Below are 121,896 nucleotides of genomic sequence, written 5' to 3' on the forward strand. Positions count from 1 at the left end.
CCAGGACGGCGTTGCGGCGCACGTAGCTGTGCCGGTGCTCCAGGCACGCGCGGATGGCCGGCATCAGGGGCTCCAGCAGCTCAGCCTCCTTCAGCTTGCACAGAAAGCGCAGAGTGGAGCCTCGGATAAACTCATTGGGGTGCTGGAGATCCTAAAAGCAACAGGAAGCAGGTTTGAAATGCCAGACTCTCCAGATGAATGCACTTACTTCACCCACACTCAGTTCTCCCATGGTACAAGCTTCCAACATCCCCAAAGACACCTCACAGTTTTCTCAAGAAATGCTTTCCTAAAGCACTGCTGCCCCACAATATTTAAAAATATGTGTTTATGTGCAATAAAACTTACAAAGCGTGTAGGATTTTTTTTCTGGATTATATTTTTCCAGCCCATTCCCAAAGTTGAAGCTCCTTAATATCTTTGTGAAGGTGTTTCCCAAACATACCACAATAGTGTCCTTTTATGACCCACAGCTTGTCCCAAGATGCCTGCAAGATGGTAACTATGTTACCCCTGACCTTTAATGTTCACTGACAAAGAAACAGAGCACTAAATTTTTGTTAAGTTGTACCAGTAGAAGAATACAGAACTCCTTGGTTGTAGGTCTGCTGCCTATCTGAAGTTATCCAGCTCTGAAGCACTGAGACACAACTGATAGGAAGGAAATGCTGAGCATAAACAATGTTTATTTGTATCAGTAACACAAAATGCTACCCCTTCTACAGAGATCCAGCAGAGGAACACAACCAATGAAATAAACAAGAAGCTACCTTTCTGTATGCATCACACACGAGGATCATCTCCTGCAGGAGCCTGCCATCTGGAGTGGTCTTTGGCACGATCTCCCAAAAGACAAGCAGCAGCTTTTTGATGGTATGGTCTTGGAGAGGCAGCACAAAACGTATGATGGTCATCAGGAGCCCAGGCAGCTTCTCACCATTCAGAATCATGATGATTACCTTCTTCAAGGCCTCTGTCTTCAATTTGACATCTCCTTTTTCTAGAGGAGGAAATGAAGTGAGGAAGGCTGACATGTCACAGCTACTTTAACAGGAATATTGATCCTCAGTGTCAGAAGACACAAAATCCTCTGAAGGAGTGAAATACAGCATATCAATGAAATCCATACCTTTACTTCTAGTAAGGATAAAGAGGAAGCAAGAGATATTTAAAAATAAGGATGGAATTAATGGAATAATCAGAAGATCAATATATTGGAATTGAAAGAGTTCAAATTCCAAGGCTGTTTTAATGCTTGAATTTATACCAGGATACTACAGTGTGCTGTGGTGTCACACATATATCAGACACCAACACTGCTGTTTTGGCCAGCACATTCCACAGTGCACTGAACAAGTGACAACAGAATTTGTTGCTTATTCTAAAAAAATCTGCTCAAATCTGCCTTAGCCCAAGAAGGTATTACTTAAAACTCTCAAAAAAAAAATAAAATTCAGATTTTGCACAGAGTGTGGAGTACACCAAAGCACATAAAAGAATATCCTGAAGTTTCTCAAAACACAGCAAACAGAGGAACATCCACCTTCCAGAACTCAACAGAAAATAAACATGAAACTGACTTGTTTCATCTTACAAAATGTAAACAGTACTCTAGGAAAGGCACAATGAGAGAATAATTCAGGTAAGATGGAAGTATCCCTCAGTCACTGCCAGTACTTGCCTAGGTCATTTTTTAGGCTGATTTCAGAAGGTGGCTCTGAGTCCATGGGAACATTGATCAAGGTGTAACACACGTTCTCTGCAGCAGTCATGGCTCTTGGTTACAGCAGTCCTCTCAAGGGAAGAATTATTTTCACACAAATGTCAGACAACCTAAAAACCAAGCAAACAACAGTTGTTAAAAGTTAAAAGATTTTATTAACAAACACAAAAGCATAATTATAACTGACTTAATGGCTTGAAGGGAGTGCTGGATTTTTTGAGAAGCTGCATGCAAAACATTTCTTGCTTGGTTGTTACCCTAAAATATTCCTGTGAGCACCACAAAGATGAAGAGCATGACATTTTCCAGAGACAACAGAAAAAAACCAAAATCTTTCCAATATTCTGGGCACATTCAGGGATAACAGAAGTGTACAGGGCACCTGACTGAAGCCAGATGAATGCAGCAGCTCCTCTCTCCTGAAGACATTCCCTGATCCCAGCTGTATATCCCCTGCACTCCTGTGCCCCTCCAGGTGAATGACCCAAGCTGCAAAATCAGCTGAAAATCTCCACAGAAAAAAAAATAAAAAGAAAAAACTAAAAGTTCTGGACTCAATCAACAAGTTGAATCAGTCTGTGCAGGAAGCTTTGGAGATGAGCACAAGATCCAACAGAGCAGAAACCAAGGATGGGAGTAAGGAAAAAGTGATGGGGAGAGAAGCATTTTACCTGCCAGGGATCATCAGATCAGCTCAGCTCTACTGTCTCCACTAGACACTAATGAGGAAACCAAGACTTTTTATGGTGAAAAAGGACAAGAAGGCTACAGATCTATCAAAGCTGCTGTGTGCCTGGCAGCCCAGGTAATGAAATCTGCTGTTAAGCTCAATTCACATTCTCATGTTTGTTCTTTCCTTGTGTAATAGATATCTAGGATCAAATCCACCCTTTTGTTGTATCAATCCTCATTCTGCTGTTTGTTTATTCTTTATGTAATAGACATCTAGGATCAAATCAACCTTGTTATTCTATTTCTTAAGTAATGAAAAATGCTCAAGCTTGAGCTTGCTTGGCTAATGCTGTGACACCACACTGACAAGCACAGCAAAGAAAACCATTACTGTTTATTACATGAGCATTTTTGTGCTTTGTACAGAAACTGTGTCAAAAATAAATCAGCTTTTATTGATATTAGTTGTCTGGAAGTCTGAGACTCCTTTTTCTCATCAAATGGGCACCCAGAGACCCTCACCCTGAACAGGGAGCAGGGAAGTTGTGCTGAGCTGGGCTGCTGTCTCTTTCTCCACACAAGAAAACAACTCACATCAATCAGCACCACAACAACCACCCCAAAAAATATTTGCAATACAAATTTTTAAGGAAACACTCCTGTTCCCATTATGAATTCTGTGTTTTAAGGCCTAGATTCCTCAACCTTGTTGCTCACAAATATCTACACTAACCACCCATTCGTGAAATGACTGGATGTGGCACCATGCTCCAGTTGACAAAGGTGGTGATCAGTCAAAGGTTGGATTTGATGATCTCAGAGGGCTTTCCCAACTCTTTTCTTGCCTCAGCAGCAGCTTTTTGCTTACAATTCCTACGCTGCTACCCAGAATTCCTGCCCCAAAGCCCTGCAGCCAGCACCTTCACCTACAAGAACAACTCACACAGACCACAAAGCAGATCCTTGTGAAAGCAGGGCAGGTATCTCTACTCATACAAAGACCTCAGCTGCAGGATTTCCAAAATCGTGGTCAAACATATCTCTGAAGTGTGATAAATGAGTGCACTTTGGGCTCTGAAAAGCAGCAATGAAATACAACTAAAGCAGCAATGAAATACAACTCTCCTAAAACACAGAGCTGGGAGATGTGGCAGGGAGAACAACCACCCAGTTTTCCTCCTTGCAAGGCACAGAGAGTTGAAATCAGAGACACCGAGAGCCCACAGGGACACGGACAGAGGTGCTGCTTTAACTCTGCAGCAGTAGTGAGTGTTGGCGAGTCACTGAAGGGTTGGGGTCGGAAGGGACTTTGAAGACGAATTCATTCCAACCCCTTATCTCCAGACCAGGCTGCTCAGAGCCCATCCAACCTGGCCTGGAACACGTCCAGGGACGGAGCACCCACAGCCAGACCTCGGCCCGCAGGGGAACCGAAAGTTGCAGAGTTTACAGAGCCCAAAGACAAAAGCCACGCCTGCTCGCACCTACAAGCCCGGGGAGCCTCGGGAACGGGGGCACTAATGGACCAAAACCTGGGCAATGCACCGTGACGCGCAGCTATAACACAGAGTGTTCAAAACGTTCACTGAGAAATCCCGGCGGATTTCCAGCCGGCTCGGGGCGGTTTCTCCCTCCACGTCCCAGTTCCTACTTCCACTCCAAACCCGGGCATTTTAAGCTACGATGGCGGGAGGGGCGGGGCCTGCGACGTCACGGCCCCGCGCGTTGGGATCCGGGACCGTCGGGATGCGGGAAAACAGCGATGGATGGATGGATGGATGGATGGATGGATAAATCCCGGCGGATTTCCAGCCGGCTCGGGGCGGTTTCTCCCTCCACGTCCCAGTTCCTACTTCCACTCCAAACCCGGGCATTTTAAGCTACGATGCAAAACTCCCCTCAACGCCCGCGCCCCCTGCCATTCCCCTGCGCCCAGCCCGAGACCCCCGGCGCCACAACCCCTCCCACAGCCGCCCGCACCCCGGGCCTGCCGGGGGCCACCGGCAAGACGCCGGCGGGGCCCCGAGGCCTCGGGCCTTGCGGCGCCCGGCGGAGAAGCGGCGCCCGCTCGAAAACAAATAAATAGGTGGGGAAAAAAGCAACTGGGGGAAATTAGTAAGGAACTGGAAAATAGATTACGGGAAATGAATAAAGGAGAGGGTACATATATAAATAAGGGAAAAGCAAAGGGAGGGAAAATGCGGGGGTAAACAAGGGGAGAGAAAAAAACAATGGGGAGAGAAGCAAAGGGAGAGAAAAAACAATGGGATGTGGAAGCAAGGGGAAGGAAAAGAAGGAAAAAAACAATAGGAAAACATAAATAACGGTGAAAAAGTAATTAAGGGGAAAAATGAAAATGAGTAAGAGGGGGGAAAATGAGTAAAGGGGGAAATAAATAAGGGAGAAAATAACTAGAAAAATAACAGGGAAAAACCAAAATAAAAATAAATTTAGGAAAAAGCAGCATTTTTCTAGTGCTTATAAACCAAATACGCAGCCCTGACACTACTCTTTTGCTATTTTCATATCTGAACTATTTGTATGGATTCAAGACTGTATTTAAAGCCTGTTCAAGACAGCACCATGATTTGGTAATTTTTGTTTAATTAATAAATATTAATAAATTATTAATCTGCAAGTTCCAGGCCTGGTTTTTATTTTTTTAAGTTCAGTGACCAGGCTACCAAGGCCTATGAAGGTCCACCCCCAAGGGTTGTTCCTTGTAATTTTCGGTGCAGTGGTTGAGGAGAATAATCATATTAGAATGATCCAACACAGAAAAGACTGACCTCATTCTTGTTTCAAACACAGCATCCCAGCCAGGAAGCACCAATTCCCTGGGCCTCCCTGGCAGGTGACTCTGAGGAAGTCACTGTTAGTCCCAAATTTTGTGACATTCAGCTTAAACCCAAAGAGCACCAGGTGCACACAAGCTGAAGGGACAAAGCCCTGCAGAACCTGCTGGTTCAGCAGCAATGCAGACTCCACAGCTCAGCTCAGGAGACCTCTAATGGGAACTTCTCGTGGTTTTTTGTTACTCCAATTCAGCCCTCAATGAGCTATAGGCCCTGTTCTGGCCCAAGGCTCTAAAGAAACACTGACATCCTAAGAGCTGGGGGTGAGTAAATCCCCCCCAAAAACCTGACCACAACTGGTTGTCAGCTTCATGCTGCTTCAGCCTCATAACCACACATGCCTTTTCAGCTAGGAAAAGCTGACCCAGGGAAGTGCTGTTCCCTGTTTGCTCCATGAGTATTTTATGGCTTCATAGGCATTTTAAGATCCTCTCAGTTCTACACATTAAGCAAACACTCTAACAAATGGTCAAACACACAATGGTACCTTGATATGACACTGCTATTTGTGAAGAGTTGCTTTTTCAGACCAAAAAAAAAACAACTCACAGCAGAGTCCGAGAAATTGATTTATTTCCACTTGTCCTTAGGAGTTAAAGACAGTATCTTTTCTTTATAAAACAGTATCATGTACTATTTAGAAAATGATTACACCTTTCTTGTCTGAGCAGTTACACCCAGGTATGTCCTCCTGTCTGTCTTTTAAGGGTAGGTAGGTTGCTTGGTTTCTTTCTTTATGAGCAATCCTCAGAATGTAGCGTCAGAAAACATATATAGGTGAGGATAAAGTTACCAGCAAATGGATAAATGTTCCTGGATAATTATACATTAACAGAGGAACTCATCCACCAACTAGTGCTCCATCGGCTCCTCTGCCTTCTCCACGGTTTCTTCAACAGGTGGGACCGGCTTAGAGAGAGGGAAAAGAAATATTTTAGGGAGGCAGAAGACAACACTTGACAAATCAGCTTTATCCCCATTGGAGCACCACAAGTGGTAAATGCAGCTCGTGTCAGCCAACAGCTCACAAATGACTGTTATCCAAATTAAGCACAAGCAGGACACAGATGGTAATTAGGAGACTATGGAGGCGTCTTGCAAAGGGCGTGAAAAACACATGCAACATACACTGCTGCTGTAAGACAGTGAAAACTCGTACTTGGGCAGAGATGAGGAAAGGAGATGGCATTGGAACAGCCTGGCATTTATAAATCTAGCATTAATTGATTTAATAAGTATCTGAGTTACCAGTAAAGATTATGCAGTGTGCATATAGTAATTACATATTTTAAAAATTGCGTTCCCAGAACTCTGCCCCAGTAGTAGAGTTAAATTTATGTTAAACATAGCAGATCATATCTAATTACTGTCATTCAACTAAGCCTATTTATTCATATCTGAACCACTCACCTTTCTCTGTGGTCTCTCCTCAAGACCTTCTAGGAATGGTGCTACATCATCATCATCATAGATGGTAAACTCCATGTCTTTGCCCACAATTCCAATTGAAACATTCTGTCAAGCAAAGGGTTGGAAGCAGTGAGAAGCATTTTCCTGCAATGAACTTTGGCTTTACAGCTTTCACTTACAAAAGCTATCATATTTAAAAATCTTTTAAGCCATTCAAGGGTTTCAATTTCTTTCATTTTGTTTTCTATTTAATAACACACACAATTTCTCAAAACCACCTATTTTCATCTCATTTTGATTTTCAGTATTTTAAGACTTCTAAAAAACATGGTGAGCTAGGAATAAAAAAACATGGAAAATGGTAGATAATTGGATATAATTAGAATTTTCTTCTTCAAAGTTCCTCAATTCATTGTCAAAAGTTTGTGCAGCTTTGTGATGCTGCATGCTCTGTAAACTGTTGGTGCATTACCTTCACTCACTGTGATTTCACAGTCAAATGAATTGTTGACTGTGCTCACAATGCAATGCTGGGATTCTACAGCTGCAGGTAATGCATCTTAAACACTGATCAAAGCTCAAGAGAGAGTGAAGGCACCAAGGAAACAATGTCTTATTTAGTGAAAACATGGTTTTGTGAAGAAACTTAAATCTGAGAAGAACACAGAACAGTAGATACACTGGTGACTTGAAATAAAGATACCATCTACAAGTATTCAGCTTCAAAGCTTCAGTGCCAGCCATACTTCACAAGAATTTTGTCACAGTTACTTCCAAGTAACAATGGCAAAGGAAACCCAGTCCTTACCTTGGTGGTCAGATCCTGTTCAGCAGGCAGAGTCTCTCTCAGGGCTCGCAGACCGTGTTTAACTAGCTCATTTAGATTACCTTAAAATGGAATCAGAAAGACATTGACAAACTATATGGTATTACCTCTAGACACTCATTCCCCTTCTTCCTAATCCCAGCTGACAACTCCAAAATCAGCTTGGGTCACTTTGACTCCAAGACCTCCTTTCCTTTCTGAGCAGAGCTGGTTATAATTTTTTCCTTGAGAAACCAGCCTTCCCTTATATTTGAGGTCAAGTGCATCCATTTTTGACCACTGCCTTGATTCAAGTTTTTTTCCTCCAAGCAGGTATTCAATGGTTCCTCATCATTATCCCATACAAAAATAAATTTACCACTTAAAATGCAGCGCCTAAATACTTGCCCTGACATACTAACCCTGCTCTGCTATGGAAACACTTTCCCTGGGTTAAAAAGGATAGAGGCTCTGAATGTTTTTCACAGCTTTTCTTGCCATTAGATGAAATAAACACCCACACGTTAAGGCATGAAAATCTCAGCCACATTCTCTAAAATTTTATCTTTGTGCAGATTTACAGTTATGCCAAACTTGGCTCACAATATTTATCTTCAGCTCACTCAATGCAAAAGGATGGAGTGGCAGCAGGAGATAAACTGCAGAACTGATGAACACCAGTGGGCAGAGAGAGTTCCATTACTCACACTCAGTGAACTCAGTCATGTGCCTCTCCAAGTAAGTTCGTGCTGACTGTGAACGAGCACCAATGGACATTGCTTTGCAGTCAAAATAGTTTGCAGAGGGACAAGTCTGGAAGATGTGAGGGCCCATATCCTACAAAGAGAGAAGAAAGCCCCCACACAATATTAAACAAACATATAAATTCACACCAACTCTGCTGCTAGAGCACGAAATTTTCTAAAAGAATTTTACTTCATGGTACATCACACCTACATGTGTGCACAGAAATTTTATATATATTTGTATTTTATATATATTTTATACTGCTGATCATATTACTGTTCTTATGCAATTCCTTCAACCCTGTTGTTTAAAAAACCACAACAACAATTTAAAAAAAAACAAACAGAAACCTCTTTTTTTCCACTTTGCTCATCTGCAGCTTTTCAATGGACAGGATGGCTGGCACAAAAAAGTGTTTCTTTCTCTGTTGTACAAATTGCACTGTGCTTAAGTATGCTCCCTACTTCATGGCTTGCAGCAGGTATTTTACACACTTTCTGCCTTATCTACAAAAAAGTAGAAACTTGCTGTAGACTAAACCATGCCATCCAAAATTTCCTCCAACCATCCTCATGTCAACAATCTTGAGGACAGAGATTCTCTGTGTGCTGCATTAAGCAAAATGCTGTTGCTAAACAAGTGAGAGAGAGGCCAGCGGTGATTTCCACATCCACTTTCTTACTGGGAGTTTTTAAAATAATAATTTGCAAGCACCCAATTGCAATTGCAAAAATATTTACATAAACAAATCTCATCTTTGCACCTTAAAATACTCAGTAAGCGTAGGTAAGATTAGCTATTAGTTAACATTTCTGAGTTGTTTTAGAGTAAGATACAGAAAATTATTTCATTATTCAGAGAATTTTGACAAGTCTGCCTCTTCCATCTTTCCCTCTCAACATCTATTTGCTGCATAAAGTTTCCCTGAGCACATTTTCCTGCAGATCAGTAGCAGCCAGAGAAGCTTACTCACATCATAGCCTGCGATGAGCAGTCCTACTCCATAGGGCCTCCTGCCGTAGCGCTGAGTTGGAATCTGGGTTTCTTAAGAAAGCTAAGGAAACAATCTCAAAATTATATGATAATTACCCAAGAATTTTCCTAAACCAAGCAGAGATGGACCAAAATGCATCCTTATGGGATGTTCTCTGAAAGTATACACAAGCAGTGTGAACAAAGAGAATTGTCCAAAAAACTTTTTCAACTTTAAAGCTGTGATAGATGAAAGTCTTTTTATGAAGTGTATAAAAAAAGGATACTGCTTCCAATTAGTGACACTAGGCGAGAAACTGGAAGAGGTCTGTCAAACACAAATCTAGAATCCAAACACTCTTGACGCATGAAATTGCTAGGGAGCAAAAATATAAAAAAAGAAAAAATTAAAATTCAAATCAGATCAAAGACACAATGAAGTTTTGTCTCAAGGCTTGTCTGTTAAGGTAAGCATTTTTGTTTCAACTCTGCTCATGAGAAAAAGGGTCAAAGGTAATGATTTCATTTCTTTCCATGATTTCATGTCTACATGACCTATCATTGTTATTGAGAAAGCTGACCACAGGTTTGACAAAGTATAAACTGGGTATTTCAGCCATACAAATGCAAAGAAAGTAGAAGTTCACGCAGGCAACAGACGGATCCTCTGGAGAAATGGCAAGGTTAAACGGTAACATTGCTGTGTGACACTGCAGCAATTAAACTTATTTCAGAAACACTTCCCACCCTTTCTGATCAAAGTTGCTAAAAGGAAGTCCCACCTGAAGCCCACACAAACAGCACTGTAGGTCTTTAATAACTTTCTCAAATGTGTGTACACAGAAGCAGCTGCCAGAGGAAAAGAAGTGATGGAGTTTCTCAGACTGCTTGGAAACCCTATCACACTGAGGAAACCAGACAGGACTGTTTTACTTGTAACAAAACCAAAGAGCAAAATTTTAGGCCAAACAAATGAGATTTCTGCCAACTAGTTAAAAACTTGCCAGAATTTCAAGCTGAGGTCTTTGGCATAATACAACATTAAGCAGCAACTCAAGACTAATCCTTAGCAAAGCAGAAAATGTCATTTGCAATAGTCTGAATGAACTTTCCCTCGTTATTGCAGCACTGTGTATGTCAACAAGCAGGATACTCACCACAAGAGTCTTGCATCGGCAGTAAGTCCAGCAATTGAGATACCAATATGGTTGTCAACGTACAGGATTTTTTTCTGATGAGCTGCCAGCTCAGACTGTGCTCTCTATGCATAAAAGGAGAAAGCTATGAAGCAAACTGAACAGTCTGCCAAGCACTGTGGAGAAATCTGCTAACATTTATAGCAAGAACTGAATATGTTCATGAAACAATAAAAAAAAAATTAAATTTATAAACTTCTAACAGAAGACAAGAAAAACCTAATTCCACTTCAGTTCTCTCAGAACAAAAGAAAGAACAGACACTTACTCAAGTCTTAGGGAAAAAAAGGAATATATTTACTGCTTAATAACAAATAGAAAGAAAACAAAAAAAGAGGAACACATCTGTTAAAGGGAAAAAAAATCTTCTATGCATTTCCTTCACCATTTTGTGAAGATCTGCCTTGCATAGGTACTGGAAGTATTTCAGTCCACAAGCAAAGGGAACCTGCAATTGCATTTACATTTCATGTCTAAATACAGACTGAACAAAACTAATCTGCCAAACCAAAACCTTTCTATGAACATTACTGTCCCCACTGAGAGCAGAGCTCAGAAGTTACCTTGAGAGCCACCAGGACAGCATGTGTTTTCGACTTCAGCCCCACAGTAGCTGAGCCTTGTTTCACTGCTTCCATGGCATATTCTATCTGATGAATTCGGCCCTGCAAAACCAAGTGGAAGGTCGTCAATCGCTCTCTAGTTAATCCTCTGAATCAGTTTCCAATTTTGCATTTTCAGACCTTTGATTCCCCACCCCAATGGGGACGCCCACTGCATGACAGGTTAAATCAGCACGTGATTCAAAGACAGACAGAACTTCCAGCTGAAGTTGGACACTTGAATCGGCTTTGCTGAAGAAATGGGTCTTATGCAATTACTGTGTCTCACCAGCCACTCCCCAATAACTTCTGAACAAGTTATTGGCCAACTGCAGCCAAGTCTGAAACAGGAGTAGAGGTCCCAAAGAAAATGAAGTCTGTACAAGCTCTGCAGAGGTGGCCAGGAGCTTTAATGTCCATGTAACAGAAGCACTGAGGGTTTTCCCATTTTCAGCACTCCAGCCCATGTCAGACAGCCAGGACGGGCACTCCAGTCCTGCAAGCATGGACACCATGGAGCTGCATCCCATCAGCTGGCAGGGAGTGGAACACAGTAGCTGTTATGGTGAGTGTGCAAGGGATGATCTACAGAATACCACCTTCCCATAGACTGCTGGGGATTTTTGGCATAAGGTTTTTTATTTAAGTCTCCTAGAGAGACCCTAATGTCAAATTTCACCCCCTGTTGTAACTGGAATTTCAATAGCATAGGATATTTCCTGCCCAAGAGCAGCACTGAATTGCTGTGACCTGTCCAACATGAATTTTTCAGCTGTCAGGAACAATATGCAAGACTGTAAAAATGTGAAACCACTTCAAGTTTTTAAATCTCCTATTTCCTTTTCTTTACTAACATATTTAAAAACATCTCCCAATAAAGTATGATTTGCTCCTGTATAAACAGTGCCAAAAACTATTATGGCATCACATCACTGCCTCACCTGCAAGAATGCACGGAGTATCAATTGCAGCACAGTAGCAATTTTAAACGTAATTTTTTTAGGAAAAAAACTAATACTATTAGCATTTTCAAGGTAATTTAAGAAAAACATAGAAATTTGTGCTGTTGATATTTGGCAGTACCTGCTAAAAGTCTCAAGAGAATGTTGTAGTTTTTTAAGTAACTTTTAAAGTAGCAGATAAGACAAAAAAATTTAAAGTTTGTGATACAGAACCTGCCAGGGAAACACAATCAGTAAGAAGGATTAAAACAACTCAAAGGCACCTACACCTTCAAAGGCACCTACACCTATCATGATATTGACTGAAAAAAAGGGGAAATATTCAAGGTTGTCTTCATGGAGAATGGAAAGGCTGAACACTGTTGTACTGTACCTCACATGCAACAGTACTACATGATGAAGAATTTCAGTAGCAATACAAACCCACAAATTAATGATACACTAGCTTTATACTAATACAATTTGCTACTTGCATTTTAAATAAATCTCTAGTTTTGCTGAATATATAAATTGAGTCTTTTTCCAAGGCTCTGGTTTTCTGTACGTATCCTGTCTTAAAACAGCCCCAATGAGAGAAGAGGCAATATTAAACACCTCAGCTGAGAGTGTCTTTTAAAATTCCAGAATATTTACTTTCAACACAGGCTGTGTAAGTTTCAGAACACACAGTGTATGTTATCAGTAACAATATACAGTGTGAAACTGATTCAGAAGTAGTAACATTCCAAATTCAAATGCGAATCTCACTTGAACCGCCCAATTATAAACTAAAGAGTTTCTTTCCCATATTATCGAGTGGACAGAAGAGAAGTTAGGCAATGGCCTAACTTTGGGGAGATTGAAAGAGTTTCATGCTTAGTGTACCTTACTTACCAACTTATTGCAGCTCTGTGAAAGGATCATAGAGTCGTGGAATGGTTGGGGTTGGAAGGGACCTTTACAAGATCATCTAGTCCAACCACCCAAAGATGACAGCATCTCTTTTGTACCTCACAGGTACACTTAGAAAGCAACTGCCTTAAGCACCTGGAGGGGACAAGGCCCAGGTAAGCAGCACTCAGGATCATACAGCAGCAGCAAGGGGAGTGCTGAGAGCTTTCTGGACACCTACAGCCTACAATGGGAGAGAGGAGCAGCCTGCAGGAAGCTTCAGGCACCTGAGCACAGCCTTTGTGACTGTAATACCACTGCTGTGAGGTGGAGAAAATCCAAATAGCAAGTTAAAACCCCAGTGAGCAAGTGTATAAAGGTTTTACCTGCGGGCTCCAAACCGTGACATCATTGTCATACTGGTTGCGAAACTGGAATGAACAAAATAAAACTCATTAGTATCCCTAATAAGCTAACACAGTGCTCCTGGAGGAAACCTTGGTTGTTCCCACAGAATCCCAGCACTACAGAATCCTAGAATCAATAAGGTTGGAAAGATTTCTGATACATCAAGTCCAATGTGTGACTGAACACCACCCTGTTAACTAGACCATGGCACTGAGTGCCACATCCCTAAACACCTCCAGGGATGGTGACTCCACCACCTCCCTGGGCAGCCCATTCCAATAACCACCCTTTCTGTGAATGGGTTCTTACTCTGTTAAATTCCTTTTGTCAGGGATCTCTGGAAATCATCCAGTCCAAGCCCCCTGCCAAGGCAGGGTCGCAGAGCAGTGACACAGGAGCACATCCAGGTGGGACTGAATGTCTCCAGAGAGGGAGACTCCGTGATCTCCCTGGGCAGTGCTCTGCCAACCTCAGGGCAAAAAAGTTTTCCCTTATGTTGAGGTGCAACTTCTTTTGTTTCAGTTTATGGCCACTGCTCCTCATCCTGTGCCAGGGCACCACTGGAAAGGGTCTGCCACCATGCTCTTAGCCTGCCTTTGAGATATTTGTACGCATCAATGAGATGCCTCTCATCCTTCTCTCCCAGACCCAACAGGCCCAGCTCCCGCAGCCTCCTCACAACAGAGATGCTCCAGACCCCTGCGGAGATATCCACACGCATCCCCACAGGGCCTCGGAACGCTTTGTCCCAGCACGGAAGCAGGGCCCGCTCCCCGCTCCCGTTCGCTCTCACGCCGGCAGCCAGGCCCAGTCCCGCCCGCGGCCCCGCGTGGCCCGGGAACTGCTTACTCACGGGCCCGCTCCCCGCCGCCCGCTCTCCCGGCTCTCCCGCGCCGGCTGGGCAGGCCGAGCAGGCGGCGGGGGTCCCCTGTCCCGGGCCGAGAGCCCCGGCCCGCCCCGGCCCCCTCACCATGGTCCTGCGGGCCGGCGGCGGCGGCGGCTCCGGGCGGCGCGGGGCAGCGAGCGCTCCGGGATGCGAGCGGGCAGGCGGCGCCAGTCGCGCCCCGAGTCATCGATGGGCCGCGCCTGCGCTCTGCCTCTGAGGCGGGCAGGCGGCTGGCGGAACGCCGGGTTAAGTTACCTAATTTGTTTTGTTATTTTTAGGCTTTCTGATGAATAAAGAAGTTCATTTGGTTCGGAAACGACTTCCTTTGCTCGCCGTTTTTGCGTGGGAACAGGATGTATAAGCACTTTATTAGGCGAGCTGCGGAGCTTTCAGGCCTGGCGGAGCTGGCAGCGAGCGCTCCCTCAGCCTCGGCTCCAGCGCCGCTCCCCAAAAACTCCCTACGGCGCGAGGGACTCCCCACAGCTCCGTGCACGGCACTCCCCGCAGCTCGCACAAACTAATTCACAGCTCCATTCACCCCGCCCACGGGCACAGGGCCGCACGCAGACATTTCCTCTCCTCTCGGCAAAGCCGCGTTAGTTTTGATACAGGGCTAAGCCACGCCAAGGTTCCCCATTGTTCTCCGTTTGTGCGGCGAGGAAAGCCGGCAGCCAGGATTTTAGCGATAAAACGGCAGGATTGTAAAAGCTTCGCGGAGAATATTGGTGATTAGCTGCGTAAATGAAGAACTTTTGGAAGCTGTATGAACTGCTGTAGGTTTATTAAATAACAACTGAAGTATTTTCCCGAGTAATCTGTCGCCCTTTATTAGACGGATAGAACGAGATGTAGCCAAACCCGAACTCAGCAGATGTCCAGCTATTAAACATTTATTCCGAAGGGAAGGGGTTGGGGTCAGCAGCAGGCAGCGGGGCAGGACACGGAGTTCCTGCTGGCCCAGGCTGCACAAGGGCTCTGTATTCCCAGGGCAGCCGCGCAAGAGGATGCCGGAGGCAGGAATCATCTCCAGAGCGGGGAAATGCTTACCGTGGGAGGAAGTCATTCACTTCCTTCGGGATGCTCCTTCTTGCCCTTTAGGCTCAGGACGAGACCGCTACAGGCAGGGCTAGAGCCAGAGGGTTGGAGGTGTGTTTGTGATTTCACCTCAGTGCGCTGATGCTAAAGAGCACCCAGCGTATTCCTCATCCAAGTGTTTGAACCGAGGGTGTATGTGTCGATTCAGAAGGTGAGAAAGGCAAAATCAACAAGGCAAAATCACATAGCTCCTTTTCAGATAACAAAGGCATCACACCAGAAAGGAAGTATTTTGCATATATTATGAATTTAATTGCAGAGCGAAAAAGCGAATGACGAGCAGCAATCAATATATTACATTGAGATGTCACAATATAAAAGAGTACAGGACTGAAAAGTAAAGCATAAAAGAGTACAGGATTGAAAAGTAAAGCTAAAACTGTCCTCACATTTAAATGAGCTACTTATTGAAAAACCTAAGTTGGAAGAAAATAATGTTTTCTCCCTTTCAATTTCACAGTTGGCAACCTGATGACCAGGATGACTTTGGAGCAATGAATACACAATTGACAGCTGTATGAAAACAAGTTCAGTGCCCAGTAGTGTCCAAATTAAATGTAAGGAATGGTTAGGAAGGAGAACAAAACATGAAACATTGCTGTGCCCCTGTATAAATCCATACTGCATCTGACACCGTTGAACATTGGCCATGACTCTTGTTTCCCACCTTGAAATGATGTGGCACTGGGAAAAGCAGAAAGAAGGATTCAAATTATGGATAGCTTCATATAAAGGATGACAGTAAGGAGTAGAAGTCCTCAGTGTAAATAGCAGGAAAGGCTTTGAACTCCTGCCAAATCACAGCTGGCACAGAGATGCTGAACAGATTCACTGCTTCTCTCTGTCCTGCAGTGCTGGTACAGGGTGCCATTAAAAGCAGCAGGTTCAAGCCAAGCCAAGGGGGTACTTCTGGGTCTTGTCATACCTGTGCTGTGGAAATCTCTGCACCTGAACACATCATGGGCTTTTGGTCATGTATTGAGGGATTCACATTGGAGATATTGGACAGATTCACAGACTAAACAACTGTCCGAGCCACCAATGCTGCTGCTGCAATGTTTCAGCTGAGTGCAGCAGTGAAAGCATAGCTAACCTAAACCATGCATATACAGTCTCAAGAGAAACTAATGAGCCTGTTTTATTCTATGCTGTGTTTCCAGCAGAGTTATAAACAGCATCTGACATCTGAGCGATGACAGGCATTGCTCTGCAGAGATTAATGTACAGCAACTGAAAGGCAAGGCCATTATGCCTCTGCTTCTGCTGATTCACGAGAGGAAACAACATTCCTGCAAGTCCTTTTTTGGGATACCACTCACCATCAGCCGCATTAACCCCTGTGTGCTGTGCTTCTGTAGTTAGATGGAGTATTTTGGCAAAAGATTGGCTCCTCTGAGGTCAGTGGTGACACTCTGGGAGCACTCCCAGGGGCTGCATGCTGTGCTGCTTAGGCACAGCAGGCTGCCAAAGGAGGAGGAAGAAAACTGCTGTGCCAGAGTAAGAGACAGACTGAATGAAGGCAGTGCCTCCATCCCCTTGGAGAAGGGGAAGGGTAGATCCCAGAGAGATCACAGAGCCACTCCTGTCAGATGGACAAGTGGTTGCCCACAAATAGCAGTGCTGTCATGATGCGCTCAGGACTGAGCATTTTCACTAAGTTATTTTGAGAACTGTCTTACTGCCTTGACAATGTGAACAGTCCATATTTGGATTTAATGCAGGTAAGAGATTTGCTTCATTAATAGATATATGGTGACCAGACTACTTAATTAATTAGAAGCCTTGGTAGTAGTATTTGGTGACCTTTTCATCAAGTAGGTTAAGGCTAAAAATAAAAATTTGACAGCAGCTATAAATTCACATACTTGTCTTTAGAATAATTTAAAGACAATCTTAGAAGTTCTTACAAAGAAAAAAAAAATCTATCATTTTGTATTAATACTGCAAATAGGAAAAAATAGCTGCTGTATATAAATTAAACCAGATTTCTTTCCTATTCTTTTGCTGGCACGTTAGTAGAGGTGCAGACATTTCAGTCTCTATGACAAACTTGCATTCATGTTGCCAAAGGCATTTTTTACCATTTTTAAACTATTGACCAGTTTAAATCACTGGAATATTTTGTCATGAAAGATGTTAACTGCACACATTTTAAAGTCCACTCCTTACTTTTTTTAATCCCTAGCTTTTGTGGACTGACGTCAGTTGACCTTTTTAGGACAGGCCTACAGGGCAACTAACCTTGCTTGATCATCAAAGCTGGCTAAGAAAGACCAGGCAATGCTGAAAGCAGGCTTAAATAATCCCTGTGGAAAGAGAGCTGCAGGAAAGAGTCTGGCTCTTTCTCTCCAGTTCTGGAACAAACAAAGGCACAAGGTTCAGCACAGAAGAGCTGTTGTAGCATATCCTGGTCATGGAAATAGCTTTTATTTGTAGGTTCTTGTTTGAATAGACCAGAAATATATTTACAGATAAATTTAGATGGATATTATTGCTGGTTATTTCTTGGACCTGAAATTTATTTCTTCTTTATTTCTTTCCTCACTCTGAGTGAGGAAGAGTTTCTGTATAACAAGCTTTTATTGTACAAGAAAAATGTATTTTGAGCTGTAAATTTCTTGCTAGCCTAGAAGTTATGATTTAAACAGCATACATAGAATTGTCTGAGTCATCAAAATGCAACTGAAGAATTATTATGAATTTTTTGGAGAATTATGAAAGATATTGTTGCAGATATGAGAAAATCTGCTAAGCTTTTCATTTCAATGAAAAAGAATGGCAGTTACTAAGTTTCTATGGATAACAGATCCATTTCAGTGGGCATATAGCTGCATAACCTCTTTCAAATATATTAACTGCTCTGTTGATTCATATTGTTGGAACTATTTTTGAGTATACCTGAATCAAAACCAAAGCATCATCAAACCTTCAGCAGTGGGTATATGACATTTTGAGACAGAGTAGTGAATAGATTCATGAATAAACACTCTCTCAGTTAGGTTCAAAATTTCTCCCTATGAAAGAATCATCACAGGAAATAACAGGGTGGCACAGAAATGAAGCCGTGAGACCACTAATGGATCCCATTTCCTTACCACCAACATTGTTGTCATATTAAATTAATGAGTAGACAAAGTATTGCTTTCTTACTTATGCATTTATATGCCATAAATATTTTACAATGAGTGCTTATATGTAGATCACACAATAAAATGTTCCGAATATTTTTGCCGCATCTACTGGTGCCAAAAATTTCTGCTTGCAAAAGGAAAAGATATTTACCTACAGAAACAAATTTTCTGGAGGATATTAAACTTAAAAAAATAAAATAAAATAAAAAAGAGAGAGAGAAAAGGCTCTAGGAATGACGTACTATCCATGGCAAAGCCTTAAGGATTTATGTGACACTTCTCTTTACAGGCATTTTCAAGTTCTGTGGGAGAGATAAACATTGTAATAGTTACTGTTTAGGCAATGGTTCTGGTATTTGTAGACCACATCTTTTTAAAAGTGACTCAGCCTATTCTTACTGTGAATTGAGTTTTTGATTAGGAAAGACATCAATAGAGAATTAATATGCAGGAAAAATAGATGTTTGAGTAGGCTTTAGTCCTAAAAATCCTGCTGTCATCAGCCAGGTTTATTTTACTTTTTGCCAAGCTCCTAATTTTGCTACATGGATTTTAACAGCTTTGCTGTCATGCATATCCCAGTCTTCATAGAACAAATTTTGTTTGGCTCTGTCATCCTTATTGCATGTATTCCTAAACTAACAACAATGCAAGCAGAAATTTAAGCCTGTCCTGACAAATGTGAGAGATCTTCTGGCACTGCTCTGTCCATTGTCTGCGATAATTCTGACAGATCACGGAGCTCAGACACTGCATCACACATGCTTAAATAATGAAAAAATTCCATTGATGTAAGGATAATTCTAAATCCAGAGTATTTGGCACAACCATTGGCTTCTATGCCTGGTCCCTGGAAGGACTCAGTGATGGGCCAAAAGGGCTTTAAATTAATTCCAGACCACCTTGATGTAACCCTGCCTTGAATGCAGTGAGTGAGTATCTAAAAAGCTCTGCATTTGTTATTAACATATCAGCACAGAGTCACACATCTGCATGTCTGGTTTTAATTTTAAGAAGTATGTATCAAATCAATTTGTGACTATAGATGTCTCATTCACAACAGATTCCACGGCACGAAAATATTTTAGGCTGTGTTTATCACATCATTAAGCAAACGGGAATAATGATTATTCAGACAAAAGTTGTTACCAAATGATAAGTTTCATGCTTGGAGCACAGAAATTTAAAAAAAAATAAAATAAAAAATATATATATACTGTGAAATCAGAAGACTATTCCTGCATTTATACAGACCCTTTCAACTGTTTTATCATACTCAATACACAGGAAGCTATTTTCCAGGTTGAAAATTGAAGACATGCCTTAGGATTTTGAAGGGACCAGTGATAGAGGCTAGCAATTTTTTGTTATGCAATTCAAAATGTATTACATCAATACAATTACCAGAAAACCCTGGACACCTTCTTGCCTCACGGTGAGCAGTGAATATGAATGGATTTGTATTTCTTTCTGTATTGCAGAAAATCACATGGGTGTAACTGTAAATCACAGTTACAAAATAATCTCCTTTCAAACAGAATGCTCCTTTTATCAGATTCTGTATTCTCACTATTACCTTCAAATTCTGTATTCTCACTATTACCTTTACACAATACTCAGCATGTTATTTAGATTAGTTTCAGACAAAAATACTCTTCTTACCTCTAAAGCTAAACATGAAGTTAATTTGTTTAGGATCTTATCCAAAAAATCACTTACACAATGTAATTTGAAGTATTCCCTGGTGCTGCTTTCCTATCAATAATAACCAAGCTTCACTCGTGTATGTAGCTTGCCCTTTGATATTGTAGCTTTCTTCTAAAGTGACATCAGTATCTATTTCAAATGCAATTAAGACTCATTAGTCATTTCTTTAGAATATGTTCAACCTGGATTTTAAAATCCAGTTTCTGGGTTACACTCTTTAGAGCATTACATCTGGGCTTTTTTGAGTGACTTCCTTCAGTATAGCCACAGTTTTACTTAGGTCTTGAACCTGTAGTTGGTACTGCCAAATTTAAAACAAATTAGGAAAGCATATAAAATATATTTTATTTCTGCTTTTATTTAAAACTGACAGTTACATGATTAAATCTCCAAATTCTGCGTCATAACATCTGCCTAGTGAGTTTAAAGGATTAATCTAGATACTGAGTATCACCCTCCAGCAACACATTTGTGAATGGTCTTCTGGGTTTTGGCAGCCTAAATCTGATTAGCCATGAAGGATAGAAATTGAAAAATAGGTCAGGAATTGACACTATAACAACTTCATTGTGCACATTTGTATTATTACAAAGTTTTTAGTAACACAGCATTGTGCAAGTGTAGTATAGCAGTAAAACAACAGCAGTGCTTCATTCTTGGGAGGGGTTTACCTCTCCTTTAGCAGACTTTTGAGCATTGGTTAGAAATTGACCAACTTTCTCTGGTTTCTAGCCAGGGATGAACTCATGTACACTCATTTCTGCAAAGTGAATTTTAGAGAATGTTTCTCAGCTCATGAAATGCCATTTCTTAATCTGCACTGCTGCATAAGCATTATCACTGTTTTAAGGTCTTTTCTTGAAAGAGTTGATAACTTTTTAAATGTATATCTATCTTTGCATGTGTTCTTCCATACTTTTTCTTTCTTAATGAATACTCTTGTAAGATTAGGCTGGGTTATGAAGGATCTGTGATGAGCATTCACAAATACTTCAAATTTCAAGTGACATTTCTTCACTCCAAATTGTTGAGAAGATGAAGAAACAACTATGATATTCAAAACCTACTTGAAAACTAGCAGATAAAGGAGAAAAATAAATTAACAAACCTTTCAAGACAGAATTACTGTTGTAGCAACACAACCAAGAAGGATACTAGTCTGGAAGTGCAGTGCTAAAAGAGCAGTCAAATAGATTGAGCTGCTAGAGGAATCCAGCACCATCCAGGAAATAGAGCAGAATTCCTGAGAAGGACAAGGAAAAGAAAATAGTCTTTTCTGTGTGTCACATGGAAAATTAAGCCTACTTGGCCAAATACATTTGGCTTTTACTTGTTCTTCTATTAATTATGGTATTTGTCTGAAGAGAAAAAAAAAAATCACTCTGGGCATTAAAAAAAATAATATTTGAATGCATTTGTCGTCTTTAACAATTGATTACAAAAGAGTCTGGAAGCCACTCTGGAGTAAAAAGACTGGCATTTCCTATTCACATCCATGGGAAGAGTAAGTCTTGGTTAACCACATTCCTTGTAGAAAAGTCTCAAGATCATTGGCATGGACTTCCTGCATGTGATATGGATGCTTGACTGACCTAATCTGTTTCTCAGCTCATTCAAGAACCTGGGCAGATTGCTAGCAAATGTGTTTGATACATGATATATTTACTTCTGGAGAGAACAGCATAGCTCCTTCCCATCTCAAGTCTCGCAGACGTAACTTCTAGCCAAGGAAGCAGGAGTCTGCTACAAAGGCCTTGGAGAATGGGCAGTTAGAAGAACATTCAAATAATAATGTTCCTCAGACTCATCCATGAAAAAGTCTATACTTTAATAAGAGAAAAAACTTGACATAACAACCAGTAGAAGAGTAAGTAATTTTCTATCACTTCTGCTTACTTCTGTTATGATGTTCCAGCTCACCCCCCTTTGTAGACTGCAATGCTCCTTTGGAAAAGATGCTCAAAAATCTCTTTCTTTATAATAGCTTTATTCTTCCTGGAAACGCAGAAGCCAAAAAAACTGCCTAAGAAATAAGGGGGCGGTGAAAGCACAGACTGCTTTCCCTGCTGTGTCAAGTGAGGCTTGCAGGATTGTTCTAGATGATATATGACCCTCAATAATTGGAGTGTCAAACTTCTGGCAAAAATCTTTAGGCAGTAATCTGATAAAGGTCACCAGATGGTCAAAGATCGTGTGGATATAGTTTAAGAAGCACACAAGGTAGTTCCAAATGTGGAATGAGGCTGAAGAGTCCAGTGTTTTATGGAGTATAACTAACTGCTGACTTTTTGGAGAAGTAGCCTTGGAAAGTACTGCTGATATCCTGAGGGGAGCTGAAGATGTTGATCACAGGGAGAGCTTTTCCTTAAACTGTATAACAGGCAATAGCCTCCTTTAGGGCTCTCTGGAAAACAAACAATGGGATGTTGCTGGTCTGAAAAGCTTCTCCAGTTGCCACAATGGAGCTGACACACTACTAAAGTCTCATTCAGGAATCAGAGTCCGAGGTATGGGGTTTTGTCTTTGGAATTCTGCTCTTTCCCAATCTGATTGAAACAGAATGCTCAGAAGCAATTTTCTAGCTGTGTTGGTGGGATAACAAGATGTTTTAAGATTTGGTCCTGAAGAACCCCAAAACCTAATTGACAAATGCTCCTGACAGTAGTGCTAATGATCTCAGTGGGTATAAAGAGAAAATTGCCAAGGAATATTTGCTATCAATGTAAAGGGAACGATCATCTGAGATTAGGAAACAATTGCCAAAATCAATGCACCTCTCAAGACCCCAGAGCAGAACCCAAAACATGTAGACTAAAAATTTCAGCAGTAGCCAAAACCCTCTTAGCTGTAAGAAAATGGAAAAAGTTTCCAGGTTGGGAGCCAGCATTCCACAATATATGAAATGAGGAATCATTTTGATTCAGTAGACATTTCAACTCAATTAGTAGAAATAGGTTTGTGCTTTTTGTCCCATTGTCATTATGCAGGGACTGACACTTGTGCCCTCCCCTTGCTGCCATCAGTAAGATTATCTGGCCTGGAGCACTGGTACAGATGAGGTCCTCAGGGTGAACAGAAACAGATCAGCTGATAAAGAGAGTATGGAACCTTTGCCTTATTCAACCAAAGTGTCTTTAGCTTACTCCTAATCACCAAGAAAGCTTTTTAAGAAGTGAGCTCTTCAAGTCCTATAGCCTGAGCTCTTCAAGTCCTGTAGCCTGTCCATAGAGAAAAATGAAGTGAAAAGTGGCGGGGAAAAGATGGGGAAGGAAGAAAAACAGATGCCAGGTTTCTTATGGAAAGAAAGAGCTTTTGACTCTTGGAACCTTTGTTTGCATTCCATATCTAAATATTTTACATTTGCGTGTGTGAACTATTCCTGGTGATTAAGCAATTAACAATTCATGGGAAGTAACCCATTCTATTGGTTAAGGTTCACATAAGTTAAACTTCTACAGGTCATTTTGTCACTTGATACAAACTTTTCAAGTAACTTGAAAAGCTTGGTCTGACTTCACAAATATTTTCTAAACCATCATGTCCATTTATAAAAATATTTTATCTATGTTTCAGCCTAAAACAAACTTAACCAAATGTACTTGTGGATACTGCTGTGGCAACTGGAACTTTTACCACATAGTAATCAATTATATACTAATTTCACTTACATTCCAGGTCAATATATTCCTGTATCTACTATAAAAACAAGGGCTTATAGCTATACCTCTCAGAAGCATGTTTATAGATAATTATTGTTCAAAGCCTGAGTATAAAATATATATATATTAAAGCAGTAGTCTTGTCTGTCCTCTCTAAGGCCTTTTTACTTTGCTAGGCAATAAAGAAAAGAATCAGGCCTCTCAACTGAAAATGACCTAGTTATTTTAATTTACATGCTGGATTAATATATTTTACAGCAATTCAAGGTTTTTCTGTTCAGAATATGCTAATGTCACCATTAGATTTGGTACAGACCTGTTTGTGGAGGAGACCTGACTGGGTGGTAACTAAATAGGATACGTCTCAGGATTTCAATTAACACCACAACTGTCTCATGTACCTTTTAACAACTAAACTGTTGAGTCTGGAAAATTATCTTTCTTCTTCTAATGTATCAGAAAGCACTGAAAATTTAACTAAACTTTTCCTTAAAACCACAATGCTATTTTTTTATTCATTCCACTCCTTTCAGAACTCACATAAAAAATGCATCAGTCATGGGAAGGGGACATGGTAATAAATAAAAGCAAAACTTAATTTATGTGTAGCTGATGTATTCCTCACTTTCAGCATTAAAGAAAGCAAATATGCCAAGTATGTAATATTTTAATGATCAGGACTACATAAACAACTTCACAGTACGAAATCAAGGCCAAAACTGAAGATCATAAAATCTTGTTTAGACCAAACGTTAACAGTACCACCTGACATGTGATGATCACTTTTTAATACAAAAGTGCCTCAGAATTAACAGCAGCAATTTGAATATATGATGTAAAGAACTTCAGCTAAAGTGTGTCACTCAGCTGCTTTGGTATCAGTGTAACCTCCTGGTACACAGATTTTTTGTAATTTTCAGACATCAAATAATGAAAGTAGTGAATAGTATTTTAAACCCCAAAGAATGCATACATTTAGGAGACCTACATTTAGGGAACTGCTACTTTGCAATAAGCCCTACAATAATTAAGTACTAAATACCAAAGTGGCCAGGAATCACAAACTTTCAAACTGTTACCAAGCACACACTGGTACTAGGCAGTAATTATTATGAATTTTAGAGTCTTTGTAATTAGCAGCAGTCACAGAGAAACAGATTACAAACGAGCAACTTTTACAAATCAGTAAGTAAATAATAATAAAGGGTAATACAGGTTCATGTTCACTTCATTTACTAATTGTATTGTTTATTCACTGTGCTTTTCTATCTAGCAATATATTGGTGTAATACAGTATTCATGTTTAATAAAAATTCTAATTGTAGTAAATACATTTTTAATGTAGCAGTAAAAAATACTCAAATAAACATAGCACTGCAGTTTGTTGTAGTTCAGTGCTGGTGAATACTGTAGCAGTGAAATTTACTGTGCAACGTCTATTGCTCTGGAAAAAATATTTGAATGTTGACTAAATAAAAACATCTGTAACTCATTTCATGGTCAGTGTTACGCTAGTAGTTACAAGAAAATAAGATATATGTGTTTCATATAACTTGCAATTGATATAGTATTTTTTCCAAATGTAAATAAAATTCCATCAAGTTTGAAGTAGACAGATTTTCAGGTTACAAAAAACCCTTGAGACAGTTTTTTCCATGCTTTCATAAAATCTTACATGGTCACAGAGTCATTTAGATTGGAAAGGACCCCTGAGACCTTGAAGTCCAGCCTTTGACTTATCACCACTGTGTCCACCAGACCATGGCACTGAGTGCCACGTCCAGTCATTCCTTGAACACCTCCAGGGACGGTGACTCCACCTTCTCCCTGGGCAGCCCATTGCAATGTTTGACAGCCCTTTAGTGAAGAAATATTTCCAGATTCAGCTCCAACCTGAACCTCCCCTAGCACATTTTAAGACTGGGTCCTCTCATCCTGTCACTGGTTGCCTGGGAGAAGAGGCTGACCCCCACCTGGCTACAACCTCCTTTCAGGGTGTTGTAGAGGGTGATTAGGTGACACACAATTTAACAATCACAACAGGAAACATTATGGAATGGCATAAAGGATATTACAAGTGCATGACAAATAGGAACTCAGTTAATGATGTAAACTGAAACACAGTTATTGGCTCATACAGTGAGTTTCTTAGATTAAGCACCAGTCATTGCTAGCTCGTTACTACTAATTGAGCATAAGTGCAAAGATATAATCTCAACTTCTGGGTTTCCCTAATCAGCTCTAGTAAAAACCTATGCTGTGTCCAATTTGCTTCCTTTCAAGGTCCTTTCCTCAAAGTTTGTTAAATTCAAATACAAAAAACTCCAAATCAATGGAAGAACCTTTCTAAATGTGTTGCTTTTGATATTGCAGTTGTTATCCTTTCATTGCAAGGTCCAGCAGATGCACATGGCTGATTGTTTCTACACCATTACTTTGTATACCAGCATGCTGGGCTCATTTTAGCTGTAAATAAGCACATAAAATTTAATCAACAGAAGTTAATAACTTGCATTATCTAGATTTAGAATTATAAAATTTCTATAGCATACCCTTATTTTTACTTATGTAGTCAGTTCAGACATGCTGTTAACAATTTTCTAAAAGATCCTACTTATTAAAAATATTAACTAACAAAAATACACATCTTGGAAATTTTTAAACACATTTCCACATCTAACTCTTCCTCCTCTTACTGTAACATCATGCACTAGGATGACAAGCACTAGTTTTGAGTACAAAAATAGCTGAGTTAAATGATCCAGTCACTTTTGTGTTACTTGATCTTGTGACACTGCTTTACCTCCATTTGTTTGCCTTTGACAACTAAATACATCTGCATTATTTACAAATATTGCGGGTTGTGTCATTGTGCTGTATAGAGGTGACATAAGCAGCAACCCCATCAGAATTACAAAAACATTTCACTTCACTCAGTGTGCAGTTTCTTATGTGGTAAATTCTGAGCTGTCTTAATGGGTACTGCTTTCAATAAACTGTGGTTCGCAGAATTGGAAAGGACCCACCAGGACCACAGTCCAGCTCCTGGCCCTGCACAGGACACCCCAGGAGTCACACCCTGTGCTTGAGAGAATTGTCCAAAAGCTTCTTGAACTCTGCCAGGCTGGTGCTGTGACCACTGCCCTGGGGAGCTCTTCCAGTGCCTAACCACTCTCTGGGTGTGGAACCTTTTCCAGATCCCCTGACACAACTTCATAAATGAATGGCCAACAGGACTTTCAGCTAAGATACTAAGAGTAGGCTGATAAATTAGTGACATTTTGCACAGTATTGATTACAAATGCTGAGCAATCCTATTGTATTATATGAGGAACAAAAGTGACTTTTAGCTACAGAGGTAGACTTAAATAGAAAAGATTATTGAGCCAAGTTGTTTGAAACTGGAATGCTTTCACTGCCTGTGATATCTTCCTGAACAACAAAGAAGGCCCAGGTTATGTGTGATCAGCAACTTGCCCTTAACAAGTAATAAAAATAAAATTAACCTGAGAAATGTAGGTGCTTAGGTTTTAGAGGACAGACATAAACCACATAAATTTATCATTTTAAAACCAGACAATTTCTGTCTCCTACCACAATTTATTCCTGTCTGCTTTTTTACTCAGATGAATTCCTTCTGTGATTAGAATGACAAAATACTTCCACATTAATGAGCTAATTAGCTTAATTGCATAATTTTGCTGTATTTTTAATCTCATGCGGAATCTCTAGCAGATATAATTACTAAGTCACAATTACAGGATTCTGTTACATTTTTTCTTTCTTTGGAACATGTTTTTGTTCTGGAAATTTGCTTGCATAGACTGTCTTGTTAGTCCTTTGTTGCTTTGAATGCTAAAAAATAAAATTAATTTCCAAACAACAGAGAGTACCAGAAGGCTTAAAAGTCCATTTTTTTTTTAATTCAAGAAGTAAGATACTTTACATATTCCACTAGTTGTCAGATATCTGCAGCCTGATACTTCAAGTTGAAGGTTCCAGTTTTATTGAACTATGAACAAAACAATTAGTGGCTCTGTTTTCTTCAAGGTCCAAGCTTGTCCAGTACTTACCATAAGAAAGCATTAAAGTCTGACGATTTTCTAAATACATTAAGGTCTATAAGATTTTCATGCACAAAACTGAATGGAATAATACAGCCAAGCAAAACAGTTGAGATTATCTTCAAGCATGTGCTGAAACAGGCCAGACCCTGAAGAGGTATAATTCAGCAAATTTCTTTACTGGGTTATTTTATGCCTGCTGACAGTATAATGCAATTTTAGCAATTTAACAGAATTTAAAAGAATGTTAATTAACAAGGACCTGTCTTACTGATTTAAGGTCAATAAAATGGGTATCTGAAAGACCTGGAAATGATGGAAGCTCACTGAAAGACTCAGCTAATTTTTTTCTCCCCTCTCACTCCCAATAAATGACCTGATTCAGACTGATTTTGATCTTTCTCAGAATATACTAATGCATCTGATGCTCATGCATTAAGTCAGACTTCTCTGAAAAATCAAACCAGCTCCCTAGTTAGATTTAATCTTTAACTCTATTAATAAGCAGAGTCCATAAAATGCCTCTATTTCAATTCAAGACAGAAATTTCAATTAGCAAGTTAAGGACTGAATTGACATTGAAATATTAGTATGTATTTTTAAGTTTAATGTTATTTCACTGAAAGTGCAGATTTTATAATAAAACACAATTCAGCATAAAATAAACTTTTTATAGAAATGCTACCTATAAAGAAAGTCACCTTCTGTTTTATTATTAACCTCCAATTTAATTTACAATATAGGATGACAAATTGTACTTGAATAATTGGGTGAAAAAGTGAAATCTGGTAATGTTTGATGAATCCCTACATTTTTAGTATTACCCCCCCCAACTATGCCACTATTCTCTAAATAAGCTCATGTAAAAAAATTAGTACCATATATAATTACACAGTTCTCAAGTATCTTAAAGTCAGAACTTTGACAGCTATTTTTTGAATGTGATAGCCCATTATCTTTATTTTTGCTAGGATGTGAACATTCAAATTCATGGTGCCTAGGAAAAAACAATTGCCAAAGACATCCGAGTTTTATTTAAATGTGTACTTTCTGAACAACTTCTCAATATTTTTTTTTTAGTTTATACTTTATATATAGCATAAAAATGTTGGTTTTAAAAGTCATTCAATTCCATGAAATTTTTTCATAAATTCAATATGAAGTGTTAGACAATTTTTTTTATACGGACATGTAGATTATACATGGCCTAACTGCTGAAATCACATCAGCATCAACAGATTCTGTTTGTAAAACATTAAAAATAATGGTTGATGTTTTCACTCCCAAAGTGAGAGCCTGGGTATGATTGAAGCCTATTTCAGCTGTAGAGGTGCACATCATTATGTTCTTATCTGGGATTGCACATGTTGGTCCATTTCCAAAGAGTCCCAGTTTGTTCAGATGAGGAGCATGACCCCTTAGATTTAAAAAATAAAATAGTGGAAGCATCTGGATTTAGCACCAAAAGCCAGTATGCTGCTGCTTCTTCTCATAAAAATAAAAATATGGGCACAAGAAAGATTTTTGTCCTTGTAGTTTCTAAAGAGAGTTTGTGTTTAATTAACTTGATACAATATTTCTGCTATTCACCATTAGTTTGTCAAAGATCACCTCATGGATATTTTCCTTCACTAGAAATGGGAAATCTCATCTAACAATGGCCTTCCACAGCAACTCCATCTTTCCAGTGCTTTCCAGTGCATTGCCCATGCTTTTTAAACTGACAAGCACAACAACCATTAAAGACACCTTATCATACAAGAAACAGCTTGCTTTTTATTACTCTTTTCCAGTTTTGTTTCCCATGGGCCTGTTTTTTGAGAAATTCAACCAGAAGATGTAATTTTTAGTAACCCAGTCTTTGCTGCCACATGATGAAGCTCACAATGTTGTAACTTACTTTGAAAGTGACTGCTTTGCTTGATGTGGAATGCAACTGAATCTGTCACCCTTAGACATGACAGATTAACAGCAACTAATTGCAAGAATACTGACACCATGCTTAGTGAATACATTTGCACAAGAAGCCTCTTTCACCAATATATTTTGAATTCCTCCAACAACTGCATTTTGCCATCTCCTTCAGGAGCTTGTTCCCATTATGTCTGGTGGCCTACAAACCACCACAGCTCTCTCTCAGTCTTCAGCACTGCAGAAGAGCAAACACCTTAGCAGCTGGTGGAGGCTGCATTTAAGAGAGAGCACTTAGCACGTGGAAAACCAGGAGGTGATCCAAGCAGTTCCAGTTGCTGGCTGCAGCACATGTTCCTACAGAGTAACCGCAGTGATTGGCACCACATGAACTCAGAAAGATAAGGCACAATGCTGGTGTTTCTCCCAGCATTGAAGTTGGTCAAAACTTTTGATTTCCTAAGTGAGCCACACTTTATGGGTTTTCTGGAAGCAAAATGTTTCTTTAGTTTGTTGTTTCCTTGTTTTTTGTTTTTGGTTTTTGTTTTTTTTTTGGTTGGTTTTGCTAGCTGGTTATGTTATAATAATGCCATTTCTCTGTTTATTCAAGCATTGATGCACAACTGATAAAAAAGTTGAGGCAGACACAATTACTGCCTATGAAATCCTAACTGTCTTTAAATTAATTGAAAAATTAATTTCTCAAACTCTAGTATTCAAAGAAAAGCCAATTTAAATTTGATGGCCAAATTCAATGGTATTTGGGCATCAAATTCCTAAGGGATATGAATGAAAGAAAAGCAGCAAAAGCAGTAACTTAACTCAGAACTTGCACACAAAGTAAGTCCTCTGTTCCCACCTTTTCTTTCTACATCTCACCAGTAGTCAGGTAGTAAAGTACTATTCCCTGAACATGGCATCAATTTACTGATTCTTTGATCATACACAAAACTTTCTATAATCCTGTCTTTAAATTAATTGAAAAATTAATTTCTCAAACTCTAGTATTCAAAGAAAAGCCAATTTAAATTTGATGGCCAAATTCAATGGTATTTGGGCATCAAATTCCTAAGGGATATGAATGAAAGAAAAGCAGCAAAAGCAGTAACTTAACTCAGAACTTGCACACAAAGTAAGTCCTCTGTTCCCACCTTTTCTTTCTACATCTCACCAGTAGTCAGGTAGTAAAGTACTATTCCCTGAACATGGCATCAATTTACTGATTCTTTGATCATACACAAAACTTTCTACACAAATTATCCCAGATTATGATGAGAAAGCCAAAAAGGAGGCTCTAGATAGCACTGATGTGTCTCATAATTTCCTGGAGTTACTGCTCTGTGAAATTTTCCAAATTTGGTACCAAATTGATAATTTCTTTCCCCATGAATAAAAGGGCAAGGACTACAGTCAGGGCAGGTTTACATGCAATAACAATCAGATCTGATTTTTATTATTTTGATGCTTAACAGTATGAAGTGCTTGAAGAGAAACTTTAAAGAGGACTTTCTAGAATTTACCTAACATTTCTGCGCTGATTCAAAAGAAAGCACAAAAAGGTTTTATGAAGTGAAGAACTGGGCAACTCTGTCCAAAGTTACTAAACAGATGAAAAGTTGTCCACACAGTGAAAAACTGATAGGAATGACAGCACTACATTAGGAAGGAATAATCAAATATCTGTATCTCATGTGTCTGAAGAACAGGAGAAAAAGGTGCTTTGAGGAGAAAACAAAAGCAATTCTCAACAGAGCTGATCTCTGTGCATACCAAGATTACAGGGCATTGGCAAAAAAGAAATCAAATTGAGCAGTAAAAACAGAAGGCAGTTATTAAAACTAAGAAATATAAAATTTGATGTGGTAAGATTTAGACAGGTTCTGGATGTGTGGGTCACAATCAATAGGCTGAAGAGGATGCCAAGATTACAGCCTTCAGTGAAAAGAGTCATTGTTATATTATTAGTTCTTTCTCATTATTCTACACTAGAACAGAGAATTAGCAATGCAAAATAAAGTTAGTATTTTGAAATATAGACAAATTTTCGTTTAGAAATTACAAGAGAGAAAATGAAGATATTTATTTGTGTATAGAGGCTATAATATCATTAGCCATAGTTACACAGGTGCAGGTATTCTATCATATGGTGCCTTAAGTATCAAGCAGCTCCAGGAGAGGCAGGAGGTTCAAGAGAATCCAAGGGCTGGGTACTGCCCTTCCAACACAAGAATCCCCTGCAGTTCCAGGGGATTCCTGCAGTTCCAGAGGCCTCACCTCCCTTCTGTGCCAGGGGCACTTACTCCAGCTGGTGCTCCCACCAAGGCCTGGGGCACCTCCCTGGCATTGTTGGGCATTGCTGGGCACCCTCAAGCAGGGCCCCATTCACTGAGCACCATTGCTGTCTCTGGGCCTGCACTGTGCTCCAACTCCCAAAATCCTGGGGACATCAAAGAATTAGAATAAGCAGCCCCTTGACATGGCCGGAAAGTTGAGCAGCACTCATGGGCAAAGCCTCTTCTCCTGCCTAAAGGCAGCTTACTGACGAGGCAGTGCCAGCCTTCTCAGAGATGGGAAGGACATGAGAGAGCAAATGCCAACAAAGATTTTAAGCTGTGCCAAGGGATGTTTAGGTTGGACATTAGGAAGAGCTTTTGCCCAGAGAGGGGCATAATACATTGGAATGGGGTGCCTGGGGCAGTAGTGCAGTTCCCTTTGTGGGAAGAGTTCCAGGGAAGAGTGGGTGTGGCACTCAGTGCTCTGATGGAGCTGCCATGTTGGGGATGGGTCCCCAGCTGGCCTCAGTGTTTGCACGGGGCCCTCCCCAGTCAGTTGATTCTGTGATTCTGTGACACCACAGCCTCTGGGGCCAGTGCAGGGGACTGTTCTCAGCCTGTTGCCATGCCCAGAGCGTGAGCAGAAGTTGGCGAGGAAAGACAGCCAAAGTGTGTGCTGGGGTGGCAGCTCAACCTACAGCAGCACCATGGCTGGCCACGGCTCCCAGTGGCTTCTGAAAATCTACATACTCCTCATGCTGGCCTGGCCCCCCAAGGGGCACATGGGCACCTTGGGCCAGCTTCCCGAGGACATGGAGCCGCAGGCCATGGGCCCTGAGACAACCCCCTTGTGGGTCACGGTGGCACTTTCTTTGGTGGGCTTAGCCCTGGAGCTGCTGCTGATGGGAATTGTCCTCAGATGCTGCTTTGGCAGAAGGCTCTGGAGATGCTGGGGAGAGGTGAGGGAGGGGTGTCAGGCAGCTGGGATGGGGGCAGGGGCTGGGAGGGAGGAAACAAGGTCTTGTTCCAAGCCTGTGTTGGGAGAGGCATGAGAACCCCCATGGAAGAGAAAAGCCGATCAGATCCCAAGAGTCCTGGACCTCTTGGGCAGCATTTTGCCCAAGACTTCAAGGCAGAGGGGGATTTCAGGCCCTGGGTAAGGAATTAGGCTCAGGCTGAGCTCCAGGGACACCAGGCTGAGCCGGCCAGGGCTCTCTTTCCTGCAGCCTCAGCTCGGGAAAGCCCAGCCAGGCCAGAGTGTCTCCAGGAGCGTCCAAAGGCATCCCAAGAGGGCTCAGCCCCACGCTCTCCCGTTCTGTGTCTTGCAGAAGCGCCAGAGCCCCTCGGTCTCTGCAGGGCCGTGCTGCTGCTGGGGACGTGGCTGCTGCCAGGAGCTGCCGCAGGGGCTGAGGCACAGCCATGCCCTGACGCGGCTGTGCCGGTGCCACAGCTCCGCAGAGGCCCAGGCAGAAGAGAGCGGCAAAACCCCGGCAGCCTTTGGAAGAGGATGAGACTGCACTTCTCCCCTCAGCTCTGAGCTCCCCAGCTCCAGCTCGCCTCTCAGCTGGCACAGCAGCACAAGGGGATGTGAGAGCAGTGCTCAGCCCGGGCACTGAGACATCCTCCACCAGACGTTTTAGTGAAAATCCCATTTGTCAGCCTTACCTTAGTCATAGGTTCCCAGCAATGTTTTCCCTTAGAAGATGAAGTTTTTTTGAAGTTCTTGTTGTTAGAAATTGACCATTTTTAGGTATAAGGCTGTCCCCATGTCAATTTCTTATCCCCTCGTTTTCAATTGTTAGAATAGTCCATTTGAATAAATTTCAGCTTTTCTACACCCTGCTGTGTTATTTTCTTGATATTCCATCCTTCATTAATATAAAGGTCCTTCATTGGATGAAGGAGTACCTTGCTGTTTTCTGAGAAATGCTAATTTTGATGGCTTACCCATTCCTACAAATCCAATAGGACAAAGTCTACAAATCAGCTTTATAATTTCAAAAACTACTCCTTCAAGTTTTACACATCTATTTTATCATTGGCAATGTTCTGAAGTGATAGCAAACCTGCACAGAAAACAAGGAGGAAGATAATCAGCAGTTGTCACCACCCACTAAACTACATTTTAAATTTAGTTTAAGGTGTTTAGGTGCAAGTTTGAGTGTGTAAATGGAGACATTCACACAGAGGCACTGCTAGTTGGTAGGTTTGGCCTTTTCAGTGAATTTCTTTTTTATTTTTTCTTTCACCATATTATGGAAAAAACAAACATTTCTCTTTTTAGGCAGAGAAAGGACATGGTTGGTTTTTAAGAAGGCATTTTATTCTGACTGTATAATAACCTATTGGGGAAAATGTGAGCTTTTAGCAAAATGTCACTGTGCTCTTGCAGTTGTTCAACCACTTTGATGAATAACAGGCAGATCTGTAAGACTCCTGTAGTTTATCCTATAGGAGGGTCACTGACCACTTATCACTGGGAATGATGACACTGGAAAATGTGGAGTTAGCTGGATAAATAAATATTTCCAATTTCCTTAGCCAGAAAAAAAACCCCAACCAAACTTTCAAAATAATGCTATAAAAATTGTTATCCTCTGAATTAGGAGAATTTAACTGTTTTTGGTTCATATTCTTTTGGACTGCTTTTGGTTCATATTCTTATGTTAAAAACTATCATTTCTATCTGAAAAATTAATCATTATTATGCTTTTCTGAAGTGAATTACAAAGTAATATACCCCCATCTTCTCAAAATCTGATTTAAGTGTTTGCAAGTTTAATCACATAGGAAGCAAAAGGAACTTCATATGTCTCAAATCAATAGAAACTAACAAACACAACTTGACAACGTATATTAAATTGTCAGTCAAGTCAGTAAATATTTTCCACTGTAGAGATAGGTACCACCAGTTTATGAATTTTGCTAGTATAGATTTAATAAAGAAAAAGTAAGTCTTTACTGCCAAATCAGTTATGGGTTGCTGTATTCTACTGCCAGTATGCTGTGGGTATAAACACCATATTTTCGTAGTCTCATCCGTGAAGAATTCCACTTTAAAACTAGGTCTGGCTTTCAGTTTGACCAAATAAATGAAAATTCTCTATTAAAACATAGTGATGGCAGCAGGGTCAGTCTTTGCAATGGAAGCCTAAGATTTAACAGTATTTTCCTGATCAGATCTCCAGGGCTGAGTACACATGGTTATTGTGGTGGCTTGGCCCTTGCTGGCAGCCAAACTTTCACCCAGACATTGGCTCATTCCCTCTGCTCAGGAGGAAAAGGAGAAAAGCAGGAACAAGAAAGCTGCCTCAGCATAAAGACAGGGAGGCCACTGATGAAGCAGGCTTAACTTGGAAAATCTTATTTATCACCATTTAAAACAAATATTTAATTATATTAGTATTTATTATTATTAGATAGTCAGAGACAGCCAACCTGACTCAAATCACTGAGCCACCCATCTTGTTTTAGTAAGAAACTGGAGGATGATCAAAGAAAATTACATTCCCCTGACATAAATGTCTTCAATTTTAATAAAACAATATGTTTTTCTGTATTTGTTTAAGAAATAGCTAATAAAAAAGTTATTTCCTTATTCTAAAAATTATTCTGTTACAAGGAGCAATTTAGTTAATGCTATTCTAATTTACATCAGACACTAAAGTACTCAAACCTAGTTTTCTTTATACTGAAATTCATTATTAGATTGGAACCTCCTCAACTCAGGGTCCTGTAATGTGATAGGAAGAGTGTTGTTAGGCAACAGAGACATTATTAAATACCAACTATATTCCCATTCCATTTTGGAATGTATACATTTCTTCAGCACACATATCACTGAAATTAAAGCTAATTAATTAATGAGAAATGCTTTGAAAAAAAATGGGAAGGTGGTAAAGTATGCTGTTAATACAAAACTACTGACTGAGAGAATGTTCTTACAGCCTCACAGCGCTGACTTCACAGGCAGGTGAAATTTACTGTAGATAATGGTAATGTAAACACAGAAAAAAACCCCTAATCTTACCTATAAAATTATCTAGTGGATGTAGATGTTAACAATCAGAGCCTGGGATCTATATACTTAACACTGTGAAAACAGTGTTCAATGTTCAACAGAACCACTTTCAACAATGCTTAGTTTATCTGCTCTCTCACTTCCCTAGCAAAGCAAAACAAATGAGAGACAGGAATTATAAGGAAAGAAAGCACTATTTGGACTGGTCTTCTGTCTTGAATATTGGATATAACTCCTGTTCATATCTGCTCCAAAAGCATATAGTGGTGCTCAAAAAAAACCCCAAAAAACAATAACATGAGAAGAATCTGAAAAAAATATACCCAAACTCTTCACTTTATTAAAAAATAAATGCAAGACTGAGGAAAGATATAAAATCATGAATTCAAGAGACAAGATGACTAGAGAGCAACTGTTCATTGTTCAAGCAGAAGAATATCAATTAAGACAGGTAGGAAACTTTAAAAAACCCATATTTCACACTTGTGTAGTCAAGTTGCATTGAGTAGGGACCTTTTCTTGTACTGCTCTGCAGATGCTAAAAACCTATGTGGACTCAAAAAAAAAAAAAAAGACTGGGCAAATTTGTGGATTAAAAACCTACTAAGAACTGTCAAGAATAACACACCACCTCTGATTCAGAAAATGCTGAAGCCACAGATGGTTGCATCCTTGGTATTTAGGGATCATGTGATGTCCTGTCTCTGTAGTCTTCCTCAGGCACTTCCCAGTCTCCACTGCTATGAATATACCCAAAGGTGTTTTAATGAAGATGACGCCAGCAAATTTTTTCTGGAATGCATTTATTTATAGCTGAATTCAAGGGAATAAAAAAAATTAAAGAATTTACATAAAAGCAAGGTATTTCTTAGCCTTAAAAGCATTTACAAGTATACTTGATTGAGGTCCAATCGATATCACTAACATACAAATACAAGAAAATGTAAGAATATAATCCCAAAGGAACTACATATTTTTCTTTTATGAAAACTTTTTAGAACCAATGTGATGGCACAGAATCTTTTTTAAGTGTACCAAGCCAGGAGTTTTTGGTTTTTTTTGAAAAAGAGTGAAGGGGTATTTCTAACAGAGGAAGATGTACTATGGTATTAAAATCCCACTAGATTGATCTGCCTTTTAAAAAATAAATCAACACTTATTTCCCTCCCATGTACAGGAGGGAAATTTGCCATTTCTAATTCCTCTATTTGCAATTGCATACTGCATTTTCTGTCAGGAATCACACTTGACGATTTCTGTTCGTGGCCAACTTTCAGGCCCGTGTCCTGCAGCAGCACTTCCTGCCACCCCACAGCTTCCACAAAGCAGCTGCTACTCGGAGGCTGCTCAAAGGGAGAGAATTACAAGCAATGGCACAAAATAATTTCAAGAGTTCCTTGTTTCAATAAAAAAAGCAAAGAGTGCAACCACTGACTTACCCTAACTGATTTCTGAACCAGTGTAAGTAAAGCAGTACAATATTATGTGGAAACACGTCTCAAAGGACCTTTGTTCTAAAGTAACAAGGTAAACATGCACAATTATAATAAATTTAGAACTGCTTAGCAGTTACTTTTCCAGAAAAAAACAAACAGAATAAATGAGCAAAGGCATTACTCAAAATCCCATTAGCTGTCTGTTTTCCCTTACAGCAGTCTAAACACTTCCAACGATCCGTTCCAAAATTTTTATTTTGATCCATTCCAAAGGTATTAGCTGTGCAAATAAACCTGGTAGTGCAATGAGGTCTAGTCTGTAACTTAGTTAACGAGGGCGGAAAAAAAAAAAGTAGATAATTACTCTAATCCATACTTACTTCTCAGGAGCTAAAAAAAAAAAAAAAAAAAAAAAAAAAAAAAAAAAAAAAAGAATAAAAAGGAAAAAGTGATGCTCTTCAGAGGGAAAACAGTTCGATACTCTGGGTGTTCTTTACAGCCCGTACGAACAACTTTTCCGCGGCATCTCGAAGCTAGATGACAAGATAAAGCACAGAGTCGCGCCAGTCCAGCGTTCCTGCCCCTCCATCGCTTCCTCACGGTGCCTTGCTGCGGCTGCGGCGCCGGGCGGGGGCCGGCCCGAGCCCCGCACGCTGTCCCGCGGGGCGGCTGGGCAGACACAGCCGTACAGATTTATATTTTGAAAAAGATCGCGGGAAGTGCGGCTCCCGGGACCCGGGGGAGGAGGGAAGGCGGGCGGGGAGGCGGGAGGCAGGGAGGGGAGAGAGAGGGGCGGGCGAGGGGAGCCGTTCCCCGCCTCACTCCCACCCCCGCCGGCTGCGCCGCGGCCGCTGCCGCCGCTGGGCGCTGGGAGGCGGCAGCGAGTGCCCGCCGCCGGAGCCGTTTGAGGAACGCGAGCGGGCGAGCCAGACTTTTACCTTTTCTCTCTTTTTTTTCCCCTCCTCACCCACCATGCCGCGGACGCCGCTGCCCGCGGGTGGCGAGCGGCGGCTCAGCCCGGCTCCCTTCTCTTGAGGGGATGCGGGAGGCGCGGCCGGGACGCAGCTAGCGCGACCCGCGCCTCTCCGCCGTCCTCCCCTTGCCGCGTCCCCGACCACCATGAGGGAAGAGCGAGAAGCTGTGGCGGCGGCCGCCTCCCCCGCCGGGGCCGGCAGAGCCCCGCAGCACTGCCCGCAGCCGGACGGCGGCGGGGCGGCCGTGCCCGGCAGCGCCGAGAGCCTGCGGAACGGATACGTGAAGAGCTGCGCGACCCCGCTGCGGCAGGACCCCCCGAAGAGCTTCCTCTCCTTGCTGCTCTTTCCTACCGCCTCCTCCTCCCGGGCTCGGCTCGCCCTGGGCGTGCTGGCCGCCGCTGCCCTCTCGCTCCTGGCCTTTCCCGGCCGGGGCAGCGCCCGGGAGCAGCAGGACGGGAGCAGCTGGCGGAGCCCGCGGCCGCTGCACGCCTTGCTGTGCCTGACCCGCTTCCTCAGCCCTCTCTTCAGCATCGCCTGTGCCTTCTTCTTCCTCACCTGCTACCTGGTCGGCGGCCGGCGCGGGGAGCACGGCGGCGGCACGACCCGCTGGTGGCTGCTGGCGCTGCCCCTGTGCTGCTTCTCGGGGGACTTCGTGGCGCTGCAGTGGCTGCTGCCCGCGGAGGGGCATGAAGAGGAGCCGCAGATGTTCCTAGGAAGGCTCCTGACGGTGCTGGTCTCGGTGGCAGCGCTGACCCTGCCGCAGAGCTCCCTGAAGTTGCGCCGGAGCCTCCTCGTCCTGGTGTTCTGCAGCCTGGTGTGGCTGGTGTCGCTCAGCAGCCTCCAGGCGCTGCCCCCGGCGCTCGGCCCGCTGCTGGCCGGCACGGTCGGGGTGGCAGGCTGCCTCCTGGCACTCTGTGGCGGGGAGCACGGCATCTTCTCGGCGCAGAGCCGAGGAGCGCACCACCAGCATCACCGCCACCCACGGCTCCCCAGCGTGGAGGAAAAAGTGCCTGTGATCAGACCCAGGAGGCGATCTAGCTGCGTGTCCCTAGGGGAAACTTCGGTCAGCTACTACGGCAGCTGCAAAATGTTTAGGAGACCCTCGTTGCCTTGCATTTCCAGAGAGCAGGTAGGTTTCTCCGAAACTTGAAGGAGAAACTTTGGGAGGAATGAGCGCCACTCCATAGCTTTTCCTGGCTGCTGTGTGTGTGTCTGTGCTGGATGTCTGCTCACTAACAAACTCCTGCTAGAGGAATGGAGGAGAATGTTAGTCCCTCAGCGGGTTTCTCAGCTCGGTTCTGCAGAATCGATATAACCCTTTATTTCTGCGTGGGTGCTAAATCATAATAATGTATTTGCTGTAGGACAGAAGGCTCGCTGGCTTTTTTATGCAATCTCAATTATTAAACAGCCGTTCTTATTGATCAGAGCAAAACCTCAAACCAGTCAGCTTTAGCTTTCAGTTACCGTGTTACTTTAGTTTTTTTTTGGTGGTTTTTTTTTTTGGTTTTTTTTTTTTCCTCTCCGAAGCCCCCCACCTTCTCGGCGTCTGGCAGTATTTCCGAGAGAAAGAAACCACAGCTTTCTAAGCTGCCCGGCACTTCTGGTTCTTCCCCGCTTTCTATCGACAAAACCATTACCAAGTGCTAAAGAAATAGCAGGTTTTGAGGGATATTTTTTATCGAGCGTTGGCGTTGTTTGAGTGGCAGCTGTCCTTCTGCCCTGCAGATTACTGTCGTTTGTTCTTCTCTCTCCCTCTCTCTCTCACCCCCTGCTCCTCGCTCCACCTAAGTTAACGTTAGTTTTGGGTTGATGGGTTTTAAGAAACTTCTTTTTACTGAAGAGAGAGCTGTTCAGTAGGGGCTGGAGGGATGCCCGAAACGCTCAGTTTTCTTGAATGGAACTCTGTTGGTTTCTACCTCCCGGAAAACTTTTCAATGAGTCTTGTTTTTTGTAGCGTAAACCCCCGTGCGTGTGGGGGAGTTTGTTTTTATTTGGGCACTTGCACGTCAACTGCAGGAACATCGAGTTGTGTTGGAACTGGCCCGAGGCTGCTGCAAGTGGATTATCAGCCCGCTGTAGGAGGGAGAATGAGGGGAGTGTATTTAATAAACGCGCAAGTGAGCAGTTTCTGCGAAGTGATTGTTGCTGCAGAATCCCCCGTCTGTTACTGTCGTGGCTGAAACTCATCGGTGCCAAATGAAATTTTCTAGTTTTTCCTTGACATTTGTTCTATAATGCAGGTTTTGTGATTGACTGTGCATTAGGTCTGAGGAAATACGAAGTGAATCTGGAACGGCGGAGTAGTTTTCGAGCATTTCCCTCCCTGAGTTTGCCCAACAGAATTAATACAGTAATTGTTTACGGTGATTAATACAGTAATTGTTTGCGGTGATTAATATAGTAATTGTTTCTGCATAAAAGGTTAAAATGCAAGTATGCTGTGACAGTCTTCAGAAATAACTCATTCAGTACGTTGCATATTATCTAATGCATACAATGAAAGAAACATTAAAATATTTTACTAGCAGTTAAGATATGTAGGGACTATCATATAATAATTTACTTTCTCTGTTCCCTTCTGGGTAGTAAATGCTCTCTTTTGCTGTCACATTGGTCTGTAGTACAGAAATCTCAGAAAATGTGATTTCATTAACCTTTCTAGATGATAGAAGATATTTGTTCATATGCAAGTTACTAAAAGCTTCCTTTGACGTTAGGCTCACTTCTTAAAGGCATGTGCATATTTCAAGTTAGGGCATTCATTATTCTTCAAGTAACATCATAAATGTCAGCTATAACTAAATACGTAAAATTTATTGGCAATGCTTAAATCATACGTGTTCATAATAAAATGTAACTTTTTGGTAGACTTCCAGAATTTGATATCTTTGTTATCACTAGATGTGAACAACAAAGAGATATGAAGTTCTTAATTTTCCTAATAATCTATTATGCTTTACAATAAATATTTGTGCTTTGTTAAGCACAGTTTAAATGAGATCCACAGATACATGTTCTCTGCTGTATTTTATATGCAATTTTACAAGGATAACACAGGTTAAATCCTCTGATCTCCTGTCTGACTTGGAGAGAGATCAGGCGTTGCAGAGCTGATAAAACATCACTCGTTTGGGCAGGGGCAGGGAGAAGTAAACCCATAATGTGTGACTTTATTTGAAAAAACAGTATAAGGTTTTTATATTGCTTCCTTGAAACTGAAGGAATGTGTGTACTTAATGTTTTTTCAGAGAGCATCTATTGTGTGGCTTTTCTTTAAAGGCTGATTACACATTTTGAAATCTTTATACAGCAGTACAGTGGTTCTTTTCAAATATTAAGATTTCAAGGAGTTGAATGAACGTTGTTAGGAAGATGCTGCTGGTCCACCATGACAGAAATACTTTAATGAATGAGAGACAAGTTGTTATTGTGATTCTATTAGGTGTATTTTGTGTGATTGTCACAAACCTCTTATATGTAGAAGTAGTTTATGTCAAGTATAGAATAGCAGGTCAGTAGGGTGCTCCAAGGATCATCTGATCCTACCTTTCTTGACAAAATCACTGTCTAGACAAGTTGGCCCAGCACCCTATCCAGCTAAATCTTAAACTTGTCCAATGTTGGGGAATCCAACACTTCTCCAATTACTTCTCTGGGGAGATTATTCCAATCACTGATTGTTCTTATTATATAAAAAAAACCCCCTCATTTTGTGTCTATTTCAGTTATTATTTGATTAAAATAGAGAATGTTTGTCTTGACCTTAAATTTTCAGTAAAATGTTGATTTGAAGTTATATGTGCTCTCTATCTACTTAAGTATACAACAAAATAATTATATTTATTTGATTGGGTTGTTGTTTTTTTTTTCCAGACAACAATTCCAAGGGGTCTGTGTGCATGGAGGGGGTGGAAACAGGGTGGAATACTAACACACAAGGGAATGTACAACCAGTAGCACATGCACACAGAAATTGGATGGAGCATTCATTTTTTTCTGGGGTACAAGTGGAAAGAGGCCCTGTAAGCATGATCCTGTAAAAGCTTGCAAATTTGAGTAATCCTCATGACAAATATTTAGGTATTGCTTTCTGTACTTCAACAGGTGCTGTAACTATAAAGCTGGAAAGTTGATAAAATTAGATTATTCTTATAATTTGCATGAGTATCTATATCTACTGTAGCCATCAAAGTCTCTAAATTCGTGCTGTGTGTGTCTCTTCTGCACTACTTATATCTAGCAACATAGTTTGACGTGGGAAAAAAAGATTGTCTTTATGTTTTTATGTAAGTCTGCTTAAATGCCAATATCAAAATATATAAATACACGTGGTGGGAAACAATAGGACTCAAATTACAGCAAAAAAATTTGCAAAGTCAATGCCTTTTCTGAACTCTACTACATTAACATTTTTGCCAATATAAATTGATATGATTTTAGCAGTAAACAGGCTGTTTGTATTCTTACTTCTATATTCATCTCAGACCCAGAGAGGAATAGCAGTAAGACTGCAGTGTTGATTGGTATTTCAAACTTTGTGTAGATCATATTTTGACTGCATGTATTAATTGGATGGTAATCTGTTAGCTCTACCTATTGCTACTGATATCAAAGGGTTTATCTTTATTGGCTGTCGCACATTTAGCACTTTATTTTTTTTTGTCTGAAAGCTACATCAGGGAATTTAAAAAGTACTTGTCAGTTTTGCAGAACTTGTAAACACTATGTCCTGAAATATATGGTAATAAGACTTTCTTTTTTTTTTTCTTTAACTTGACAGTGGACATGTATATGAGAGCAAAAAAACTATGTGTAGGAAAACTTACATAGGAGCGTCTCAGAATCCAGAAAGAATATTCATATTTTTTCTTAAGTAAAGAATAGGCCTTCCTATTTAAACACAGGTGATACATGTCCAAAACAGTCTGCAAACAGAGCTGACACACACTTTTTCTGGTTATCTGACTAGGTTCAAACACGTAGGAAACCTGGGATATTTCATGGACAAAGACTGCTTTCATGTTGCACTCTGTTAATTACAGGAAGAATTGTCTTGTGGTTAGGGTTGGATTGACCACCACCTCTCCCTAGGTTCTGTTCCAAGCTATCTTGTACCTTTGATGTATTACCTTAGGAACATCAGGACTTGATTTCAGGAGTCTGAAATATTTGTGTAACTTGAAATTAATGCAGTTCCTTATTTGCTCATGAAATTTACATCTGCCTCTGTTACCTATTTGTGAAACAAATTACACTTTGTCCTTAAGTTTTCAGGGTACAAACTTCCTAGTACAGAAGCTGTCTGTAAATGTGTATTTTATAATTTGATACTGAAACAGATTTTTAGTATCTGTTACACTCAGAGGCTGTTTGCCACCCAGAAACAGGTGAACCTTTACCTGTTGAGTGCAGACAGTAACAAAATACAATTCTCTTTGCTGTGTGTTTCACAAACCAGCTCTTTGCTGTTTGAAGTTTCCCCTCACGATTCCAGTGACTGTTACCCAACTGTACCTGCATGGCAAGATGTGTTTTTGTTGTTCACCAAATCTTCCTGTCTCTGGGGTTTGTCTTACTGGGAAAAAAAAATCAAGGTAGCAGTGTGTGTTGAACTGTGGAAGGAATCAGTTCCAATGGGATGCAGCTGAGTGTGAGCAATGTGCAGAGAAGGATTGCATGGGGAAAGAAACAGACTTGGAAAATTGTTTCTGCAACCATGTTTTGAATGAGTAGGATTCTCTTGTTTCTGTCTGATTCCCTCTGACGTTGGCAAAATATATTGAGCTAGATGAAGTGTGAAATGAGAAGTAAAAGTTGGTAAAAGTTTCATATTTATTTTCTCTCTCTCTTTCTCTCTCTCTTTCTCTCTCTCTTTCTCTCTCTCTTTCTCTCTCTCTTTCTCTCTCTCTTTCTCTCTCTCTTTTTCTCTCTCTCTCTTAGTATTATACCACAAAGAAAGGCTGACTGAATCAAGGTTTGCCCGTAGAGGGGTCAGAGTTTAAGATGTTATCCTCTGACAAAGTTTCACCTGGGACCACTGAGAATGACAAAGAAGGGTTTTAGGAAGACTGAGTGCCCTTAAGAACTCTGTTAGCTAAGTTTAGCTTAAGCTGGCTTTTAGATATCCAAGACTTGGTGGCAGTTTATATTCTGCATAACTAAAAGCAGGCAAGAGTGTCTCTGAGCTGTCTGTGTAGCAAAGGAGTTTGACTGTTGCTTCAGGTGTGTTTTCCTGGAAAGAAAATATAAGTGGAGAAAGGAAGGAGATCAAAGACCACTGCTGTGGAAATGCTGGAGAAATTTGTTGGAAAGTGAGGGAAGCATGTTACAGAGCACCAGTAGGAAAGAAATGAAAGAAGCTGTGAGAGACAGTTCCAACAACTGCATGATTGACTGTGTTGAAGAAAAATAGCAGAATAAATTGCATAAGGTACTAATATTCAGCTTGGACCAGGAAGATGTTTTAAATTTAGGAAAGAAATTTGTAGAGAGGAGAAACAAAAGGTGCCCAGAAGAGTCTCTAGAATGAAAAAGAGGAGCAGCTTCCATGCTGGCGTTTGTGAACAGTGTATCAGGTTAGATAAGAGAATCGTAAGAAATTTGGTATATTTTCCTGAGAAAAACTCATATTTCAACATGTATGTCTGTGTGCGTATATGCCTGATAGTACTATTCTAATAATTGAACTTGAACAAGGGAATCGATTGTAGTATATTGGCCTTGCAGGATCAAATCCCAGCAAATTTTATGAAAAAAAAAATAGTGGGAAGTGAAGAAACCATATGGAATATGCAGGGCAAGTCTGCAGTGTGAGCTGAACTCTCAGAATCCCCATGACAGTCTCATGTCACGAGTGAACACCAGAGTGATGCAGGTGGGGTGGGGAGTCTGTCACAGCCTGGGCCCTATGTGACATTTGGTTGGAAACTTATATTTAAAAAAAAAAGCTTTTTTTATTCCCGTTTTGCTTTTCTGATAATTTAAAATGAAGACTTCATGAAGCCTTACCATCCTCAAAAGAAATCACTGAACAAAGCCAAATACAACTATTAGATGATACCAGTTGCTGGAGATGGGAAAGAGTAAATCTTGTACTTTTGTGCAAAGATTGGGGATTACAGGCAGGGAAACTGGGGGATGTAGTCTGTACTATTGTTGTTGTAAAAAGTTCTGGAGGAAAACAGATGAGAAACTTGGGTCTGCTAAATGAGAAAAGAGAGGAGACCATAGGAGGCTACAGACATAGAATATTTTGCTGCAATCTCACTTATTTTTCAGGATAAAACTATGTGGAGAGCAAGCTGAAAGAATAGTTGAAGATGAGAATAAAAGAGAGTGAAAGGAAATGTTGAATTTCAGCATGTCCTTTCCACTGGCTGAAAACAATGCTTTACAAGATGCAGTGACACTACAGAATAAATTTTAATGGTGAAAAAAAAAAAGAAGGGGGACTTTCCTGCAACTCAATAGCAGAAACGAAAATTTAAGGTTAAAGCTAGGGCTTGGATTGGTCAGGGCAGACTGTGCAGTGTCTGAGTGATTGTTACTGGAGCATAAAAAGGATCAATAACTTTAAGAAGCCAGTGGCAGTAAAATTGTGCTAGAGTCTTTCAAAACAGACAGGAGCCATGGATGTTAATAAATGAGAGTTCACAGGGTAACAAGTAAACTGGCAGATGATGATATTTGGGGAAGGGAAGTGTTGCCGATATTTGTGAAAGAAATAGGTCAGGGAACTCTGTGCTTAAGGAAGACCAGAGAAGTGAATGGCCTTATTGATGAGTGTGGCAAAACAAACTGTTCTAGGAACTGGAAGGGTCATAACAAGGAATGACTGCTGAAACAAAATGTCAGCTTCCAGAGCAGTTTTGTATTTGAAAATGGATCATTCAGCTGGAGAAGGACATCATTTATATCAATACGGGCAGCTGATGAGGAGTAAGTTTTGACGTGGTAGGCCATCCTCACTTTTTCACACAGAGCTTTTGTTTGTGGCACATTCCTTTGAAACAAGTGCAAATTTATTGGGAGAGGGCCAGATCAGGGCACAGATACCCAAGCAGTTTTTTTTATATCCCTCTATTTGTTTGATAGTTCAATATTTATGAACAACAATGCTGTTATGCAGAACTTCTGTGACCACCAGTGTTCACTTCAGTTCATACAGGGGTGTGTGAAAAAACCTGGCATATTTCCAATTCAATGTCTGATCAAATGGTCATGATGACAAGTTTTGTTACCCAAACAAAACCTTAAATGTCCATTTATGCAAACCCAAATACTTCACTAAGTTAAAAGCATGTATGCAGCAAATGTTCCATTTGTTGTACATTTGATAAATAAAACTTTGTTTTATGGAATATGAAAATGGTATTTTCCCTCTATAATTTACTGTGTTTAAGTTGTTCAAGATACTGTAGAAAGGGTACCATATGAGGCCATATTTGAGTGCTTTGGATTTGGTTTTGAGAGGTCCTCTCTCTTTCATGAGGAAAATCTGAGGCTTTTTGATGTGAATTAGCATTACAGGTATGTTGGTTTAGCTGTATCCATGCTGATGATGGTCACAGAAATAAGAATGGCATTTAATTTGGGGTGAGTTCACTCATTATGCCCAAAGCAGCCAGTGCTGCTCCCCTGCCCCAGAGGATCTGTACCTCTGAGGAGTGGTGACACAGCAAGACTGTGTCACACCTGCCTGTTAATATCTACTGTCAGGATGCTTTTGTCAGCAAAACTCGTAATATAGAATGAACTTTTCTAAAAGTGTGTAAAAGCTAAAGTTACCAGAGGGAAATTTCATAAGTTTTACTGAAATAACTTCATTATGACTCCCTGCCTAGGCACTATGGTATTAGCATGTCTCTTTAACCTTCATTACTGGTCATGCTTCATTTGTTTTTGATTAATTAATGCCCTTTAACAAGATAGGAGCTAAATTAAAGGGTAAAAAAGACATTCTTTTACTAGGCTTAATGTCTGCATGACTTTTTTTTCTACTGTGACTTATAACTAAAGGCTTGTGTTTCCATTTAGGGTCTTTTGATTTTTCTTAGAGTCAGTTGATATGGCATGTTCAATCACAACATATTTATTTTTTATCTCCTAAGTATTGTTGTGTGTGATAGCTGTTTGCCACTTCAGGAATATAATTTTGTTTATTCTGCCTAGTAGATTCTTTTAAAAGAATTCTAAATTTCTGAGTACTCTAAAGTTACTAATTTAAGAAGTACAGGGGTTTTAAAGGAGTTTTTTTCTAATACCTTCTGGCTGTCCAGAAAAGTTTCCATCCTTTCACAGTAGTTGTTGATACACCTCCTGTTTTTCAATATGTGATGACTGCTCAACAGTGGGCCTCAGATACCTCATTATCTCCTGTGTGGAGGCTGTGGGGTGACCAAGGAACCTCACACCGTGTGTGCTCTGCAGGCAGGGATGGTCTCTCAGCTGGGCTTGTACCTCTCAAAGTGAGCTGACTCTTTGTGAGCTTTCACCGAGGCAGGGATAGATCTCTGTATTCATAGGATGTCGTTAGTAGTTAATAAAACCCAGTGTCATGTGTGGTTTAATGATGCTAACTTTAAAAAAAAGGAAAAAAGGAATGTGTTTTGAGAGAACTCTTAAGTGATTATTATGTTGATTACTGTTCACAGTGGCCTTCATTTCATTTGATTTGCCACTAGACAGTATAATGTGTAAATTCACTCGCAGACTCTTCCATAGCTGCTCTTGCAACACCATAGTTTCCTAGACATTCTGCCTCCCTCATGACGTAGTATGAAATTAAATTTCAGTTTATTTAAACTGCATTTCTGCAGATACAAGCAGTTATGTTCCGATGTGTGAGTAGAAAGGGAGGGAAGTTTGTGTTGAAACCTGAAGGTGTGATTAGCAGGCTGAAAAAGTTTAGATCCTGCTGTGCCTGTGAAACACCATCTGCTCTGGCAGTCAGTGCCCTGAAGGAATTGGCTGAAGCTGGAAGGAGCAAAGGCACGCTAGCACAGTTTTCCCCTTGGCCAGTCGGATCTGCAAGAAACAGACTTTATTTTGCTCAGGGAAAGATGAATATTGGTCCAGGTTTTACTGTTTCCACTGAGATTGCCCATACAAAAGGGCACTGAGACACAGATGTAAAGAAATCATTAATAATGACATTATTATTTCTAACATGTTAGTATAGAACACAGCAGGATATTTCATATCTTAACTAAAAAAACCCAAACATTGGGGTTTGTGTCCTCCTTTGTCCTTGTTTCAGCTAACTGTATTTTTGGGGCAGCAGAGTATCCTTTTGGGGATCACTAGAAAATGCTCACAAAGCAGATTTCAAACAAACCTTGCAGTGAGAGAATTTCCATAGATTATTCACACAGATGTTTAGATATCTTCTAGTTGTTGTTTTTTTTTATTGTTGCTGTTTTTTTCGTTGTTTTTGTTGGTTTTTTTTTTTTTTTTTTTTGTTTAAATAGTAAAAAAGCTGTGGAATGTTACTTAGGATCTTTCTAATGATTAAAGACGTGTAAAATTTCTGTCTGAAGTCAAAATGAGTTATTACCATGGTGTAAATGACACCTTTTTTTCTGTTGTGGCAAAGCACAGTTGAAAGTATTTTGATTATAAGTATCTGTTAGCTTATTTTTAGGCACTTGTAGAAAGCATTAATTAGAATTTTTATCAGCATTTCTTGATATTTTTTATTCAGTACAGCAGAATATTTCCATGCCCTCACAGTACAGAAAGTCTAATTTTTCCTTCTGTTTGGAGTCTCTGCTTGAACAAGTTGGATTGAAAAGGAAGAGTTTGGAACAGCTTTTGTGTTAATGACCATTTTTTTTTTTTTGTGTCACTGCTGTTACTTAATTTATTTTTCATATCTGGCAGCCTGTTCATTATATGCCAGAGAATTTCAAAGAAGTTTGAAAAGAATAAGTTTGCAAGTGATTTTCTGTGATGTCAAGATGAAAATAAGAAAATGGGAGTAGATGAGCAGAGGCAGATGCAATGCTGGCTATTGCTTTAAGTGTGGTCTGTGTTTTCAAATCCTCTGATGCAATGACTGTCAGAGACATCTGCAGAATGCTCTGATGAAAAAAACAGCACTTTGTCTTATGTGTGATGGATAAGAATTTTTTATGAAGAGCAAAAATCAAAACTAGGTAAGAGACCCTAAGGTTCAAACAGTCTTGTTAAAACTGAGTAAAACTCAGTGCTTACGTGTACCATTTGCAAAACTCATTATTAGGCATAATATTTCAGGCCAAATTAAGTTAGAAAATTAATATTGATATTAACTTGACATTACACCTGTAAACATGAAATTGGTATATTTTTTAGGAAAGTATCTCATATCTTTAGAAAATATTTAAACTGTGTTTCGTGTAATAAAGAGATGCCATTTCAGGTATCTGCAAAAGTCAGTACAGCTTCAATAATGGACCTCTAAAGGTACATTTAGTCCTATGTAATTTGTCTTTTATGAGAGTAGTTGCTGTTAAAATCTCCTTTCTAAAGATTTGTAAGTCTTCCATGCTTGCCTTAACACTTGTTCTAGTAGGAAGCTCCCTGGAGTCAGCAGAGCACTTAAGCTTTCAAGTGGAAAAGAACATGTGTTTTGCAGTGTTTAAGGATTGAGATTATAGTCCTTACTTGTTTAAAAATTCACAGAGCTTAATGTAATTTATAACTTTAACAAGTGTTAACAGTCTTGAATACACTCCTAGAGCCATGTTTCTTTCACCTGTCTGGTGATGGATAGGTTTGGTGTGCCTTTAGAAGCCACATTTTTATTCTTAATTATTTGGGCCTTGAAAGTACAAGAAAAATAATTTTCCAGGTGATTAATGTTCAAAAGTAAATTTCTTATTTGCTTGTCTTTTTTTTTGAGATATAATTTTTCTTTCTTTGTCCTTGTTTTTACCTTTTCTTAATTTGCAATAATTTGAGCACCTCTTCCTACCAGTGTGTTCTTTCTTTGTTATAAGATCAGTACCACAATTTCGTCCAAAATTACAAGTGTCTGTTTCAGCAGAGATATGAAAATGTTCTGACTCAAAATACTTTGCTATTTAGCCTAGCAATCAAATTATTGTTTAAAAAAATTATAGAACATTTTGAAACTTAAAACTTTTAACACAGAGGAATTAAATATTTATGTGTAGTTACAGCATTAAAATGTTTCTAGAATTTGTTACTTGTAACTGTCCATTATGGAAAAGTTAAACAGAATTCAAGTACATTCAAGGTGCTGTATACATTTGTTTTTTACAGTCATGCATCCTTTTCTTTTACCATGATACTGTATTTTATTGTGAAGTTCTTTGTTCATTTTGCTCTTTTAGTTCTGCAGGTTAGATGCAAGGCAGTCACTGATCTGCTTCCTTCTCTGTAAGTGCACCTGCTAATTTATTTGTCACATCTGAGCTCTTAAGATGTGGGCTTTGGTGGCTGGGAGCTCATTCTTTGCTACCCAAAGAGTATCTGCATGTTCAGTAGTTTCAAAACTCAAAACAATCCCCCGTTTGTTTATTTCCTGGATGGTGGGGACAAAGGATTTCTAGGTTGGTTTGGGGTTTGGTGTTTTTGTTTTTGGTTTTTTTGTTTGCTTTTTTTTTAAACAAGATGTCACTTTAGACATCTAGTTTATGTTTTGCCCTGCTCTCTCCTATTGTAAGCAAGTGAGGAGGGAGAAATAGGAGTAGTATTGGCTCAAGGGCTGCAGTTGTAGCAAGAGGAGCTGGCTGACTAATGATAGTATGGAATGAGCTGTGCCTCAAAAAATAAATACTGAACATCTTCCTCCCTTCACTTCACGGTTAAAATTGGAGATAAAGACTCAGAGGATTTGTATTTGTCATTGTACTTTCCTGCAGTGTTTGAGAGCTACAGGAAAGCTTTGTCTGATCTGTACAGTACTGACAATGACTTTGGTTGAGGTGTTTCGTTCTGATTACAGCTTGGGCTGATACAGGATCAGTAGGAGCAGAGGAATATTTTTTGTCCTGCTACCTTGAGCTTTATTTATCTCCCTTAGGTTTGCACATTTAAGTGGATTTTCACAGAACTTTTCTTTCTTTTAAAAGAAATTTTGAACTTTATCTCCAGTATCTGAGTAATACTTTGGTTCAGCATATCTGTTAGATTCCCAGCTGCGTTCCAGGTGTGTCTTGTTCTTCCCATCAGCTCTGATTCACTCTCTGAGATGTTCTGCAGTGGTACCCCTGCAGATTTCAGTAAGATGGGTAAACCAAGAAAAAAACAGAGTTAAAGAGGACAGCTAGTTCCCTGCCTTGCTCTTGTCATGAGCATCATTTGGGATGTCACCTAGTTTGGTGATCAGAGCTGTATTTTTCTTCTTGTGTCCCAGACTGTAGCAGGAGACAGAGCTGGAGAAACCTACACTGAGATGGTGGATTCCATAGCCAGTGGATTGTTATATGGCAGACAACAATTCTGAGGATTGTAAAAGTGCTAAGTCAGTAGCATTTTATTTGGATTCCAATCCTTGCAGAGGGTTTAGTTCATATTTTTATATAAATATCTTTTAGTGCCCTCTGACAGAACTTGAGTGTGGGTGTTCTTCCACCTGGTTCTAATCTACGCACCTAAAAGCTCATTTTATCAAAGATACCCTTGACAACCTTTTATGTTTTTGTTTTGGAGAACTTGCCTGAACCTTGAATCCCATAAACTAAAGCCATCATGTGGCTCATCACTTTCCTGAGGACTCTCTAATCCACTGCTGAATACAGTTAGGGTGGGAATCTTCTGTATCTTGCTAGCCTGTGCTGGTTTGCTTCCCTCCCCTACAGGGACATTAGAGTTCTTCAACATTCCTTGTGCCATCCCGATTTTCTGCTTCTCAACCCTGAAACTGCTTGATCTCATTCTGGAATTTCCACAATCACATACCAGACTACTTCCTTTATTTTTTTCCTGAGCTGGCTTTCCATTCAGTTGAGGAAAATTATCTGTGGGTGAAGAAAACATTTATTTCTGTTTTTCTTCTGCCTTCCTACAAACTATGTGGTTGCTGTAGCACACAGGAATAACATACGAGGAATGCAGGTGAATGGGAAGAAGCTAAGAAGTGATGCAGAGAAAAATCTATATTAATAGAGAAGAAAAGCCTACTGATGGAAACATCTGTATTTTGAGAAATACACCACTGAGATGCTAGCAAATAGTTGATTGCTGACTAAGCCAGAGCATTGATCCTGTTGTGTTAACTTTTTGGTTTCTTCTTTTTTACAGAAGTGCAGGTGACAGTGCATAACTGTTCTCAGGAGTTTTATTTCAGGCTGCTTCTTTCTCTGTACCCCTGGGCTTTTTAGCATAAAACTTGATATTTTATGCTTTGGAATATTGTTACAGTATGATGCTAGGTTTGAGCAGGATGGCTTCCTAAGAAAAAGGAGAAACACAGTGTATTAGAAAGAATGAGAGTGCCAGTTATTGGAAAATCAGGATGTTTTCTTGCAGAGCAGTTCTGGCTCTGCCATGATGCAGACTGGCCCCTGAGTGAGTAAGCTCTGGGGAAAGGAATTCTGAAAAGTCCCTGCCACTGCCTCCTGCCTGCACCTTCACATTTTCGGTACCCAGTTCTCTTTAGTGGTCAGGAAGCTGCTGTGACAGGTTGTTCTGGCTGGCTGTCATCCATTTCAGAATGCTCGAGGGGGATTTCCCATTTGAAAGTGCACCCAGGAGATCACTCTGTGAAGGGGGGAACCTTTTTCACCAGTAAATTTCATGTGCATTTTTCCTTGGTGAAGAATTGCCCAGAATTTTTAACAACAGCAACAACTAATTATTTTTTATCTCACCTTTTTGCTTTCTTTTGTGGCCCACAGCTATTCCCACAGTACAGAAAAACAGACGTGTTTTACACCGGATAAGCACTGATGTCAGCACAGAAAAGCTCTGTGCTGAAAATAGTTTGTTTCATGTTTATTCATGTCCTGAAATGACCAAATTCAAATTCACATATAAGAAGTAAACTGTAAAATAATCTATTTTTTGTGTGTTCAGTATATTGCCTGAAAGGCTGGCGTTTGAAGGCCGGCGTTTGTTCTTTTTTATAATTTTTTTTCTCCAGGATCTGCAGTTTCCCTGCACACTGAGGAGATCCATCCTCTCTACATTTTTTTTTTAGATCAAAATGTGATTTTGGTTTTATTCCTTGGTGTATATACTGTTTTTTGATACATTTTTACAATATGTTTGCTACTTACGAATGATCCTACAGCTACTTCGAAATGAGCCTACATCTATTTGAATTGAATGAGAAGCAGTTTGATGGATAATCTTGATATTTGTATTTAATTTAAGTGTGGCATAAAATCAGGAAAATTCTGTAGCTGTAAAGTTTAGATCAGAAATACATATAACTCAATGTTTTAAGTAAAGTTTAGATCAGAAATACACGTAACTCAGTGTTTTATGTAAGGTCTGCAGGCGACTGATTTTTTAAAATTTAATTTCTGGCTGGAAGTTTCAGTAGTACAAATACAAATTAAAAGATGCTTTTAAAAATTAATTTAATTTTTAAAAAAAAATCTTTTCCTTCTCAATTAAAAGTAGAAAAGGCAGCTGCTGCCAAGCTGTGAGAAAACGCAAAGGCCTGTGCAAAGCTTGGCTGTAAAAAGTTAGTTTGAGCCGGGCTGAGTGCGAAGCTGTAACTGAAGGGTTAAGCTGAGCGTTTCTCTGGCTGCTGAGTGAAACAGGATGCAGTGACTACATTGTCAGACTGCTGGTGTGAGTGCAAACAGATGAGGAAATGCTGGATCAGGCACTTCAGCAACTTGGGCTGTTTCCTAGGAAACCGCTTGCGTCATACTTGCCAGCAATTAGCTTACAGTTCTTTTATTTTTGATAGTGTTGCAAGCTGAACTCGCCTGTTACAAAGGGAAAGACTGGCTCCATCTCAAGCCCTCTGCTTGTGACTGCGGCCACGGCGCTCAGGAGAATTTGTGAAGCGCTGCTTGGGGAAAAAAAAAAAATAAAAATTCAATTTATTTAAACTTTCCGTGCTGCTGCAGTAAAGAGAGTTGGAGCTGTGCTTGGTTCTCAAAAATGTACAATCACATTTTTGTGATCTGTATGAAAATGAACTTCCCTAGTTGCCAAAATTAAATTTCACCAACATTTTGGATATCACCACCTATTCCAGCAATTAATCTGAAGGTTTTTTTGTGTGCTACATATTAAAACATAGTTTTCAAAATTAATGTTACCTGAGGCTTAACCTCTAAAGCAAGGGATTTTTTTTCTAAATTCCTTTTTTCTTTGTTGATTAAAATTCAGTTATTTCCAGTAGTTACCTAGCCACTAATATAAAACAGTTAGTGTTGAAAGCAGTGTGTGTTTTATCTCAGAAAATCATCATATCTCCTGTATTTCACTTGAAACAAATTTACACTAACTGGCTTAATATTGATGGATATTGTTAGTATGGGTATTGTCTCATGGCTAGCTATGGCTGGGTTTTTTTAGGGAAAAAAAGTCGCACAGTGACTAACAGGTTAAACCAGAAATTTTTTTGTTTTTTATTTTTCCATGGATTTGTTACATAGGCAAACACACAAATAAATGTAGGTTTTAACAAACTTGAATTATAGTACATAGCTGAAGGCCAGAGTTGTTAAAACATCAAGGCTAATACAGAATACACATGTTCCTCAGTTTGTGCAATGCTTAAAAAGTCAATATAATTTAAATGCTTGAATACTTGGGTTTTTGAATATTTTAATTCTTATTAAAGCATAAAGGGAAAACAACGACCAAACAAATGACCAAACCTTCCCAATTTCAAACCCTGCTTTCCCCTCCCCTTCCCCCCCAAAGTCTTGGATACAAGGCTTAGAAAGATTGAGTACCCTCATTTCTGCACACTTATGACAAATTGCCTTGGCTGTAGGAGTCTGGCCGCCCATATTCTTAGGGGCATTTTTTGGACTGCAGGCCAGTGTCATTTATGGTTAGCTGGTCACTGGGGTTGCATTCCAAATGGTGATCGCTGTCTGTGTGGCCTGGGGCCTTTGTGCAGGTTTCTCTCCAATTGTATTTTACTTAAATTAAAAAAAAAAAAAAAAAAGAAAAAAAAAGTGTGGAGGCGGCTAAAACACCAGGAGTTTATTGGCCATTAAAAAGGAAGAGCACCAGGTTTTGCTGATATTTCAGAGTCGTTTGGCTGCCTTGCCCAGCCTGACTACGACATTAGATGTGGCCACTGCTTGGGAAGGGCTGTATTTGGTGTGGGTTTGTGTTGGCTCAGCTGCAAGACATGAAGTTTTACTGTTGAAGTCAATGGGTATTGGGACTTAAATCTGGGTGATCAGTAAAGAGCTAGTGTAGACGTTAACAAAGCAAGATGTGGAAATCACAATTTTGAATTTTGTCCTTTGTTTTCTTTGCCCCTTCAATTCTGGACAGTAAAATGGAGGCTATGGTGTCATCAGGTCCATGTTGGGTTTGATTATGTCCTGTAATTCTGCCAATTTTTTAGGGCAATTCCTGCAAGTTATTAGGGCAATTCCTTCAAGTTATACAGTACATCAGGCATAGTGGATATTTTGTTTTATCCTTGTTTAGTATTTTAGCCCTGTAAGCCTTGTCAGTTTTCTTTTGATGAAGGAAATGGGAGTTACATGATCACATATTTATGCTTCTGCATAACTTTTGATATTATTTAATTATCTGTATTTGATCTTCATTCTGGCACTTGTTAGCTATTTTCAAAGTGCTTTTATGAGCTGACAATTCTCAGTTGTTGTTTTGTGGATTCTCAGCCAGACTGTTTAGTATACATGCATGTTTCAAAAGATAAGTCTGTAATAACAGATGGAACTGGATGCTGCTTGGCTATTTCATCTTTCAGGCATTACAGTAAGGGACTGCGTGTTTTTCAGCAAAATCTGTGATGTTTTGTCCAATTCCTGAGGAAACATTTGGTTTATATCTGTCAGTGTCATGACAAGTCATCTTGTCTCATACTGTTTGTTCTGTAACAGAACCAGACAAATAGGTGGGTGCTATGAAAGAAAAGGGATTAAGGTCTCTAACATCTCCTTCTGATTGTGATTTTTACAAGTCAGCAAAATGTTTTTGCAGCTCTTATGAACTGTTTTGTAGAAAATTCCACTGAAAACATGAAGGAAGTGACTGACAATCTTTTATTTTTTTTTTTAAAGTGTGTGAGGCTAAAATGGTCAGCAGTCAGACTACCTTGCATGGAAAGTTTTGTGCATCAGGAATGTTTGCATGCTTTTCTGAGCAGCACAAGGGGGTGTTTTCTTGGTTTTGTGTCCTCATCATATTCCTAAATGACAATTAGAATCCCTTAAATGGGCAGCTTTTTAGAAATTATTAGTATTATTCCCATTGTCTAATTTGAATAACTTTCTTCCGATCTTTTTATTTTCAAACTATCTTTGCTGGGAATGTTTTGTTTGGGTTTTTTTGTTTGTTTTTTTATTTCCATGTAATTAAGATCAACAGAGGAAATTATGTAGATATATTTCTGTTCTCCAGCCCTTTTCTCCTGATAATAAAATCTTCCTCTTTCTTATGAATAGGAAGTTTCTCTACATCTCCACCCTACAACATCACTATTTCAGCCTGTGGTAAACCTGTCATTGGGCTTCTTTTGTTTGTTTTGGATCTTCAGAGGATAAAAGCTAGGGAGAATAACAGAGAAGCATGCCATAGCCATCTCTAAATTTTCCTGGCATGTCACAAGTTTTCCTTTACTATTTTGTGATTTTCATCATTTATTTATTTGCTGTGTCCAAGTAACTAACTTGTTCCCAGTTCCTTCAGTGTTAGGCTTCCTCCCAGTGTGTTTGGTGTCCACACAGAATTTGAGTCTTTGACAAATCAATAGAATGTAACAGTTTGGTAAAATCCTGTGGAGCAGAGAGCTCCTTTCTCCTTCTCATTGCTCTAGATTACAGTTACAGATGATTTTCCTCAGCCTTCATAATCCACGACAGTTTCCTTCTGGGATAGTAATTTTATAAGCATTTTTGACTTAAAGTGTTCTCCTCTGTATACTGTACCTATTTAGAGGAAATGTTTTTGCTAAGGTGCCCACTGGAGGCCAAGAATTCAATGACTTTTAAAATCAAGTGATTTAATGCTACCAATAACTTTTCTATACCTCCTTCCTATCTTCCTACCCTCCTTTATTTATTTACTTTTTAAAAATTGGAATGCTGACCTCTTGTATTTGTGTCTTCTGTATTCTGTTTTTCCCCCCCAGTCTTCCTCATTGTTCCTTCGCATAGTAGTGGGTTTTTTCTTTAGGTGAGGGGTTTTTTTGTCTCTTTTTTTTTTGCTTATAATACAGCAACAGAACCAAGTAAAATGTGTGGTGCAACAGCAGGTTTTGTTGGCTGGGAGGTACAAGTGCAAGTGTTGATTAAAATTATGAGTTCTGAGGTCAGAGCATAATTTTTTGATGCTAAGAACAATGTCCAATTTAGATTAGTTTTTATACAGTCACAAAAAGTGATTTTTAAATTTTTTTTAATTGACCTTTGGACATAAAGTTTGTAATCTGAACACCTTCACTCAAATATTCCAGTCCCCTGAATGCTTTATGGCACTAACACTGAGAGGAGTGGTCCTTCCCAGCCCTGTCTGCTCATTCCTGCCTGGCACCATCCCCCATTGTGCTGACACAAGCATTCATGAGACTACACAGTGAACTCAATTGGGGAACTAATCCGTGTTAAAAGTAATCAGTTCTTTTTTGTAGCTCCTTGCCACGTGTCTGTGTAAAGGCTTTTGCTGCAGAAGAGGGGAGTCACCCAGGGATGGGAATGAGCAGCAGGGGGAGGGCAGGGCTGCAGCTTTATTGTGGCCCTGCCAAGTTGTGCTGATTTAAGAGAACTAATGGCACCACCGTGTGAAGAATAGATGTGTTTAGAACTTCCTAATAAATCAGTCAAAAGAGCATCCCCTCGTGCCCAAAAGTCTCTATATTTTTTTTCCATGTCTTGAGTGAGCCATATATTCTGCATTGTCTTTTTGATGTGAAGGAACAAAACGCTTTGGCACTGGGTGGCTGAAATACGGCAAACAGGTAGTTAAAATTAAGTAGTAGCCCGCAAATGTGGTACCATACTTGCAACATATAATGTTTTACACAAAGTTTTCACAAAGGCTTTGAATGGAAAGGTACAATGTAGATATTTAAGTGAGACTTGTACATAAATGGAGCAGAGAGTTTGTTTGAAGAGCAATTTGAGATCGTGCGGTCACAGACAGAATCATACTGCATTGATATGTCGGTACAGAATGAACTGGTAAAGGACACGTGTGAATTAGGCTCTTCCAAACACCAGGATATTTGGCACTCTTTTAAAACAGTGCTTTAATACTGCTCTGTTTATGTGAAAATTCTTCATAATTCTTGGAGCGAAATAAAACGAAAACTTTATGAAACTGTAACAACATTTCTGTGAGTCACCTTCTGAGTCTTGGACTCTCATCAATTCATCATGCTTCCATCTACAGGACTGGATGTGTTATGTGGTAGTAAAGAAAAGCTATTACCTGGGAGTGCAGAAGTGGAAATCCTCTCATATTGAGTTAGCAAGTGTCTGTCCCTCTGACACTTCTATGTGATGATTTTTCTGAATTTTGTGGGTACCTGAAGTTCCAGATAAGTAAGTTGCTACAGTCAGGAAACTTCTATCCAGCTTGTTGTAGTAATCCTCTTTGTCTCTTAATTTTCACATTGCCAAAAATTCGTATATATGACAGGAAGGAATAGGAAAATATGATGAAAATGTCAGTTTCTCATTAATATTTCAAGCCCAGGCTGAATTTCACGGGACAAATAGATCCTATGACTTTGTTCCTGTGAGTTCCTTTCCCATCCAGTTTGCAATTTTCTATAATGTGGAACTGAGCAATCCAATTGTGCATTGCTTACTGATTTTATAATAACTCCTAGTCTGCGGTATGTTAATTTTGTAGAGTTATCTGCTTAGGTATTGTGTCTGTCACCCCTTCAGTAGAATCACCAATGTAATATGCATTAAGCCATCAAGACAATTTTTTTGCAGAAGGGATTGGGAGTGGAGATAGAAGCAGGAGCACCATGTGTCTCATTTCAGCTTTTGAACAAATTCAGCTGCTGAGGAATAGACAGAAATGACTTTAGGTATCTGTTTTGTGAACTTTTTGTGTTTTCTTCTACTGTCCGCTCAAGGTTTGTGATCAAAGAGAAAATTGTGTGAAAACATCTGTGGCCCTGCTATTTGGAGTTGTTAGCTCTATTCCTTTATGAAATCTGTAATGTTAAATCTTGCATTGTGCAACTAATGATGCCTTCCTAACACAAGGACTGCTACTTATCACCTAATTATTATTATCTTTTAAAATAATGTTCAGGAAGATAAGGAAGAAATTTGCTCTTGATTAAGTTCACTTTTTTAAACCAAAACATTAACAAAAATGTTGGTTACATAGATGAAGACAAGGATCAAACTCAAACCTGGGAGAACTGAGAGGGAAGTGAGAAGTAAACCGGAGAGAAAGTTTTAATCACATAAAGAGGAAACTTTAGAGGCCTGAAGTTTGGAAGTAAAGCCTAATGTCAAGCTGAATTCACTCGGTCATTTTTGATCTTCCATATCAATTATTCCTAGCCAGAAGATGGAGTTAGAACACTTTAATTTTATAATGTCCAATAAGCAATTTTTAGGGATTTATCTGTTTGGTAGTGATTGTACATGGTAATGTCTTCTAGCCAACGTGGTGTAAAGTATGAAGGATGTGCAGGGTCCTCTGTCACTGGAATCCCCAGAATATCAGAGAATCATGGAATGGAATAGAAGATCATCTCCTTCTATCCTCCTGCCATGGGCAGGGACACCTTCCACTAGACCAGGGTACTCAGAGCCCCATCCAACCCGGCCTTGAACACTGCCAGGGATGTGCTCTGTAAGGTGTTCAGTAAGTATGGCTTGTTGGCAGAAATACACTGAGGAGCTGAAATCAAAGACTTTTCAACTGAAAACATGATTAGAAATATTTTGTAAGAAATAGTTGAGAATTATTCATTGACTGAGGCAGTTTGGCAAGTACTTTGAAGAGTGTGTCTCTTAGCAGGCATCCACTGTCATGACTGAAAAGAGCTATAAATGACTCCATGTTATCTCAAGAAAAGGGGCACAGTGACTTCTCTTTGTGATGGCCCTAAACCAGCTGTAAGTAATGCTGCTAATGATACAGAAAACTGTGAAACCTGCTCAGGAAGTTGGATGGGCATGGGTGGATATTTCGTGCTGAATTCCATTCTGCCATTAATCTTTCTGATAAATTAAATATTTGGAAAAGTTGCCCACAAGGCTTTAAATATTTTGCCAAATCTCCTTGTTGTGGCTGACAAGCTATCAAAAGTTGAATGTTCTGTGAATTTAGCCAATGTTTCCTGTAAATGCTCAGTGCCATCAGGGATAAAACCCCAGGCCAGACCAGGCAATTCTAATCTGATTTCCCTGCTTTATTTTTTAAACCTTACTGTCTGGCGGCCTCCAGTCAAAAATCTGTCTTTCTTATTTATCACAGGCTTGGTTCTCAATGCAAGTGTCCTGTGTGCAGATTTTAGTTAATTAATTAGCTTGGTTACAGCCCTGTGTGAGTCGAGGAACAGGAAAGGTTCACCTTTTTATCTATTGGTCAGAAACATACATCAAACAGAAGCGACTTCAGAACCTCTTAAGTGTGTGCTTTGGTATTAATATATAGCTTGATTAATGATAACCTTACAGATTTTTGTTGCTTTGTTAAAATGTTAAAAAAACTATCATAGATTTATATTTTTTAGGTTTCATTATGTAAAAGAGAGTTTTAGTCTCTCTTTTCTTGGAACACTTGTAAAGGATTCTTATTTTGACAAAATAAGATGGTACTTTCAGAAGACAATATTTTGTGAGAAAATTTCAACTATGTATTCAAGATGTTTCAAATTTTCAATATGAAAATTAGGAATATTGACATGATAATTAATGTCATTAATTCTACAGCTTCTTGTAAGTTCTTTAGTGTAAAGTGTAGCTTCATTGGTTTTATTTGTCTGAAGAATTGCTGCATTCTGCTATGCTGGTTACTTAGTAATGATTGTTAGAACATTTACTTTGAAGCTTGAATTAAAAAAACTCCTTATGCCCCAAAATTTAAAAATTTTATAAAAGGAAAAAGAAAATTAGAATGTCCAGCATTCACAGAAGATACCTGCATTCCACATCCCATTTTCAGATCTGTTTATTTAATGACTGAACCATTTTGATGACTAAATATTATAAAGTTCCCTGTATAGTTACACTGAAGTCTTATAACTTCAAGAAAGCTACACAAGCTTTTATATTATTAAAATTGCCACTGTCAAAAATATAATCCAAAATTATTGAAATTAAATAACAGCTTTTGCATTTTGACATTTAAACCATATTTCTTCGTATTCTCACTAGTTTGATGTGAACTTCTTATTCTCACATCTTATTGATGTGAACTGTACAGCATGTCTTTGTTTAAGCAGTTGTAATAGTTTTTAATAACCATTTATACACACTGGGAAACTGCATTTTCTAGTTTGCAAAGTAGTAGCTCATTTTTTGTGGCCTGAGGCAATTAATTAAAACGGTTTCAGTGTGAAAGTGGGAGTCAACATTGTTTAAACATGGTAATGTGACTCAGTCTTATGGTGTTAGTAGGTTTGAAGTTTCTACATCAGTGTTTTCAAGTACCAATATAGATTTTTTAATTGAAGAGAAATTAATTGAACTGTTTGATTCAGCATTTATTTTATACGTAGCTTTTTCTAGTCCAACCAGCTTTTTTTTTGAACTCTCAAGTTGAGTTTCCTCTGAACATCTTTCATGACTGAAGCTTTAGTTCTGAACTTGCACTGATTCTTGAAATCATAGCCCTTTCAAAAAGCTAAACAATAAATATATCCCTAAAGTTTATGATACAAGACAAAAAGTCTTGAAAAAATAGTTTCCTGTTTCCTATTTTCTTTTCCTGTTAAATTCTAATATAAGACATGGTCCTGTTAGGTCACAGTACACTGCAGGCTGGGGGAAGAGTGGCTGGAAGAGTGTCTGCCAGAAAGGCACCTGGAAGTGCTGGTTGGCAGCAGGACATGAGCCAGCAGTGCCCAGGTGGCCAAGAAGGCCAAGGGCATCCTGGCTGGTATCACCAACAGTGTGGCCAGCAGGACCAGGGCTGTCGTTTTCCCCTGCACTGGGCACTGGTGAGGCCACACCCCAAGTGCTGTGTCCAGTTCTGGACCTCTCTATTCAGGAAGGACATTGAGGGGCTGGAGTGAGTCCAGAGAACTGGGGCAGGGTCTGGAGCACAAGTCCCATGAGGAGCAGCTGAGGGAGCTGGGGCTGTTCAGCCTGGAGAAAAGCAGGAGAGGCCTGATCATTATCTACATCTGCCTAAAAGGAGGTGATAGCCAGGTGGGGGTTCAGCTCTTCTTCCAGGCAGCCAGCAATAAGATGAGAGGAGATGGCCTCAAGTTGACCCAGGAAAGGTTTAGATTGGATATTAGGGAAAATATTGTCATGAAGAAGTTTGTAAAGCATTGGAACAGCCTGCCCAGGGGAGCAGTGTAGTAATCATCCCTGGAAGTGTTCAAAAAACATGTAGTTAGGGTACTTGAGGACATGGTTTAATGGTGAACATGATGGTAGTGCTGAACCTAGTTGGACTTGATGATCTTAAAGTTCTTTCCCAACCTTAAAATTTCTATGATTCTATAAATGTATCTGAACTTGGTAAAGAATTTTTGTTCCCTTACCACAGATGTCTGTTTTCCAGGTTGTCTCTGAAGTGGCTGTTCTGACCTTCTTTTTGGACATCCTTCTCTAGGTTAATTTATTTGAGATACAACCCTCTATTTAATGAAGACCTTAATGTAAATATAGACAAGTTTATATGTCAGCACATAGTGTATGTGTGCATTGTAGTTTAATTTAATTTCCTTTCTGTCATGCAATCATTTGTGAAATCATAGAATGGTTTGGGTTGGAAGGGACCTTACTGTTCTAGTTCCACCCCCCTGCCATGGGCAGGGACACCTTCCACTGGACCTGGTTCTTCAGGGCCCCATCCAGTGTAGCCTTGAACACTTCCAACTTCTCTGGGTAACCTGTTCCAGTGCCTCATCACCCTCCTAGTAAAGAATTTCTTCCAAATATCTAATCTCAACCTGCTCTCTCTCAGTTTGAAGCCATTTTTCCCTGTCCTGTCACTACAGTGAGTGATGGAGTCCCTCCCTGGTTTTCCTATAAGCCCCTTTCAGATACTGGAAGGTTGCTCTGAGGTTCTCCATGCAGTCTGCTCTTCTCCAGGCTGAACAGCCTCAACTTTGTCAGCCTGAAGTATTCATCCCTAGTATCTTTGAAATCCTTGCTTATTTCAGTGGCTTCTCTGAGTAACCTGTTCTAGTGCCTCATCACCCTCCTAGTAAAAAAATTCTTCCAAATATCCAATCTAAACCTGCTTTCTCTCAGTTTGAAGCCATTTTTCCCTGTCCTGTCAAAGTCCCTCCCTGGTTTTCCTATAAGCCCCTTTCAGATACTGGAAGGTTGCTCTGAGGTTCTCCATGCAGTCTGCTCTTCTCCAGGCTGAACAGCCTCAACTTTGTCAGCCTGAAGTATTCATCCCTAGTATCTTTGAAATCCTTGCTTATTTCAGTGAAATTTGACACAGGATAAGCATTCAACTCCAAACTTTCAGGTAATCCAGCCGTAAGACAAAATTTCTAAGGATTTCATCATTTGTGCTCCTCACAGAGGCACTTACCCTTTTACTGAAAAAAGTGTATTTATTGTCCTGATACTCTTTGTTGAGATGTTTGTTCAAATTTTGGGAAGATGCTCTTCTATGTAGTGAGACATGACAGTGTATTTATTTCCTGCGATGTTATTAAGACTTAATTTGTTGCTCCTCAGTCTTTACCAGTTATGGAAATGAGCTGTCTAGCAATGACAGCACCAATATAAATGAAATACTGACTTATTTATTGGCTGATTTTTTTTTTTTGTGCTCTGTGCATTTGTTACAGAGTTTACAATTTCTTTTTCACTGTAGTTGGCTACTAGATAGGAATGGCAGTGGCCATTCTTTGGAGGATGAACTTGAACAGGTTTGGTCTGGCATGAGGCCTGATTCACTGCTGCTGCTGGGATGTAAAAGAAAGTTGTCTCACTAGTATTTTATTTTATGTTGTATCTATTCAGAAATAAAAGCAAAGGTCACAGTCTATTCTTGTGGAGCCCTGAGTAGTAAAATGGACAGCAGATAAAAGGAAGAAGCAAAGAAGCTTGCTGTTCAAGCAAAGGATGAATTTTCATAGAATTTCTATCTACTAAATGATCAGAAAGCATGAAGATTTATTAACATTGCTTACCACTCTTTTTCCTCAGTCTTTTCTGATGCTCTGAATTATTTTTGCCCCACTCTAAGAAATGGAACTTGTGTTAGTGAAGAATGTTTCTCATTGTATCTCCAAGTTCACGTTTTGCTTGCAGATAAGATGGTTTTTATGTTCATAGTTTATTATATTGCTCATAGGCATGTGTCATCTGTGTAGGCAGTGAGGTGATGTTTTTGTTTGTTTTAAAATTAACTGGCTAACATTTAAAAAGGAGAGGGTGAAGAAGGGAAAATACACTTACTTAAAACTTGGCCACTTCCAAGACCAGTTATTAGAACAACAAAATAATTCCCTCAGTAAGTCTTACCTCTTCGTGGGTCACAAAGCTGTCATTGTGGGAGCATAATTCAGACTAAAATTCTGTGTACTGTGTGCTTACTGCACAGGCACAATTGTTTTTTGGTAACAAGTGGACATTTGTTTCTTCTCTTTCCTTCCTATCCCAAGTCATATTGAAAATATTATCCAGGTGGCTTCTGAAAGTCTCTGTTTGGGAGGTTTACCAGCAGTGGAACCTGGGAGAACAGGTGCTGCTGCTGCTGTCCATGGAAGCACGGTTGAACTGTGCTCTAGCCCCTCAAAATTCTCAATTTGAACAGCAAGTTGTTCCCTTCAGCACCTTGACTGGTTCCAGATACAGCAGCAGAAAAGTCATGCTTTGTTTTCCAAGGGTGGAAGAAGATTGGCAACTCAGTTTTCAGCTGTCATGATGAGAGCTGTGATGGGAAGTAAATTCAGAATTCTGGAAAAATTGACTTAGAGCTCAGGTGCAGGCATATAAATCAGAAAGCAAGCTGAGGCAATTTCAGAACTCTTTCTGAATCAATAAGTAAGGCATTGCTGACTTTAGTAGAGCAATTTTTAAAAATTCAGATCTCTCTGCTTCATTTCCAGATAAACTACTTAGACCTTTGGGTGGTGTTGAAATGTTTCAGTTTGGGTTCATATAGCTATTCTTGGCCCGAGTTACCTCTGGGCTTTATCCAGAGACAATATTCTTTAGGGGTGCATTGGAATCACCCCTAAATTGGAATCAGAGCTTTCTCCCACTCTTGATAGAAGACCAAAAAACACTGAGATGAATAAAATCAGTCATTATCTGCTTCAGATCAAGTTGGTTTTGCTTGCTTCTCTTGCTTGTTTTGGTTTTAGAGAATTGGTAAAACTCTTTGCATGTCAGAAACTAGGTATTTAGAAACAGAGGTTTACAGCTGTTTACTGCCTTTTCTGTAGTTTTTCCACTTTGCATATGGATGGTGGGGTTTTTTGGTGAAGTGAAGGGGGAATGTTCCTGATTTTGATCACTTCCATTTGATGTAACATGTATCCCCGTAAGCCTCCCTAAATTTATGGTAATGGTTATGTTAGGCAGACTGTGCTCTCTTTCTGTTTAGTTTTTTTTTTTTTTTTGTTGTTGTTGTTGTTGGTTGGTTGTGGTTTTTTTGTTGTTTTTTATTTTGTTTTTTGATTGGAGAAGTATGCAGCAAAAAAACTGTGATAAATGCACACACAACCTCTCAGGTCTGAGTAAATAATTACAGTTCAGGAGTTGAGAGGGACTGTTGAATGTGGGGTTTCATATTGGATATCTGTCAAATGAATACGAAAATAAGCATTCTGGGTTTTGTAATATTGACTCAAATTATTCCATGTTCTTCTCTGCAGTGTCCTTTTTTTGGCCACTTGAGTTTTAGCTTCTTCCTTCATGTTTTCTCAGAGCCAGCAGGAGGAATGTGAGCACACAGGATACAGACTCCCTCTGTTATGATGTCTAACATTACAGTGCATTCCTATTAGGGCCAGCTCTGATGAGAAAACTGCTTCATTTCCATAGACTGGAGCTGAGGGTACTTACTATTGGTATAATACTTGAATCTAGCACTTTAATTTTTAAAACTTTGTGCAATTTTTTTTTCTTATTCAATAGATTTTTAGAAGTGGTTAGAAACTTTATAGAATGGAAGGTATCAGGCTACTTAGAATTTGAGCTTTACTTGTAAATTACACTGGACTAATAAGTAAGCCTGTTCATAGAGTTTTCACACACATTTTTTTCAAAATTAAAATTCTGTAATTGTAAATTCAGGGTATTTGGGAAGTTGTCTCAATCAGCTTTGCGTCTGTGTAGTTTTATGTTGTTTATTCTTCAGGGTCTTTTAAATAATTTTTCTACTGAGTTATTTAAACCAGCACCTCTAAGTTCCTTAAATACTAAGCTTCCTAAACAGTTGACTGCTTAGAAAATAATGATGGGATGATTATTTCTATTGGTTGTTTTGTGGCATCTTTTGTTTTCTCACTGTGGGAACAGCAGGGCTTTGTCTCTGTAAAAGAGTTACCCAATTAAGTTGTTACTGGATTTGAATTTTCATTTACAGATTATACAGAAGTGAAAGAAGCTCAAAGCTTACATTCCAAACTGACAAAACTGACAACTACTTTTTTTTATTTTTTTCTGGGCAGGGTGAAAATTTTACCATTTCAAATATAAAAAATAAATCTATTGCTCTAGGTATTCACCAAAAGGTATTTAAGCAGATAAAATATCTCAGAAAGCCCAGTGAATTTTTCAAGGAGCTCTTTTGTAGTTTACATGTATAAATTTGTGTGTCTTTTCCCAAGGCTCTGGTGAGCCCTGCATACTTCATTCTTTTTCAATTGTAAACATAGTTTCGGTACTACCACTTTTGCACCAAACGCGGTTCCTAAGCGACTGCTGACGTCAGTTGGTGCAGCACAAGAAGGTTTGTGTGTTTATCTGCTGTGGGCAGACTCTTAGAAAAGACGAAAGTATGTAACTAGATTAGACCAAAGAGATTACTGCTTTAAATAAGCATACGTACTGTTTGCAATGCCTCGCTCCTTTTTTTTTTTTTTAATATATTTTATTTTGATTAGCAGTTGTATCTTCTGTTGCATATGCCACAGTATCTCATTTGCAGGGGATGATAAGGAGGGGGTATATATTCTCTTTGCTCTTGCTTTAAAGGGGCAGCTGCTTTGCTTTTTTTCTGCAGCACAGTTAGAAAGAGAATTTAAAAGAAGCATGTGTGGAGCTTCCACGTACCTGATCTCAAGGTTGGAAATAGAACTGTTAAAAACAAAAGCAGGCTTACAATTTCCAGTTTAAGTGAAACATATTTGCTTAGAGATTTTTGGCCAGAGTCTATACATTTGGAAAAACTGGAATGATACTCTTGGAATATTTTACTGCATGCCTTTGTGTCAAATAGAGTTGGAGTGGAGCTGGCTAAAATACCTTTGCGAATTTTTTTTGTACTTGAATATACTTGCAGCACACCCACAATGAATAGAAATTACCTGTAGCAAAACCTCTTTGTATGAAAATCTTTTTATTAAAGTAGTGGGACTGCAGTCATGGTAGGCCAAAGAGTGAAGCTTTTGTAGTAGTAGTACTGAATGGCATAATAGGGCAGGGAGAAAAACAACAAGCATAGAATCTCCTCTTCAGGTTGAAGAATAGAAGCAGCGACTTTCAGAACTAAATAAAAGCCAAGAACAAGTACTCCAAATAAACCTAAATCAGATTAAAAAAAAGTGCCTGTGGAACATAGGAGGATAATAGCAAGCATAAAGGTGAAAAGGTCACACTAAATAAGGTGCAGTTTGAATGTGGCTGTGGTGGTGGTCTTGCCAATCTTGAAGTCTCCATCCACCTTTTATGTATCCTGTGCTGTTATATTGTGCTATCCACTCTTGCCTTGAGGACCTCCATGGCTGGAGACTGCACAGCTTCTCTGGGCATTCCGCTTCACCTGGTCTCCCTGCTTGTGTGCCCTCATAGTCAGATATTTTTTCCTTGCCTCTAGACTGAACTCCTTCTTTCAACATTGCCTCACATCTTCACACTCTGCCCCACAGAGTACAGCCTGGCTTTGTTGTTGTGATGGCCTCCTGTTAGACACTAGCAGGAATTTTGCCCCCAAAGCCAAAAATCCATTGATTCTCCAGCCTGGATGAGCCCAGCTCCCCCAGCCTCTCCTCACAAGGTAGCTTCTCCACTCCCTTTAACCACATTCTTACTACAGGATATTTTTTCAGCTTTCGATAGGAATGGCAGACTTAGGAAATGACATTTAATTCAGTAAATGCTCTTAAACAAATGGTGAAGTTACTTCTGAGTTTTATTAGTATTAAAACATAAAAATAGCTCAGATTAAGAGTTCATTTATCTTAATATTCTCTCTCTAATCTCTGATCTTTGTCTAAGGTCAAGTTTAACATCTGTTCATAACAGTTAAATAACTTATACCTCCTTGGCTTGAAGATGTCCTATTAAAGACTTTTGGGGCCAAAGGGTGTGTTAGAACTTTTCTGTCTGTCCAATGCATCTGCCTGCTACTGCAGTGTCTCTAGAAGCAGCACACCAAGGGAAAAATCAATAAAAACTATAATCACAAGTTGCTGCTTATCATCTTCCCGTCCATTGCAAGGGCTAATGTGCAATTAAGTGCATTAAAGGTCATGGGGGAAAAGAAAGTAGCTGTAATCAGAAGCCAATGGAAGGATAAAAATATGATCACATATGATACTCTTCTTTCTTTGCTCCCATACCACCTTCCCACACTCTCCCAACTTCCACCTGTTTTCACCTTGGGGGACTTTCTGATGTGGTTTAGTTATTTAGTTGTGAGTGCTGTTCAGTCTCCTTTTCAATGTACGGACCTTTCCTCCTTTGTCCAGTTTTCCCTTGAACACATTTGAACTCCTTGCATCCTTTGATAAAGCAGGTTACTTCCTACTTGTTGGGGAAGAACTGTCTCTCTCTGGTTTGGACTGGCTTGTTCCTAGCCCATGCTAATGTCATCTGGTTCTTGTGATGTAAAAAAGTACTCTGATGTGTTTAACTTTCTGCTGACCAGTTCCTTGCGCAGAATTTGCAACAATCATGAGTTCACTGTAGCCATGTGCATGACATCTAGCAATGATAATAAATGATTGAGTTTTAAATTATTTTAAGGTGCTTCAGAAACCCTCTTGGCACAGCAAACTTCATGAGATTTTATATTCTGAATATATTGCAGAAATACACAAGTTTTCTGTTTCCTGAAGGTTGATAACTGTTTGGCATTAGGATTTTTTTGTTGCAGGCTGATGCAACTCAAAGTTCTGCCCAATGATAGCAGATGTTCTTGTGGAAAATCTCTGGAGACAAAAGGAGAGCAAAAAAATCCACCCACTGAGCTAAGATACCATGCTATGACGTTGGTTTCCTTTTGCAGGGGAGTGTTGTTGATTTGGTATTGCGAGATCAGTTGGATTTACCTCAACTGTCTTTACAGAATTCCAGAGAAATGGGTGCACCTTGGACATACAGTTTGGGTTTTTGCAAGTATTTGTTCTGCTGTTGTTCACAGAGAACAAATTTCTAAAGATTTTGTGAAGAGATGTATTCCAAAAGTTATTCTTTAATTGTCACTGAGTTCAAAAAGCAGTTGCAGCAGATCCCAAAATGCAGGTCTACAGGCAGAAAAGGTCACTGTTTCCTTGTTCTTTTTTTATGACTTGTGATCTTATAACAGTCCAATTTCAAAATGCTGCTCTGGGATACTGTAAAATAAATTTAAACTCTATAATATTGTTTTTAATTAAACTCTTTAATTTGTTAAACAGTTTAGGCACTTACTGTATCCTCTTCTTGAATTAAGGGTATAAAATAGTAAAATAAAATTTTTAAGAACACTTCTGACTTAACCTTAATTATTTTAAATTGAAACAAAGCAACGGGCTTTTATTATATTTCTTAATTACAGTACAGCCTATAACAACCATTCTGGTCTCAGGTTTCTTAGTTACCATCCTGTACGTTCTGTTAGTCTGTGAAACTGTAACTGGGCTCTGATCCATAACCCGCTCTCTGTAGATTTATAGTAGACAAACTGAGAAGTATTTGTCTCCAGATTTTCAAGAATACCCATGCTGACTCTTTATAACTTTTTGATTACTTATTTGCTGGATTTTTTAAATAAGGAAATACAAAAAATTTGTGAAGATGCATATGTTAGTATGAGATGCTGGAAATTAAATAATCTTCCATTGATAATTTGCTATCAGTGAGATTTTATTTTTGTTGATACAAAGATTAGGAAAATATATATTTGATCTTTAATCCTATAGATGTCTTCCTAAATTTCTTATGACTTTTGTTTTTATTTCAGATATAAAGTTGGGCAGCTTTTGTCTTTAGAAACACTTTGAAAGGCTAGGAAATTTCAGCAGATACACCTTGGGTTTGGTTAGCATGTGTTAGGCCATTAACAGAAAAGTTGGCTAATAGTGTGCATTTATAAACTTGCAAATCAAAAATATTTGTAAATAAATATGAAATGTTTATGATTTTTGTTTCTGTAGCCCAGAACAAACACTTCTGTGAGGGATAGCTCACATATGGCTGCCAAGAATAGGGAAAGGTTTGTACCTAAGCTAGGTATGGCTGAAAGAATTAGTTTCAGCTCAGTATGTTAATGCATAGTTGAGTTTTTAGAGGCAATCTGGACATGCAGACTTTATTTTGTGATTTCCTTTTGCCCTGTGCTTTTTTGGATCTAGCTTTAGTGGTGTTTCTAGAGTGGATTCACAGCATATTTTCTGAAATATTAGTTACTCTCTTTCTGCTCTTGGTAGCTTTGCCTTATTCCAGAAACTGACTGTTCATCTTGGCCAAAAATTATTGGTTGTCTTATGTGGTGTACATCAGTTGTTCCTGAACTACTTGGGATGACCAGTGGTTGTCATCCTACTTTGGGTAACAGCAGTTGCAAAGGGAATTCCATCCCTGGTGTAAAAGCTTAACTGCTCATTAACATTTGGAGTTCTAACCCTGAGAGAAATGAGGCTTGAAATGGAACTTATCACAAGGGAAATTAAGTTGGCAACTACTCCAAGGTGAGACGGGGATACGGGATAACGTTTATTCTTTCATAGGAAACGTCTGCTGTTGACACACTGTGGCTCTGTGACCCCTTGAGGCTCCTTTCAAGCAGAATTATCCTGGAAGACTGTACCTGTTGGTGTGAAGTTTTGTGTAGACACAGCTAACTAGTGCAGGTAGTGCTGAGGGCATGTTTGCAGTAGCACATAATTCTTCTCAGGCTGTGAATCCTGGGAAAGGAGCTGAGCAAATATTTAAGTATTGAGTCAATGTTGAACTCCAGCCACTCAGTGGCTACTGAGCTGGTGCTGCCTGAGCTTTTTAGCTTATAGTTCTCTAGTTTTCTAGCGTGCTTCTTGCTAGCTTTATGAATGAACTGGAAACATCTCAGCACCTCTGATGACTGCTCATAACTCTCCTGTCATTGTAGAAATAGGCCACATTTCATTACATATCCCATCTTTCTGTTCATGGGATTGGGATTAAACTTGCAAAAAAACAGACCCTTATTGCTATAACCAGGAACCTGGAACAGTCTGTTAGCTCATTGTGTTAGTGTAAACTTATCAGCACATATTAAATCTGTGTTTCAGAAGGTGGTGGGAGCAGAATAAATGTTTAGTGTTCTGAAAGAGGCATTTAAGATGCCTTTAACATTTTCTCCTTTTGTAGCACAGCAGTCATAGCAACTTTGTGTTCAAGTCACATTGTGCCTTTAAATATCACTGGAACCTGAATACTTCTGATAACACAGCAAAAACTTCTAGATGTTCTGATGTTTACCTCAGCATCTTGATTAAATCTTGTTAATTTTGGAGGAAAATGTTCATATGCTTTAAATCTGTGTTGTAAAGCCCTCTGACTGCGGTATTAGTTGCATTTAATGTCAATGAATTCTTCAAAAATTAAGCCTCTTGTGGATATTTTAAATTCAGTTCTTTTATCCCCATCCTGGTGTGAAACTTTTGTAGATTTTGGATGCTGCTGTTTAAGGTTGCTGAAGGAAGTCATGATAGAATGAGCTTTGAAGTGTATTTTACTGAACAGTATAAATCTTTGCCTTCCTTTAAATGTTTCATATAGAACTATCAGCAATTTGCACCTCTTAAACTGGAGAAAGAAGTGAGGCCATGTGATTCTTGTCCTTCACTACAGAGTATGTAATATAGAATTCATAAACTGCACACATGCAGCTTTTCACTGAAACCACCCCTGTGGCACCCCTGCTACCAAAACCTTGGCACACAAACAAAGGTCCTTGCTAGATGTCATTCTCCTCCATCAGAGGAGGGTGCTGACATCTCTTTTGAGGCTTGTATTTTTCAATGCTTATAAATATCTTCATTATTATAAGGGTTGAAGCAGCTATTTGATGGACTGGACCACTAAGAGATTGTTATTAAACACTCTGTAACAGAAAAATGTGCTTCTAAGGTCTGTAACTGTTCCTCTTGCATCAGTAGTACACTAGATTTATGCTGTAGGATTTAAGAAGTTGGATAGTCCCTTACACCAGGCTCTATTTAGAAAGTTAGAAACTGAGAGCGATGTTAGGGGTAGAAATAACACATAGCATAGTTTGAGTCTGAACAAAATAACACTGAACACTGTTGCCGTTTTTTTTTAAGTTGGCTTTCATATTGAATTAGAAATAGTGAAAATCTCACAAATCTAAAGAATCCAGATAAATTATTGGAGGTTGAATGAGTTGGAGATAATATCAATATTAATTTTAACTGAAAATTTTTCTCCTCTCTGAGGTCTTGCATTTTGTGGTACCTTAAAAATTCTAAAACTTAAATTAAACTTAAAAATATCTTTATGTAGATTGTGCAGATTTTGCATGAAGGTGGGGTGCTGGGATGAAATGTTTAGATATCAATTATTGTTCATTGGAGCAGCCAACCAGAAAAGGAAACACAAGTGTTAACTTATTTCTGAGGAAGATATTTAGGCTCTCCTTCAAAATAGCAATCAGAGAACATTTCTGTAATAGTGATGGCAGTGTCAATGATCATTCAGAATTCATGTTGGAGCAGTGGAACCCAAAATATCTGTTACACCTGGGCTCAGAGAAACTTTTAAAATAAAAGGGAAAAGTAAATGAAGTAGAATCCCTGCAGGCAAGATCGGGACTGTTCCAAGACTTCACACTGGAAACTTGAGGCAAATGCATGCCATTTATCAGAACAAGATGTAAAGATATAAAGAAAAATGCCATGATTAAAAAGGATGCTAAAAAGGGCTTCTAGGAAAAAGTAACTATTCTTAAAATAATTGTATTTATAACTGGCAGAATAAATGTAATAATTCAAAGCGGATTCTATCAGCTTGTAGAAAATACACTAAAAAAAAAATTATATTTATACAAATGCCTTAGAGGCTTGAAGCCTTCTTGAATGCCTGTAGGACTAGCAGGCTCTCAGAAACAGAAGGAACCATCCATAGATGATGAGGCCACAGCAGGTAAAGAAAATATTATTTTTGAGGATGTTCACTGTGGGTGAATCTGGAGAAAATGCCCATGGTGGAAGTTTACAGGCAACGTTTCAGATGCTTTAAGTCAAATTTAAGTGTTGCAAAATACATTTGGTAGCTGAAGAACAGCAAACTCTCAGGACCAGATAATGCATGCCCAAGGTTCTCAAGACACTTGAGGAAAAACCACCCAAACTGATGAATGTCATGTTCAGCTTTTTACTTAAATTTGATTAGGTCCCTGCTGACTGCAAGTTGGCCAATGCAAGTCATTTAATGAAAGTTTCCAAGAAAGCTCTGAAGAACTGTTGGCCAATAATTACAACTTTCAAAGCAGCAAATTGGTAGAAATCATAACAAATGTTAAATGATTCACTTCAGAGAAAGATGTTTTGGGGAGGAACCAACATTGCTGCTTTGTGAGTCTTGCATCAAACCAGCTTGTGAGAATTTTTTGAAGGAACTGCAAGTTTGTAGATAGTAAAGATCCACCTGCTACAATCTGCTTGGATTTCTAAAAGATTGTGCACCCTCCACTTTGTCACCTGAATTACCAGTTATCAGGAATTTGAGGAGCTGGAAGAATGTGGTTTGATCGGAATGCCACAGACAGGGGCAGCTGGTGTGTGACAGCAAGAATTACAGGATATACAGTAAGTCCATGAGTTGCTTTTACTTTATGTATCTTTTAGTATGAGTGCATGGAGTCCCTCTTGAGCAACTCAAAATACAAGCATGTAAATCTCATTTTTACATAATGCCATGGATCATGAAGATGTAAAACTTGGGCTGAACATAGATGTATTTGAATTAATGTTTGTATAGTTTGTTTTTTAGCTCTCCACATAGGAGATTACATTTGTTAGGTTAGATAAAAGATTCTGAAGTGAAGTCAAGCTTCTGTTAAGCCTGTCTAGCCAAAATTGATTAGTAAATTGATTTCTAAATTATAATCTAATTTGCCTTTGCCTCCCTTTTCCAAACTGAAAGCTACTAAATTGACACGTAGACTAAACTTACCTTTTTATTTCTTTCTTTTTCCTTCATTGGTTTGAATATTGTCTCAAAGTCCTCTGTTGTAGGACAAGACTAGAAGTTGAGTAGAAATGGCCTTTATGGCAAGGATGTGTGGGGTGTTGTCTTTCTGAAGTTCTGCTCTCAGAGTAGCTGTATTTTTTAAAGGTTTTTTTTTTTTGCATATGCTCTATTTTCTTTCATCTTTATAACAGAGTACCTGGGGACTCAATCACAATGTGCATGATCTGATCTGAAGTGGACTTGGCCTGTAGTTTCTTCTCTGAGCTTGGGCTGTGCCCCAGAACTGAACAGGAGAACAGTTTCCTCTGTGCTTTGTCTCTCCCTTGCCTTGTCTTGCCTGATTTGATTGCAGTAGGGATAAGAACGGGATGTGGGTGTGGAGAAGAAAATAAGTCCAACGTTTTGGCAAGCGGAGGGGAAGAACTTGGGACTGAAGGAGAGGAGGCTCAAATGGTGATTTGAGCTTGAATAAGGGTGGGATAATTTTATGTCTGGAGTAATGAGATTGACATGCTAGACAAGGAGGTTTTGGTGAATAAACATAGCTGGAGTTTACTGAAGAATGAAACTGGAATAAGGAGGGATGGGGTGGGTCTGGATTAATGCTGAATGGATGAGGCTGTAAATCTTGTATTTGAGAGAGCATGCTGAAATTTGAGCCTCTTGAGGAACATCAGGAATCTGGATGACACCATCTCCCTCTGCTGCAAGAGCCTCCTGAGAAAGGCTCTTGGTGCTGTCTAATACTCACCAGAAAAAGAAACCCTGACCTGACTTCTGCCATTCCCTGCTCCAATGGCTTGGATCTGTTGGCTTGTCACTCCATCAGTGTGATGACAAATGGTAGTATTTGAGAGTTTTGGTGTGCCTTGAGAACAACTAGGAAGTATCAACAAGAAAGTTAAAATGGGCGGTGTTTCTGAAATATTAAAAAAATTAAATAATACTGGAAATAAAAGTGCCTATGCTTTTGCCACTTCTAAATATATAATTCCACACACCTCTTCTGTCCCCCTTTTCCCTCCAAATCCTGAAATCTGTACATCACAGTGAGCAATGAGAGATTTGTTTTGTTTTATTTTGTTTTTTTCACTGTGGTTCCCAGTTCTTTGACCACAACTAAGTGTAAACAATTGAGTTGGAGATCAGAAAGAAAAAAGAAGAGACAGACTTAGGCTTGAGACAGTTAAACATTACATTGGAAAACTGAATTTTATTCTGACTTTGTCACTAATATTTCTTTGTGTGTGTGAGATCCTTGGCGTTTCACTGAAATCTTGTTATTCCCAAGTGGTTCCTAACAGCCTGTGTGTGTTTCAGTTTTGTTATTTGTTTCGTGTTTTGTGAATGTGGATCTGTTTTGCAGTAACAGGAACCATCAGCTGTAACTGAAGTCCATCAATCCTACTTTGAGTGGCTGAAGTCTAAGTTGTGGTGAAAGAAAATGAGCATTCAGTTCGGCATCCAAATTTAGGAAGATCATTTAATATTTTTTTTTTAAATCTGAGGTACTGATCAGTAAAGTACTGCAATATCTTGCAAGCATTTTGTTACTAATTTTGTAAGAACGTGTGTGAATATTCAAGTGTTATCATGGGAGGCACTACACCAAAAGCAGAGGAAGTGAAAAGAAAAAGGGCTGAGAAGTTTTCAACTGCAGTCAGCAATCTCGGGGCTGTACCCTGAACAATAAAGCAGCAGAGCACTCTGCTCTTTCTGTGGGCCTGCTCTGTTGTTTTTCAAGTGTGACAACTCACACTTGCTATAATCCTTGCTGGCAGACAAAATTTCTACCTCATTTGCCCATCTGCAAGTCCCTTAGAACTACGTCTTAGTGTTTTGACACTGGGAGTGTTTGTTTCTTTTTCTGTTTAGACACACACATTAGCATGATGTTTCCCAAACATAACCATTGCATCAAACTCGAGGCTACCTTATGTGACTGAGAGCTCCGGAGATGCATTTTCTCCGTGGAATTTTGACAAACGCTTTCCGGTTGCTGGAGTGAGTGATGACGAACTGCTCGAACACATCACCAAAAAGGAATGTGACAGCTCATCAATTGTTCTGCTGCAATAGAACCAGTTCTGCCAGTCATGAATTGAAATCTTTGTTAATAACACAGCAGCACGTGGCAGTGGTACTGTGATTCTAAAACACTTACCGTAATGTTTTTAGTGTCTGAGTGCTGCTTATATGCTACAAAACCTTATTAAATAGACATATATATATATATGTATTTTATGCAATCTAGATTATACTGTATAGGGGATTTTTATATATTTCAATTCAAATAGCGGAGTTTTAAGTGCAGTAAAGCATGTGATGCATTTGAGAAACCTGCATCTATGCATTGCAGTTTTGCCTGAAATATAACCATGTTAACAGCCCTCAGCTCTCTTCCATTGCAAAGGATTATCATAAAACCTTTCATTTTCTAGCTATAATTTTTCTCTTTTCCAGGTACAACCTGGAAATAATCAGTGTTGGTAATGTAAGAAATTCTATAGTTGATGAGACTTTAAGAGCTATGACTTGTTTTGTTTCAGAGTTGAAAATATGGTGGCAGAGAGTAATTTTGTGGTTGTAAAAAGTGAATGACAAAAAATCTTTGCCTGATACAGCATTGTTGTGCTGCTAACCAGTCTATTTCAATTGTCTTTCTGTCTTTAAAGTATTTATCATAATGCTTTCATCTGTCTTGGAGAAGATGTTGTTTTAAACATCATCATAAAAAACACATTAGAAAATTAATCTGCATCACAGTTTGGAAGGTTTACAGTAAGGAACATATGAGGTCACGCTGAAAGTGTGGAATAGAAAGAAATACTAAATTGTTTCCTTACTCTAAAATGGTCTAAGCTAACCTTTTATCCCATGATCATGTAGCTGTGTGGGTGGGTGTGTTGCCATGGCTTGGCTGGTTTATGGTACATCAGCTGTTCTGCAGTAATTGCCTGTGGATTTGCTTTTACTTCAGTGCAGTTAGACATACCCTGTGTATTATCTCTGAGGGGTGATAACTTGAAATATTTTGGTTTTTAGAAAAACTAAGATGCTTCTCTTGGAGCATTTGTAAAGCAGCAGCTCTAGCCACTCTAACTGTCTCATGGTTGTGTCTGAGGGGCCCTAATGCTTAGGAAAATGTCCCAGAGAGCTGGGGCAGAGCCACCTCCGTGTGAAACTGCAGCAGTCTTGAGTCAGGCACTATCATCCTGCTTCTACCATTTGAGAAACCTAGTAACTCACATTTCCTAGAATTAAGAGGGATATATATTGAGGGTTTGGGATTCATCCTGTTGCTTCAAGACTTTATTTTAGTTTTAGGGCTTTTATTATTTTATTCATAACTTCCAAGTGTTTACTTTGCACTTTCTTTACAATACTCCAAAAAAATTTAGACTACTGCTTGCACAGCATATATAAGAAATTTAAATAGGTTGATTTAATTTATTACAACATTAATATGAGGAATCTCAGCATTTCTCTTTGGTTTGATTAAAGCTTGAGTTAACAATTTCTCTACAATAGTTTCACGGTGTCACAAGTGACTGACAGTTTTACATAGGTGATAAAAGTCTCTTGAGAGATGTAATTTTTTTAAAGATTTCATCATTTGACATATATTCTGAAGATTTAGGTTTAAACCAATGAAGTCTAATGAATATCTAGTTGAAAAGCTGTCTCTTCTTCTGTGGCAGGCAATTTCTGTCATTTACTCCACTGTCCTCTTAAATTTTTTAAACTGTGAGAAACCATCTCACAGCTTTTCCTGCCTACATCAGTGCAAACTCTGCTCTTCAGAATGACAGCTTGTGTCTGTCCCTATGTAAGATACGGATTTCTCAGCAGTTTGACTTCTTTTTCTTTCCTACCAGCCTGTAGCAATTTGGTTCAACATTTGTGTGTTAATAATATCAGAAAAGTTAAATTTGCATCTTTTACCCCTGGTAATGGTTTTGTGTACAGACTGAGGATGCAGTGGTGAACCAGTTCTGAGAGGGCAGCTCATGAATATAAATAGTCCCATTTTACAAGTATTTTGCCAAGGTCAGTGGGAGAGAGGAGGGGGGTCAGAAGCAGCTCCTTAGTCACAATCACATCTGGAGCTGAAACAGACTCTTCCTTTGTCTGCAGAAATTTGGCAATGTCTTATGGCTGCCAGAGTTTAGATGCTAAAATCTGGGAGGATGTCAGAGAACTAAAGTGTGCATATGTAGATTAGCTGTGCATGGAAAGTGCAATTTGTCTGCATAATAACCACTTCTTCTGGATGCCTCGATTCCTGTGTGTTTGGAAAAAACAACAGTTGCTTCAGAAATGCAGAAAAAACATCTCATAAAGGCTTTTCAAAAGGCCATAGATTTGGCCACTAGGATATAACTTCTTAATTATAGAGGACATCTGGCAATCCTATGAGGTTCAGTCTGCATTTTTCCTTCATCACAGAAGAAATATTAATGCAGCAGCAAAGGCATTCTTTGGATACAGTGATTATTGTTCAAGATAGCAATACTGGCACTAGGTTTTGACCTCTAAACTTGTTTCTGCTTGGCAGGGGCTTTTGCTATTGTCCAAGTGCAGACTGGTGTCTTCTCAAAGGAAAAATATTTTTGTTTTCTCTTATCTGTCAATCTGTCCACTTAAGTAGCCTTTGCTATCATAATATTATAAAATGCAGCTCACAAGTTGTCTCTGAGTGAAGGGAAAAAAAGCCTGTCTGAAACTTCCAAAAAGAGTGGTGCTTATGTGGTTCTTTGTGCACTTTCTCAGTTTAATCCCAGATTTTAAGGAAGATGTTTTGGGAGTTTAAGCTCTTCAGGGTTAGAAGGCACAGGTTGTCTTAAAAAGAAAAAAATTCAAATCAAGATGACCATAAGTTTATATTATTGCCACAAAAACCACCACAGTCAAGGGGCATAGTGAGTGGCACTTCATAGAAAGTATATTCTAGACAAAATAGCCTCCTTTTATAAATTTTTTGTTCCATATGCAATGTGCCAGACTGATGGAGTGCATAAACTTTTTCTGCAATTTACTGACCAATCCTGTAGTTTCACTAAGCACATATTTAGTGTTCGACAGTCATTGTATATAATCAGTCTGGAATGATGCCATAAAGAGGAATCTGAACACATGCTTGAGGAGCAAGATCATCAGCCCTTAGTTATCAGGTGCTCAATAATCCAGGCATGCTGTATTCACGGTGTCATACCCCCTGAAATATTTCCACGGGTTGTGTGGATCTGGGGCTTATTGCTTTCCAAATTCGGGGCCTTTTATGCTGCAGCTCGGCACAAAACCATGGCGCCGCGCAGATTTGGGCAACTTGAAGCACTCTGAAATTCCCTAATGGCCATGATGACGTGTGTCTGGAAGGACAGAGCTGTGGTAAAAGGTTTTAAATGAGTTTAGTTCTCTCTGCTGCAGCAGGGCTGTTACCTGAGCTGACTGAAGGCAGGAGCTGCTCTAGCATCCTCTGCCTGCCCAGTGCCTCAGCACCCTGCTGGGGAGCCCAGAGAGAGCATTAAGCATCCTGAGTTATTTGATTTATGGTCTCTCATGGAGTTTGTCAGAGTGGTGATTTGAAAATAGGCTGCATCCTTAGACCTTTCAAAGTTTCAAATGACACTGAGTTCACAGTAGTAATGTATAAAATTATGACCAGCATGTTGTTATCTTTGGTATTATCAGAAACTGTTTTGAAATAAGAAAGTTTTTCAGGAGCTTTTTTGGGAAAGACATTCATTAGCCTGCTTCCAGAAAGGTTCATTCAAGGATGAGAAAACCATAGTGTGAACCATGTAGATCTAATAACTATAAGCCATTAGGTAGTTTTTAAAATCCCTTGTACTATATGTCAATGCCACAAAGGAAGACAGATGGTTGCAGGAGGTACTGGAATTTTTAACTAAAATTGGGAAATTGATGATGCAGAAATCAGCCTGTCGGAATTTTCTGTTTACTTTCATACTCCTGGAAATATCTGGTGATTGTATTTGGTTTGTGTTTTGATAGTGAATATTTATATACTGTCATTTTTTTGTTTCAAAATGTAATGACTAGTGTAGAAGAGCAAACAAGCAAAAAACTCCAGTTTAAGCATAATTAAGAAATCAACTTCTATCCCAATTCTAAAGTAATTCAGTGTGTCTAGATATGGACACATGAGCAAATTTTTATGTTTTCTTTCACAAAGTGATATAATGATTGGAAAAAAATTAGAATTTTCTTGAAAAATTTAAAAATCTGATTGATCTCATTTGGGACTCTAGACTTGCTGTGTGCCCATCACAGTGGTTGAGGTTGAAGAGGACCCTGTAGACTTTAAAAACTATCAGGTGTTACACTGAAAAAATAACTGGTAAAATATATTTAACCTGTTTGCTGAAATGTGATAGTGAGGTGTAAAAGGTGTCATTGTAGAGTAAAGTTCAGTTCTGACGTCATGCTTTTGACCTTCCTCGGTTTGTAGCACTTTGATTTTCCTGCGTCTGTCATTGTTTTAACTTCTTTAAATACACAAGCATTTGTGGCAGAGGAGGGAGAATAAAAAAGAGTTTGGTATTATTATGAATAAAAAATTAAGGAAACAGTTCTTTAGCCATTTTATACATTTTAGTCTTATTGTGATGTGGGCATCATGTAACTTTTGTTTCACTTTTCAAGCTAAACTTGCTTAAAATTACTGCATTACAAAAACTGAAATCTTACTCTTCTACAGATTACACAAACCACATTTTTATTGCATAAAGATGCATTTTCTTTTCTTTACTTATTCTACAAAATGATTATTTATGGGTTCAAACTTCCCATAAAATCAGAAGTATTGTGAAGTGGAATGGAAAATTTCACAACTATGCCCTGGTGTGGCTGACTAGAGATGTTCATAAAGCCCTTGGAGCACTTGCAGCATGTTGGTGTGTGACAGATGGCTCCTGATTTTCAGAAGTGGTCAATCCTTGGCTTGTACCTCATGCCATGACTTTATTAAGTAAATGGCAGGCCACAAATAGGCATTTCTGTCCTGTCAGCTTTATCCTCTGTGTATAAATAGTGAGGTAATAGGAAGCCTTTTTTTTTCTAAAGCCAGTCATTAGTTGGGTAAATGCTGTGTCATAAAAGTTTGTGGAGTTATTATCTATCTAAATATTTTTGTAAAGGTTTGGATTGTTTTTGTTTCACTCCTTAAAGGTGACAAAGGCATTTGTGAGTATTGACAGTGCACTTTGTATTGAGGCTTACAAAGCTAAATTTAGGGTGGTGCAAGTAACAAAACTGTGCCAGGGCTGAGGTCAGAGATAAATATTGACCTTATCTGAGTCTGAGGGGCAACCCCATGGCCTCAGCGTTTCTGTGTGATGTGGGAATGGAGAGATGGTGCAGTGGCAAGAGAGACACAGCTCCTTTGAATCCCTTCAATGCTCTGGGGAGGTTGCCTGGCACTTTTTCATGCCCCTCACAGTTTTGTCATTCTAGATTCATGCAACCGATAGATTTGAACTATTATATTTCCTTTTTTAGACTTTAGTAGAGCAGAAAGAACAATTCCTGTGGAGGAAGAGGTATATTTATTCAGTAAATAGTATTGGGGGTATAATATGTATTTTAGCTCAGTTTCCAAAGGAAGTGAAGCTCATGTGGTTCTGCCTTGCAGGCAGGAGGGTGCAGGACAGTGTCTGTGCTGTCTGTATTTACCTGTACATCTGTCCCCTCTTGCTTGCTGGCTTTTGAATGTGTTGCATCATTTAAAGAAACTGATGAAGGGGTAGATATTTGACTGATGATGAAGTTCCTTTAAGTTTTGGGATTGCAAGTATTAATGACTTCATGGCAAGCTCCTGTCTGTGCTCTCCCGGATAGAGATTACTGTGGGAGAAAGACCTCACAGGCATTGTGAATGCATGGCAATCTTAATTTTGATTCAATATTTTGGTGCATTGTTTTTGACTGTCCCCTTTTGCTCTTTTTCCATGTAATATTTCATTACATGAATTTTGAGACATAAGTCTTGAATTTTTGATTATTGATTTTTCTCCCTTGAAGTCAGACCTTTCCAAGAGATTTGCTAAAACCACAAGGAAAAGAGTTCCTTTCATTAAATCTTTAACTATGTTGGAGGTGTCAGGTAATCAAGCAGGAGTTTCCCTGTTGCCTTGTTATCCTGGTGTTTCTAGAGACGTGAAGGTCTTTATGGTTCTGTCTTCCTCCAGCTTCTCCCTGTCTACCCTAAAAGTCTCTTGTTGAACCAGGTGTCTTGGTTGAGTGAGCATGTGACTGTTATGTACCTCTTAGAAGATGCTTACAATTTTGGAGTTAAAATTTGCCAAATTGATTTTGATCTTATGAATTTCTAATGTTCTGTTTAATTGATTATGATGGATAATTTTTAATGTGAACAAATTTCTATGTTTTATGATTAATTTAACATGTTTTTCAGGGAGGAGAGAGAAAGTTAGAGAGATAGCTATTTAGGCATCTTCTCAGTTTGTCTACATTTGAAACTGATACACTTTATACTCTTATTTGGGGAAGTAATGTTGGGATAGGGCTTGTAACAGAGGTACAGTTGTAGTCTTCATTTTAGCCTGTCTCCTTCTGTAGTGATGGTGGCCAAGCAGTGGTACTGTAACAATATTTTGACAAACAAGAATCCCTGCTATGTCAGGAAACAAAACAGGAAACTGCTACCAAACAAGGCATGTTTACATGCTTAATCACATTACTGGTTTGATTCTTGTATTATGCATATGGATCAGTCTGTGTTCCTTTTAATGAACCTGGAGAGATAGTCTCATAATACACAGCTCCTCCAGTTAATCTGACAAAAGACAAAGTGTAGACTCATTTTTTTAGTTCTAACATAGCCTGACTTCTTCCTGATGGAGGCCAGAGACTGAAACATGTGTAGACCTTAATTTTCCTATATTTTTACAATTAGTGAAACTTGCTGTGAACAAAAGAGCATTGAAAAATTAATTTGGAATGACACAACTGTCAAAGCTTACTCAGATGTGCTCAGCTTGCATCTCGCTTTCTACCTGCCAAAAAAAAAAAATCCCTGGCTGCATTTCAGTTTGTGTCTGGAGAGGATATCTTTATTAAATTTTAAATTATGAATTCTTTTGAAAAACAAAATATAGAAAACTCAGATGGTGATATTTGGAAGAAGACAATAGAAATAATGTTCTAATTTGCTTGCCTAAGTAGGGAAAAATAATGTCACTTGTGTAAATCATTATTGACTCATTTTTCATGAATAAGTACCCTGTGCTTTTTGAATGAAAAGTAGCATTATGCGAGTCTTGGGGCTTAAGCAATTATTTAAGATATTTCCTGCAATTTAAATATTGGCATCTGGGTTCATTTTTTTGAAGAAACCTACTAGGAAGGGAAGATCAGGTGGTGCTGGAGCATCCATACAGTGGAGTTGAATGCTGAGAGTTCCTCCAGGCTGTCTCATGCTGTCTCAACCCTGTTCTGAGCCCCAAGATTCAGAAATTCTTGCATAATTGGGCACTGTGTTGCGACTTATTAATTGCTCTATTGGGTATATAGTTGCACGTGAGCCAGGTTGGCCACTGTCCCAGCTTGCATCACTGGCAGCTGTTTTGCTTGAGGCAGATGGCTTGTGAGAGAAGCACCCATAAATTAGGGCACTGCTACTTTTTTCAAAGTATTCTGTGAGAGCAAACCTGATGAGGTGATGTTTCAAAGTGGGTTTTGCACACCCTGCTAAATTTCTTTGGAAGTGTCTAAATAGCACGTTTTACAGTCATCTCTACTTTTTAAAAAGGATTTTAGGACACTGCAGACACTACAATGTAAGCAGCATGAAAATGTTACATGATTTTAAAAGACCATTGGTGATTCTGTCTATGTGAAAGAAGGTGGTGAAAAAGAAAGTTATATCAGAAAGAGGAAATAGCCTTTATATAATGAAAGTAAGAGCACTTTTAAGGGCTTTAGCAAGAGGAGAAATGGAATAGCATGCAATAGGAAAACTTCAATGGTCAATTCAAGTGTTGTAGACATTCTTGTAACATTTTTCTTCTGGAGTTCATTCTTACAGGTAGAATTTTAATAGCCAGAATCCTAGAAAACTCCTTCTAAAGAGTAGTATGAGACTTGTGCAGCTTCCTTCTAGTCAAGGATTCTGTTATCGTGCTTCTTCATACATAGTTAAATTCCATAGGTGTACACATGCTACTGCTTTGGAGACTGGAAAAATTCTTCCCCTGTCAGGACCCATGGGCTGTCACACAAAGCTTGCCTTTTTATGTGTCTTCTCACTGGCATAAACCATGCTAATCCTGAAAATTTAATCTTAGAATCCCATCTCTTAAAACTACACACCAATTTTAAGCCTGGGCAACTTACTACTTTTGCTGTCTGTTTAATCTTTTGTTCTCATACTGTAACATCTGTTTAAACAAATTGCTTTTGGTTGTTTCTAGTTTGTGCCTCAAAGATTCTCATTTACCCTTAACCATGCCTTAGAACCACATTTATTATGGAGGCTGTTTCAGAGCTGGATGTCTCTGTGAACACCTTTGCAATAAGGCTTGCGTTTGAGAAATGTGATAATTGATCTGGACTTGTCTCCAGAAATTAAAAGATTTTTTTTGGGAAACACCAAAAATTTCCTCCAGTGAAGTCCTAAACTTTCATGCTCTGGTGGGAAGTTGGGAAGGTTTCTAAATCTACTTCAGGCTCAGTTAGAACCTGCTATAAATGAGGGGGAAATATGTTCTGAAAAAGAATTGGTCTCTAACCAAATTTATCTTGGAGAAAAAAGTTCTTGCTTCTTCCTTGAGGAAGCAATTCTCTTAAGTTGAGCTGTGTCAGAGCTTTTGATGTGTAATATTGGTCCAGTCTGCCTTTGTACATGGACTGCTGTTAAATCTGTGCCTTACTGCCTGGCTGTGAAGCACTTGGGAGCGGTTCTGATTACAAGCTGCCCACAGAACCCAAGTCTGTCTGTCTTTATCATGGAGATAACAATCATAATTGCTTTTTAGTTGTTAAAGCATTTAAATAGTTTGTTTTTTATAAATTGCTTTTTAGTTGTTAAAGCATTTAAATAGTTTAGCTTTTGTGGTTATGGCAGATGTTGATCACTTAGTCCCCCAGTATTTGTGATGGTCTTGAAATGCAAGATTTGTTTATTTTACTCCTGAGAGGAAAAGCTCAAGTGTAACAGTGATCTTCCTGCTCTGCTGAGCTTGTCATAGGACTCCTCCTTGGACGTGCAAAAGATACTGTAGGAGGTTGGAATCTGAAGAGAGAAATAAACTCTCCTTTGCAATAATTGTTCAACACAGAATTAGTTTTTAAAATAACATTAATTTTTAGAGGATGAGTTTTCTGTACTCCCATATAATCTGGAGAGGTGACATGATTTAGTGCAATAATGCTGCCTATGACAATCTAGAGTAAATATTTAAAGCATTCATTCACACATTCTCTCTTTCAACTAAAATTAACTTCTGTGGTAAGACCCAGACATTATCATTAAAAATAGGTTCTAGAGCAAACCAGTTGGTAGTTATGGGATGGGTGCAGAAATTACTATGTTCTGCTCTGGTTTATGTAATTAAAGAATAAAATGAGTCCCTCTGGGCTTAATATTTCATAACTGTGTATCCTGCTTTGTCATCTGCTGTTAAAGCTGCCGTGGCTGCTTTTCCTCAGTGTTAAAAGATACTTTCAGCAATCAGTGGCATGATTGAAGCACAAGGGAGCAGAGGCAACGGCCAGCACAGAGCTCCAAAGGAAGAAGGGTGTCCTCCCTGTCCAATTTAACCTGGAATTAGTAATGGGTCTTTAATGAGCATTTCTGACTGATAACTGTGTAACAGAGGAGAGGAGACAGGGCAGACCTTGTTGAAATCTGCAACTTTTTCATGAGGGCAGGCACAGGAGCAGGCACTGATCTCTCCTCTGTGGTGACCAGTGACGGGACCCAAGGGAATGGCTTGAAACTGTGCCAGGGGACATTTAGGCTGGATATTTAGGCTGGAAAAGGTTTGGATTTCACCCAGAGAGTGTTTGGGCACTGGAACAGCTCCCCAGGGCAGTGCTCACAACACCAGCCTGACAGAGTTCAAGAAGCTTTGGGACCATGTTCTCAAGCACAGGCTGTCACTCCTGGAGTGTCCTGAGCAGGGCCAGGAGCTGGACTTGGATCCCAGTGGGTCCTCTCCAATTTTGGGTGGTCTGTGATTCCATGGTAACTGTCTTCTCTGATCAAGAAACAAGCACTGCCCATGTGGGCCTGGAAAGATTGAAATCTTAATGGCCTGATAGAGAGAAAGGGCTGAAATAAGAGCGAACTCTAACAGGGTTTTATGGTAAAACTATGAAAGCAGGAAAAAAAAAAAAAAAGCAAATGCAGTGGGTAATTTTCAGGTAAATTGGGTTTGGGGTTTTTTGTTTGTTTCTTTTTTATGAAGTCTGTCTTCCTCAAAATTTGAGAGCTTTTTGGTTTTTTGTTTTGTTTTGTTTTTTCCCATCAACTTCCTCCTGAATGATATTTGGGTCAAAATCCCTGGCAATATGCATGGCAATTATGTGATGTCTTGCTGATCTAATTGCCCTTATTGGCTAGCTGACTGTCCTTGGCAGAAACAAATAGAAAAAGTTACGCAGCATAAAAAGGCAGATTGAAAAGAAAGGATTAAAAAAAAGAAGAAGGAAAGGAAAAAAAGTACCATAGCATAAATAATTCTGTGTTTCCATATATTTCAGACAAGGTTTTGTCCATCTGTTTTTCCATTTCTGACTTGATGGCTGCCTAATTTTAACCTTTATTAAATATCTTTATTTACATTGGTATCTATGGTGTATAAAATTATATGTCAGTGATTTTTTGTGATTTTTCTTTCCAATTTCATTAGCATAAATAGAACTTTTTCTATATACAGTTTATTTCTCTTTTCTTTCTTATCAATCAGCGATCATCAGCCACCACCATCAAATTAAAAAATAAGCACTTGTGTAGATAGAGCAGATTTTTGTATGAAAATCTGAGAAGTCTGTAAAATACTTTTAAAATATTAAATAATCCTTCTGAAAGAAAATAACGAGTTAGGGAATAGTAATTTAGGATCTCACAATAACATTTTCCTTATTTCTGTTTTGCCCTCCTTTTCTCCTTTTGCTGCTGCTCATCTAATTTATTTCCAATCTGTAATAGTAACATTATTAGAGGATGAAGAATGGGGAAAGAACTAAACTTGTTCTCATTTAGAAATATAATTGTAATTAACACATTCAAATTTCAAATGCCGCTTCTGAAGGTCTCTAGTTTTAAGGAAAGTGATAATCTCTTCAAGAATTCTTACACATCTTTCCTGAATTTAGGTCCTTTTAAGCTGTTCAGTGGTGATGTTCAGAGATGTGTACCCTGTGCCTTTTACAGCGGTTATAGTTACAGTTGTGACAGTGCCTGTCATCTTCGGATTAGACTTGCAATTTCCTCTGATCTCCAAAATTAGATTCTAATTGGATGTGTGATAACAGATTGATCAATGTCTTTGATTATTTCAGTACCATTGTAAGCAAGTTTTCAGCTCTATTCCCTTGCTGTCTGCACTTGGTTCAGTTTTGTGTTTAATGTTTGGTGCTGCATTTTGTTACTTGAGGTCTCTGCTGCTGCAAGTGCTGCTCTTCCCCCATTTGCCTCTATTGAATCTTCCTGATTATTTTTAGTTACCTGCCAGATGTTCACATTTTGGGAGTGTAATAAAAATGAAGTGAAAAATAAGAAATGAGATGCATTGCATGAAAAAGTAAAAGTTCTGTAGCTTGCTTTTCCCATGCATTTTCTGACCATTATGCAGGGTGATGCTTTAATGTTGCCTCCTTTATTGTATAACTTAGTTTGCTTAGTTGCTCTAGCATCACAGAGGTGATGATACTCTTAGTGCAGTGATATGTTTTAAAGAGCTTTTATAATGTGATTAGATACTTTATATACCCTTTTCTGTAGAGTTTGTGTGTATATACATGTGTACATATACAGATGTATATGCATATGTGTATATAAAAATATAGACAGACTGAAAAGGAATGTAATTAGGTTTTTCTAAGCTGTTTGATCTGTTTTGTATTTAAGTTTTGAAGAAGCCACAAACTTAGTTATTGCTGGAGGAGGGCTAGATCATTAATGTCACTTATTCTCCAAAAGGAGCAAATTGATTAAGTAATATCTGAGCCATAATATAAACAAATCAGGTGGATAATATATATTTATAAAAGTATATTTCTTTTAAAGTGAATGACTGGGTCATGTAGAGCTCTCTGGGTGGAGTAGGAGACTGTTGCTGCCCTTGGCAGCATATTGGGTGGGGAGAAAGGAAGAATATTCCAAACTCTTCCAAGAGTTCAGGAAGAGTGCTGTGACTATTTAGTGGAGAGAAGAGAATAGTGAGAGGGGATCACATCAATGCATACAAATATCTCCAAGGTGGATGTCAAGAGGATGGTGCCAGACTCTTTTAGTGGTGCCCAGGGACGGGACAAGGAGCAATGGCCATAAACTCAAATGCAAGAAGTTCCACCTCAAAATGAAGAACTTCACAGTGAGCGGGGCAGAGCACTGGAACAGCTGTTCCAGGGAGATCACGGAGTCTCCCTCTCTGGAGACATTGAATCCCACCTGAATGTGTTCCTGTGTCACTGCTCTGTGATCCTGCCTTGGTGGGGATCTGAACTGGATGATTTTCAGAGGTCCCTTCCAACCTGAACTATTCAGTGATTCTGTGAGATTTACAGAAAAAGGCTGGAAACCTCTATTTCAGACAGAAATGGATGAGAGCAGGAATTCTATCATCAGGCCTCATTAGGAAACTTCCAAAGGATATAAAGAACAGTACAGTTTCAGGCAACTAGGAAGATTTCTAAGATGGGCCCATTTTTAAAATTAATTTCTTTACATTAATTGGAGATAATATTAAACTGGCCCACTCAGCTCAGGCTTTTTATGTTTAGCAGTAGTCAGTAGTGGCATTTTTTCAGAAGTGGCTCTTTCCCTTCTGGGGTTCTCTGCCATGTTTTGTCAAATCACAGTTTGGGCCATCCTTAGCCAGAGGATAATCTGGGCTGTGGTGAGTAGCCATGGATTGATGAGTCTGTGTGAAGTTTTTTAACATCTTTGGTTACATTTTTTTCCTGTAAAAACCAGCAGCAATTACTGCAATAATTTATTTATGTAGTGTGTGAGAAATACCTCCTTAGGCTTGTTTTAAGCCTGCTGCCAGATGGTCTCATTACATGGCTCCCATTCTGGTGCCTGTGAACAGCACAGAGCAACCATTCCATGACACTGGTACCTACAGAGCATTGTAATAATCCCTGTTTTCCTCACGCTTGAGGGATCCCAGTCTGACAGCCTGTGCAGCTCCTCACAGTAGAAACAGCTCCATCCCTTTGATTTCTCTCATTAGCCTGCCCTTTCTTATTTCTTCAATACTTCTCTGCAGCTTGGACTGTGGGTGTTGCTCAGATCTATGCAGAGATGTTGTTTTGTCTGTATTGTTTGATGCTCCTTTTCTAATATTTCATTTAGCATCTTTGAGAATTGGGCTGAAGCAATTGACTCCAAGATGTCTTTTCTGGTTGTTATTGCTGTAATATAAGCCCAGCTTTCTATAAAAATATTTTGAAATTAATTCTTTTCTCAGAATTTCCTCATTAGTGCAGAATTTCAGCAGTGTTTTATTCCTATTTATTCACTATATTAAGGCCTGTTGCTGTTTTTTCACAATCAACTCTATTTCTGAATACCCTGAGAAATTTTCTGTTGTCAGTGCATGTTGAGACTTTAGACATCTATTACTCTTTAAATGCATTTTGGCTGGGCTGGTTAGGAGAGATCCCAGCTTGAATCTTTGAGGAAGTATCTATTGGGAATTTTTTAAATTTTTTTGTGAACATTGTACTCTCATTATTTATTTTTTATGTTTTAGCAAATTGCTCATTCTGAAGAGAGCCATTCCTTTCTTCCCATGTAAATGTCATTTCTTCAGGATCATTAAAGGGAGACCATATAAAAATTGTTAATTGTGTTTTGTTTGTGTTTGTTTTTTAAATCAAAGCACACTGACTGGCTGGTCCACTTTTATTGGTGTGTGCAGTCTGTTTCAGAAAGTCCAGTAGGTTTTTTTGACGAGGTATTAGTGTAGAAAACCCTACTGATTTTTGTCAATATTACATTTACATGGTGTAGCTATAAATTAATTTTGTAGGATTCCGTCCCTATCTCATCACCTCAATTTCTATCCAATTTTTCTGATGTTTTATTCATATTTTTCTGGATCCTTTTAAAAACTGATGGTGTAGCTGTCATTTTTCTGGTGCTATGGTACAAGACATAGTTTGTGATTGATTTTAACACAATGTACAGATTTTACTCCTTTGAAGGTTCCTAGAATAAAATCTTATCTTACATGAATGACAAAATACCTAATTATTTGTTTTGTCCAGACATTCTCCTACTTTAATTTTTACATGCTTTGCAAGAGTATTTGATTAATATTCATATTAATTTGGATATCATAAGTTAACTCATATGTTAAAAACACTCAAATAGAGAAAAAATTCGAATTGCTTCATATGAGTTTAAATTTAATAATGAAATGCTGTAGATGATATTTCTTATATGTATTCATTTGAGAGTAAAATTATAATTCCTGAAATGGAAAAAACATTTGTTTATAGATCATGAGGTGCATAGCTTTCAGTTAAAAACCCCCAAGCTATATAAATATTTGCCTTTTTAATAAAGATTATGAGGTTTGGGGGACTTTTTTTAATGGAATGGAAAATTAAAATGGTCTGATAAGTTTTGTCAAAGCTTTCCTGCTTTTCTCACTGGGACGGTATTTTTCTAGTCAGATATTGGGAGTCTTGGCATCCCATTGTTTTTCTATGGTTAAAATTCTTGGTATTTTCCCCTTTTCTGCTTTAGAGAAAATAAATCAAAACATATGGAAGTTCTATGGGATGCTGGTTGAGAGATGAATTTGTTGATAAGAACATAGAATTAGTCACAGATGAGTGTAAGCTTCTTTTTGTTAGGTTCATCTTATTAGTAACTATTTTGAAAACACAGCCTGAAAGAGATTTCTTAGCAAACACATTAACCACTGTTTAAAAAAACCTGAGAAATGAAAAAAATTAATGCTGTTCTCCAAGGAAAAGTTCCTTTGCATGCATTTATAAAATTTGATGGATTTATTGGGCATGCTACACTGCAACTTTATTGTAAGTAATACTTGTCCCAAATGGCAAATTATATTCTCACTGCCAATGTTGTTCTCTGTAGATGTTTATGTAACTTTCACTATTGTGATGATTTTGCTAAAAATGTCTTGCAGTTTAAAAGAAGATTCCAATGCTTTTCTGCTTGCATAGAAAAAACTGGCAAGCTATCCTTATTATCTTACAGTCACTGGAAGACACTTGACCCATCTTGACCTCTTTCTTTCATATTAGTTTCTCCATCTGAGTCATGCTACCAAAATGAAAGGAAAAAAAAGAGATGTTGTTGAGTGTGGGCATTTATAAGATGTTTATTCTTTTGGAGAAAAGTGGGGGGTTTGGATAATGATATTACTCATTAAAATCCCAAGTAAGCTGTGCTATAGAAACAAAAGTTTGATTTTTTTAAAAAAATATTTTATTTTAGTGCAGGGGAGGTTGGATTAGGATTTCACTCATAAAAATTGTGGGGAAACAGAGAAACAAAACCAGGGAACAAGTCAGCATCACTTTTCTTTTCACTGTTGTTTTTGTGCTAGGCTTTGATTCAATGGTATTTAGAAACTTTGTAATAAGAAAACTGTAGGTAACTGTAACTTGTGCTCCACAAATAGGGTAACAAAGTAGCTTAGAGAGTAAATCAAAACAATGGAATAGAAATCGGCTTTTGGATGCAAATTTCCACCACCTTCGTGTATATTAGGTTGCACAGTTATGTCTTCAAGTGTGTGAAAGTCCTGTTGTCATAGTTGAAACAGCAGAATGGAGCATAACATATGAAAAGCCAGTGAAAAAAAGAACCTCTGATTTAGGAAATGATGGTTGTGGAAGGCACCTTTAGCTACCACATTAGCAGAATGTGAAATTCAGTTTACACCTACGTAAAGGTGATTGCATTAAGAAGGATGTGCTACTAAACCTTATTAATCCCACAGTCTTTCACAATGACTTCTGGACTTTGAGGCCGGTTGGGATTCTTTTTCCCTCTTTTTAGCTGAAATCTGAGCCTGTTCATCCCTCAGTATTTTCACAGAGAACTCTTTCACCATATTAGTAAATGGTAACCACTACCAGAGCAGTCTGACTGCATATTTTCTTTGATGAATTGATCATGAGGCGAGGTGCAATGATGTTTGTGACCCTCCCGTACTGCTGGTGGTAATTTCTTTGTTCACTTTGCACATGCAAGATAAACAAATATCTATGCAAGACTTGCATTTTGGGCACAAAGTGGATCTTCCCAAGTAATTTTGTTTAAGTTAGTCATCACCTAATGCTACAAGTGGGAAGGCATCATTGTTGTTTATTTTTCATTTAGAACAGCATCACAGTGTTACTATGTGGGGAAAAAGAATCTGCTTTCTTTCAAATCTGCTGTCATTTGATTCTTTTCTCAGCTGCTTACAAAGCTGCCAACTAAAGTACTACTTACCATGAATACATTAGAGAAAAGTAAATTGGCACTTTCTCTAGAATGCAGCAATTTGCTTTCCCCTCTCTTTCTGAGAGCAATCTGTATTACGTTCTTCAGTTTCAATATTTTTCTCCCCCTAAGAGATATCATCTTGTATTTCCTGGCACTTCAACCAGAAACTTGTCCATTAAGATAAATTTTCTTAATACTGATTTAACTTTCACTAACATATTTGCTCTTGTAATCAGCCTCATAATTATATTCTCATCTGGCTTTAAATTATTGCTTTTAAGTCTTTAGCTTCAGCAACTGAGGATGGAGTCAGTTCAGCTCCAGTGTGTAACTTCCAACCAAAGCACTGCAGCAATATTTGCTTTCCTTTATGACATAATATCTTCTTTGGCATCTTGACCAGCCTCTTTCAGCTTACTTCTCTAACTCCGGTCCCTGTAATATTTCTTTTTGGGTCACCCTCAAGTCACTGAAAGAAAACACTCATTTGTGTAAAGCCTGTACCCTGTGGCAATTTTGCCAGAAAAACCCCCCTAAGACGGCAATTAACACAATGGAATGAAAAGTGTTCAGCGATTTAGAGGTTTGTTCTGCTGAAGGTGCTGTGTCTCTGGAGTAGCCTGAGGGATATGAAAATGCAGCCTCATAGGCTGAAAAAATTCGCCTTGTGCCTGAAGTTAACTGGAGAGCAACTCGGAGCTTTTGCAAAAACAAATTGTTCAGCTGGTGAACTGCACCAAAGTGCTGCTGGTTGTTTGCTTCCTCACTGTGCAACGGATCCACAATGAAAGGGAACTTTGCAAAATCTGCATTTAACTTGTGAAATGCCTTTTTTTGTGATGTTGGGTCTGTCAGAACGTTGTTTTAGGTCTGAGAAAGACAAAGGTGAAACATCCAGTGACTTCTGTAATATACATGAAATATATGTTATAACATGGCTTCTTGGGCAGTGCTGCTGTTTACTTAAGAATATCCTTATCTTGAGGTGGCTACCATTGCTAATGACGAGGTACTGGACTAGATGATCATTTGGTTTAATTCATTTGATGCTAACCATTCTCAGATTCATGGTAATTTTTCACTAAGAGACTTGTACAATTTAATTGTATGCTTCTTGTTTTAGAGAGGGACTGGGGAGAGAGGAAAATATAAGTAGTTTTATACATATGTGTGAGATTGTAAAGAGAAAATTAGTGCGAAAACTCTTGGTGAAAAATTCAGTGTCCCCCTTTTTCAGCTCAATTCTGAAAAACCCACTTGTGTTCATATGGAACAGTTTCCCTTTGCTGATGAGAATAAAGATCCATACCTGTATTTCAGGGTAATAGGTGGAAAAACACCAATTGGTTGAAAAATGTAAGTCATAAAAAGGAGAATTGGTTCATGTCTAAGTGTTTTTAGTTACTGCATGAAGAATACATCAGCGTACAGTGAAATATTTCAGCATCAGATTTTTGCACATCCTTCTATTGAGGGAAGATAAAATGTGATGTTGTTCCCTCTGTCTGTTCCAACATGATGCATTATCAGTGTGTCAACACAGCAGTAAAGGCTTTTACTGTGTATAATTGTAAAATAATGCCAATAGGTAAATGGGAAAAGGATGTTTGGGGAGCAATTTCTAGATCTTGCTTTCTGCAAAATAAACACCACTTCAAAAAAAAAAAAAAAAAAAAAAAAGGGCTTTGGGTTTTGGATGACAGCATTACCGGTGCAGAATGCCAGAACACCAAAGCAACTGCACCGGAGCAGAGCAGTAATCCACCTAGCACTATTGCTTTCCTTTGATGGTGATTAGAACCACATGCTCCAAAGGAAAATGCTTATAATGGGCAATTAAAGGATCTGCACATAGCAGGCTTTTTTCCCCCCCTCTGCCCTCCCTCCCCCAGTTGTCATAAATTACTGGTTGGCCTTTACTCTGACGTGCAAGTCTGACAAAACCTAGAAGGAACAGGAAATGATCTAAGTGTGGTTTTAGACAGTTTTTTTTCATTACCTACATAATAAGAAAAAAACCCTCTACTTTCTACCTTTTAGAACCTTTTGGAAACATTTAAAGATCTTAAAAAATATATCTAAAAAAGAAGTTCAGATCAAATAAAACAGGCAATAAGAACTGAGAACTTTCTACGGCAGACAAAGTAGACGCTGTCCTGCTGATGCTCCTGGGTGCAAAAGCAGAAGTAGCATGTCTTTTTAAAAACAACCAAATGAAACAAACATGTAAAAAAAGAAACAAAACCCCAGCCAAACAAAAAAAAAATAAAATTCTGCTTGCAGGGAGTAGTATTAGCTGTAAGAATGAACTTGCTGAAGGCTTCTTTGAAACTTTTGCATACATTGGAGCATTTTTGCTCTGTTTTTGTATCTGTGCTGAGGGCAAAGTTAGTGAAAATAGTAACCAAGCTGGTGAAAACTCTAAAGTGACTTATTAAAACTTACTTAGGTGCAGCTGTTGTCAAAGATTTGTATTTGCAGGGGAGACCAGGGTACTTTGAGTATCCTGCTGGAAACATTGTGGTGGTGAGACACCTGCATGATCCAGTGTTGTTCTTACGTGTCCAGCCAAATATATTGCAGGTACTACTTAGTGGATAGAAGAGTGTTAATTAAAGCAATTAAGAAGAAGTGAATCTCTTTTCATTGAAGGAAGATTTTAGGGCTCTTAAAAAAGCAAAAGTAATGTCTTTCATAAAAGAGTGCAGCAGAGTCAACAACTGAGTCGTTGGACAGGGGATGTGACTGTTTCCGTCAGGATATGTGTCCAAACCTCAGAACCATGAAAGCACACACAGCTTCTGTTCAAAGATTGTGGCTATCTGCAGACTTCACAACCCATTGGCCATTTTACACCCTTGGATAAATAAATTGTGTATAGAGTCAGGAAGTGATAAGTATTAGGGTTCCAAAAATACCGTAGGTTTTTTTCCCCTCTTCCGTTTATTTTCATGGGAAGGTTTAGGGAGTGGAGAAATACCATGATGATTCTAAATGCCCAGGGTATGCTACTGAGGGCTGTATTTTGTCTTGATCACTGCAATCTACACAAGTGGCTGCTGTTTTGGCCTGCAAGATTTCACAACAGAACGTTGTCTTTGTTATCTAAATAATGCTGCCTCTACTTTGAGACTCATTCTTTGGTTGCATCACCTTTAGTTCGTACTGTATGAAATTTAACTACTTATTAACATACTGTTTTTTGACATCTACCTTTTCTACAGAGAGGGAAAAAACCTCTAATAATAAATAAGACCCCTAAGACTTCAAGATTGTACAGTGCTCTGGGGTTTTTTTTTGCATTATTAAATTACATGGATAAAAACTGTAATTGATTGTAAGCTGCTACAAAAGACCAATCTGGAAATAAAAGCAATGGATCAATCTTGTTTGAAAGGCAGTCATGAAAAGAAATGGGTATGTAACACAACCTTTTTGATATTTTACAATAAATTTATTTCTCATCTAGTTGTAGAATTTGGCTTTTGAATGAGGTGTTTTTTTGCAGAGTTGATTTCTGAATCAAGTTGCTGTGGTGTTGGTTTCATTGTTTAGTTAATTCTATGCTTGGTTGCTATGGAAATACTTATTTACGGAGCTAATGCCTAATGGTGTCAAACAGATGCTACTGGCAACTAGGAATCCTTTATATTTGATCAATGAAAGACTCAGTCAGAAGCAGAAACTCAATTTTGTGCTCGTTTTTTTCCATTAAAATTTTGGATCATGGAATGGAATGGATGTTCTCAAATAGGACAAGTTTTCTTTTCATTATAAGCATTAAAGGTCACATTGGATCTCCTAAAAAGTATCATCAGTGAAACAAAATCCTATTTTAGGTTTAGGGAATCATATAGCAGTGATACAAATTTTAACATTGTGTGTGTCCTTAGACTGTGCATGTTTCAGCTTGGGAAAAGGAGAATAGTGTTGGTTTTATTCAGCTTTTAAAATTGATTTTTAGATTTCTAAAGCTCTGAATTTTTTTTGTAGCTGTTTTAAATCTCTGCGTAAGCATCAGTATTGTTCTTACTATAACTCGTCACAAACAAATAGTTCTAGGGTAACTAAGCTGATATGATTTTGTATTTTATAAGTTAAATTATTAAGAAAACATCATTGCACTGTTGTCTAGTCAAATATATTTTAAAATTAATTTTTAAAAAAGGTTTAAAAAAGATTAGTGTATTTTTATAGTAATTTCAGTGGTTTATAGCTTGACAAAAGTAAAATCCATAATGTTTTATCATGCCTAAGCCTTTGGAAGTTGAAAATGTTCCTCAAATAGGTCTTTAGACAAATGGAGTTGTGGTATTTGTATAAAGAAGATCAAAAAAGCCTCCAGCCTCCATAGCATCAACTCTTTTGAAAGACACATCTATTCCTGGCCCTGGAACCACTGGGTGCTCTACCACAGGAAAGATAACCTTTCCTATGGAACAGGAATTAAAAACCAAACAAACCCCCTGAAGCCCTGCTGGTTTGCCTAGATTGTCTTCTCCCATTTCTCATCTGCTTTTAGTTTGCTTAGACTATAAACTTCTCAGAGGAGCACTTACTGCCTTTTATTTTGTGAAAAACAGCATTGCCTTGCTGCTGCTGTTGGAGCTCGAAGCTGGTTTAGGGAAGGCCTCTGTTACCATTACCTTATTATTTTTTCAACATGCTTCTGACGTTGCTAATAACGTGTGCTTTGCCAAAGTGCTGTCCTTAGGCTTTGGTGATGGTTAGGTTGATATCCTTGTGTTCAACTGGCATGGGATCTACTCTGAAGTACATGGAAATATTGTTTTAATTGTTTGAGAAAACATAGGCCTGATGCCTACTGTCGCTTTTTTTTTTTTTTACTGCACATATCCACTAAGTGACAGGCATTTAAAATCTCCTGAGGTCTGACTGAACACCCATAGTACTGAATGCAGTGTTCATTGTTCAGAACAGCAACTTTGGGGAGAACTTGTTGAGCTTTAACAACTCTTTTAGCCTTTAAAAACTTTTTTTCACAGATGCAAATTCATTCTCTTGAGGCTCTTATGCTGTTTTGAGTGACAAGTTTCAGTTTGACCTACGCTGGCTGATGATGGCCAAATAGGGAAAAGTCACTTGTACTTAAAGGTTCTGTAAGCTGGCTTGTCTTCTTTTAACCATGTTGAAATTTAGTTCAGAGACCAAATAGATTCAATTATTATAGTTAAAAGTAATACAGACCCTGACTGTTACAGAACATGGCATGGTGTACGTGTGGTCTTTTGTTTTGGTTAGTTTTTTTTCTATTTGAAGCTATTTTCTGTTGAAGCTGTCCTTCAAACCCCCAATCAGCTTGGCAGGCAGTTATACAAAACCAGGAAAGTGTTCATGGCTCTCTGGATGAACTGGGAAGACTTTGGGCTTGAAGTCTCTGATATGAGAACTTCTCCAATCTGACTGCTAATGTCCTATACACATTTCTGGTGGGAATGGCTGTAGATTTGGCGCCTTTCAGAAGTCCATCTGCAATATCAGAGCCCGCTGAATCTGGATTTTCAGAGGAGCTCTGATACGTGTGATTGCTGTGATGTTGCCACTGACCATGGGTGCTCCAAGCCCAAGTGTGTGAGTTGCTAAGCAGAGGTCTGAGTTGCAGCTTGGAACTTTTATGACTCAAGTCCACCCTAGATAAGGTGTTTCTTGATGGAGGAGGTGAGGGAAGAACGTTATGTGCAATGGATTACAAAATCTTAGTATTACAGAGTACAGATCTTTCTGCAACAAGTCTCATGGTTGCAAAATCAGAAATTGCTGAGGCTCTGCCTAAGACCTATTTTAAGGTCTCTTGGTCTGTTCACAGTAGGTCAAAATAACTGATGTCTTTTCACTCCTGTTGTAAGATTAGTGTGACTCTGGGAATGCTTTGTAACTTTTGTTGATGCACAGAAATGAAATAAAACTTTGACTGCTAAGCTCTCAAGAAAAAATAATGCCAGAAATGCTGCTTGTTTAGTATTCCAGGTTTTACTTGCAATGCAAGGAGTTAGGCTACTTAAACTAAGTCTGGTAGGTAGTGAGAAAAAGAATAAAATTTTCTTAGTGCAAAGGAGAAAATTTTTCTTTAAACTGAGAAATAGAATTTATCAGCTGTTAACCTTTAAAATCGTCACTCTCCTTGTCTTTCAAACCCTGGCAATTCTGCAGAAGGTGTGTTAAGGAATATCCTGCTGCTTTCTGCTACTTTCTCCAGAAATTGTTTTTGTAGGGGAGGCTTTCTGGATTTGAGTGCCATCTTGTGGTGCGTTCTAAGCACCTAAGGAAAGGTAACCCCCTTTTCTCTACTACCCTGCGAGGATTTGCTTATGCAGAGATGTACCCAGTCGGATTTACCATGGAAAAATAGTCATTGTTTAGAGAGATCTGCATTTTTTCAGGTTGTGCTTAGCAGCAGAGATTGCTACTTTGTACCTAAACTTCTCATCAGTTCATTTTAATTACTTCAATGTGAGGCACATGAAATGACCCCTGAAAATGTGACAGACCATGTCACATTTTGTCACATGTGTCACAGCAAACCAGTGGCTGTGTTAATATACTGCCTTGTCTTCTCTCAGGAGATGTAGCTTGTAATGCATGGTAATATGTAAGGAATTAAAGAAAAATCTGATCGCAAACTACATGTAAACTGAAGTTCTATTCATTTCAAAACTGTTTTAGTTTCATTGCTGTCAAATTGGTATCAGTGGAGAAGCTTAAATCTTCTGGTTTAAATGACAACAGAAAATTTTCAGTGACTAATCCAAGCTGTGAAATTTTTCCTTTAAATAAATCTCTACATAAAATGATACCCCATTTAAAATATCAAACAATTATTTGCATTGGAAGTAGTTTGGAAGATTTTTCTGCCTTGTGTTTACTGGGTGAGCATGGATTGCTAGAACCTGTTTATTTACTAGAGCAGGGCTAAAACCAAAAAGAATGTTTTGAACTTTTTTAGTCACAAAGATTGACCCCCAGAATTATAGCTTATTTGAACATGTGTACAAGTACAGGTTGCTTAAAGGATGAATAAAGGAGTTGCAGTAAATTATTTGGTTGAGAAATTTTCTGGAGTAAGCAAGATGTTTATTGGTTTGGTATTTTGTTTGTTAGTTAGGGGTTTTTTTATTATTATTGTGAGCTCATTTGTAGCAAATAAATAAAACTAGCTAACATACCACATATTCAAAAGAAAAATAAAATACTCTGAGAGGAAAACCTCTTTTGTGTCCCCTAATGGAGGCTGCACGATTACGAGCGAGCTGACGCAACTCTGTGGCCCATTAGTATCAAAGGTTACTAATACAACTAACAAAACCCATGTGGACAGCTGATCTCTGCTGCTGATTGAGGCAAAAGTTAATGAAGCAGATTAATGCAGTCTCTGTGTGCGGGGACAGAATGAAACCAAAAGATTTACTGATGTTCAATACAGTAAGGAAACGTCAATCTAGAAAGACACGCTTCGCAATGAAGAAAATTTAATAAAACCACTCAAACAAACAAACAAACAAATTAAAAGAAACAACCCGGTCTGATGACATGTTGCTAGAAACAAAAGTATCATGGCAAAATGGGTATGGCCACAGAATGCTGGTCATTATCTTACTATTTGTCAGTGACAGTTAAAAAAAAAAAAAAAAGACATGGTAGCTAGATTACTCAGTTAAAAAATCCCCCAAACTCTTAAATACTTAAATTCTTAATTCTTGATTTTGATCTACTTGCTTTACCCAGTATTACCTAGTATGATTTTGTTGGAGCACAACTTACTCCCAGTTCAAGCACATGCTTCATGGTAGATCTCTTCAGTTTTCCTCGCAAGCAGATGTCATAACTATTAACTTTAAACACAGTTTAGTGGCATCTCGGTGAAGACAGCTGAAGAGAAAAGGAGCCTTTAAGTGCCTCCCTTGCCTGGGCACTGCTTACACATCCCCACCTGTGTTTCTTTTTTGACACTTTCTGCACCTTCCTCTGGACAAGCACCAGACTGGAACATTGTGTTTTCTTCATGGAAGTGCTGCTAGTCCCAGAGGAACAAAAACATACCTAGTTTTCACCTATAAAAATAAGCAGAAGAGCTTCCAGGATTGCAAAATGTTAATTACCAAGTGGGGTATTGGCATGTTGTTTGTGCTCTGTAGTGATGCAAAAGAGTGAAAAGCTATGTTTAATTTCTGAATACACATTTTGCAAATGGATTAATTTATCAGAGAATAATTAGAATCTGTCGAGAAGTCATGAAGACTGAAAGCTTTTGAAACAGAACAGACATCTGAATTTCATTTCTTGTATGTTGTTTTCATTTTTTGTCAGTATAAAAGACAAATTAAGTGAGTGCTGTTGACGTACTTGAAGCTGATAGCATCTTCAGATTGTGTTGCTGACGTTCTTTTGTGGGTTTGGTGGGTTTAGTGAGGTTATTCAGAACATGGGGCTTTGTAGCCATGTTCAAGCAAAGCCCAACAAAACCTCCTGCAAGAAAATATTTTTAAAAATACCAATTTTTAACCTTTATTTGGAGAGATTTTTGCCCCCTTTAAAAGTACATGATTTAATGTAATGCTTTCTTCACTCTATTTACAAAAATTGCTTCAGTTTGAATGACTCTGAAGGAAAAAATATTTTGGAGGTTTTAGGCTAGATTTGCTTTTGTATGTTGAAGTGAATGGGAGCAGGAAAACAGTGTCACCATTGAATTTTAATGTGTATGTTGAATGATTTATAAGCAATCCAAAAATATTTAAATAAGGCCATATTATTCTGTCATCATGATGTCTCTGTTGCATGCAGTTTCTTTAAACTCTCCTTCAGGGATTTTTCTAGGTAGCATTAACTGAGAATGTGGTCCAAATTACAAATGAAAAAACAAAGGGAGAAACATTTCCTATTGCATCACATAATCAAACTTTATGCCACTGCTGTTTTTCAAAATTAACACATCACCTTGTGTTAATTACTTTGAACCATTAATTACCATTAATACATTACTTTTTTATTAATCTTTTCTTTTCTCCTTTTTTTTTTTTTAATCTACAGATGATACTATGGGATTGGGATTTGAAGCAATGGTACAAGCCCTATTACCAGGTCAGTATATTATGAATTTAATTGTCTTTTTTTTTTTTTTTTTGTGAAATGAGATTGAGTACAGATTTCAAAACTGTTCCAACTGTCAAATTTCAGTTCTTCTGTTGATGATGCATTTGCTTCTTTTTTCTCTCTGTCTCTTATATTGTAGTAAACTCTTCTTGTTCCTGTTCAGAGAATTGTGCAAAATTAAAATTAATCACTTTTGTTTGAACAAATTTTTTATAACTTCTTTCAGTAGAATCAGGGCTAATAAAAATTATGAGGTTGTGGAAATTGTACCTCTGTAAGGGGCTCTAACAGTTTGCCAAAATTTGTTGATATTGTTGGAAGACAAAGAATAAGATGTTTAATGCTGAGACAAAGTAATGAAAATAGAGATTTAAAAATTGCCAACACATATTTCTCAAATAGAGAAAAGGAAGCTGAAAGCTAATGTTGAATTGTGATTTACTTTTTATTGTGTGAGAAAAACCCGCAGCCACTACTGTCTGAATGTCTATATATATATATATTCTTTAAAATAAATTTTGTTGCCTTGATTTTTTTAAAATTTATTTTTGTTAAATTTGCAATGCATAAGATACTTGAAACAAAGAACACCGTGAGGTGTTTTGACGTGTTAATAGTTTGCAGCATTTCCATCTATTCCAGAGTGCTGGCAGTGGGAGCGGAGTCGATCTCTCGGCGCTGAACGAGGCTCGGAACCTGCTCACGGAGCTCCTGAGTGACCCATGCCTCCCACCACACGTGGTCTCCTCCCTTCGAAGCATTAACAGCCTCATTGGTGCTTTCTCAGGAGCGTGCAGGCCAAAGGCCAGCCCATTCACACCCTTTCCTGGTTTCTTCCCCTGTCCTGAAATTGAGGATCCTGCTGAAAAAGATCGGAAGCTGCTCAAGGTCTAATGGCTTTTATTTGCGTTTGCGTGTGTGTGTTGCACTTAAAAAAAAATAGATAAGGGAAAATTCATCTAGAAGGAATGCCCCTGTATGCATAGCAGGTTCTCTAGTGAGTACCTGTGGACAAAGTTTAAGGTCAAAAGGGAGCAGCTGTGAAAACACATTGAATGAAATGGAGATAGGTACTAAAATGCAGATTCAGGTGGTTGATGGGTAGACAGTACAAGCAATGGTCTGCACCCCATCCACAACATTCCTCAATATAACAGCAAATATAAACTGAAGGCGTTATAGTCTCATGATATGGGACAAACAAGGCTGTTCTTGGTTCTTCTGCATTCTTTATCCAAGAATTACTGTCAGTGTGGTTTTTTCATTGGCCTTTTCCCCTGAGAAATTTACTCTTCTGGACAGCCAACCAGCCATCATACAGAAGCAAATTAGGTGTGTAAAAGGAAAAACATCCCTTTTTCTTCAGCAAATCACTTTATGAGACCATTGTGACTTCCCCATTACTCAAGGTTAATAGGTGAAAGCAAGAGTGTAGTTACTATAGAAATGCTAAGGAATGTGATGGGAAAAAAAATTACAATATAGAAACTCAACTGCACCAGAGCTAGTAATTCCAGCCCAGTATTGACAGCTTGAGGCTGTTTATTGTGGAGGCTGCTCTGGGACATGCCCTGGCGTTGTTTACATTTCCAAGAAGAGGGCAACTTGACCCAAACTGATCATCTGGTTGGCTTAGTATTTTGGAGCCTGATTCAGCCAGTGAAATGTCTGTTGGGAGTCCTATTTTTGAGGGGGGAAAACTCAGTGTCTACAGGTTACTCTGTGGAAGATCCAGCAGAACCACTGCAGTATGAAATTCCTTGTAATGTCACAATGGATACCTGCAGAAATCAGTTGGGCAGGGATCACAGTCATTCAGCATGTTTTTCTTTCTTTGTGGATTTCTTTAAAAGCTGCTAAGGATTGGCATACCCTTTTATTTAAAAAAAAAAATTTTATAGCTGGCCAACATAGTGTGAAATTAAAAATATTCATTGCTGGAGACCAATTATAAAGAGTATGCAAGATTGAAATATTATGGATTTTCACAACTGCTCTCTTTTTCTCCTTCCTAAAAAGTAACTTTTTCCTCAAGTTTTGGACATTTTCTGTATAGAAATTTGCCTAGTACTTGGCACAATCATTCAATAATTCTTTGGCTTTGGTATGTTTAAGAGTAAGCCCAAATATTTCTCCCTATGTATGTTACTGCAAGAGAAAGATTTCTTTTGCTTTTAAAAACCAGGTAAGTGAGCAAAAATTCCAGGTTAAATCTTAGCAAATAAAATATTATGAATGTATTTCTTCAAAATGGATGATTTTGAAAGGTTCCCACTCTCTCTTTCTCTGACTTGGAATATAAAAGGTCTCCTCCATATCTTTTTGCTGTGGATTATGTACATCTTTATTTCTCTTCCCTGAGTGGCTTCAAAAGTGTGTTCAGTTATAATTTTCAAGTTGATTAGGGGGTCATCAAGTTGATTAGAGGTTTGAAGCACCTCTCCTCCAAAGAATGTTTGAGAGAACTGTGATTGTTCAGCCTGGGGAAGAAAAGGCTTTGGGGTGACCTAATTGTGGTCTTCCAGTACCTGAAGGGAGCCTGTAGGAAAGGTGGAGAGGGATTATTTACACAAGGGTGTAGTGACAGGACAGGGGGGAATGGCTTCCAACTGAAAGAGGGCAGGGGTAGATTGGATATTAGGCCAGGCTGGATGGGGTTGTGTGCAATCTGGTCTAGGGAAAGGTGGCCCTGTCCACAGCAGGGTGGTTTGGAACTTCAGGATCTTTGAGGTCCCTTCCAACACAGACCATTCCATGATTCAATGGTGAGCTGTCTGTTCTCCTCTATAGGAAAGGAATTAAAAACAGGGAAAAGAATGTGAATGAAACTGGGCTTCACACCTTGGGCTAGTCATAACTGCTTGCCTAAAGCTAACCCTTCCCTGTGGGTTTCTTGGAAGTGTGAGCTGCCCAGAATTAAGAAAAAAATAGACAAAAAACATTGCAAGGCTACTCTGCAACAAAAAGACTTTCCACTTCCATCAGGACCTTCCCTAGAACTGTCCCCAGATCACCAGTGTATGCCAGTAGAATGCTTGCCAGATGGGTGGGTTTCTGCTGTTATTAACAGTCATGATTTTAACAGATTTCACAGTCAAGGCAAGTAAAAGTTGTCTAGGCAAACCCCTGAGTGTGCACATCTCTTATCTCCTGGCCTTGTTGCCCTTGGGAGTCCCCCACCTGGAGTAAGAGACCATACCTGTGGTAAGGTACCACATCAGCTGTTGCGCTATAAAAATTAGCAACAAATATCCCTTACAAACCATAAATAAAATGTTAACATCTGCTTTTACTTCCATGGATTTTAACCACGGTCAAATTACTCAACAGGGATTAAGTAGCAGGAGCAGCCTGCCAACCCCACAGCTGAGACGATCCTCAGGAGTTTCTGGCTTGTCATCTATGGAATCAACATCATCCAGATGGGAAAGGAGTAGCATTAGCAAGAGACCCCATCAGGAATATAACACACCAAGGTAAGCCCTGAACAGCATTTTAAGGGCAATAACAATGCTGGAACTTGGCAGCCGAAGTATTGGATGTAAAGTCTTGTGAATTAAGTCTCCAAATTCTGCATAAACTGGAAAAGTTAATTATGTACTATGCTGTGTAACTCAGGTTGATCTTAAGTAGAAATCAGGTTGTTCTGAGGTTAAATAGTGTGCTCTGTCATAGTAAGTAGGACTTGATATAAGCTTGAGTAGGAAATGAAAAAAAGTCCAGCATAGATGATTGCAAAGAAAACTAATTTAGTCTCTAAACTTGTACTGACTGCCTCCTTCTTTTTATTTAATACATGTATCACTTGCCAACCTCCATATACCCATGCATAATTAAAAAGGTGAAACGAGTTTCTTGTGGTTGGTAGCCACTGATGTGTTACAATGTTTATTATTCCTCCAGTCATCAAGCAAGGTGTAAGATACATTAAGGTAGTTATCTGTTCTCTACTTAGTAAATATGGTGCAAAGAGAGCTTTTATTTCCAGAATTAAGATAACATTCTGAATTAAGATTAAGACAAATTATTTTTTTCCTTTTTGTATACTGTTGTATATTAGTGAAAATTCACAGATTTAATTTTATTTAAATGTATAAATGAGTATGCCTTTGCTTCTGAAATCTGTAAATATGTGGGTGTTTTTGCTTTTCTTGTTTTGTGAAGTTTGTTTGTTTGGGTTGTTGTTTGGTTGGTTTTTTTTCTTTAAGAGGTTCTACATAGGTCATAAGAAGATTATAACATGCATTTTTAAAAAATAAAATGTGAGTTATGCTGATAACTGGTAATTATTAGTAGTAGATGGGAATTTATATATACATGTCCAAGAATTTACTTACCAGTATTATACTTAATGTTAAAGTGAACCACTTGAATAATCTGACCCATTCAGTAGTTTTCCCCCCTTGAATAAAAGATGATCTTTAAGTTTTTACATTGTAAAACTTAATTGTGGTTTGTGTATGAATTACAAGTGAAGCAGTAGCAGTCACTAAAAGATTGTATTTTCATGCTCACCTGGTTGCTGGTGTCCAGATGAACCTCCCCAGTTGTATCCACTGGAAATGACCAGGGACCAGAGAAATTGCTTTAACCTTAGCAACCATGGGATTTCAATTTGAGGCTCAACCCTCCTGCAGCAGTTTCAGTGTACATTTACAGAGGGTTTCCTCACTTTCCTTGCTATTCAAAAGCAGCTCTTGGGAACTTCTGTTTTGTTTGTATGCAGATTTTTGATTTGGTTTCTCATTCAAACAAAGCTCAAAACGTGAAGTTCTTCCTCATGTTGAGGTGAAGCTTCTCATGTTTTATTTTATGGCCATTGCTCCTCCTCCTCTTGCTGGGCACCACTGAAAAGAGTCTGGCACCATCCTCTGAGCCCTTCTGTGAGGTATTTATGTACATTGATGAGATCCCCTCCCAGCCTTCTCTCAACTAACCAAGCCTTATATGCTCCAGATCCCTCATCATCTTTATGGCCTCCACTGGACCCTTTCCAGTAGCTGGAGATACACAGAAATAAATACACGTTTATTCTTGAATTCATTTTTCATATTCATGTATTTAAACTGGTGATGGGATATCAAGTATTATTTCTGCATTGAACTTTTTTTTGCCATAGGCTTAATAAAGATTAAATCTGTTTTGGTAAATACTATTTTCCTCTCCTGAAGAAAAATAGTTTTACACTAACTATTTTCACTTTGAAGTAAACACATACAGTTATTTTTAATTGTACATGACGCTTTTGTTCCCTAAAGGAAATAAAATTTTAAATGATGTATTGAAATTTCGTCCCTGGAACAGCAGATGGCAGGATTGAGCAATCGACTTTTAAGGACTTGGCCGCAGAAGCAAAACACATTTTGATGCCAAAAACAGCTTCAGTTTTAAGTTTATAATAAATAAAACACCTAATTGAATATTTATGTGGCAAAGTTTATGTGGCTGTGTAAGGTTTTAATTGTATTTCCAAAGTGATCAATCTTCATATCTGTTAGGAAACAGCCTGCTTCAAATGTTCAAGGAAAGTAGCATGTTAGAAAGTAAAACCCATCACATGTAATCTGAGTATATTTACTGCATCATTTTAGGACTGTGTTAAGTTTTTTGTTGCGTTCAATCAGTACACAGCAGTTTTTATTTCATGTAATTGACATATATTTTCTAGCTGGTTTTGAATTTGGCAGCTTTGTAATATTTTTCTTAAATGGTGGTGGACCTGTCGCAGGGCAGTGTAGCTATTTTAAAAGCATTTTATTTAATGAAAGAGGAAGAGAAACTAAGAAACAAAGAAAAACCCCAATCCTTACTGTTTTCTTTTCAGCCAAGGATCTCACTCAAATGGGTCTTTTGGTGCAAACTTGCTGACAATACCAAAGCAAAGATCATCCTCTGTGACCTTGACTCATCACATGGCCCCCAGACGAGCAGGTAGGATCATGCCATTTGTACAGTAACAGGATGGCACATCGCGGGTTTTTTCATGTAAACACAGCACTGAAATAACTTCAGCATGTCCCTCGGTGTTTAAATCCTCTCTTTGTAAACAGCAGCGACTTTATTGTCATCTGGACCCCATGTCATGTTTGTTTTGGAAGGTGCTTCTCCTGGCCTGAGTCCCGTGGGTTCACCAAGCCATGGATCTGTCTCCAGCGGGGCTTTCAGCAGCTGGTCACCTGTGGAGTTCCCTGACACTGCTGATTTCCTCACAAAACCAAGCATTAATATACACAAGCCTCCAGGACACACACCTAGCTCTCCAGATTTTCAGCAGCCAGTTAAAACACCTCTAGGTTATATGTGTAGCAGGTACTGTAAACTCTGTTATAATTTCAGTCGCTTCATATGGGTTGAAAAGAATGCAATTAAAATAAAAACAGAAACAAACAAACAACAAAAAAATCCCAACCAAAAACAAAAACAAAAAAGAAAAATCAAGACCTGTGCCCCTACTAGGATTGAAAAAGGGCATAAATCTCATAATAATTTATAATAATAATTTATAACTGTGTTATCCAGGGGAGAATAAAGAATGCTGAATGTATGTATGTATGTCACTGCTTTGACGTGGCCCATCCTTCTCAGCAGCTGTTTTTGTAGAGGAACAATATTCTGTGGAATTTTAGAAAAGGAGAGTTTCTTGCTTGGGAATTGGGCTCTGTGTTTCTGAATACTTTCTTAGTTATGAGCTCTACTTTAATAAGTCTAAGTCTGGGGGAGGTGGTGGTTGGTTATTATCTAAATACAGACTAAATCTATGTATGCCAAATTTTGGAGAAAATGCTCAGGTCAGTTGTTGCAGGAACCTTTACAAGCCTTTTTAAAAAAAAAGTAATCTGCAGATATTTTTCAGTAGAAGACAGCAGTAGCAAAAGAAGAAAGTTACTGAATGTTGTAAATATTTTTCATGTATTCTGTAAGCTGTGGACGTCAGATACTCAAGCCTGTTCCAATACCAGAACCAGACTTTGCAGAATACAGAGACAGAAAATCAGGTGGGATTTCAAAATAGAAAAATACTTGATATCAAATTACTGCTTTTTTTTAAGCCAGTTAAATTAAAATTTCACTATTTCAACATAACTTTTTCCTATATTTTAACCTATGTATGTATTTTACTTTGTTTTGTGTTTTAGAATAATCAAAATAAGACAAAATATTTCTTGCTTCGTAGTAAGGATTTTAAAAGAGGCTTCCACTAATACCTTTTTAGTTCTGTACTCCATATATCAAACAAGTGCTCTATCAATTAAGTTAAACTAATCACTGAACCATTTTTTTCAAATAAAAGCCATGCTTTTAGCTTTTCTTAATCTTCAAATAGGTTTTCTCTAATAAATTTTGTCCTTTATGACATTTTTTGCGTATTTCTTAAATGAAATGGTTTACAAACAAGCTATTACTTGTATTTCTGTGACAAATCTGTATGATCAGTTAAAATTATTAGACAGTAATAATTTTCAAATAATTTACTGATTTAGTATTTCTCTGTGTGTTTTCTTTAAGCTGAAATTGCAAGTGCTAATGTCTCCAAAGAATCTTTCCACCATACAGAGAAGAGGAAAGATGAAAAGAAGGAATTGATCGATCAAACACAAAATACACTGCTTGTAAGCATGTAATTGCCAAAAAAACCCCTGCAATAACTTTTCTCAAGTCTCTATTTCTTTATAATTTCTAACTTGCTGTGAAGAGGCTTTTATGTTGCTAAAATAGTAATTTCTAAAGGGTTATGGTGCATGGTTGGAATTCAAATTTTTGTTTAACAATTGTTTATCTTGCATAAATGTCACTAGCAAATGACAGGAAAGCTTGTGGTTGTATTGATTTTGTTGATCAATATTGATTTGTGTAGATTTAATGTTGAGAGGGTATGCTCAAACACTGGCTAATATTTTCTTTTGGAACATCATGAAAGATGCAGCAGTTGTAGTGAGACTTAGAAATGAATGTTCAATACAGTGCTAGTAACATTTTGGGTTTATATATCAGGTGTTTTTAAAACTTGTCCAATTAACCTATTCTTAAAGCTCAGTAAATCTGGTATTAGCCTATGCATATTTTTGCATTATTGTATTAACTCACCTTGTCTAAAAATAAATAAGAAGGAAAATTTAGCACCATCTCAGACAGCCCCAGAATCTGCTGCCCGAAACAGGAAAACTCAAGCCTTTAAGTGTGCTATTTGTGATATTGATTTATGATTTTCTCATAGCCATAGTTGCAGCACCATTCAATAAATTCACTAATGATTTATAATTTTCAAGGCTTTTTTTGCCAACACAACTGATAAATTAATTTTCATTGTTATTTTAGAGATGATAAAGTATCTTAATCTCATACAGGTGGAACAGAGTTCTACATTAGAAACAATGTTATTAGACCATGATTCACTAATGGAGAAGATGAACAATTGGAATTTCCAAGTTTTTGACCTTGTAAAAGAAATGGGAGATCAGTCTGGAAGGATCCTCAGCCAGGTTTGTTGTCCTTTATTGTGTGAGGGAGGGTAGGTAAAGCTATCCTGTATTTAAACCATGAAGACGTTTTGCAGTCAACATTTGTGTGAATACTTGAAATTACATTTATGTGAATATCTTCAAAAGCAGAACTATGACTTCTCATGTACTCCATGTCATTGTAAACCATAAAAAATGGTTTATCTACAGAGAAAATGCTCCAGCTTTTCTGAATTTTATTCTCAGTATAAATATGTTAGACTCACACTGACTGGGTTTTGCCATAATCTGCCATTTCCTGAGCAGAATTACCTCCTGCTTTCAGAATTACTACTCTGTTTGACAACCATTGCTTTTCTCTTAATTTCAGTAAAATATTTCTGCCCCACCTGTGGGGAAAGAGAAGTGATCTTTTAGGCAGCCTTTTGCCTCCTACAAACAGTGGGGTTTTTTTCCATGCTGCTTTCTGCATATAGTATCCCTTTTATCTCTTTCTGATTTATTTCCGTGCAGTTTCATGTTTGCTGAAGCCAATCCTGCAGGCAGGTGCAGGAGTAGGATTCTGTTTGCTCTTCCCCAGCTTCTCCCATTCATCAAGGTCATCTGGAAGCTTCTGTCTCCTTCTTTAGAGTGGATTTAGCAATGATGGAGCTTCTGATCTGACCGCTAAACAGTTTTATTTCCAGTGTCTAAGTTTTCCACCCTGGAGTGATGTCCCCTAATTTTGCAGCTCCTGTTCCTCTGAGCACCTCCCACGCTTCAGAACTTCTTGTTCCTCTCCTGTGTTTAGGAAAAAGTTATAAAAATGACTAGCAGTGATTTGTTTTAAATTTTTTTTCAATATTTGCAGCTTTGGATGGGGGGGGATTAGGCTTTGAAGTACACTAAGTTCTGTATGTAAACCATAATATATGGTTTATATACATATATGGAAGTTCTGAGTACCTTTTTGAAATATTTCTTCATTTACCAGCTAGTTTTGTTAAAAACATTCAAGAGAAATCATAATAAATACTTTGACTTTGCCGAAGTCTCAAAAACAACCTGGGGAGCTGGTGTTGTTTGTTTTTCTTTGTTGTGTTTTATTATTAGTTATAATTAAATAATTTGAAGTTTTGAATAATAAGTCTGAATATAAACTTCTTTTTAGGTCACTAATGGAATAAAATACGGCTTATTTAGCTATCTGAAACATGTTGGGGTATATTATTACTAATTAGTTGTGCACAGAATTATCAGTAATGAAATAAAAGCTTTTATTATTCTTTGAGAGGACCATAAAAATCCACTTTTTTGTGCTAAAAATTTATTAACTATATCTCTATGACATTAGCATTCCAATGATCTTTAGTGGAATTTCAGTGATTTCCATGTCTACTGGCAAGTAAAATTTTAAAAACAAGAATATTTTTAAAGTTGAAAAAGCAGAACATGCATCAGTATGTCTTTCAAATTTAACTTAATTTTAATCTTTTTTCAGGTTACTTATGCCTTGTTTCAAGACACTGGCTTGTTTGAAATTTTCAAAATCCCCACTCAAGAATTTATGAATTACTTCTGTGCACTGGAAAACGGCTACCGGGATATTCCCTGTAAGTGCTCCCTGTTTTTTTTGAATTTTGATATCAGTGGCTCTCTTTTGCTCTGGGAATTTGTATTTCTGGGCATCTTAGTGTGTTTTTAGTGAATGCACTTGACAGAGCTTAGAATGGGTCTAGAGAATTGCAGGACAAAGTGAGTGGAATCTAAAAGTGAATTTGTTAATTTGGAGTTTGAAGAAAATCTTAAAGAATTTGAATTAGTGATTGAATTAAACACACTGGAGTCAATGGGAGAATAGTTGCTGATTTAACAGAAATTTGGGTGAGGTCCTCAACAAAATGAGAAGAAAATAGAGAATTTTGATGGTGGTTATTCACCTTGCTGTGCAAGGCAGCCAAATTTATTGGAAAACAAAACAAAAACCACACTTCCCCACTCCACAGATGTTTGCCCAGCCCGGGTGCTTGTAGGTATCAGATTGCAGGCCATGCTTGCTTCTCACCATTATTGATTTAAAAGGCCATTTAATCCCTTCCTGAGGCCCAGGTAGGATGAAGTGTACACAGATACTGTTTGTTTATCTAACTGCCTTCTTAAAAATGTTCAGTGATACATATACCTACCACTAACATCTGAAATTCAATTTTTCCTTTTAGATTTAATCAAAATCTCACTTATAATACATTTTGTACTTTTCTTTTTTTGTTGATTTTACTATTCCTTTTGATGCTATTTCAGGTAACAATTTTTTAATTGTGTCTTGCTGATTTTCAGAGTTTTTCTTTTTAGATTTAATCAAAATCTCATAATACATTTTGTACTTTTCTTTTTTTGCTGTTTTTATTATTCCTTTTGATGCTATTTCAGGTAACAATTTTTTAATTGTGTCTTGCTGATTTTCAGATCACAATCGTATCCATGCCACGGATGTTCTCCATGCAGTGTGGTACCTGACCACACGGCCCATTCCTGGATTTCAGCAAATCCGTAATGAGCACATCATGGAGAGTGAAATAGGTGTGTATTCACACAGGTTATTTTTGTTTTGCTGAAGAATATTAAAATGAAACTACAGCAAGTAAAACAAATTACTCTGGAAGAAAATATTGAATTGTTCTTATGACTCACTTTTTTTTTTTGTACTTTAATATAAGGCAGTAGAAAAAATCACAAAGCACACACCGTTCAGAAATATCATACAATTGACTTTTAGAAAAATTAGTAGATGAGTAATGGTTAGTTTGTTAGCCAAGAAAACTGGTTCACTTAATAAATTTTCTCTGCTGAATGAAACCTCTGTATTCTGCCACAGTCAGGGTATTTTTAGCATTTGAAATACATTAGGCTAATATTTCTTAACTTTATTGGAAAGTTAAATAGACCAAAGAAAAAATACCAAAGTATTTAACTTAATTGAAGTTCTCCTTAATGGCTTTAGTATAAAAATTAATATTTTAGAATTTTCAGTTAGGTATCACATGCAGACTTTCAAACTCTGAAGTGACCACCCCAAGAATAACTGCATAAGAGCATCCCTGAAAAGGAAATAATACCTCCAAATTCAAATGTTATGTGAAGTTACTTATAGTGAAGCTTGCTTTTGTGTTGTCTGTGACTTCATAGAACAAACTTTTAAATTTAGAATTTGTAATTTTTACCTAACTGTATCCTATAAATAAAGGATAAAAAAAAGATTTAAACATAGACTTTGATGCTAAATGTTTTTTATTTCAGAAAAATTAAAATCAGGCACTCTCCAAGAACTCTGTTTTATATGTGTAGTAGAAAAAGATAAAACACAAGACATGTGGCTGTTAAAGGGCTGGGATTTTCCCTTTTTTCCATGTTTGTCCCTATCTATCAATTGCACCCTATTGCCTTTTCTTTCTCCGAGTGGTAAATGGGTTGGGACTGGAGACTTAACTGGAGAAAAGTGATAACAATAATTTTATTCTCCTCTACAAAAAAAAAAGAAAAATTAAAATAAGAAATTATAATCTTATTGCTTGGAAGCTCTTCCAGTATAAATATTTTCAGGCTTTTAATCCTTGCTTATTCTATTAAGGCAAGGGAGTTCCTTTGATATTATGCATTGATAAAATAAATGATATTTCTTTTCCTTTTTTTTCAAAGTAGTGACTTTGTCCATGGGAAAGATGATAATAAAACTGTGAATCTTCTTATCATGCAAATATCTCTGAATTAATGGAATTCATTCCTTTTGCAGTAGTTTTCATTGCCCCCCTCCAGGTTTTCCTGTAAGGAAATGGGCAAATTATGGAAATATTAAGGAAGGTGTTGATTAATCTTTTCTTGGACAAATTCAGGTTGAAGACAAATAGTAGAATGCTCTGTTAGTGCTACAAATTTGCAACTCAATAGCACTTCAACTTGTCTTCAAAATTGTTAGTTTATCTATTAAAATTATAATTAATTTTTCTCATTTAAAGTAAGTCTTTGACCACTTCAGCTTCATGATAGCAACAGTGTTTGCAACAGTGTCTGGCTGTTTATACACATTTATAATGCATTACAAATATGAATGAAATGCTGTTCTAAAAAATATTCTGGTATTGTACTTTGAATTTTTATTTTTTTTTAGATGAAGCCAGTGGTATTGCCCCAGTTCAAGTCAGCTACACTTCTTCAAAAAGCTGTCCTATTACTGATGACAGTTATGGCTGCCTGGCATCCAACATTCCTGCTTTGGAGCTGATGGCTTTGTATGTAGCAGCTGCCATGCACGACTATGACCACCCTGGACGTACCAATGCTTTTCTAGTGGCCACAAATGCACCTCAGGTAGGAACCTCTTCACACAGAAAACCACCTGACAGAATTTTTTCTGTTGTATATCTCTAAAGTTGTTTGGGATTGAGGAATTTAAGGCTCATTTTAAGAAATGGGGAAATTAATGTGTACTATGCTTGAGTAATATTTTTATTTTTCTTTCCTGTTAAATTCTGATGCATTTTGTATGTACTGGTTGTGTATGCATGCAGAAACAACTTTCAATTTGCAAAATTGAAAATAACAACATAAACTAGTGCAGGAAAAAGGATTATTTCATACAGAGCTGGCCCTAGGTCTGTCTGATCCACTATGATGGCTACTTGGATCTCTTAGTAAGTTACAGACAAGAAACTTAAATAATAGTAACAACAACTGGTACAGCTTGCTAGGAGATAAAGACTTTGAAAATGAACTTTCCAATCAGTTTTCAACAACTCTTTATTACAAAGGGAGTTTAGTATGTAGGCACTTATGTATTTCTGCTGAAAACATCATACAAGAAGGAACAAAACCAAACTACAGAGGCATCCATCACCAAGTCTCAAAAATACAAGCATTCTTCAAAAAATTGCAAAAAACTTTGGCAAAATGAAGTTTTTTTCAGGTTATTTTTAATCTATCTTGAATTAATTATTTTATAGTGTGTTTTTATAAACATGGAAGCTGTGAGTAAAATTTGCTACTGTTTTTATATTTTAGTTAGCTCATTTATAGTTTTAGCATTAAACATAGCCCTTTGAAAACTAGTGATAATTTGCACCATTTTCCATTATCACATAAGAATGTGTTTTGGAGTCCTTTTTCTAGACAGGTTTTTAATTTGTTATGCTTTTTTGTTTATTTCTTTGTTTTTGTTGGGTTGGGGTTTTTATTGTTTTTATTTTTCTAACACAATTAAGAGGAATTAAAAACAAATACTTAGATTTTTTTTCTTGTTTTCTATTTTACATCACTGTGTGACATAAAAAACACACTGCTCAACACATACACTGTGCAAAGTCTTACGTAGTTTTTGTGTGTGTGCCTACAGTCTGAATGTAGCTGTCACTAAGACATCATTGAGGATGTTTAAAGGAAAAAAGAACATTGCTAATTGTTACAATTGGGTGGGGAGGGGGGGGTCCCTCATCTGTCATTTTTGTGTCGCTTTAATGCCAAAACTAGAAGACAAAACATAATTATTTTTTTTTAAATTTTTACTTAGTGTTGTTTCTGACTAGCCCTGAAAATTCAGAATATTTAATGACAACTTTAAAAGTTCCCTGTGTAATTTACGAGTCTTTGGTTGTTTTTTTTTCCCCTGTAGGCTGTTCTTTACAATGACAGATCAGTCCTAGAAAATCACCATGCTGCATCTGCCTGGAATCTTTTCCTATCACGACCAGAATACAACTTTTTATCGAACCTTGATCACGTGGAATTCAAGCGCTTTCGTTTCTTAGTGATTGAAGCAATCCTCGCCACAGACCTCAAGAAGCATTTTGATTTCCTTGCAGAATTTAATGCCAAGGTTTGTTCCACTTTAATGTCTGTGCTGATCTGATCTTGATGTACTGATTTTATCACTGCTTCTCAGTAATTGTTAGTTTTAATTACTTGCGTTTAAAGTTTTATATTATTTAAATTTAAGCTATTAAAATGCAAATCGAATGTTGTCTTTATATAAACCAGCTGTAGATGGTTTGTAGGTTGCCTAATAAACCCATGGCTGAATAATTTGAACTGGATGTCTGTGCCTACCCCAGGTGAATGACATGAACAGCAGTGGCATAGAATGGAGCAATGAGAACGATCGCCTGCTGGCCTGTCAAATATGCATCAAACTGGCTGATATCAATGGCCCAGCCAAAATCAGAGACCTGCATCTGAAATGGACTGAAGGCATTGTCAATGAATTTTATGAGCAGGTGGGTATGGAAAAAGCAATTTTCTCTTTTTAATGATGACCAGATAATACTTTGTTTTACCCGTGATTTAGTTAAATTCAGCTTTATTCCTTGTTTTAAATCTTCAGGTAAGGTATTTCTATCTTCTCATTCTGAATTCTGAAATTTATTTTCACAGGTAGCTTAGTAGCATGATCTTTTAGTTTTTAATAATTGTCTTAGCAATCAAGTCAGTATTCTCCATTTTTCAGATATTAGAGGATTTTTGAGGGGGAGAGCTTCTTTCCTTAGGTTGACTTCTTCCACTTTCAGAAGTTGAGTTCACAGATGTGTTTCTAGGTGAAAGAATATGTTCAAAATCCATAAGACTGAAAATGTGTGTTCAGCTCTAAAGCTCTCAGGTCCATGGAAGTGCTGAGACAAGTAATCATAACTCAGATTTTTCGATGAGAAAGTGTTCAACGTTTTTCTTCTCCAGTTTATAGAATGGTGGGGAAAAAATCCAATGCAAAACAGCAAAGCAAACCGCTTCACTCTGGATGTTACAGCTCATTTCATTCTCCTGTGCCATTACCAACATGCCTTGTTATGGTTGATTTCTCTGCCACTTTCTCTATTCATCAGCTCAGCAGTTGGAGTTGAGTCTCTGCCTGCTCTGAAGCCATCCTGTAAAGGCAGAGCAACAGCAGCTCCAGTAGAACTAGTTCTCCATCCAGACACAAGCAAAGATGGAGGGAGGATTATGGACTGTGCAAATCTGAGCCATAATGTGCCTTTATTTTAAATTGGCCTAATTACACTTTCATGCACTTAGTCTGTACAATTATTCTCCCCAGTAAAAACATACAAACCATGTGGTGGTTCATGGAATCACAGAATATCCTGAACTGGAAGGGACCACAAGGCTCATCAAAGCCTAACTCCTAGCCCCTTCACAGGATATCCCAAAAATTACACCCTGTGCCTGAGAGCATTGTCCAAAAGCTTCTTGAGCTCTGTCAGGCTGGTGCTGTGAGGACTGCCCTGGGCAGCTGTTTCAGTGCCCAAACACCCTCTGGGTGAAGAACCTTTTCCTAACATCCAGCCTAAACCTCTCCTGGCACAGTTTTATGCCATTCCATTGGGTGCTGTCACTGCTCACTGGAGAGAAGAGATCAGTGCCTTTCCATGCGCTTCCCCTCGTGAGGAAGCTGGAGGTTACTCAGTCAGTTCATCAAAAATAACTTTTAAAATAAGAATTTAAAGCCAATTTTGTGAGAAATTCTGATAAGTTTTTTCATTTCTTTTTCAGGGTGATGAGGAAGCAAGTCTTGGATTACCTATAAGCCCCTTCATGGATCGTTCTTCTCCCCAGCTGGCGAAACTGCAGGAATCTTTCATCACTCACATAGTTGGCCCCCTTTGTAATTCCTACAATGCAGCTGGGTTGCTTCCAGGGCAGTGGGTTGATGAAGAGGAGGAGGATGCAGAAAGCACTGAAGATGATGATGGTGCACAGTTAGAGAGTGATGATGAAGAGATGGAAGATGATCTTATTTTAAGTAAGTTTCTGTGTTTCAGTTGGTGCTTAGTTGTCCTTCAGTAGCTTCAGATGTAGCAGTGGCAGCTGAAATTGTGCAGTACAAATCTTGTAGATTTTGCTATTATGCTGCTTCATAAATTTTTCTCTTCTAACAAAAATTTTGTTGCTACTAGGAGACTTGCAATTTAAACCAGAGCTTTGTTGATATCCCTTGCCATGCCACTGTTTAAATATTTAGAATAATCACCCATGTTCCTCGCTAAAATTTACATCTCGCTTGCAATGTGCCATTGGTTTTGTACGTGTAAAATACAATTACTCAAAATGTCAAGCAATCCAATATGCTTGTAATTTTACAGAAGCTCAAAGAAAAAAAGGTAGACGAATATTTTGCCCGCTAATACACCACCTCAGTGAAAATCACAAAATATGGAAGAAAGTGATTGAAGAGGAAGAGAAAAACAAAACAGAAGGAGCCAAACTGCTGACTGAAATCTCATCTTTACCTCAACCAGATGACATTCAGGTTATTGAGGAAGCTGATGAAGATGATGAACGACAGCTAGGAGAAGAGAAGACTTGCTAAGGGAGCTCCAGTGGTGTCCAGTGTGATGACAGCGTATGTTTTTTTTCCACTGTGCTGACTTCAGCCTGACACAGCTCACACACATAAAATCGAAAGGCCTTAATACTGTGAGAGGATTCTTTTTGCTCTGGTGGAATCCCACTCCTATGCACTTTCGCCACACAGAACTTGATTCAGAGATTGAGTATTGTATACCCTGATGCAAAGTTCTTTATGCCTTAGTTGGTATAAAATATCCTGATATAATGCTGCCTTGCTGAATATGGAACTCTTCTTTTCCTTGAGGTACCTGCAGTTTTTAAAAAAACATTCAGTGACTTTGATTACCAAAGTGGCAAGAACTTTTCGCTAACAAGGAACCGCGGGATGAATCCTAATGTTGTCTTGAGTTGCTTATTTCATGTTGTTTTTGAACATGAATGAGGAAAAAAAAGTCTGTGCCTACATGAAAACTATGTTACTGCTGCAGTGCAAGCCTGTTGTGGGGTGTCTACTTAGTGCAGTAGTGTGCTTCATGTAGTCATCTCAGAGCAACTGTTCAAGGACTGTGACATAAATGCTGAATCCTGATATTTGTGGTTTAAAAAGAGGAGAGAAAATCCAGGTGCATCTATTTCTGATGCTTTTTATTATTGTGCATAATCTGATGTTTTATTTTTGCAGAAAATATTCAGGTTTGCAGTGGATGTTCATGATATTTCATTGAATACAAGGCCATTCTCATCTGTTGCCTTGCTGTTTTGTGGTAGAACATTAAAAACCTGTTCAGCTACTTAAATTATGAAGGAATTTTATTATTTTAGTCATAATTAATGTTGCATTTCCTGCCCTTACTCAGGTTCACTTTAAAAACAAGTCAACCACATCACAGATTTTTATCTTGCACCCATTTCCCATATTAAATTTTAAGGAAATAAGATCGTATCTCATTTATTCTTTGTATGTAAAGCTTTAGGAGAATTAAAGATTTTTTTTAAAATACATAAACTACTGTTGCAAAGTGGCTATTTTAATTTGCCCCACACATATTTTCCATCACAGACACAGCTTTTATTGCCTTCAAGTTTGATGTACATCCTGAAATACACATATGGAAACCAGAAGGTGGAAACTTTGTGTAAAGCCTGATACAAGATAAAAATCATTGTACTGTACCACATTTTAGATTGTTGAGTTTTAAAATAACAAACTTACACATTCCACCCCAATGTATTTTTAGAAACACTACCATTGTAGGTCTAATTTGTAAACAAACAAACAAAAAATCATAAATTAGGCTACAGGTAAGGAAGCCACAGATAAGCCTAGTTTTAAAAGTGCTCCTTTTAGTACTGAACATTTAAATGCTGTGTAGTTGAACTGAATAAAACCCAAATGCACGTGTGCTATTTCTAAATGTGTCTCAGCATATTTGTGTTTGCATCAATTGACTTGGAAAAAAAAAGATAGCCTTGTGTAAACTGTATTACAGTATTTTACACAGATTTTCATTCTGCTGTTTCATTGGCCAGTTTAAATAACTGAAAGGTTTTGGGGTATTTTTTTCTTTTTGCTTTTTCACTAATAAGCCTTTTGTTGATGCACTTAAAAGACCACTGAAATGTGCTTTTGCTATATCTTCAGTGCCAAATTCCCCTTTGCTGCCATTATCACTATCACTGCAGGTTTTTTGTAACATGAGCAGTGTTAAACCAGATATTTCTGTCATTAATAAAGTGTTGCACTATTGAAGCTGGCACTTACTGATCATACACCTGTATTTGACATTTCTTTGGTAAGATATTTTTCTTACACATAATGTGAAGACTAGAAAAATTCTGATTCTTTCAGCTTGCTGTATTCTCAGCATTTTGTGTTTAGATAGTGTTTGTGTATGTAAAATATAATTTTAATATTGTTTAATATCATTTTGCTGTCTGAAAAATTATACTAATTAGTTTGTCTAAAGTTACTGTTCTGTTATTTTACATTACAAGTTTCCATTTTCAGTTTCCCTCAAAATGTCATTATTTAAAAACTAACAAAAGTATAACAAGGTAAAAAATAAGATTTTATCTTTTA

At 38.4% G+C, this 121,896-nt stretch overlaps 3 protein-coding genes across 8 annotated transcripts in view; 1 reads left to right on the plus strand and 2 right to left on the minus strand.

The window, feature by feature from the left end:
* Positions 1-1,833, minus strand: part of COPB1 (COPI coat complex subunit beta 1) — a 16,422-nt gene extending 14,589 nt beyond the window's left edge. Inside the window, exons 1-3 of the mRNA XM_039707502.1 lie at positions 1,682-1,833; positions 771-1,000; positions 1-151 (exon numbers count right to left, since the gene is read on the minus strand). The exon at positions 1-151 is cut by the window's left edge and continues 19 nt beyond it. Of these exons, the coding sequence (XP_039563436.1) occupies positions 1-151; positions 771-1,000; positions 1,682-1,772 (472 nt within the window). The 5' untranslated portion in view covers positions 1,773-1,833. The remainder of the gene's footprint in view (positions 152-770; positions 1,001-1,681) is intronic.
* Positions 1,834-5,805: 3,972 nt separating this feature from the next.
* Positions 5,806-14,289, minus strand: PSMA1 (proteasome 20S subunit alpha 1). 3 transcript variants are annotated; one of them, XM_039707565.1, is made up of 10 exons: positions 14,193-14,289; positions 13,201-13,245; positions 10,944-11,045; positions 10,342-10,445; positions 9,472-9,560; positions 9,186-9,256; positions 8,173-8,302; positions 7,469-7,548; positions 6,661-6,765; positions 5,806-6,159 (listed from the first exon to the last, which is right to left on the minus strand). In XM_039707565.1, exons 1-10 carry the CDS (start codon positions 14,193-14,195, stop codon positions 6,103-6,105), a joined length of 786 nt encoding a protein of 261 aa, XP_039563499.1. In that variant the 5' UTR covers positions 14,196-14,289; the 3' UTR covers positions 5,806-6,102. The 3 variants fall into 3 exon arrangements, with proteins under 3 accessions (XP_039563499.1, XP_039563497.1, XP_039563498.1); XM_039707563.1 differs by having other exon boundaries at positions 14,076-14,210; XM_039707564.1 differs by lacking the exon at positions 14,193-14,289 and adding an exon at positions 13,902-14,063.
* Positions 14,290-37,824: 23,535 nt separating this feature from the next.
* PDE3B (phosphodiesterase 3B) lies at positions 37,825-121,573 on the plus strand. 4 transcript variants are annotated; one of them, XM_039706943.1, is made up of 16 exons: positions 37,825-39,508; positions 102,985-103,035; positions 103,672-103,935; positions 106,378-106,523; positions 108,872-108,978; positions 109,098-109,356; positions 109,969-110,042; positions 110,554-110,657; positions 111,393-111,527; positions 112,987-113,098; positions 113,952-114,065; positions 115,651-115,850; positions 117,148-117,351; positions 117,587-117,748; positions 119,019-119,268; positions 119,609-121,573. In XM_039706943.1, exons 1-16 carry the CDS (start codon positions 38,525-38,527, stop codon positions 119,833-119,835), a joined length of 3,393 nt encoding a protein of 1,130 aa, XP_039562877.1. In that variant the 5' UTR covers positions 37,825-38,524; the 3' UTR covers positions 119,836-121,573. The 4 variants fall into 4 exon arrangements, with proteins under 4 accessions (XP_039562877.1, XP_039562879.1, XP_039562878.1 ...); XM_039706945.1 differs by having other exon boundaries at positions 37,826-39,508; positions 109,146-109,356; XM_039706944.1 differs by having other exon boundaries at positions 37,827-39,508; positions 103,690-103,935.
* Positions 121,574-121,896: the final 323 nt, after the last annotated feature.

This window comes from Passer montanus, unplaced genomic scaffold (assembly GCF_014805655.1).
Source record: "Passer montanus isolate IOZ18808 unplaced genomic scaffold, ASM1480565v1 scaffold2, whole genome shotgun sequence".
Lineage (NCBI taxonomy): Eukaryota > Metazoa > Chordata > Aves > Passeriformes > Passeridae > Passer > Passer montanus.

Excerpts from the sequence above, each read along its gene's own strand:
- PSMA1 (XM_039707563.1), bottom strand. The coding sequence starts at position 14,195 with ATGGTGAGGGGGCCGGGGCGGGCCGGGGCTCTCGGCCCGGGACAGGGG. Across the intron at positions 10,446-10,943 it reads CTGTCCTGGTGGCTCTCAAG|AGAGCACAGTCTGAGCTGGC; the intron begins GTAACTTCTGAG and ends TTTTATGCATAG. Across the intron at positions 9,561-10,341 it reads GCCGATGCAAGACTCTTGTG|CAATTTCATGCGTCAAGAGT; the intron begins GTGAGTATCCTG and ends TTTGCTCCCTAG.
- PDE3B (XM_039706943.1), top strand. The coding sequence starts at position 38,525 with ATGAGGGAAGAGCGAGAAGCTGTGGCGGCGGCCGCCTCCCCCGCCGGG. Across the intron at positions 108,979-109,097 it reads CATGGCCCCCAGACGAGCAG|CAGCGACTTTATTGTCATCT; the intron begins GTAGGATCATGC and ends CTTTGTAAACAG. Across the intron at positions 119,269-119,608 it reads GGAAGATGATCTTATTTTAA|AAGCTCAAAGAAAAAAAGGT; the intron begins GTAAGTTTCTGT and ends GTAATTTTACAG.